General features: G+C 36.6%; 1 protein-coding gene and 1 pseudogene across 1 annotated transcript; one reads left to right on the top strand and one right to left on the bottom strand.

Moving 5' to 3' along the window:
- Positions 1 to 60,898: 60,898 nt before the first annotated feature.
- On the bottom strand, positions 60,899 to 112,972 carry FHIP2A (FHF complex subunit HOOK interacting protein 2A). Its single transcript, XM_069099029.1, has 17 exons — positions 112,611 to 112,972; positions 104,986 to 105,064; positions 100,419 to 100,588; positions 97,793 to 97,897; positions 97,291 to 97,413; positions 89,037 to 89,330; positions 88,633 to 88,829; positions 87,590 to 87,704; positions 85,746 to 85,822; positions 85,450 to 85,642; positions 85,062 to 85,231; positions 74,876 to 75,019; positions 73,669 to 73,759; positions 69,297 to 69,440; positions 65,623 to 65,763; positions 64,228 to 64,331; positions 60,899 to 64,126 (listed from the first exon to the last, which is right to left on the bottom strand). Exons 1-17 carry the CDS (start codon positions 112,653 to 112,655, stop codon positions 64,021 to 64,023), a joined length of 2,298 nt encoding a protein of 765 aa, XP_068955130.1. The 5' UTR covers positions 112,656 to 112,972; the 3' UTR covers positions 60,899 to 64,020.
- Positions 112,865 to 135,145, top strand: LOC138168357 (carbonic anhydrase 2 pseudogene; annotated as a pseudogene).
- Positions 135,146 to 144,179: the final 9,034 nt, after the last annotated feature.

The raw sequence follows: 144,179 nt of genomic DNA, 5'->3' as shown, positions 1-144,179 counted from the left end.
TAACTAGGACAAAAAGTCTGTTGAGACTTTGAGACTGTTTGAGATACTTGGTCATCTCCTGAGGATTTTCTTTAAATAGCACACCTGTTCAGAATTCAAGAGATTTGAATGTCTGCCATTGGGGAGGAGAGAGCATTCTAGCTAAACTGCTGGGAAGGAATCAAGTGGGTAGGAGGCAAGAAGCAGAGTTCCAGAACTTCCTCTCCCCACCCTAACCTTGACTGGAGGACTTCATGAACTTCAGAGCCCTGTAGTGTTTGGTCTTTTTCATAAGCATTTGAGCAATTTTCCCAGAACATCAACATTTGGTGGCAACATCTGTATCTGAAGCTAGGCAGATTCAAGCCCCTACAAGAAGTCCAGAAGAAAAAAAAGAAGCAGAAGCAGCTGCAATTCCAGCAAAAGGATTTCCAGAAGCTCTGAAGCATCTTTTGACACTTACCGTGTTTCCCCGATAATAAGACACTGTCTTATTTTTTTTTGGACAGAAAAACACCAGAGGGCTTATTTTCAGGGGAGGGCTTATTTTAATGAACATTGACAGCAATTTTAATAAACAGGTAAATGTGAACAAAAAAATGTACCTTTTTTCAATAAGCAAATCACTGGGGAAGAACAGGATGACGGGCTCACTGCTGCAGCTCTGATTGGATGCAGCTTGGAGTGTGGCATGCATTTCGGGGGGGGAGGGGAACGGTGCATACAGGGGGTACCGTAATGTAGCGTGTAGCGCAGGGGATCACCTTCCCTACAGTAGCAATCTCAATAGGGCTTATTTTGGGGGGAGGGCTTATTTTAGAGGAATCTTACACAGTAAGGGGAGGGCTTATTTTCAGGATAGGTCTTATTATCGGGGAAACACAGTAGGCTCTCTAAGAATGAAAACAATTTCCCCTTGGAGACTGCACCGGGTTTGGTGAGGTATTTTATATTAACTATACTACCATAGTAAATATTCCTTTCTAGAAACTAATTAAGTATGGTTGATTAATTGATATAAATGAAAAATCATGGAGGGAAACACATTGGTAGAGGCTCATGAACCATATATAAAATTAAAAACACCTCCTCTTCTCCTTCCTGTAAAGGCATCTCAAATTTTTCTAAAAGTGATAACTAACCCTGAGGACCTAACCTGCCAGTGCAAATGGAGGTTGAGAGAGTAGCTCCAGAGCCCATAGGTGCTACATCCTTCCTACCCCCCATTCTGTTCACCCTGGCCTCACAGTTTCTCAACTTCTTCCATGTTAATGATCTCTCTCTCTCTTATGTTATGGACTCTCTCAGGTGGTCACACTTTAAAGTTCATGGTCAATTAAAATTACTACATCTCCACAATCTTTAACTCTAAAATTTCCCTCCTTGGGCCACATTTTCCTTACCTTTCCTTCTCTTTTATTCACTCACTCCCCCTGAATCTACTCTTTACCCTCAGATTGACCTCAGGTTTCTTGAGCTCAACATTTCTGCCTGGGTCACCAACCTTGTTCTTAGATTTATTTCATTCCCTCTAATCTTGACCCAATAGACAGCTATTTGAACATTGTTCATTCTTTCACTTTTTTCCATCACCTCTTGGGTATCTGCTATTCTGACTCTGCTGGGTAGCCCATCTCAAAGGCTGATAATCCTCACAATCTGCCTTCTCAGTTCTTACTCAAAAGCCACCAAGCAATGCTGGAGGAAGTTGTAAAAGAGAGCTGACTGGGTCTATTTACTTCTCAAATCCTTGTAATCTGACTTCTTTGATTACCAGTCTATGGAAAGGGGACTAAAGTCACTAATAATATCTTTGCTGCTGAATTAAATGGGAATAATTAAACGGGAATTGTAAACAACAAATTCAGTTCTCATTCTCCTAGTCCTTGCTGAAGCATGAAATTGTTGACTACAGGATTGCTATGAAGAAAAACATTTTGTAAAACTTAGAAAACTATATAAATGTAAGGTACCAAAAAGTCTGAGAGGCTTGTTACAGGCCATATATACATAATAAAAGCAGAAACTCAGCTCAGCAGAAGGAAGGCAATAACTTTATTCTCTTTACTTATGCAAATATATGTACCTGGCCAGATCCAAAGAATTTAGGGGTTCTGATGGAGGGGGTAGGAACAAAACATGATGTCTCAGACACACAGCTCTGTTGGTTTCTTTGACAGTTCCATAAAATGAGTTTAGGGACACAGGATTCTCACAAGTGAATTAAGTTAGAAGCATAAAGACTTTCTAATTGTATGTCAAATAGAAACTTGTGTCAAGGACATGAATCCTCCTAATAGGAAGAAGAAAATTCAGAATTCAGATTGAAAATTATTATCATGGTACTGTCTGGCTTTTGACTCTTTCCAGAATATAATTTCATAGCTAGCCTTGGCTGTAACTAATGAGCTTTTAGGCCACCCTTATCAGGAAGAGACTTTCTATTTTCTGTACCCTAGAAAACAGGAGAATAGATGACTTGATCATAAAGAGATAAAGCCTAGATTTATTGAGAAGCCTTGAGACCAGTGCCTATCAATGTTGACATGAGCATTGTCTGCCAGAGACTATATACCATACTCACATGCCCAGCAGAGATTATATATCTAACAGATTCTGCCTGCATGAGACCATCAGGGAGCAGACGAAGTAGGAAGAGCACCATGACATCATTAGATCTGCAAAGTTGTAGGTGAATTGCTACCTCCATATATGTACATTGATCCCATATATTCCTTATATGTATGCCTCTCCACATGTATTCCTTAGTTCTATCTTCTCTTCCTGTGAATGGTAAACATATTTATGAGTTCATATACCTCACACAGTTTGGGCAGAAGAAGGATCAAGAATGAACATTCTTGCTACTTTCCTTAATATGCTATTTTGTTATGTGCCTTTATTTCAACTAATGATGCCCTTTTCCTGGCCAGGAAAAAATAAACACATTTGTGGTTGCTCATAATCTCTTAGGGTTTTTGAAGGAATATCTCTTCCACAGAGATCTGTGGAAATGGGGGGGGGGGGGGTAGGAAATAATGACTGTGAATTAGGCCCTTATACATCTTATAGTCTACTCTATCAAGTTTTATAGATCAGGAATTTGAGAGCCCAAGAAGCAAAATTATTTGTCCAATATCATATACCTAGTTTGTGGTAAGACTGGGAATAAAATCCACTTCTTCATATTCATGTCCAACATTCTGCTCATTATTATTTCTATCTTATACTTAATAGCTAATTATTAAATAAAGATCAAGTTTTCCCCCCTTTTTTTACTTCCTCATCCAGAAATCAACTAGTGCAGGAAATCTCTCTTAAAGATTTATTCAGGCCAAGATCTAAACAGAGAGCAAAAGTGTTGTGCCTGGCCCCATTCTTTACCATCCCCCAGCCAACTCTCCTTCATGGAGGTGGGCAGGCTGTAGGGTTTAGCCACACCCAGGGAAACTTGGCACTGGTGGGAATTTCAAAATGTACTGACCAATCACTGATTTTAGTCTCTGCAAGTTCCTGCTTATGTAATACCTAACCATTGGCCTTGTGGCAGCCCTTTAAAAGCTGAGGCTTTGCCTGGGATCCCACTGTATGATTTGGGGAGGGGCCCCATCAGCCAACATGGCCTGATCAGCCAACATGGCCAATAAAGGATTCAATTCTAAATTGTTACTTGGCTCTTGCTCATGTTTTGGATACAACAAAAGAAGTTCTAAGTTTAGGCTAATGGGCTGTGGCAGCTCTGGGAAGTGTTGATTCTCCCTTTTTGTCAGAGGACAGATATGGAAATTTATGTCTCCTTACATCAAGATGTGGGTGATCCAAGTCACAAACCCTAAGACACTCAATTTAAACCCAAGACCCTCCCATTATAATATTCCTTCTCTTGTTGATTAGTCAAAGTTGATTTTCACCCTCAGGTGTACCCCTTTTTCAAACGACTTTATAAATACCAAATATATTCAAGAGACTCACTCTCTTAGGCTACTGAGGGGACATTGAGCCTGTTTTTGTTACTACTTTCTAGATGTAATCAGTAAAACTGATTGCAATTTACCTAGAATTTGGTCTCTCAGAATTTTTTTGTCACAATACCAAGACCTTTCAAGTCAAAGGTAATATCCATACTCAGTAAATGCTGCTGCCACCCCCCACCATCCCCTAGGATTTATTTATTTTAGAAAGAAAATAAAGTCTGATCTTTTTTGGCAATTGCTGGAACAATATTTGGTAGCTGATTTCATAAATTAGGTGGGGAAAGTACTATATTTTACCAAATTTATGGGATATAGAGAATTCTATCTATAGTATTCATAGGGCTGCAAATCTATACAATTATTCACAAATAAGAGCAGGCCTGGATTTGAGCTTTTGAGCCTGGATTCATTTCAGAGTTTATAACCAACTTGTTTTTGACCATCTTATTTATATGGTATTTACATATTTCTTGAACATAAATTATATTTTCCTGTTATTGTAAAGATGTGCTGAGGTTACTCTCTATCACCTAGCAGCTATAGTTGTCAGATAAGCATTTTTAGATGCTGTATCATTTTCCTGAAAGATACATTCCTTTCTGATAAATGATTTGTAAAGCAGCTATAAAGTCTTCCCCTTCCCTCCTTTCCTACACAGCACAGTATTAATCATTGCATCTTTGTTACCTGCCTTAAAAGAGTTACAATCTGCTATGTTGCTTCTCAGTCCATTAATCGTTCTTCTGTGGCAGTTTCCTGAAAGAAGATATCCCTAGAGTATGTTTTCCATTCCAGTCATCCTATTACTTTCTTTGGTCACTCATTTTAAAAAGTTATGGCCCTCACCATCATTATCCCCTCCAAACTCCCTCTACTCTCCAGGCTCCCTGTTGATCCTTGGGAAAAGAGCTAGATAAATAATTTGTCTCAGTATCTTTCATGAAGCTGTGGTTATCAGCCATTTATAGAAAATTCACTCTAAAGACTTTTGATGAGATGTTACTATAAGGGGATAGTTAGGTGGCACAGTGGATAGAGCACCAGTCCTGGAGTCAGGAGGGCCTGAGTTCAAATATGATCTCAAATACTTACTAGCTGTGTGACCCTGGGCAAGTCATTTAACCCCAATTGCCTCAATAAAAAAGTCATTCTTCAAGACAGGACACTTCTTTGACAAGAAAGAAATATTTTATCCTTTGTTTTTTGCAAGAATAAGGTAGTTCTTACCATAGTTCTCCATCTGGGATGATTAAGTTTTTCATAAATACAAAATTTAGAGAAGTCTATTACAAACTGATTAAAAGGTATTATATAAAATTGGCTTAAGAGGACAAGAATGACCAGTATTGATTACAGAAGGAGGCACAATGATCTCATTAATACAACCTTCTCAACCTTTCTTGTATGATGGATCCCCAAAGCAGTCTGGTGAAGTCTATAGACCCCTTCTTAGAATAATGTTTTTAAATATATAAAATATTTTTAAATTTAATTTTTTTAAATATATAAAATAAAACACATGAGATTACAAAGGAAACAAATTAAATTGAAATAGTTATTTTTTAAAAATGTAAGTCCTTGGACCCCACATTAAGAACCCTTCCTTACTGTGCCATTGTCTGTTTCCAGTGTAGGTTGCTTATTTCCACAGCTTAATGTAGAACAGCCTATGGGAAGTAGTGTGATATGATGGAGAAAGCACTGGATTTAGAATCATACAATCTGGATTCAAATCCTGATTCTACCGATTACTGACTATGTGACCTTAGGCAAATCATTTCACTCCTCTGGCTCTCAATTTACTCACCTGTGAAGTTTGGATCATAAGGTCCCTTAATATCTATATCTATGGTCCTATCACACATGTAGATAGCAAGGTGGCACTGTGGATATATTGAGGTATAAGAGACCTTGGGACTCCAAAATATCCACAATCCAGGTCCTGCCTGAATGAATTAGACTCAAGCCTTCTTTCAAAGTAAAACAAAGTTTATTAAAGATTGGTTGTATTGGATAGACTCTTAAGGAGCCTAAGCATTTGTATCACTAATGCTAGCTGACCAGATAGATAGAATCTGAACACTTTCATGGAAATAAGATGGAGTTTATATACAAGGAGACTTAGGGGGATGGGTGACCAAGTAGTTTGGGGGATGGTCTTGTTGGGAATGGTCAGTAGCCTGGAGTGACTAGAGGTTGAATCTTGGGAAGATCTTGATGGGAATGACCAGTACCCTGGGGTGACTAAAGATAGAATCTAAAGAGGATCTTGATGGGAGTGGCCAGAACGACAGAGAATGGGATTAAAGGTAAAGAGAAGTTGAGCCTTAATGAAAGGCTTATGGCCTCAAGGGAACTCCCCTGAGTGGGGAAATTCAAGTCAATTTCAAGGTGGGGTTTTCCAGGGCCCTTTAGACAAATGAGACCTAAACTCTTTTGGGGTAAGGGACAAAGGTCTTGATCAGAGAGAGTTCCTAACCGGGAGTCAGGAAGATTCATCTTCCTAAATTCAAATCCAACCTCAGACTCTTACCAGCTGTGTGACTCTGAGTAAGTCACTTAACTCTGTTTGCCTCGGTTTGCTCACCTACAAAATAAACTGGACATAGAAATGGCAAACCATTCCTGTGTCTTTGACAAGAAAACCCCAAATCAGTAACAAAGAGTTGGACATGACTGAATGACTAAACAACAATCACACATTGTATCAGCAATGCCATATTCACAATGCCTATGGAAATTACAAATATGCTGATATAATTATCCATCACAAAATACATCATGCTTGCCATATGGGGGAATAAGCTAGAAAATTTATTAAAATACCAAAAGACTGAGTCTCAAAACCAGAAAGTGAAAGCCATCAGAGTAGTTATGACATTGGCACAGGTAGATAAAGTAGAAAGCACCCACATTCTCAAGCCTTTAAAACAGAACAGGCTACCTCAGGCAAAGGTCCTCCTCTCCCCACTCACAGCAACCACCCAGCATCCAGGAAGCATGCTCCCAGCAGCTCTGGCCCCTGGCAGTCCTCAGCAGGAGTCCTTAGCAGAAATTTTGGCTGACTCAAAAAGGGCTTCGAGCTGCTGCCCCGATGCCTCTGCTGCTGCTGCCGCTGCCCTCGCTGCCACTGCTAGCCACTGCAGGAACTCTAGTTTTGCTTCCACTTCCTCTTGCTCCGCCCCTTCCTGCTACGTCAGCAAGTCCAATGGGGCATGGAAGATCTTTAAATCCCATAACCCTTACACACATGTAAGTAAAATCTTAAATGTATGATATTCATTCAGGATTTGGGGGAGTGATGGGGTACAGGCTCTGGGAACCCTCTTGAATCTTCTCACTTGATGAGGCATTTGCCTGAGGCCATAAGCTTTTCATTATCCCTAGGCCCAGATCTCTGTTACTCTTAACCCAGCCTAGCCCTCCATCGTCCAATTACTTCCCACTCTTGATCCTAGCAAAACATCTACACCCAAATTTCTTACCCTTAAAATAGCCTGGCCCTCCATTGTTTGTCACCTTCAGGTAGTCTTCAGCTGTTTCCCATCCTTAATCCCATTCCTGGAGTCTGACCTTAGTAGTCAATATCCTCCTTAGACACCTGCTCAAGACCCTCCCCAAATCCCTCCTCTAGATCACCCCTAGATCCCTCCCACAAGTCTGTCTGTGTGTAAGATCCATCTTGCCTCCATGAAGGTGCTGAGATTCAATCTAGCTCAGACTTAGTCTGTGACAGATTTTTCTAGCCTCCTTGTACAATAATACAAGTGTCATAAATACTTGGGCTCCTTAAGAGTCTACTCATCATGGCAAATCTCTAGTAAACTGTTTTACTTTGGCTGGAAAAGGCTTGAGCTGAATTCATTCAGCAGGATCCTGCATATTGGTATTTTAGGGTCTTAAGCCCCAAACCTCGACAGGAGGACCCTTTAAAGAAATTCTACAAAGGAACATTTTCTGGTATTTTATCATGTCTTGCCATGACAAATTCCCTACAAGCTGGTCCCCTTAAGTCAGGAATAAGCAATTTCTGATTGCTAAGTATATAAAAGGCTCAGGTACTCCCCTATAAATAACAAATACCACAGTTATTTCTATATTCTTCATGTGCAACAGCCCTGAGAAAATCTTAAAAACATATCACAGAAACATTGAACTGTTAAATGCTCCACCAAGATAGGATGACTTACAAAATTTTCAACAAATAGGCTATGTCCTGTATCATCAGGACTAAACTGCGCCATCAATAACTGCGGTCAAGTTTATGGCAAAGAGAAATGTGTTTAAGTCACTGAATTGTTGATGAATATGTTAACTCTAATTCCAACTTCACCATGAAATCTATATTGGAAGCCAGAAAGTTGATAAGACATATTTAAACACAAGTGCCTTTATTTCTGAGGCTCTATGAAGAGTACAACTTGCAAGGTCCAATGGGTAGAAGTTACAGGTTTCATCTCAAGATAGAAAAGAACTTCCCAACAATCAGAGATACCTTAAAGTGGCATGGTCTGCTTTGTAAGGTACTGAATTCTCCATCACTGACATTATCTGCTAACTTCTTAATTAAGGATATTTTGGAAGGGACTTTGGCATTAGGAGGAATTTGAAATAAACTAGATTTTCTACTGTACCCTAAAAACTACCGGACTATTCTATCAGACTTACAGCTGAAACCTTCCATATGTATTTTCTTCCCCATTTGAAAGTAAGCTCTTTGAGAGGAGAGGCTGTCTTCCTTTTCTGTCTGTATCTTCGATACTTTTAGCATAATGTTTTGCACATTAACAAGTGCTTAATAAATATTTCATTCAATCACTTATCTCCCTTCTAACTTTGATAGTCTATGATTTTATAAAAGTCATTAGGCATTTATGTTGGGAAAAGATATGATATGAACATGCCCAGTGCATTTCCAACACATAATGAAAATGATTTCCAGTCAGAATTCTTCTTTTTCCCAAGTAACTCATTGCCCCAAAGTTAAAATATTTGCATGTCCTTCTAACTGTGCCCTTCTAATCTCCTAATATTCTTCTTCCCCCACCATCTTAGATATTTTGCCTCAAAAGTTTTAAAGTCCCTTCTAGCTATAGAAGTCTGTGATTTTAAATCATTATTGATTATTCACATGGTAGGCTTAGATAGAAAGGAGAAAAAAAAAACAAGAAGTGGTGAATGAAAATGGTAAATAAAGGTTTATTTGTTAATGTTGTTACTTAAAAATGTGTTCTTAAAATTTGCAGAGCCGAAAAGGGAGAATTGGGATGAACCAGTCATAATAAATTACTTGGTTAATTGCCAATGAGAGTTCAGAAGCAGGTCACTCTCTTTTTCCTTAAGATGTTGGAGACCTGCTTATACTGATCTTAGCTGCAATCATTATGCAATTGATCAACATTTATCTACTATTTCTCCTGCATTGTGTGGGACATTGTACAAACATAAAGTGACTTTTCCTTTCAGATCAGAACTGCTTTGTTATTTCTTGAACCCTACTCAGCCTTAAATAAATGATCTGGAAAAACAGACATTAGTAAAGCCAATGGTAGGGCAGCTTAGCTTAATTTATCCTGTGAATAAAGAAACAGAACATCAGTGCTTTGCAGCATGAAGTAGTTTGCTCTTAATAGAGTAGAGCTTACTATGAAGAGAGCAGTGCCAGTATAGGCTAAGTGATGTTATTTATAACCTGCCACTCCATTCATGATTGCCTGTGGAGATTAGAGAGCTCTATGTCTTTTTGCAGATGATGTCAGATATTTTACTGTTTGCTGTTGGGACATGGTATTTTCTAAAGTCATTGATATGATGGGAAATCATACAGACATCCTCTGGTTTGTTGCATATTTAAGAGTGATACAAATCTACCTGAATATTAGTGTTCAATGATCCATTTTAAGACTCCAGCCTATTTGTTTTGTTTTGCTTTTTTTCTTTTGAAGAGAATAATTACTGCCAGAAAAGCTGTATGTTAGGTCCTTGGGTGACAAAAGGACCGAATGTTTTAAACATTTCCTGGAAGTTTACCCAGGCCATTCTCTCTAGATCTATGATTGATTTGATCAAAGGTTACTTCCTCTTTCAAAGACTTAACTCATTATTTCCAGTAAGGGATAGATTTTCATTTTTACTTTGGGCTGAATTAAAATACCTAATTTTCGATAATAATAGGCTTCTGAGTACAGTTAGGGTACTTAGTATGATAATTATTTCTCTGAATGAGAATTGATAATGGTCTCAATTCTCTGAGGTAATTCTCCTGCATTTGTAGGCCTGAGTGGGGGAAGAGGGGGGAAGTTGGGGAGGTGGAGAAGCTTTGCTTCTGACTATAGTACATTATGGATAATATAGAGCATCAGCCCTCATTTCTATAAACAAAGTTAATTTTTATCATGTTAAGTTTAGGATATCCTTATGTTTCTCTTACTCTGATTTCTAAAAAAATGATAAATGATTCAGATAGACAAATAATTTTAAGCCAATAATCAAATTAGATACCAGTCAAGCAAAAAATATTTAATACAGGGTATTTTTCCCTTCACAAGAACTAAATAGTAAGTGTGGAAATGCAGTATAGATAATTGGCATTGTATAAGATATCTTTGATATCTGCTTAGTTGAGACCCTTAAGACAGATACCAAGCAGAGTCTTGACATTAGAAGAATCAGACCACCCAGGGGAAAACAAATGAAATACATTTTACAATCCTTTGATTTCTTCCTAACTAAAATCTCAGTGGGACTTTGATTCCTAGTTTAAATGAGTAAGATTTATTCTTATTCTACTTGCTATGAAAATATGCTCTTTTTCTAAGCAGTGATTCCCTAATTATGAAAGGAGGAAAGAATTACAGTATCACACAGGAATGTAAGGTTTTAAAGCTTTTTTTTTAAAGGAGGCTAAAGTAAATAAACAGCCATTAAAGGCAGGTGATTAGGTCATTTTCTTGATTGGACAAGTTAAAAGAGAACAAAGAATTCCCTATAGATTCCTTTCCCTGTCTGTGAAAAAGAAAGACAAAGACCAGATTCTATGAACAGATATACAGGAACCATTCACAGTGAGGGTTGTTTACGAGAATCTTAGCGAAGGACTTGGTTCCCTGTTGAAAATGTGACAAGCACCAGCTGTGTTCTTTAGATTGCCTCAGGATATAAAAGCCTAGAATTTAGAGAGTTTTCCGTTTTCATTGGGAGAACACCTAGATCATACCCAGAAACCCCCCACCCACCCATTTCCTTTTGCTCCAACTTAAGATTTAGAGAGAGAAATTTATTTGAAGCATTTTTAAATTGTCACCAAAATGTACAAACCATTGTTTATTGGTATTTCTCTCACTTCTTTTGTCTATTCTTACACTCCATTTTTCTGACACTTCTGTCAGTGGCTCACACGTTGCTCTCACATGTTGAATTTGGAAAATATTAAATTTTATTTCTTTCTCCCCACAAACAAGTTTTTAAAAAAAAAGGACCATAACAGACCGAAGTTTTCTTCATCCATGTTTATCTTTAGGATGTAGGTTTGATAGTGTAAAGGCTCTGGGAGACCCCTTGAACTCTCCTTGAATCTTCCACTTGATCTGGCCTTCACCTGAGCTTTTCGTCATAGCTATGTCCAAATCTCTCTCACCTTTAACCTACCCCAGACCTCCCTGGTGGGTTACCTCCAGATTGCCTACTGGCTATTCACACCCTGGATCCTATTGAAATCCCATTCTCTTGGTTCCTGACCTTTATTCATCCCAGTCCCAGCAAGATCCTTCCTAGACTCCTCCTCAAGATCCTCCCCAACCCCTCCTCCAGTCATCCCAAATTTCTTGGCTAACCCTAGATCCCTCCCACAGTCTTTCTGTATATAAGGCTCATCTCATCCTCCATTAGGTACTCAGATTCATTCTGGCCCACTTTCATTAGCCATACAAATGTTCAGATTCCATAAGAGTCTACCCAATATGTCAGGTCTTTAATAAACTTTATTTGTCTTTGGCTGAAAGAAGACTTGAGTCAAATTAATTAGGGCAGGACCTGCATGTTGCTATTTTGGGGTCCCAGCACCCCTAAACCTCAACAGGTTCAGTGGCCCAATGACAAATACAAGTGACTTAAACTCATCAATGAGGATAGAAACTTATCTTTTTCTCTTCAGAAGCATTATTTATAAAATTTAAATAAAGTCCAAGAGGAATCTAATTCAACAAGGATCAAAATCTTAAAGCAAAAAGATCATATCATTACTGAAGAGTTCCCAGTCACTGAACTAGAATTTATTAAGCACATACACTATGTGTCAGGCACTGTGCTAAGTGCTGGGGATACAATGAAATCGAGACAGTCTCTCCCTTCAAGGAGTTTACAATCTACTGGGGCAAGACATCCCACAAAAGGAAGCTCAGAAGGTGGGGATGAGCTTGTACCCAGGGTAGGGGCATGTTCTTTCTGTGGAGTCAAAGCAGAGCAACTGATGAAAAATTGCTACCTCGCGACTCATCTTCCTTTCCTCCCTTCCAGGGAGTCATTAATAAACACCATTTATTTCTTCTTCTGACCCTTAATAAATGATCTCTCACCTGACATCACCATATCATTAACCCTTGGAGGGCAAATAAGAAATCTCTTTCTCAGAGGATTTTTCTCTTTTCTCAGCTCCAAATGGTCAGTGGTCATTCATTCAGGTCATATTCTCACACTTTCTACCACAGGGCATGATTTCCCTCTGCCCCTTTAACATTCCAGAAAGATGGGAATTTAATAATACCTTAAAGGAACAAGCTGTGCTAGTTGACAATGCATTTTTTTTAAGCAATTGGGGTTAAGTAACTTGCCCAAGGTTACACGGTAACAGTGCATTTTAAAAAAAAATCCATAATGCAAAAAAAATAGAGATAATTGGATGAAAATTTTTATTTTGAAGTTAAATTATAATTTTTTTGGCATCAACTGGCATGCCTGGTTCTTCTAGTGTTGTCTTTTTTTTCAGTTTTTTTTTTCATATTTTAAGGACTGTTTCATTTTTCCTGATAAACCTGGAGAATGGGGGGATACCTCTAACTCCATTACCTTCTTTTAGAAAGGAGACTAGCTTGCTCTTTAATCATAGATTACAGTCATCTTGCTGTGGCAAAAATGCAAATTTTGCATACCCTATCTATGCCACTGCAAAATTCTACTATCCATATTTGCAGGAGGGTTAAACAATTCTCTTTGACAGTGGGTGTACTCTGCACCTATTTTCCTGATGACCAGGTCTTTCACGTGTTACCTCTCCTCCAGGTTCTCCAGTAGCCTAAAAGGTTGGGGTGGGGGTGGAGGTGGGGAAGTGGCACATCTCTGCCACTGGCTAGTGCCTCCATTGATTATGTTTTCCCAATTTTGGAAGTCTAAGCACTCCAGTTCCATTTAACCACTTAATAATCAGGTTAGCTTTTACAAAGGAATATTTACTTCAAAGATCTGACAAGAAACAAACATATAAACATTTTCCCCAATACCTGGGACATCTTCCACTCTATAACATCTCAGTGTTTGAGGAGAAAAGAGGACTAGGCTCACAGTTTAACTCAGTTTCTACATAGTATTAATCCCACCACATTCAAGTCCCTAGTCTCTGCCTCCTGGGTCAGCATCCTGAGATGGATTCTCAGGGCTTCCTTACTAACCTGGCCGCAACATCTACTTGGAATCTTAGAATCTAAGGTTCCCATGAATTCAGATCCCAGGTGAGGGATTCCATTGCAGCTAATGGAAAGAGGTTGCTCCCAACCATGTGGTAGACCAGCAAAGAATGTCCACACGTATGCCATTTCTCTTGTCTTCCAGCATTGAGTCCCTGAAAGGGGCAATGCCATTTTAGGTGGAATGGACTGTACCAAACCTCCATTAACCCTTTTCTCTAGAAGGTCTTGCTGCTTAACAGCTAAGGAAAGCTACTGCAGGTGAGAAATCTCCAACCTCAGAGCAAATGTTTTCCTTCCTGCCAGGAGCACCTTATCACCTCACTATTATCTTAACCCAACTTTCTTTACATTATTTCACTAACCTCTTACCTCATCTGACCAACTGGTTTTTAACCAATTTATTTTACTTACCTCCATTTATTTACATTGTTTTACCATCTTCCTTCTTTCCCTTTTCCTTACATTCACCTTTTCCATCTACTTCTATTTCATCTTTATTTTTCCTCCTTGGATCCTGTCCTCCTTCTGCTTCTCCTAATCCTTCTCCTTAGGTCTTTCTGTTTCAGTCATCATGGTATAATGGGAATAGCACTAGCTCTGGGGTCAGATGATCTAAGTATAAATCCTGTCTCCAATAAGCTACTATTAGTCTAGGCAAGTCACTTATCTTCTTTGAACTTCAGTTTCTTCATTTGTAAAATGAATAGATTAGACTAGATGGCCTTTGAAGTCCTTTCTAGCTCTATACCTATGATCCTATGAATCCTCTTCTTATTCTTCCCTTTCAGTTGGTATTCTTCAGTTTCTCCCCAAATCCTCTGAAATTTCCCTTCTGCAAATTAAGTCTCTAGCCCTCTTCATACCTACAAAATCTCCATTTCCTTCTTCCACTCCCTTTTCCACTCCTTTTACCACTGGAGCCAGCAGCAGAATCTTTTGATGGAACATGTTCATTTTATGTCAACTCAATTATCCTAATTTCCAGTTTTAAATCACTTTGAAGATTTCTGGGCATTCCAGGTAGGAAAAAAATCTTTCCAGACCCATCCTTAAGACAGATTGTTCATTTACCAACCCACTTGAATTAGTTACAATTAATTGATAGCAAAAATGAAAGGAGCAAAAATAAAGATCATTTAAAATAGATTTTTATTTTAATTTTTATAATAACCACATGGCAAATCTTCAATTCACACTTTTATCTTAAAAGACTCATAAGCTATGGCTGCCTAATAAAGTATACCCTGCCTTAATTTCCCTGAAGATTGCCAACCTTGACAGTGTATAAAATGGTGCTATTTAGAATGACATTCTATCTTTTGGGAATATAAAATAATTTAACAACTATTCTCTAGAGCAGCATGCATTTACAAAGTAACAAAATCTCTTTCATTACTTAAACCATGATTATTTTCTTTCAAAAGAACAATGAATATTAAATTTGGATCATAAAATTAACCCCCAAACACCTAATACACAGTTATAGATTTCCATTACTGGAGTTCTTCAACAAAAATAGAATGAAAGTTATCTACTGATGAATAATATCAACTATCTTAAGTACTGAGTTTTCAGCATCATAGTCTACATTAGCCATAGGGAAGGAAGACAGTTATTTTTTTAAACAGTCCCAAGTCATCCTAAATTAATTTTCATGTATTTCACATACACAGAAAGCCACTACAAGTCTGATTCTACCCACTTAAATGAGTAAGTGCTCCCAGCAAGGTTTTATATATTCAAAAACTATAATTCATTCAATCCACAACAAAATGCATTGAGCTTCTGCTTTGTACAAGGCATTGTGCTGAGCACAATGTATAAACGTATCTATGAGTGAAACAAAGTATAACAAATGTACACAAATAACTACAAGACAAGACAGTCTATAGCCATTAACAAAGAAACAGTACAAAGTAAGTGTTACATAAATAAAGAAGGATCATTTTTGTTAGAAAGAAGGCAGAGCAAAAGAGAGGACATTTGATCTATGAGTAGTATTTCAATATGTAGATATGAAGAAGGTAGGAAGCTTACTAAAACAGTATGTTAAGAATTATGGTAACACATGAAAATGAAATCAAAGTAGTAATTATGAGTTATTTTGCCCAACTACGTGTCAATAAAACCGACAATCTAAATGAAAAGGATATTTACAAAAATATAAATCACCTAGATTAACAGAAGAGGAAATAGAATATTGAAATAACTCTACCCTAGAAAAAAGAAACTGAACAAGCCATAAATGAGCACACTAAGGGGGGAAAAGCAACACCAGAACCACATGGATTTACAAAGAAATTCTACCAAACATTTAAAGAACAATTAATTCTAATACTATATAAATTTTGAGGGAAAAAAAAGGTGGAGTCTTACAAACTTCTCCTATGACACAAATATGATTTTGACACCTAAACCAGGGAAAGCAAAAATAGAGAAAGAAAACTATCATAGGTTCCCAAAGTGGGAAATACCACCCCCCGGAGGGTGCTGAAGCAGTAGGGGAAGGAGTGATAGAAGCCTCAGGTGCAATTGGGGGCCATTGAATAAGGGGGCAGAGGAAACTCAAGGAAAGAAGAGGAGAGAAGAAAATTTTGAAAAACTATTTGTACATATTTCATCTGTTGTGTAACAGAGTTAAAGTTGTAGTGATTACATTATTTTCCAAAGAAACACACAAAATACAAGTTATAACAGATCAATGGTCAAGTCCGCTGACATGTCTCAACAAGTAAGTATTGGCAGGTGAGTATGTCATGCATTGTCAGGAAGTCCAGCATGCATTGGCAGTAATATGTTCATCTAATGACTTGTTTACAATATGATACTATATGGTTACATGACACAATATTGCATCATCAAAATTTCAATGCAGAAAACCCCCACAAATTTATAATAAATTATCAAATTCACAAATTTATAATAAATTATCAAATTTGTTGTAAAATTATTAAATGCATCATTTAAAAAATTATAATTTTTTGAAATGATGCAAATTTTAAAAAATGTTAAAGGGTCAAACAAAACAGATTTCCAGGGGGCTACTGAGTAATTTTTCTTTTGAAAAGGGGACAGTAGGCCAAATAAGTTTAGGAACCTCTACTAGACCAATTTCCCTAAAGAATATTGATGCAAAAAAATTGAATAAAATACTAGCAAGGAGATTACAGTATATCACAAACATCATACATTATGACTAGGCTGGATTTATAACAGGAATGCAGAACTGGTTTGATATTAGGAAAATTAGAAGCCTAATAGACCATATCAATAGCAAAAAGAAAAAAATATATGATTAATTCAATAGATACCAGGAAAACTTTTTGACAAAATATAACATCCATTCCTATGAAAAACACTAGAAAGCCCAAAAATAAATGGAGATTTTCTTAAAATGATAAATAACATTTATCTAAAACCTGGGGTGTATGGAGCGCTAAGGAGGACCAGCACTTCTGGTTAGAGGGTTTGCTGAGCTCTTTCCAGTGCTGCTCACCCACCTTTCATGTCCACCTGATTCACCCAGCTTTCACATGTGACTCCAAGAAGCTATGGTATGCACAGTGACTACACCCAGACAGACTGTTTCGGCAAATGGGCTAAACTAGATTGAGGGTAACTGACAGGCCTCGAACTTGTCAGTGAGTTAGAGGGATGTCTACCCCAAGCATGTGAAGATTTTCCCTGTTGGAATGGGTGGATAGGAAAATTTGTTCCAATGGCCATTAAGATAGCTGAAGCAGGCTCCCTAGACTAGTTGAAGTTTGGTAAGGCAACAAAGATGCCAAGATCATACACTACATCTTGGGTCATTACAGTCATCTTGACTTATATTGCCACTTGACTTCCATGACTAAGGAAGAGAAAGTGAGGCTGACAATTTTGTGCAACTCTGCCTCACTTAAATTAAATTTACAGGCAAGTCAAGACATCACCCATAATGTCATTGGTCTTCTTTAAAAATGAAGGACAAACACCAACAACAATAATCTAAAAGCAAGAGCAAACAGTACCTATAATGGAGATAAACTAGAAGCTTTTCCAGTAAGATCAGAGGTGAAATAAGGATGTCCATTATTGCTATTATTATTCAAAATTATACTGGAAAGGCTAACTGTAGCAATAAAACAAAAAAAATGAATTTAAAGAATAAACATAGGCATTGAGGAAGAAATTATAATACAATTTCAAGGGAGTGATGGACCCAACTCAGACTCTCCTGCTTGAGATAGCTGATACTTAAATTATCAGTGTAAGCAAATGACAAATGTTACAATTCAGGACTTGATTTGTTGTTTTGTTGATTATCTAGACACATAGAAATGAGAAAATGCTAATATTGCAAATCAAACATAAAAGTATGTCATGTATATATTCTCCCCTCACCCCTGGAGAGCTGATTGTTAAAAATGTACCAGCATACACCTGGTAAATTCAACAGCTGATATGAACACAGGTGCTGTCAATTCACATATGCCAGTCACATAAAGCCTGCCATTGCTAGCCATTCATGCACAGGCTCTAGATTCTGCAAGGCACATAGTGTAATGGGAAAAACACTAATTATGGCATCAGAGGACCTGTGTTTGAATTCTGGTTTTCCTATGGTGACCTTTGGCAAAACATCTAGCCACTCGGGACATAAGTTTTTAAACTATAAAATGAAAGGGTTGGACTACATTCAGTTCTAGCTCCTTTGAAATTCCTTGTGTCAATAAAACTTAAATTGCCCATTATTGTAAACTGTTATTTACTAAGACAAGATAATTATTTTTATACTAAATTTCCATTTTTAATCTATTAAATTATCTGACTACTTAACTCTATATTGTGTAGACAGTTAAACATTGTTGTTTATAGGTTTCAAATATCTCTTTTTGCTGCAAGTCCTTGTGTTTACTGGAAGGTCACTAAGTTACTTTGCTTTTGAAGCCCATTTATTACTTCTAAATCTAGTGCAGTCTATTTAGTCTTTCTAAATGCTGTCTAGTGAAACATTAATGAGAAACTCACGCATAGTCATAGAATTTGTCTGATTACTCCATTAATTTTTAATCAGCTTGCTGCTTACACTTCTGGGTAACAACAGAAAATTGGATAATGTAATACTTTCTGAGTGGAGTGCCCCTAAATTTGGTTTTAAATTATTAATTCTGCAGACTGAGGGCAATTGAGATCCTATTGACCCTAAGTTGTCTAAATTTTTCATTGCTTAATTTCTACCAATTTCTTTTGCTTCCCTGAATTTTCTTTTTATCATTCTTCCATTTGTTCAGTTTGAATATGTTCAATTTTTATCTGCCTAGAAGAATATTGTAGTCCATTGAATTTAAATCCCAGGAATCAAAACTTCAGTATAAGATTTAAATTTGAGCCTAGTTTTAAGAATTATGAGCATATCAGTTTCTTGCCAAAAAAAAGTCATTACTTCAAATAGTCTGGCTTTTAAGACTCTGATAATATCTTTAATGTAATCTAACTGTGCACAAGTGTACCTAGATCTTCCAAAATAATGACATTTTGAGTTACCATTTTAATGATTTTTACTAGGGAAAAACCCCAACTTATATACCCATAGTTTACACCCTATAAGAACAATAATTATAGGATTGCTAAGACATTAAGCATTAAAAAAAATACATTGATTTTTAATTTTTTTCCATGTTGCAAAAGAAAACACAGACCAAAAACAAACAAATAAAAAATAAAGAAATAAAAAACTTTTCTTCTATCTGCACTCAGACTCCTTCAGTTTTTTCTCTGGAGGTAGATTAGCATTTTTCATCATTAAGTCCTTTGGGATTGTCTTGGATCATTGTATTGCTGAGAATAGCTAAGTCATTCACAGTGACCAACATAAAATATTGCTGTTACTGTGTACAATGGTCTCTTGGTTCTGCTCACTTCACTTTGCTTCAGTCCAAGTAAGTCTTCCCAGGTTTTTCTGAAAGAATCTTGCTCATCATTTCTTAAAGCACAATCATATACCCATTCCAATACACAATCATACATTCCATCCCAATCATACACCAAAACTTGTTCAACCATTCCCCAATTAGTGGATATTCCCTTAATTTCCAATTCTTTGGCACTACAAAAAGAGCTGCTACAGTTATTTCTGTACATGTAGGGCTTTTCCCCCCTTTTTTGTTTGATCTCTTTGGAATACAGACCTACTAGTGCTATTGTTGGGTCAAAGGGTATGGACAGTTTGTTTGGGGTTTTGTTCTGTGTTTTTGCTTTTTGCAGGGGGGAAAGCAGGGCAATTGGGGTTAAGTTACTTGCCCAAGATCACATGACTAGTAGGTGTTAAGTGTCTGAGGCTGGATTTGAACTCAGGTCCTCCTGACTCCAGGGCCAGTTCTCTATTCACTGCACCACCTAGTTGCCCCTGTATGAACAGTTTTATAGCCCTTTGGTCATAGTTTCAAATTTTTCTCCAGAATGGTTGGATCTGTTCATAACTCCACCAACAATGCACTGGTGTCCCAGTTTTCCCACATCCCCTCCAACATTGTTATTTTCTTTTTCTGTCATATTAGTCAATCTAAGAGGTGTGAGGTGGTATCTCAGAGTTGTTTTTGATTTGCATTTCTGTAATCAATAGTGATTTAGAACATTTTTCATATGACTATAGAATTTTGAGGGAATAGGTAAAAGGGTGCTATAGAAGGGTGTTTACGTTTATGGGAATGGGAGGAGTAGGGGAGGGATTTTTGGAGGGGGTAAGCAAGTATTAGGAGGGCAAGGTAGTAGGTAGAAGTAAAGTAGAAGAGGCAGGAAGGATAGGAAACAAGAGATATGCACAAACAAAAAAAATATCAGGAGTAGAAAATATTTAGGAAAGTATATGTCTATATATGTATATGTACATATCTATAGATATAGAAAAACATATCTAAACTTTATTGGAGCCTTCTGGGGGGTGTTTTTTGTTTCTTTTCTCTATTCTCTATTTGTGTTTTGGCCTTTGAGTCTAAAATAAAATTTAAAAGACAAAAAACAAAAAAGAAATCAAATGAGAGAGATTAAAGAAATTTTTTTAATAAAAAAAAGAACAATTAAAAAAAACAGGAAGACTATGAACAGAAAGTCAACCAACTGGAAAAGGAGATCCTGAATCTTTTTTTTAAGCAATTGGGGTTAAGTAACTTGCTCAAGGTTACATAGCCAGGTGTTTCTGGATGGGTGCTAAGTGTCTGAGCCCGGATTCGATCTCAGGTCATCCCGACTCTGGGGCCGGTGCTCTTACTTGCTGTGCTACCTGGCCACCCCTGGAGATCCTGAATCTTAAGGAAGAAAATGACTCCTTGAAAATTAGAATTGGGCAAGGGAAAGCCAGCAAAGTTATGAGACCAAGAAATAATAAAACAAAATACAGAGAAAGAAAAAATAGAAAATAATGTGAAATGTATCATCAGGAAAACAACTGATCTGGAGAACAGAACAAGAAGAGAAAACATAAGAATAATCAAACTACTTGAAAGCTATGATAAAAAAGAATCTTGATAATAATAATAATACAAATAATACAAGAAATAATTAAAGAAAATTGCCCTAAACAAGAGGGGAAAGTAGAAATAGAAAATAACCCACTGTCAGGAGCATCTGAGTTCAAATCTGTCCTCAGACACTTAACACTTACCAGCCATGTGACCTTGAGCAAGTCATTTAACCCCAGTTGCCCTGCACTCCCCCCTCCAAAAAAGCAAAAAAAAAAAAGAGTAAGCTTCAAGCATTCCTGCCCTACCATCTGTTTTCCCCACTATAAAACCTCTTCTTTCCAATCTTCTTTTATGTGAGAAAATTTTCCCATTCTACCTTTCCCTCTCCTCTTCTCCCAGTGCATTCCTCTTTCTTGCCCCTTCATTTGGGATTGGGGAGTGGGGAAGATCATCCAAATATTATTGACTCAGTAGACTCCTTTTAATTGCTCTAATAATGATAAAGTTTTTGGGAGTTGCATACATCATCTTCCCATATAGGAATATAAACTGTTTAACTTTATTGAGTCTCTTATGATAACTCTTTCATGTTTACTTTTTTTATGCTTTTCTTAAGTCTTGTTTTTAAATGTCAAGTTTTCTGTTCAGCTCTGGTCTTTCACTAGGAATCCTTAAAAGTCTTTATTTCATTAAATACTCATTTCCCCCTCCAAAGAAGTTGTAATGTAATGCCAAGCAAAGGCAACTTCCCAAGGTTCAAAATACCAGCATAGGTGCTCTCCATTTTATTCAGTGACAAATTAAGAACAGAGAAGATCAAAATATGACATCATTCAAAATACAGCATTTACTAAGTGTGATTAAATAATCTCCAAGTACTACCCCACCCCAGGACCTTATATTCATTCAATCAATTACAAAGTCCCTGTTCTAAATACTACTCCACCCCTAGGCTGTACCTTCATTTAGTCCATCACAAAGCCCCTCTTCTCAAATGGAGATTAGTTTCCAATCATTAGTAAAGTACATTCATTTGTTCAATCACAGAACACAAAAAGGGTCAAAAGTTCCCCACCCCTGGATCACAATTGAATCTACCCCAGAGTTACAACAAGTTTAAGCACAGCACTTAATACCCAAATGGAGGTCTTTTCTTCATCTTGACAAGAAGCAAGTTCTCAGCAATCTTAGTTCCTGGGGAGACAAAGCTTAGCAAGGCCACAAGATACATTGCCAGTTTCTTCATTAATTCATCCTCTGTCTGCAGAACAGTCCTAGGACCCCTGAAAACATTAGCAAAACCCTCTTCCAGGATTTCTGTAAACATACAACAAGAAAATCCTTCTTCAGGGCTTCTGAACCAACAGCAAGGTTCCAAGGCCTCTGCAACAACAGCACTGTCCTTCACCAGTGGACAGTATTCACTCTCTATCTGCAGAACAGTCTCAGGAGCTCTGAACCAACAGCAAGGTTCCAAGACCTCTGCAGCAACAGGACTGTCTTTCACCAGTGGACAGATCTCGCAAAACAACATCAAAACAGACAGACAAAGTACCAGCATAATAGCCATGTCTCCTCAGTCCTTGGCAGCTCCGGGGGCAGGTCTCAAAAGTCCAGGGCAATTCAAAGTGGCCCTCAGCAATCCTCTCAGTCTCTCTCTGCCTCCAAAGGTGCTGCTTCCAAAAAGTTCTTCTGCCTCTCTCTCGTGTCTCTCTAAATTTACGTCACCAGCTCCTCCCAGTTCAGCACTCTCTTTTCATGTCAACAAGTCCATCCCACAAGTGGGATTCACAAGCTCTGGGTTTTAATACAATCAAACCAAAAACCAAGCCAATACAGGGGAATCTTTAAATTATATTACTATTACAGAAGTGTACTCAGTTTTGCTGGGTAGGTTATTCTTGGTTATAATTCTAACTCCTTTGTCTTCCAGAATATTTTATTCCCAGCTCTCTGCTTCTTTAACATTAAAGATGCTAAATCTTCTGCGATTCTGACTGTGGATCTAGGATATTTTAATGACTTCTTTCTGTTTGGTTGCAATACTTTCCCCTTGACCTGGGAGCTCAGGAATTTGGCTATAATGTTGCTGGGAGTTTTCATTTGAGATCTCTTTCAGAAAGTGATTGGTGGATTCTTTCAATTTCTATTTTACCCTCTGGATTTATGATATGGGGGCAATTTTCCTCTATAATTTCTTGAAATATTATGTCTGGGGTCTTTTTTTTTCTTTTTTGAATCATGGCTTTCAGATAGCCCAATGATTCTTAAATTATCTATCTTCAGTCTATTTTTCAGGCCAGCTGTTTTTCTGATGAGATATTTCACATTTTCTTTTTTTTTTCATATTTTCTTCATTTTTTTTCTTTTGATTTTGTTTCATTGTTTCTTGATGTTCCACTGAGTCATTAGCTTCCACTTGCCCAATTCTAATTGTTAAGGAATTATTTTCTTCAGTGAGCTTTTATACCTCTTTTTCCATTGGCCCATTTCATTTTTAAGGTGTTATTTTCTTCAGTATTTTTGTATCTCTTTTGCTTTTTTTTTTTGAAGGGAGAACGCAGGGCAATTGGAGTTAAATGACTTGCCCAAGTTCACATGGATAGTAAGTGTTAAGTGTCTGAGGCCAGATTTGAACTCAGGTCCTTCTGATTTCAGGGTTGGTGCTCTATTCACTGTACCACCTAGCCAACCCTTTTTGTGTCTCTTTTACCAAGCTGTTAATTCTCTTTCCATAATTTTTTTGTAACACTCATTTCTTTTCCCAATTTTCCCTCTACCACTCTTACCTTGCTCTTTACTCTTCTAGGAATTCTTTTTTTTTTTAAAGCAATTGGGGTTAAGTAACTTGCTCAAGGTTACATTGCCAGTTATTTCTGGGTGTGGTGCTGAGTATCTGAGCCCAGATTTGATCCCCAGGTCATCCTGACACTGGAGCTGGTGCTCTTACTCACTGAGCCACCTGGCCACCCCTAAGCAATTGGGGTTGAGTAACTTGCTCAAAGTTCCATGGCCAGGTGTTTCTAGGTAGGTGTTAAGTGTTTGAGCCTGGGATTCAATCCCCAGGTCATCCCGACACCGGAGCCGGTGCTCTTACTCTCTGTGCTACCTGGCTGCCCCTCTTCTAGGAATTCTTGTTGGGCTTGGGTAGAACTAGCATTTTTCTTTGAGGCTTTGTTTATGGATTTTTCATATTATTGTCTTCTAAGGTTTTTTTTTTTGTTTGTTTTCCCTGCCATCATGGTAACTTTTTACATTCAAATTTTGTTGTTGTTGTTGTTATTTGTTCATTTTCCCAGTCTATTTATTTACTTTGAACTTTATATTAAAATTGGGTTCTGCTCACCAGGGGGGTGAGAAGATGCTGTCCCAAGCAAGGCTTTTTTATGCTGTTATTTTCAGAACTTGTCCTGAGGGACTGGAATTTTCAGTGCTTACAAGGTGGAAAGGTGTGGTCATGCTCTCCTGGTCTTCATTCTGGTCCTTACCCAGGTCCCTGATCCCTTGGGACTGAAAGTAATGCTTCCCCTCAGGGATTCTTCTCCCTTTCGACTGAAAGTGCTACTTTCTACCTTTGAACTATGACCCAGAAGTGGATAAAGGCAATGGAGTTGCCAAATAGGATCTGGTCCTATGTCCAATGCTAGCACAGGGGTTCCCTGTAATCTCTTACTGATCAGTTGCCAGATCTCCTTACCATCTCTGACATGAGACAGTCTAAGGCTGCTGTTGTTTTTGTCACCACTATCTTGTCCCACTGTGGGTGTTTACTGCATATGGGCTTTGGATTTGCCTGCACCCCTATATCACATATCTCTCTCTTTTTGATCTTCTAAGCTGGCTTGGACTGGAAGAATGTCTCACTTTTACCCTTTGTCAGCTGTGTCACTCCAGACTTTGATTTGAGGCGTTATTTTAAAGTTGTTTGGAGGGTATTGTTGGGAGAGCTCAGCTGAGTTCTTTTGCTACTCTGCCATCTTAAGTCTGCCCCTTGAAACCTAATTTTAAAAAATCTTACAGATGAAGTTTGTGGAAGATGATGAGAAATATCACCTCATAAAACAGCAAGATTAAGTGGAAGAGAAAAAATTTACAGAAAATTTGGCAAGAGAATTAATTATGGTAGGTCATTTAAGGTTTACTGGAAGGAAGAAAACACACCAATGAAAAATTTCTATTGACATTTCTAAAACAAACCATTTTGTTTGTCACTGTTACATTTAGACTCCAATATCCCAGATTACAATGTGCTATATGGGGAAGTAGAAGTGGTACCTAAAAAAGATGGAAAAAGTAACTGGTCTAGATCAAATATACCTATAGGAAATCTGGATTACTGGAGGGGACACCATTTTAAGTCACTGAGGGAACAATTCTCAAGATATTTGAAAGAGAGAACATGTCAACCCTTGGACAAAATCATGAACATTATTATTTTTAACAAAAAAAAATGGGAAAAGAGAATACCAAAAATTACTAATATATATGCTTATATTCTCACTTTAATAAGATCTCTAGAAGAATAATCTACATATTGAGATAATAATTGAGAATAATCTACAATATGAGAAAGGAATAGGCAGGATTTCACAAATAGTATTCTCTAGTTGGCCGCATATTTATGGTCACACAATATACTGAAAGGAATAGAGAAATCAAGACCAAACCAAGCTGGTCCTTTGTTAACTATAAAAAACATTTCATCCAGTAGAAAAAAAAAATTTGCCAAAAAGGCTGTCCAAGAAGTTGTCATTCTCATGTATGTCAAAATCATACAAGAGTCCTTTGTAAGACATAACAGAGATAACTGTTCAACTACCCTCTTATTCATTATTAATATGAAGTGAAATGTGAAATAAGGAGACATGCTCATCAGTTTGCCACTATTATGGGAGAAGTCAAGTGCAGAGTTCAAATGGAAGAGATTCCCTATAGAAGGTGGGGTCCATCAGATGTTCTTGTTTTTGGATGACATTATGTTGATTGTAGTTTTGAAATGTTGTAGAACTACTCAATGAGGACTATAACCCTCAAAAATATTCGTCCTTTTGTTTATATCACAGATAAGTATATATAAATTAATTTTAAAAATTTAAATCACTATGTTCCAATCAATGTGCTATTCAGTGAGAATACAAAAAAAAAAAAAAACCAGCCCCTTCCCTCAAGAAGCTCACATTCTTTTTTTCTTCTTTTTTTTTTGGTCTTTATTAATTTGTTCATTTACTTTGAGTTTACAAGATTCAGTTTCCCAGTTCTTTGAGTTTCAAATTTTCTTCTCCTCCCTTCCCCCCCCAAAGCAGCATACAATCAGGTATAGGATATGCAGATACTTTCACAGTAGACATTGGTCAGGTTATAAAGGATTGTATGGGATGGAATGAACAATGGGAAAGAGGCAAACAAACCAAACAAGAAAAAGAAAGAGAGCAGGTAATTTGCTTCAATCGGCATTCAAATTCTGTTCTTTCTAGAAGAAGCTTACATTCTAATGGAAGAGTCAGCATGTCAATAACTAGGTATATAGAAGACATACAGAGTAGAGGAGAGGTAATTTCATAGCAGAAAGTATTAACAGCTAGGTGGACTGGGAAAGGTCTCCTGTGAAGATGGAATGCTAGAGACTTAAAGGAAGCCAGGAAAACTAAGAGGTAAAGGTGAGGAGGGAGTGCATTCTAGGCATGGGAGATAATCAATGTAAAGATATAGAGAAGAGACATGTAAGCATTGAGGTTTAGGGGTGCTGGGACCCCAAAATAGTGACACATGGCTCCTGCCCAAATGAATTCAATTCAAACCTTCTTTCAGCCATAGAAAAAAAGATTTATTAAAGATCTGCCATATTGGCCAGACTATTAAGGAATCTGAACATCTGTAACACTAATGAAAGCAGGACAGATTGAAACTGAGCACCTTCAAGGAGGTCAAGATGGATCTTATATACAAAAATACTGTCGGAGGGATCTAGGGAGGATCTTGATGGGAATGGCCAGTAGGCTGGGGTAACAGGAGGTTGGAGGCTTGGAACCAAGAGAATGGGGTTTTGATAGGATCAAGGGTAGGAAGAAACTGGAGATCTGGAGATAATAGACTATGGAGGGCTAGGCTAGGTTAAGAGTAACAGAGAATTGGGCATAACAATAATGAAAAGTCAGTTGAGGGGATTATAGCCTCAGGTGAAAGTCAGATCAAGTAGGAAGATTCAAGGAGAGTTCAAGGGAGTTTCCAGACCCTGTACCCCATCAGTTCAAGGTGGGGGTTTCCAGAGCCTATACCCCATACAACATGCATATGGAAATACAGTTAGGACAGTATTATTGGATGATAGCATGTGTGAAAGGAAGTAAATTATAAAACTGGATGGGGACAGATTATGAAGACATTTAAATACTAAACAAAGGAATTTATATTTGATCCTGGAGGTAATGTGGAGCAATTGGAGTTTATTGAGTAGGGGAGTGACATGATCAGGCTTTAGGAAACACTTTGGGAAAATCACCTTAGAAACAGAATGAATGATATAGATTGGAGTAGGGAGATAAGGGAGGCAGTAAGACCAATTAGAAAACCATTGAAATAATCCCATGGAGAGGTAAGGTACTAAGATGGTGGCTGTGTGAAAGGAGAGAAGATACATTTGAGTTATGTTAAGATAGAAATTATAAGATTTGGCAACAGATTGGATGTACATGGCGTGAACATGAATAAAAGAGTTGAGGACAACATCAAGATTACAGTCCTGGGTGAATAGAAGGATGGTAGTTCCTAGGGATGTTCTGGTAAATTTTTAGCAACCAGATCTGAGGAAGTGGAGGGGGTGGTAATGTACTTCTGACACACCTTTAAGTTTAGTCTGCACCATTATAATTTTTCCCATCACTTTCTTTGGTGTTGTGTGCACCCTAAAACTGTGCAACAGAAATCCTTATCCAAATAATACTCAAAGGTTTCTCAAGGTAGGAAGCAGAAAAGAATGATTTAGTTATGACAAATGGTCAGGGAGGAGAAGCAATTTATAAAAGGAAATGGTGAAGTTATAAAGTCCTAATGCAGAATTCTCCCCCACCCCCCTCCTGACCCTTTTCTTCCATTGGCAAGAAGTTGGGTATATAATCTAAATGAGGCAATCTACCTGAAATACCAGAACAAGGAAACAGTAGATCACCCAATGTACGTTCGAGAAAGCACTTCTGTCCTTATTTGGCATATCTTGTACTGAGGGGGCACTTCCAAGTCCCAGATTCCTGCAAGGTCAGGTGACCTCTAAAATTAGGCCTAGTGATGCTGAAGCCACTCTAGATTTGATTTTTCAGAATGGGGAAACTTCACTGCAAATTATCCCTCACAGTATGGATAATCAACAAAACAATAATCAAGTCCTGATTTATAGCATTTGCAAATTTTTCAGAGGTAAATGCTCACACTAAAAATTTAACAATCAACTCTGGAGCTTCCATGAGCCAGCTCTATCACAGCACTTTTGACAATGTGAAAAATTATTATTAATAACCAGTATCTTGGAGAGTTTCCCCCAGCCCCCTTCTTTTAAAATCCTCATTTTAAATTCAGTTTTTCTTCAGAAGGATATTACAGATAAAGAAATTGCATTGACTTTCCTTATCCTGCTCAGGTCCCACCCAAGCATTCAAGTAATTTAATCTAAGGTAGGAAAGCTCATTGTGTTCTACTCATGCTTGGGTGAAGACTCTTTTGTCTAATTAGCACAAGTCTATCTAGTGGTCCTATGTGGCTGGAAGTGATCTGATTAAAAAGGTATTTCCAAGAGGCAGCTAGGTAGCCGCAGTAAGAGTGCCACTTGGTTCAGGTCTCAGATACTTAACACCCACACAAAAACACTGGCCACATAACCTTGAGCAAGTTACTTAACCCCAATTGCATTTTTAAAAAAATGTATTTCCTCTGTCGGAAGGTGAAATGAAGATAGGGTGACATCAGCCCCTGTTGAAAGAGCATATAAATTGTGCACCCTAACTCCAAATGAGCACAGTTCAAGATGGACTCCCATGTATGCATACCTCCTGCTTTGAGAGAAATAAACATGGGGGTATCTAGGTGGTGCTAAGTGAAAAGAGCACCAGACCTGGAGTCAGGAGGACCTGAGTTCAAATTTGGCCTCAGACACTTGACATTTAACCAGCTTTGTGACCTTGGGGCAAGTCACTTAACCCCAATTGCCTTGCTTTCCTACCTCAAAAAAAATAGAGAGAGAAATAAACATGGATACAATCTAATCCTCTTTGTCTTTCTTAGACCAAATTTTTTTTTTTTTTAAGCAATCGGGTTTAAGTAACTTGCTCAAGGTTACACAGCCAGTTATTTCTGGGTGTGGTGCTGAGTATCTGAGCCCAGATTTGATCCAGGTCATCCAGACACTGGAGCTGGTGCTCTTACTCACTGAGCCACCTGGCCACCCCTAAGCAATTGGGGTTAAGTAACTTGCTCAAGGTTACATGCCCAGGTGTTTCTGGGTGGGTGCTAAGTGTCTGAGCCCAGGATTCGATCTCCAGGTCAACACTGGAGCTGGTGCTCTTACTCGCTGTGCTACCTGGCCGCCCCTCTTAGACCAAATTCTAAAGATTGACAACAATAATAGTAAAGTTTGGAAGAAAAATAATTTATTCTATTTTAGACATGGTCAATTTTAGATGCTTACAGCAATACAGCTATCTAAATGTCTGAAAAGCAGTTGGTGATGCTCGGAAAAGAGATTAGGGCTGGATATATAGATGTGAGGATTATCTGCATAGAACTGACACTTGAACCAACTCCAAAGACCTGTTGAGATCATCAAGTGTTATCACATTTCTCTTGTATTTAATAACTTATTATTGAATCAGTACCAAGGTTTTTCCTCTTTTCTACTTCCTCATCCAGAAATCAACCAGTACAGGAAATGTTGGGGAAAATTCACCCAACCAAGCTGAGAGAATTGGTGAATTCCTGTTCATAGTGTTTGGTCATATAGGTCTGAGTTAGAAGTGAATTCCCTCTTTGATATGTATATTGATTAGCTTCTTTGAGCTAGACTTGGGAGATCCAAATTTCATATCTTAAGATCCTAATTAGAATGAGCCCACATCTCATTATATTATTCATTTTCTCATTGTCAACCAAATTAGAGTTGATTGTCACCCTCAGGGGAACATCCACTTTTCCAAGGGCATATAAATTGTGAGCCTACCACTACAAGGGGTCTTTGGTATTTGAGAGTGTTTCTTTTATTAATAACATGCAAGCATTATTAATAAAATGACAAATCACCCAGAAACTGTCTCCCAAACTTTTTAAATATCACAAGTGGCATAGTTTAGAGGGAAATTTTCTTCTTTTGTTTTCAAAGTTGTATTCAGTGAATGTCATTGTTTAAAAAGAAAAATACTCCATTTCCTTGTGTAGTTCTTGTGAATGCGACTAAAACTTTTGTGTTTCCTGGAAAGATTTACATGAACTGAGGCTGTGTGAAGTGAGCAGAACAAGAATGTTGCAGACAGTTAACAGCAACATAATGTGATGATCAACTATGATAGACCAAAAGATTTATGATGGAAAGTGCTACCCACAGTCAGAGAAAGAAATATTGAGTCTGAATGAAAATCAAAGCATACTATTTTAATTTTGGGGTTTTTTTTTCTTTCTTATGGTTTTTCTCTTTTGTTCTGGTTTTTCTTTCACAACATAATTAATGTGGAAATATCTTTAACATGTTTGCACAAGTAGAACCTATATCAGATTTCTTGCCATCTTGGAGAGGGGGGAGGGAAAGGAAGGAGAAAATTTTGGAACTCAAAATCTTATAAAAAATGAATGCTAGGGGCAGCTAGGTGGTGTAGTGGACAGAGTACCAGCCCTTGGAGTCAGGAGGACCTGAGTTCAAATTTGGCTTCAGACACTTGACAGTTACTGGTTGTGTGATCCATTGCCTCACCAAAAAAAAAAAGTGCTGAAAATTATCTTAAGGTATAATTAGAGGGGCGGCAAGCAAGTAAGAGCACTGGCTCCAGTGTCGGGATGACCTGGGGATCGAATCCCGGGCTCAGATACTTAGTACCACACCCAGAAATAACTGGCAGTGTAACCTTGAGCAAGTTACTTAACCCTGATTGCTTAAAAAAAAAGATATAATTAGAAAAAATAAAATACTATTTATGAAAAAAAAGATTTTGTGTTTTGTGGTAACATATTTACAAGGATTTCCAGTTTCTCCAGGATTGATATTTACAGTCAGATATACCGAGAGAAGAATCATCATCATGTTAACTAATTTTTTTATAGCACTTCAAAGTTTACAAAGGCACTTTACAACTGAGGTGTCAAACGTGTGCATGTGCATGTGTGTGCGTTTGTGTGTGTGTGTATGTGTGTGTAGGGGAAGCATACAAACAACAGACAATACTCCCAAGTGTTGCCCAGACCAGATTAAAAAGTAATTGGAAAATGTTTCACAAAATAAATAAAAATACAACGCAATATAATGTTAGTTTGTGGTGTTCTGAGTCAATATGCTGCCCACTGGGATCTATTTCTTCTTGAGTTTGGCATCACTGCTTTACAGCATATTATCTCATTTAAGTCTGACACTAAACCTATAAAGCAGGCCTTACAGCTATTGTCTGTCTCTCTCTATCTCACAAACTGAGTGTCAGAGGTAGGCTTTGAACTCAGGTCTACTACCTTGACTCCAAGTTCAGCATTGATGCTGCTTTGGCCCATTTGAGGGGGTTTAAGGAATGCTACAAGGTCCAAACTCTTAAAAAAACAAACAAACCTGTCATAGTAGCTAAATTCCCAACACTGATTATCCTATTTGGTCATTCAACCACATTTTTATTGAGTCCCTACTATGTACTAGGTATTATGTCCAGGAAGACTGAATTAATCTATTCTTTCCAAAGCCCTGCCCTCCCACCCAAGATGGACATATTGCCAACAACACATTGATTCCCATTAGCACATCGCCACAGATTATTATTAATTAGATTAATTATTTGTAAATTATTAAGACCAGAGACCCAAGGGAAGAGAGTCCAGGGCAGATATGTTTTGATGAGGGGAGAAGGGAAGGAACTGTCCCAAGTTTCAGTTGCTGTTGTCACCAGGTTCAGGTGAGCCCCTGGCAGGTAACTGTCAGATCCTAGGTCCTTGGGGACAGAAGAATGGATAAACTTGGGGGAAGAGGATAGAGATGACAGAGTGAAAACAGACTTCTACTTCAAAAATTTACCTAGACTCAGCCCTAATATTACCATCATTCTCATAGGAAGCAGTCATAAATCACAGAATCATAGATCTAGAGTTGGAAGTAGGGGCGTGTGGGAACCTGCTGGAGCCAGGCAGAACCAGTTTATTAGAGCCAATTGTCAAATCTCAGCATGGGCATTTACACTTCAGAAATTCACAAAGGTTACAAATAAAGGCTAGATTTATTATTCTGCTTATTGTCTAGAGACTTAAGAAAATGTTAATCACAAGGATTAAATTTAAAAGTATGTTGTTTGTACAGTTCTTTTTTCAAAAAACAGAGCCAGTTATAAAACATTTATAAGCACATCCCTGACTGGAAGGTACCTCAGAGGCCACCTAGTCCAAATCTCTCATTTTACAGAAGAGGCAATTGAGACCTGGGGAGATGAAGTGATTCACAATATCCTGCAATTAAAAAGTATCATGTGGGATGGAGTAAAATGGAAATGACAACAATGTTTAGTCTTCACAAATCTGGGCTGGATTTGAACCAGCATATTAATGGAAAAATGCTCAATACTTCATTACCAACCTCTTGGGCCCTTTAGTCACCATAATGTATAAATATTTTAGTAGATGACAATACCATTTTATAGTTTGCAGACAGCAATCCACTTGCATTATTAGTGAGGTTTTTGATGCTGTTGTTCTTGTGTTAGACAAGGAAAGGTAGTGTGAGACCTTTATTTGTGACAATCATATTAAAAATATATCGTGCTAAGGATTTATAAACCATTAGGCACATAGACCTTTCAAAAAGAGAGACTTCCTGATTGATTATCCTAGGACATATATATTGTCTAGATTCTTTCCCTTTTCCTATTTATTAACAAAAGGATGAGGTTTACCCAATGTCCCTCAGAATTTCTCTAAATCTTGTTGGAAGGTGAGATAAAGGTGATCTCAAAGTTCCTGAGGTATTTTGCGCACTGTTTTTTTTTTTTTGTTTAGTGAATTTATTTATTTTTAGTTTGTAATATTAACTTCCCTAAGTTTTAAATTTTCTCCCCTTCCCTCCTCAAGATGGCATGCAATTTGACATAGGTGTTACATATACATTCCTATTAAACATATTTTGACATTAGTCATGTTGTATGGAAGAATTGGAACAAATGGGAGGAACCATGAGAAAGAAAAAAACAAACAAACAAAAGAAAATAATCTGCTTCACTCACATTCAGACTCCATATTCTTTCTCTGGATGTGGATGGTATTTTCCATCATGAGTCCTTTGGAATTGTTTTAGGTCTTTGCATTGCTGAGAAAGGCTAGGTCAATGCAAGTCAGTCATCGTACACTGTGGCTGTTACTATGTACAATGTTCTCCTGGTTCTGCTCCCCTCACTCAGCATTAGTTTATATAAGTCTCTCCAGGTTTTTCTGAAGTTTGCCTGTTCATCATTTCTTATAGCAAAATAGTATTCCATTGTATTAATATACCACAATTTGTTCAGTCATTCCCCTATTTATAGGCATACCCCCAACTTCCAGTTCTTGGCCACCACAGAAATAGGTGCAACAAGTATTTTTATAAATGTGGGTCCTTCTCCCATTTCCATATCTCTTTGGGATACAACCCTAGAGGTGGCATTGGTGGGTCAAAGGGTATTTTACACCCTCTTAATAGACATTAGAACCAAATCTTATTTTTGCCCTGTTTCAGAGTTCTTCATAAATATGGCTTTGTGAAATTCTGTATATGGAGGATCTCTAGCAATTTTCCTGCTTTAAAACATGATTTCTTCAAAGCAAAGGAGTTCAATTGGAAGTGAACAGGCCTGTAAAAATGCCTGGAGGCATTGAGTTTGCAAAAAACACAAGGACTTTTTCTTCTTTCATCTCTCTGAATCATTTCCGGGGATTAATATTACTTTCTTTTAAGTACTCCCTGGAACTATATCTCCCAAAGACTTTATTGATATATACACACAGACCCTATTCCCTGAAGAGCCATCAGTAGATTTATGCTGATGCATGCACTTTCGCTTTTACAGGTTTGATTTAAATGACACCTCTTACAAAATGATTCCTTCTTACACAGGCTTTATAGACAACAGATTATAGATGCTTTTCAAAAGTCATGCAATAGAGGCACTTTGGAATCAAGTGCTTTTCGATTAGATAGTGGTTTTCTTTTCAAATGTAAAGATACCTTCTGTTATCTTGTGGTTTAGAAGTAATGGCAACAATAAAGAAATATATTCAACTGGCATACATGTGGATGAAATGACCTCAAATACAAATGTGCACAAAATACAATGTTTGTCTGCTCAGCAGTAGGGGTTGGAGAAAGCAAAAATCGCCAGTTTCACCAACTTCTCCCAGCTATTTTTACCATACCACCCTGCCCTGTTCAGTCAACTTCAGTGCTTCCCTATCACCTCCAGGATCTAATATAAAATCATTGTTTGATCTTTTAAATGCCTTTGTACTGTGGCCCCTTCCTAATTTACTTGACCCCCCTTTACTCTTTGATCCAATGGCACTAGACTCCTTGCTGTTTCTGGCACAAGACACTCCACCTCCTGTTTTGTTACATTTTCAATGACTATCCCTCTATCTTTTCTCATTTTAGCCTGGATTTCCTGACTTCTCTCAAGTCTCAACTATAGTCCCACTTTCTGTAAAAAGACCTCCAAAGCCTCCCTAATCTCAGTGACTTTACTAATTATCTCAAATTTTTTTTTGTATAAATCTTGTTTGTACATACTTGTTTGCATGTGTTCTCCCTCATTAGATTGTGAGTTCCTTGAGAATAGGGACTATTTTTTTTCTACTTTATATGCTCAGTGCTCAGCATATAGTGCTTGGCACACAGTTGGTATTTAATAAATGCTTATATAATGCTTCATACGTGGATTTTCTTTGTCAGTGACCGTGTGGAAGACTAACCATTTGTGACAGCAGCCTTGAGAGAGACAGGATTTCTAATAGAAGAAAAGGGGAGTCATAATGAGGAGAGTGAGGGAGTGAAACCAAACGAACTGGATTAAGGGAAGTCTTTTATTCCTCAGATGGCTAATAGCATCCTAAGAAATGTTAGAACATGCACACCTCAGAGGAAAGTGGATGGGTCATAAAATGGGCTCTGAATTGAAGTTGGGAACCTATGAGAAAAGTATAAGAGTACTTTTATTAACTGTTATGAATTTCTGGAAGGTGTGGACCAAATCTCTGGAGAAGGAAATAGAGCTAAATACACCTCTATTATTTACTAAGGTTTTAGATACGAGTTCTTTCTCTGTTGTTTACTATCAAGTAAACCTGTTCTATGTTTAATGTCCTTGGTAACCAGATGCTTGCAAGGGAGTTGAGGGCCTTTTATGACAGGATCCCAGTTCTGCTATTCATGGCAGAAATCATAGGTGGGAGCATAAATCATAAATGTTTCCACCATCACTCTGCCCAAATTGAACCTGCTCTTTCAGAGTTTAGAGTTTAATATGCAGATTACATTAATACTATTGATAGCTCCCCATTTGTGTAAAGTACTTTCCCTACAACAATCTTCACATGATATTTTGTTTTGCCATTTTCTAACAACCAAAGTACACCATAGCATATGATATAGGTATTTGTTCATATCTGATCCACTACTAGCTTGTAAACTCCATGAAGTCATGAAGCATGTCTGATCCAAATTTTATGTTTCTGGGAACATAATTGAACACAGAATTAAATAAGCAGAACCAGAATAAAATTTATGACTGCAACAGTGTAAATGGAAAGAACAATAAAATGAAATGTAATGGCCCTGGAGAAGAGTTCATAGAGCACACTTCTGTCTTCTTATTGGAGAAATGGGGGATTATAGGAATGGACATTGCATATGCTGCCAGACAGGGTCCATGTGTCAGTTCATTGTCTGCACATAAGGAATTCACTTCATCCTCATCTCAGTCTCACTGAATTCCTTGCTTCCTGCATTTTTTCCTTTCAGGAAGTTCTGATTTTGGTGGCATCATCACTATATTGGGGGGTACGCTGTTTTTAACTATATGTTAAGTCCATTATGAATGAGACATTGTCATGAAGTTGAAAACAGTTGTGAGAGCAGAGAAGGCAAAATCCTTACCCAGTGTTTGATCATGAAAAGCATTTATAACAAGCTCAAGACAAACACATTAAACTCCTGCTGTCTGTTCACACAAGATTAACTGTGGTGACTCTTGTACCATACTTAATCATCTTTTCTTAGATGCTTAAGAGAAACTTACATGAATTTGGAAACAGGAAAACAGAAACAAATAGCACTTCTTTTCACATCTACTTTACTAAAAATAAGGCTTAACAAAATACATTTAGAATATTGGTGCAATTCACTTTTACAAAAAGTGAAACTGTCCACTAGGTTAAAATTGTCTCTATACTTTCCAATCTCCAATATGCAAAATTGCTGGGGTTTTTTCCCTCAATTCAGATAGAAAAAAAAGTGATGAACTTATGTGAGCATAATCAGAGAAATAAGACATATATAAATGCAGGAAAAGCAGCAAGTGTTTCCAATAACCCTTTCCAGGGTACTAGCCTCTCTCCCATACTCTAAGTACTCAGAGAACCATAGACTTTGGGGTAATGTCTTGTTTTGTACAGCTGTAGAAATGTTTGTTTAGGAAACAGAGGGGAAGACAGAGGTCAGAGGAGGACAGAGAGAAGAAAAATGAGGAGAAAGAGAAAGGGAGAGGAAGGGAGAGGAAAAACTAAGATTCCTTGTCCTTGTGCTAAGTGGCTTCTCCTGCATTTCTGTTTAGTATTTATTTATATTCTCTCAAAAGAAGTGTTGTGTTCTCTATTGTGCCATGCTGAATGCCTATTAAGGTATAGAGAACCATCAAGAGTTAGGCAATGATGTCTTTGTGTAAAAAGATTAGCAACAACTACTTCCTTAACACAATCTGAACCCTTCCTTCTTCTGGATGTTCCTGTGTCATCAGTTACTGAATCCTGGCAATCAGAAGTCAAGAGATATTGACAACTGGAGATCCTGGGATCTGGATGTGAGTCTGAGTTGATAATTATCTGCCACATTTCTGTGTAGTAGTCATTTAACCTCTATAAGCCTCACATTTCTAATCTGGAAAAGTGGGACAATAATATTTCCACTTCCTATATCACAAGTTAAAGTCAAATTAAAGTGTTTTGTAAATTATAAGACATAAAATGAACATAAATTTTTATCATCATGCTAGACTGTAGTTCTGGTCATTCAAAGTCTAACAAAGTTATATATATATATTCCTTGTTACCCTGGTTACAAAATATAGAAAGGGTGACCCATAAACTACACAAATGGAGATAACCTATGTTGATATCTTCTTGTTCCATTTGCCATTTTGGCATCAGTCACTTGTTTGAATAGGTTAAGTTGGAGCTTTTGTGATTTTCATTTTAATTGCTTTCTTTTCTACATCTTTAGGCTTTCTTTTAATTTGGTGGTTATTTTTATCTTTGCTCTAACAAGTCAATGACCTTACATTCCCCAGAAAACCAATTTAGAAATGACTTCCACATTGTTGATGATATAGTCAATTTCATTTCTATGATGTTATTCAGTGTCTGCCATGTCCAGTACCTGCCATGTCTATTCCTAAAGAACGTATTTATGAGATACATAGGCTTGAACTTTCTGGGTAGCCTACAAACCTTTGGCCTCTTTTGTTTTTTTAATACTGAGTCATATTTTTCACTTTTCTCCCTTACTCCCACCTTTGCATTGAAATCACTGAGATTTCATACAAATTTTGATTTAATTTAGATTAGAAGACCTTATTGAGTTCTTAATTGAATTTCCCTCATCTTTTGCAACAGTTATTGGTGAATAAACCATAGCTATCCTCACGGTAGTTACAATGCTACTGGGTTGTAAGGGGTGTTCAGGAGGACTAGCATCTCTTGTGTAAGAGCTTGCTGAGCCCTTTTTCTTTTTCTTTTTTTTTTTTATTTCTTTATTAATTTGTTTGTTTACTTTTAGTTTACAAGATTCAGTTCCACATTCCCTTGAGTTTCAAATTTTCTCCGCCCCCCTGTCTTCCCCTTCCTCTCCCCTTATGTGTGTGCAATCAAGTATAGGATCTGCAAATACTTTCATGTTAGACATTAGTCAGGTTGTGAAGAAGGATTGTAACCAATGGGATGAACACTGGGAAAGAAGAAGCAAAACCAAGCAAGGAAAAGAAAGAGAGCAGGTGGTTTGCTTTGGTCTATATTCAAACTCTGTTCTCTCTAGTTCTTTCTCTGAATGTAGACATCTTTTTCCATCATGAATCTTCTGGAGTTGACTTATAGCCTTGCATTGCTGAGAAGAGTCCAGTCTATCAAAGTTGGTCATTACACATACGTTGTGTCTATAATTGTGTACAGATTTCTCCTGGTTCTGCTCTTCTCACTCTTGCTGAGCCCTTTTTTAAGGCTGCTTATTCACCTGTGGGTCTACCTGTCACCTAACTCTCACCTGTGGTTCGGTTCCAAGAAGCTGTAGCATGCACATTGGCCATATACTGCTTAAACTGTCTCAGCAGAGACATATTTTACAGCCATTCAACAAATTTTGCAAAGTGTTTGTGTGTTGCTCATGTAGGTTGTGTGTATACATGGGTTTGTCTAAATGCAGCTTAAAGGTAATTATGAATCTCTGGAATATCACCCCCCTCTCCCAGTGGAAGTTTTGATTTTTGCTTTGATGGGAACAGGAGACTGATGTCAAGAGACTGACCCTGCTCTGTTCTCTTCAGAAATAAGATACCAGACTAAAACTACATATATGTTTGTACCCTGAAATATTGCTAGCCTAAGGGAAATGATTTTTAGCTTCAAAACACTCTATTGTTTTGATTGTTATTGATTTTTTTATATATTTGATATAATTTGATATATTGATTGTTATTCCTTGATAGTGCCCCAAGCTATATCCAAAGTCTTGATTCCCCACCAAATGTCAGTCACACAAAGACCATCATTAACAGTGAATAGCAAATAAAATATAATCAAACTGCCAGCAAATAGAAATCAGACAAATTATACAGACTAGAATATACCAGACAATTCATAGAGTGAAATCAGCTCTACTATTGGAGTCAAATATCCCAGCTCAACTGAGAAAGTCCTCATTGTCATCCAAGGGGAAATTCCTCAAAATTCTAGTTTGGTGAGGTGGAAGTCAAAGACATGCCAGTTTCTCAACATATTGGCTTCTTCCCAAAGTCTTTCCCTTCAGAGACCCCTCTCTGAAGAAAACCTGGAACCACTGGTATTCCCTCTTAAAGCTGGAAGCCTGAAAAAAAAACCAGCATTATTCCTGTCCTAAGCTACCAACCCAACTTTGCCCATCTTGTATATGTGGAGTGGTAAGGAATAATTTTCTCCTCAAAAAGGAGAGTTTTATGCAAATGTCCAGGCTTGAACTCCAGATTCCATTTTTGTAGAGGGTCTGCCTTATACATTTCACTGAGAGATATAGAAAGATATTTAGAGCCCAACCCTTGTCCTCATGAATCCTACAACCTGGTCAAGGAAATGAGACACACACACACACACATACAAATTACAATACAAGGTAGTACAGGAGAATTCATATGCATAGTAATAATATTCTAGGCTGGTGTCAGGGAAAACTAGGTTTTCATTTTGCCTTTCACACTTACTAACTGTGTGACCATGGCCAAATCCTTCTAATTTAACCTCTCTGACTCTCAGTTTCCTTACTTGGTAAAAATGGAGATAAGGACTCATATCTAATCTCATAGGGTTGTTGTGAGGTTCTGAGAGATAATGTGCATAAAGTGCTACAAAATATCAATTATTATTGTGGTAAGTGGCAAATTCATGGTTTGGTGTATAGAACGAAATTTAGAGATGACAATTAAGTATTATTTGAAAAAAATCACTGGTGTGTAAAATATCAAATTCCAATAAGGATCTGTCATTTGACATGCCCTGCTTTTTTCAGAGCCTTCTCTCCAACTTACAAGCAGTCTATCTGCTTTCTTAGTAATTTCAAAAAGCTAATTATAGCCAAAGGAGGCATATATTTGACTTGGGAAAGATTCACTGTCCACTGCCCAGCCTCTCCATTTCTTCATTCTTTCCTGGCTTCATAAGTTTTCCTGATACAACTCATATAACCATAATAGAAAAGTTGGCTAATGAAGTTGGTTAATATATAGTTTCATTCAATAAACAGTTAAGATTTCTCAGGCGCAGCTATAGCAAAGTTTGTTATTTTGAGTCAACTTTATAATCCTAATAATGCTGGCATAGTGGAAACATTCTTCAAAGCTGCAGTCATCTCTGACAACAAATGTTATCAGAGAGATGAATGAATGGAAAAAGATGTAGGCTGGTCATGTAGCAAGAATTAGGGACATCTCATGGACACTGTATATGCTCCATATGGCATAGCAGATACTGCACTAACTTGGAACCAGGACAACCTGTGTTCAAATCTTGCCTCAGACACTTATTAACTATGTGATCCTGGGTAAATCACTCACCCTCTGTGTTTCAGTTTCTCATCTTTAAAATGAAAGGGTTGGATTTGATAGCCTCTAAGGTCCTTTCTCTCTCTAAACCTATGATCCTAGAGGAAGGCACCCAGTTGCATGGTTAGACCTCTTTCTGAGGACTTATTTTTGACGAAGTAGACAAGAATTACAAATTATAAAAATGAGTGAACAGATTGCAATCTGTACTATTGAAAGGTATACAATAGTAATCTGGCAATAGTAATCTCACAGATCTGCCAAAGCAACATTTATAATATCAATGAGCCAAAGAACTACCATCTTCATTTTCAGTGAATATTGACTCAGTTCCCAAAGTCTGTTGGAAACTTCAGAATAATCACAATCTCTAACATGCAAAAGTATTGCAGTACACACAGAATTGTAACTTCTACAATGTTTTCCATAATGTCAGGTCTCCATAGTTCTATATAGTATGTGTATAAGAATTTGTTTCTAAGTGATGTCAATGCTCCTTCAAGAACATGAAAAAGAAAAACTCTAAAGAATAAGACCTTCCTTGAATACTTCTATGTCACACAATTGGAAAAAGAGGAGGAACACTAATACATTGTTGGTGAAGCTATGAGATGTAATTTAGAATTATGTAAATAAAATAACTAAAATCTCCATATCCTTTGAACTACAGACTCCAGTGGAGTCATACTACAAAAAAGTCATTGACATGAAGAAAGCCTCCTTATATACCAATATTTATAGCAGCACTTTTAGTGATAGCAAAAAATTGGAAGCAAAGTGATGCTCATTAATTTGAGGAATGGCTAAATAAATCATGGTATATGCATGCAATGAAATATTACTGTGCTATAAGAATTATGTGTGTAAAGAATACAGAGAACCACAGAAAAATCTACATTAACTGATGCAGAGTGAATTAAGTCAAGCCAGACAATATACATAGCAACTACAACTAAGTAAATGGAAAGAAGACACACAAAAAATCAAAAGTAAATAACAAAATTATAAAGATTAAGTAGGACTTGGATGAAAAGACATGAGAGAACACTCCCAACCCACACATTTGTGGAGGTGAGAAGTTCATAGGTCTTACACACTGCATGTTTTTGGACTTTTTTTTTACAAGTAATGATCAGTTATACTGATTGTTTTCTCTGTAAAAAATATTATTTGTTATATGCAATAGTTCTCTGGGAGAGGGAAGAGGAGGAACACTGGGGAGGAATATTATGATGTAAGAAACAGAAGATATAAATCAAAACATATTAAAAAAAAAAGAAGAGGAAAAGATACCTCCCATAGATCTAGTCAGCAAAACTTCCCTATCTCTATGCAAGATGGTCCTATGGCCATTAAGTCATGGACCATAAGGATCTTTATACAACTTTATTGTCATTAGGCTGTTTTCTGTTTATTGTATTATACATAAACATAAAGGAGCTAGCTAGTGTTCCTTAACATTAATAACTACATTATTGCTATATGCATATGCTCATCCATGTATAAAAGAGATACTGATTTCCATTTTTGAGGTTCCCCAGCTGCTCTCAAACTGCATAGCAGTGCTCCATGAAACAGTGAGGTACCAGTGCCAGCCATTGACGGAATTCAAGGCACCCTATCTAGCATCTGAGGAAACAAAGTTTTGCCACCATTTCCATTTATTTGAAAAAATGAGAAGGGTTCTAAAAACAAGCTCTTGGAAACATTTTGAAATCAGACCAGGTAAGTACCCTGTCATAACGGAGGAAATAAGTTTAACTGAGCCATTTACACTTTGGTTTGTCTCTTAGCATTTAAAATTTCACACCTAGCATGACACCATTTCATGTCCGTTTCATTGCTTTGCTACTTATATATAGGCAGACAGTGACTTAATTCCCACGGTTTTCCAATGCTCTATACAAATAGGCAGTTAGGTGGCACAGTAAATAAAGCCACAGGCCTGAACTCAAGAAGACCTCAGGTCAAATTCAGTTTCAGACACTTACCAAGCTATGTAACTTTTGATAAGTCACTTGGTTCTGTTTGCCTCAGTTTCCTCATTTGTAAAATAAATTGGAGAAGAAAATGGCAAGTCATTCTAAGATCTTTGCCAAGAAAATCCCAAATGGGGTCATGAAGAGTTGGACACAACTGAAACAAATGAACAACAACACGTAGACAAACAACTACCCTTTTGTCTCCCTTCCCACCTTCCCAGGTCTCTGTTGCTATCTCAGGAACCACAGATGCTATTGTTACTGCTCTTGGAAACCAATGGCTACGAGAACCTTCCTCCACCCCTCACCTTCTCTTATAGTGACACATTTACCTAAAAGGTATACAAAGCTTGAACTTCAATCTTTTCCTTCCCTTACCCCCATATTTATTTGGTGCTTATTTTTTTAAGTATTCAACTGGGTAGTGAAAAATATAGCCTTAAAATCTCTCTCCTACAAGGTATTTCCCATGCATATGCTATTTTTATTAAGTTGCTATTTGTTTTAGTTTTGTCCAGGAGTCAGTGGGGTATGGTAGAAAGAGCACTGAATCCAGAATCAAGAAAGTTTGCGTTCAAATTCCATGATACAGTAGGCAAGAGGACCTGGGTTTGAATCCTGTCTTTGATACCACCTGTATGATCTTGGGCAAATGATTTCAACTCTCCGGGCCTTTTCATCTTTATGTAAGGGTGGAGCTAAAACATACTTGTGGGAAGCAATATGACATAGTAGAGAGTGAGTGGAACTTGAAGCCAGAAAGATCTAGGTTTAAGTCCTACCTTACACATTAGCGTATCACCCTGGACAAGTCCCCTTAACCTCTTTTTAAGACTCTTAAGTTGCCAAAAGGTGCTAATTGGTAGAGGGAGTTTCCTATACTAATAAAATCACACATACTGGTCTCTATCCCTATTTCCCATACTTAAGTTCCTTCTAAACCAAAATGCTAAGTTCTCAGAGAAAAAAGACTATGTATACACACATATACACACAATATACATACATGTATACATATGCATATGTGTATATGTATGTATATATCAATCTTTGTGTGATGGTAAGGTCAAAATATGCTTGTGAGAGGCAGTGTGGCCTAATGTATAGTGAGCTGACCTTGAAGCCAGAAAGACTGCAGTTCTACTCCGGACACTAAATATGTGACGCTAAGCAAGTCCCTTAATCTCTTGGTGCTCTAGGTAACTCTCTCTATGTTACAGAAAAGGTGCCAACCTGCATTGGTAGAGGGGTTTTCCTCACCAGGGAATTCCCTATGTCAGCAAAATAATAGTTCCAGTCCCTATCCCTGCTTCTCATACTTAAATCCCTCTCCAGCCCTGGAATGCTTCAAACTCTTTGAGAATATTTTTTCCATCTCTGTATCCCTATAGTACTTAGCATTTGGCTTCATAAATATTCATTAAATAAATGAATACACTATAATTTAAATACTCACTTACCCATACCCAAAATGCATAATTACTCTTATTCTTCTGTGTTTTTGTAGGCAGCAAAACATGGTGAGGGCATTTTAGAATCATAGATGGTCAGAATTGGAAGGTACTTCAAATGTCATTTGCCCAATTCCCTGATTTGACAGTGGAAAAAATGGAAGGTCAGAGAAGGGTCACTCTGTGGCCAAACTGGACCTAGATCCTTGGTATTCAGAGCCCCATTTCTGTTCTGTCCCCTCTATATCACGTTGACTTCATAGACACTCCTTAAGCCCAACCTCCATATCTAAATTCTGGCAATGCTTCTCTAAAATATTTGTTTGACTTTTTTTACAGCTTCATTTGCCTTGGAGGGACTTGGGTTACTCTCCTGGTACTTCTCTCATTAGGTAGCTTCTAAAGGCACAAAAATGAGAACTGAAGGAACATTACTGGTCACTGGGAAAAGATATGATGCCCTGAGCTACACAGGATGCTAGGATAGATGAGGCCCTCACGTAGGCAAATAACAAATGCATTCATGATGTTTTCCACCAGGAAAGTGCTTTCTGCTGTGCCTTATTATTGTTTATTTTCCACAGGCAAGCCTTAAAAGACTGTGAGTAATGTCAACTACTTTGGTTAATCGTTTCCCAAGATCTATGTTAATTTGATACTTGAAAATTCTTCCTGCTCCCAGTAAGGAAGGCATCATTTCCATAAGCTACTTGAGATATCCTGGCAACAGAGAGGAAAAAAGCAAACAGCATTCTGGTGTTTGAGAAGTGAATGGCTTATGGATGAGAGCTGTAAACAAAGCACCATTTTGTCTAGTCTCTGAAATCAAGCCAGGCAGCACTCTGTTGTGGCCATCAATTGAATTTGACAAGTACTAGCCCAGTGCAAGGCACTGGGGGATGCTGGGTACACAAAAGCCAAAAACATAAATAATCCCTCTCCTCTAGAAGTTTGCATTTAATTAGGTCTCTGATCTTAGTTCTACCCACAGAAATGGAAGGATTCTCAAAGATCTAAACCTAATATTGTATAGAGGAGGAAGGTAGAGCCCAGAAAAATGAAATGATTGACCCAGGATGAAACAGCTAAGAAATGTTTTATTAACACCACACTGCCTTAACAGTTTTGAGAGGATTCTGTGATGCTGGCAAACAAGTTTTGTTTTTTGTTTTTTGCATTTTCTAACAAGATTATTCTCTCAAATTTCTCATTCCTTTATCCATTACCTGTAACAATCAGATGGCTAACATTTATCTAGCATTCTGAGATTTGCAAAGCATTTTACTTGAGTTTCATTTGGTCCCTATAACAACTCTGTGAGGTAGGCACTATAATCAGCATTCCTGGGGAAACTGAGTCTGAGGTAGAATGACTTGTCCTGGACCCAAAAGTTAATTAGAGTTTGAGGCATATTTTGATTCAGGGCTTCATGATTCCAAGTCCATATCCTTTCTAGTAGGCCATCTAGTTGTCCAGATGCTCTTCCAGGGGACTAGAAAAGCAATGGGATCTGAGCTATTTGATGGAAGTCTCCTCCTTTGGGTTTAAGCCATGTGCCAAGGAAAACTCAATTGAGATAAAAATATAATTGATTTAAAAGTGGAAGGAACCTTAGATTTGCCCAATTCAACCCTCACATTGTGCAGATAAGAATATAGGAGGTCCAAAAAAGTTATGTGATTTGTCAAAGGTCACACAGAGAGTATCAGAGCTGGAATTTGAACTCAAAGCCTTATTCCAAATCTAGCATTCTTCTTTATGCAGCACAATTGTTCATTTTCATGTTTTGTTTCTCAGGGAAAGCCCAAGATGAACTATTTTATTGTGAGGGCCCTCCATCTGGCAGTGATCTCTTCTTCTTAAAAAATCCTGGCACTCAGGGTGGCTAGGTGGCACAGTGAATGGAGCACTGGCCCTGGAGTCAGGAGGACCTGAGTTCAAATCCAGCCTCAGACACCTGATACACTTACTAGCTGTGTGACGTTAGGCAAGTCACTTAGCTCCAATTACCCTCCCCCCTCCAAAAAGCAAAAAAAAAAAAAATCCTGGCACTCTTGGGAAAGGCAGTTGGTACAGTAACAGTACTGCTGATGTGACTTCTACTTACAGAAAAAATGAGCAGGTCTCAAAGTCTAGCAGCTAAAGTGTACATGAGGGGGCAGAGCCCACTCATTCAAGAACCAATAGTTCCTTGTTCTAAAAATTGCAGAGTTTATCTTCACAGCAGGGGAGGTCTTCAAACTCCCCCCTAGGTCTATTAAGGGGCAGGAAAGATCTTCAAATTCCTATTCCCATTACAGCAAGTAATTTAATTTCTCCCAGTTTAAGATTTTTCATGTGAAATGAGCCCCTTCTAGCTTTTAATCTATGATCCTATGACTCTTTCTATTACAACAGACTGACTTATAGAAATAGATGATTTGGCAATTAATCTAATTATGTGCAATTTCATGATATTTCTTGGATTGTTTTGGTGTCATTTAACTTTTTATTTCTAGATATCTTGTCTTTCATGGGACAGTAATTTAAAGATGAAAAATAAACCCCTAACTCTTATCCCTGCCTTCAATGAATTTATAGAAGATACACACATGCAAATAACTATAATAAAAGTCAGAACACAATTAAGTGCATAAGATATCAAAGTGTCCTCAGAAATTTAATAAGAATAATTTCTCCCTGAAGAGATCAGCTCAGATGTTTGTGGAGGACAGGGTACAGAATTTCAGCAGGTGATGTAGGAGGAGTCCCTTTCAGGTGCGATATAGCATGTTTCAAGGTATGAAGGTAGGACCAGGCAGGATGGTATCGGGGAATAGCAAATATTCCAATATGGTTGGAGTATAAAATGCATGACAGGGCACAAGGTGAAGTAAATCTGGAAAGTTAAGTGGTACCAGATCATAGACAACCTTAAACTAAACAATTATGGTTAAGGAATTTACAGGTGTGTTTATACTTTGTAAAGTGTGCATTAGAAAGATTATTTATGGCAGTATGGAGGATTGATTGAAAACAGGAGAGACAATTTCTGTTAGGAAGCTATTAAAATAGGGTGAGGCATGATGCAGGGCTGAAATGAGGTAATAGCAATATGAGTGAAAAAAATAAAGAAGCTGAGGGAAAAACATAGAAGGAAGAATAAATAAGACTTGGCAAGTGATTAGACACAAGAAATGAAGTAATGGAAGAGATCAAAATGAGAAAGAAATTTTTGGACTTGGCTGACTGGTGGTTATTGCTTTCATCAATGGAAATGGGAAGATAGAGAAAGGATAGGGTTTGGGGGGAAGGAATAACAATAACTGCCATTTATGTAACACTTTAAGGTATATATCTACTCCAGTCCTTTCCATTTACAGAGGACAAAAACAATGGCCATACATGTAAAGCTTTTTGCCAGCAATGTAAGGAAAATTATATAGAAACTTATCAGAATACATGAATTTGGTGATCAAGTTTTAATCCAGAAGACTTCTGGTGAGGCATTCCTTTCTATGGCAGATATGTAGAAGACTATACCTATGAAATGATAGATAGGTGATCAAGGTATGACCAATGAATATTTTTTTTCCTAGTTAATTTGTTGTTGCTGTTCAAAGGGTTCTATTAGTGGTAGGAAGGTATTTCACTGTACCACCTAGCCGCCCCCAAAAGATTTTTTTTCAAACAAAAGTTAAGTGACTTGCAGAAGTAACAGACATATGTAAGTTAAAACTAATGTCTTCTTGCTACAAATCTGGTTCTCTTTCTACTACACCATGACTATCTCTCTGAATCTATTTCCTTATTTGTAAACAATGGAAGAAATAATGCTTGTCCTACCTATCTTACAAGGTTCTTGTAAAGAATTCACTTTTTAAACTCTAAGGATTTATATAAATATGAGTTGTATTTTCCTACTCTCATTCTGTTCTCTTGATCTACATGTGCTATCCTTTAACTTATATCCCTTCTTTAGAATAACTATCTTTTCTTCATCTCCTTTTCATTATTCCTTTTGATCCTTTTTTTTAAACCTGTTTCCTCTATTCCAATTCATAGAGATCCATGCTTGAACACTCCTTTGAATCCATTGGGAAATCCTTGGGAGATCTCTTGGGAGAGACTAACAAATACTCAAAGGGGAAAAAAGTAAAAACCAATCCCTATAGGTCATCAAGGGCCATGAAGTTTCCCACAATACAACATTGCCTCTCCTTGGCCAAAACTATTTCTGAGCCATGCTTTCTTTTTCAGCAGAGCTGGGATGACATTGTACTCATGGCAATTTCACAAGACAACATCTCAGATCAATTTCTGGCATTTTATACAAGTAACTGCCTCAAACAGGAAAGCTATATTTGGAAAGTTTGAGACAAGTAAACCATGGCTTTTATTTGACAAAAAACTCCCATTTTATAGAAACTGGTTTTTATTCCAGAAGACTTAGATAAGCTAATGCTATCAGAAGAATAGAAAAACTTCCTTGTGTCTATAAAACTTTTTTACTTCCATTGGTAACTACTACAGTTTGATCATTTGTAAAAATATTAAATACTCAATTGGATCAATGATTTAGCACTAGCAAGTGCTTAATAAGTGTTTATTGATTAACCTCATCATTTCAGAAGTTCCCTTCAATAATGCAGGTGGTGGTCCATGCATGCCTGTCCATGTCTGTCCTATACTATTCTTTTCCATGTTCTCCCATCAGTTCATTACAGGGGTCTACCCAATGTGTTAGAAACCTTGCTCAATTTTTTTTCTGATAAGATAATGGTATCAGTAAGGCACTCAGGCTGTCATTCCTCATCCTCACCATTTGACTAGCTAGCTCCTCTTTTTTTTTTCTCTTGATATTATCATATGCTCCTGTTCGATTTGATGTTGCAGCCTTCTCACACCTTCCATGTGCCTTTCCATTGCCCTCTGGGGTATACTAATTTTTAATTTTTCAGAGGCATTTGTATTCCATATCTAACTGACATTTTCCAGCACTAGTGGAACATTAGTACTGATAAGATGGGCCTTTGTTTTTATCAGAGGCTTGGAAACAGTCCAAACTCTTTTGCTCAGGGTTTACCTTTTATCCATCTTATTTTCTGTCCCAGATATAAATACTAATGGACTAGCTCTATGAATTGGTCATACAAATACATGTAGAAATCTCTGATGATGGATATTATTCATCCACTTGGTCTTTCCTGTGTCGATGGATAGTTCAAAATCCTCTATTTACAGATGCCTTCCAGGAGGCTCTACAATGTTCCAGGGTTTCATTCATTTGGCACAATGTCATATGGAGGACCTCCTCATCCACAGGGAGTCCTTCTTCAATTAAGTTTTTCCTCTGTATGTCCTCTATTACATTGGTGAACACTTTTGGTAAGTGTATTTTCCTTTTTAATATTTTGCCTAATATTTATTACCAGAGTTGTTGAACAGGGTTATTTACATTGTTATGTTTTCCATGGAAGCTTGAGTAATTTAATTATCAATTGAAGACACCTTGTAAAATCTGTACGGTGTTTGTAAATAAGGGTCTGTTTTATTTATTAAGTCAAATGTTTGTTTGCAACCAACCAACAATAAGCAGAAAGGAATCTTATATCCTCTACATCCTTCAGGAGTTAATCGGGAAAGATTAAATATAGAATCTATTGTTGAATATTACCTGTAAAAGCTGCTTGTTTCCCTGCTAATGCCCTTATTTTCAACTATTGATGGCACTTACCTCCTCTCATTTGTTTCTAAGGATCAAATGAAAATGCATGTAAAACACTTTGTAAACCTTAAAACATCATAAGAATGGCAACTATTATTACTTCAAGGACCATCCTACCTATCTATTTCCTTGAAATTTGTGTTTTGGTTGACTGACACCCCCAAAGAAACAACGAATTGTATTGTTAGAATAACTCTGAATGAACTGGTTGGCAAAAGACAAACAAGGAACAATAACAAGAAAAAAAAAACAACTTATCCTTTGTCCTTTCAGAGAATCACAACTAGATAGAAACCTTATAGCAATATTTTCTAAACTGTGTCCTATGGAGCTTGTTGTTATGACAGCCAAGGTTTATGGGAGAAAATCTTAGCACTGCAGTGGACTGAGTGGTGGGTCTGGAGTCAGGATGACTTGAATTCAAATCCAATCTCTTGTGTGATACCTCCTGTGTGACACTGGGCAAGTTATTTAATTCATTTGCCTGTTTTTTCAACTGTAAAATGCAGATAATAGTACCTACCTCCCAAGGTTGTTGCAAGGATCAAATGAAATAACATCTATAAAGTTCTTATGCCTGGCATATCTTATGATACCTAGCACATAGTAGGTACCTAATAAGTGCTTATTCACTTTTCCTTCTCTAGCAGCAATATCTTCTCTTCTAAAATATCAAATATAAAAATAAATAATATATGCATGAAGTTTTTTTCCTAAGAAAACAATCACAATAAAAAAATTAACTCCCAAATTTCCCTGATGTTCCATTTATCCAAAGCGTAAAGTCCTTTCTAGCTTTAAATTGCATAGTCCCTATGTCACTTCAATGAACATTTATTGGTCTTATCAATATATTTATAGCCCCAAATGTTCATATTCAAACTAATTTGTTCTCAGTCCATCTAGTCCATCCCCTTGATCTTTTTATATTGGTTTGACACAACAGACATTTACTAACAAACATATGAAAAGCCCAGGACTTACAAAGATCATTCTATCCCAACAATAAAATTTCATGATTGCAACTGATAACACTTTCAAAATTTACCAAAAGTTGTCTTTCAAACATTCTCTGCTAAAGTTGGAGGACTGGTCTGTCCCTTGGCTTCTGCTAGCATAGCCCAACTTCCCAAGGAAGTTTTCTCTTTGCACAGGCTATCCCCTGTACTTGTGATGTATTTCCTCCTCACCTTCATTTCTTAGAAGGGAGCTTACTACTAGGTTTATCTCAGATACCATCTCATATAGGTAGTTGTTAGTGTTTCTTCTCTTCAAATTAGGTTTTTTTTTTTGAAGGGGGAAGGTAGGGCAATTGGGGTTAAGTGATTTGCCCAAGGTCATGTGGCTAATTTTTTGTGTTAAGTGTCTGAGGTCAGATATGAACTCAGGTCTTCCTGACTCCAGGGCTGGTGCTCTATTCACTGCACCACCTAGCTGCCCCTCTTCAAATCAGTTTGTTCTTACTTATCCATGTATGTTAAAATTTACAATAGAATGAAAATTCTAGGCTAGGGACTATTTCCCATTTTTCTTTGCCTTTTTATTCACAACACTTGCCTTTCCCAAAATAGGCCTAAGATTTGTCACTTAATACATATTTATTCAGTTGAACTGATAGGAAGGGGATTCTCACCAGCATAGCATGAAATGACTAGAAGAATGGGGAAGATAAGAATATTTGGAGATTGCCAAAGAGAGATCTGATCTTTAGAGGACCTAATCCTTTTAGGTCATCAGCATTTGATGAACAGCATCTTGATATAGGTCTGAGTTTCCAAATTAAATCTGAAGAGTTCTTCAAGCAGTAGGTATAATTCAACTTCCCCAGGCTAGAATGAAATCAGATTGGAGTGCTAGATATGGAGACAAAGGAGCTGGATTTGATTCCTAGCTTTTCTACTTACTACCTAGGTAACCTTGGGCAAATATTCCTTAAAATCTTTGGGCCTCAGTTTCCTCACCCCTAAAATGAGATTGGAACGATACCAAATCCATGGCTGTTCATATCTTCTTTAACCAAACTATACTGGAAGCAAGAATTTCAGCTTTTAAAGGTTAATGCCACCCTTAATTTAAGTGATTACACAGAGCTAACTAGAAGGACCAAAAGTTTAATGGTTTCATATCAGACAGCATAGCAATGATATGCTGTATGAGGACAAAGTACATTTAACAATATGCTTTAACACCATATGGCCCATGAAATACTTAGCCCAGAATGATCTGTATCAAATTAATTACACTTCCCAAGTAGCCTTTTTTGTATTGTATTGAAAATCATAACAATTGAACAACAAGGTGTCACAAGAATCATATCAATTCTCTTCCTGCTCAGAACTCAATAAAAATCAATTTTATGGCACCACACAGCTCTGCCTTGCACAGCCTCCCACCAGTGGAGAATTCTGTGAAAACACTTTCATTTCCATGGTTCATTCTAATAGGTAACAAATACCCAGGCAGTACAATTTCCAATCTGTATTTATAGTTTTATTAGTCATCACTTTTAATTTAACTTTCTAATGAGCTTTCTGGTCACATCTGCTCTTGCCAACAGCATTGCTGGGGAGATGCCTGGTTAAAATTACCTGGATTGGGGCCTAGTAAAGAAAATGCTTTCCTGCAGAATCTTTTAAAAAGATCACCTCTTTTATGCATGTTTTCTATTTTGTATCAGTTGTTTACAATTATGTTTAGTTTAGCATCCTAATTTTAAGTTCTATGAAGGCAGAGTTTGTGTTGTATTGGATCTTTCTATTCCCCCTACATTCTATTCACCATGCTTGATACTGAGAGGCAGTGCAGCTGCAGTTAGTAGATGAAGAGTTGGCCTTGAGTAAGGTAGTCTAGAGTTTAATTCTTACCTGGGACAAATGCTGGCTGTGAGGCCTAGGGCAAGTCTTTTACCGTCCAAGGGCCTTAGGGAACTCTCTCAGAATATAAATTGCAGCAGTTACTGGTCTACTTGGATAGAGGGTGTTTCATTATTGAGTTACCTAGACCAATGTAATCACATGACCAGTTCTTCCCTGCCTTATCCTCACCCTGTGCTTTATCTCAAATCCCTTTCAGTGGCTGCCAAAATGCTCACCAAAAAGTAGGTGTTTAATACTGAACTTAAAAAGACTGAAATGCCAATGAGATGAAGTACCAGAATACAATTGTGATACAATAGTTAGAGGATGGGATTTGGCATCACAGGACTTGGCTTCAAAATTCACAAAAACTCTTTGGGCCTGAGTTTCCTCATTTATAAAATGAGAGGGTTAAGGTAGAAGATTTATAAAGTTCTATATAGATCTATATAATTCTAATCTGGTTAGAATATATAATTCTATATAGATCTATATAATTCTAATCTGGACCTGGAATCAAGAAGATATGAGTTCAAATCCAAGTTCAGACACTTACTAGCTATGTGACCTTACTATTTGTTTGCCTTGGTTTGCCCATCTGTAAAATGGAAGTGGGGATAACAATACCACCTATCACTCAGGATTGTTTTGAGGATAAAATAAGATTTTAAAGAACTTTGTTAAACAGTATATTGGAAGAAATATTGACTTGAAGTAAGACAGCCAAGATGTTAAGTCCTAGCTCAGTCACATTCAGTTCAAAAATATTTATCAAATATCTTCTGTGTGCAGGGCCTTGTGTTAGGACAACAATGAAAGTCCAAGCCCTCAAGAAGCTTATGCTGTCTCTCATAAGGTGGTTATGAGAAATACTTTGTAACTTGCAAAGCATTACATAAATGTAACCATAAGCTGTACAGGGTCCTACATATTTGTGATTCTCAACCTAGAGATCTATGGAATTTTTCACTTCTGTTCCAATCTAGTACAAGTGTTGTTTTAAGTAAAAAAAAAATTACTTGAGGGGCGAGTAGGTGGTGCAGTGAATACAGCACCAGCCCTGGAGTCAGGAGGACCCGAGTTCAAATTCGGCCTCAGACACAACACAAAAAACTAGCCATGTGACCTTGGGCAAGTCACTTAACCCCAAATGCCCTCTAAAAAAAATTACTTGAACCAACCATTTACAATCCTTCTTACTCTTTAAAAGCCTTATGGAGAGGAAGTCATGGGAATACAGAACATAAGACAATTTGGGATTTAAATATACACAGAAATCTCATGGTTATAGTCACAGGATCTGAGCACCAGAAGGGACCTTAGAGGCCAGCTAGTCTAGCCTCCATCTGAACAAGAATTTCTTCTGTCTAAATCATCATCCACCCTTTGCTTGAAGGCTTCTAACCTCTATATGTTCTGACATGTTACACAATGGATAAGAACTAAAAGGTGAAGACAAGTACAAAAGTATATTTTTTCAACATAGAAGAATGTTTATGGAGTTGGCTAATTTGTTTCTTTCAGCAAATGGTTCTCTAGGGAAAGGAAATCAATTAAAATGCTGCATGCTACTATACTTGTGAAATGGAATGGGGAACACATTTTTCATATAATTACATAAATGAATCTCCATTCCAAGGCTTTAAAAATATGACTTTATCAAGACTACAGTGAATTTGTGAGTCATTGCATCCTTTTACGTTACAGTAAAATTGATTTTGTTATTGCTAACCCATAAATTAAAGGTTCTAGGCAATACTAGGCTTGCTTTGTCTTGTCACAGGGATTTTGTGGGTGAGAAAATCATTGTTAGGGAGAAGATCTATGGCACCACATAGCTCTGCCTTGAACAGGCTCCCACCAGTGAAGAATTCTGTGAAAACACTTTCATTTCCATGGTCCATTCTAATAGGTAACAAACACTCAGGGAGCACTATTTCCAATCAGTATTTATAGTTTTATTACATTTTGCCCCTTAGGTTTACGCTTTCATTTAAATTTCATTTTCATGCATATATTTTGTTTTTCTATCATTTTCTTTTTTTGGGGGGGGGCAGGGCAAGTAGGATTAAGTGATTTGCCCAAGATCCCTTGGCTAGTTTTTGTGTTAAGTGTCTGAGGCCAGATTTTAACTCAGGTCCTCCAGACTCCAGGGCTGGCGCTCTATTCACTATGCCACCTAGCTGCCCCTTTTCTATCATTTTCAGTTCTCCATCTATGCTTCCTCCTCTATCTAGAAAGCCATTTTTTGTTACAAAGAATAAAAATGGGAAGGGGAATAACAAATTCAGCAAAACTAACTCATCCAGTCTGAGAAAATATGTAATTCTTCATACCCATAGTGTCCCCAACCCCCACCTCTGCAAAGAAGGAAGAGAATGTACTTTTCTTTCCTACAATTTTAGAACTAAAATAGGTCTGGGGTATCTTTTTATCTACTTCCTTCATTTTCCAGTAATGAAAACTGAACCCTGGCATATAAAGTGACTCAATGAAAGAAATCAAGTTGGTAACAGAGGTAGTGTAGGGTATCCTGACTTCTAGTTTGTAGTTCTTGACATAACACTATGCTTTAAGAACTGAAAATTGGGGTTTATATTTTGATGATGATCTTAACACTGCTTGAAGATTCTTTTTTTTTTTTTGCCTTTTTGGGAGGGCAATTGGGGTTAAGCGACTTGTCCAAGGTCACACGGCTAGTTTTTTGTGTTAAGTGTATGAGGCTGGATTTGAACTCAGGTCCTCCTGACTCCAGGGCCGGTGCTCTGAGGCCACCTAGCTGCCCCACAACTTGAAGATTCTTATCAGTGCCCTTTGATTATCATTAGAAACCATGATAATAATTTATTAGTAAGGAACTGAAAGAGATAGTCACCATAAGATCTGTTAACTGCAGGAGAGGCATCATGGCATAATAGAGTGGTGTTTCCAGATTTGCAACCAGGAAAATCTGGGATCAAGTTCTGTCTTTGACACATACTAGCTATGTAACCATGGGTAGGTCATGTGACCTCTTAGTGTCCATTTAATTTTCTATATTTAAGACTTCGATTTAAAGTATTTATTAAGCACTTACTGTGCGCCAGTCACTATGCTAAAGGCCAGGAATATAAATACAAGCAAAAAGAAAGACAGTCGCTGCCCTTGAAGCTTACATTCTAATAGAGGTAGACCATACATTTCACATGAACTGAAAAGGGACAGGTGGCAAGGTTGAAAAGTCTGGAGTGTTAGGAAACTAAGTTAGATTAGAAGAAAATATAACTGCCATGGTGATTTCACAAATTGAAATTCCAGGAAGGAATTCATTAGAGGGTAAAGGCATGGAAGTATCTCTAGCGTTAAGAGGCAGCTGAGGCAGAGCTGAATCAGGTTAAAAGGTTACAAAATTTAGAGGCAGATTTCTTAGTTAGGTTGGCATGTTTCCACACTAGGAATTCTTCACACTGATGAAACTGCAGGCCCAGACCAACATTTTTAAAAAGCAGCATTATCACGAAAATATTGAAGACTTATAAAATCTATTCTGGGTCAGGTCCAACTGAAGCAAATTCAACAATTCAGGGATCACGAAAATGCAATGAAAACAACTTTTTATTGTTTAAAATAAGAATAAAAAGGGGCGGCCAGGTAGCACAGCCAGTAAGAGCACCGGCTCCAGTGTTGAGAAGACCTGGAGATCGAATCCCGGGCTCATACACTTAGCACCCACCCAGAAACACCTGGCCATGTAACCTTGAGCAAGTTACTTAACCCCAATTGCTTAGGGGTGGCCAGGTGGCTCAGCGAGTAAGAGCACCGGCTCCAGTGTCGGGATGACCTGGATCAAATCCGGGCTCAGATACTCAGCACCACACCCAGGAATAACTGGCCGTGTAACCTTGAGCAAGTTACTTAACCCCTATTGCTTTAAAAATAAAATAAAATAAGAATAAAAAAAGATAGCATTCAGACAAAATGCTATTTGCCTCTTCCTCTTCTTTTACCACTACAATCACCTTGCTAAGTCAGAAAGGTATCCCTGCAGTGCAGTATGAATTAAGCTAAACCTTCAATGTTCAGTGAACATTTATTAAGTACCTATGATGTGCTGAGGCCTGGGGATACAAAGAAAGGAAAAATACATCACCTGCTCTCTAGGAGCACAGCCTCAATGAGGGAGATAAAATGCAAACTATGTACAAACTAACTTATGTGTGGAATGAACTGGAAACAATCAACAGAAGGAAGGCACTTAGAATGAAGAAGGATTAGGAAAGGCTTCCTCTAGAAGGTGGAACTTTTGCTGGGACTTGAAGGAAATCAAGGGAGATAAGAGCATTCTAGGTAGGGGACAGCCAGTGAAAATGCCTGGAGTCCAGATATGGTGCAGTATTCAAAAACAGCAAGGAAACTAGTGTCAGTAGATTGCTGAACCCAGGTATACAGAGATGGGGTACAGGCAGATTATAAAGGGCTTTAAAAGCCAGAGGATATTATATTACATGCTTAAGGTGAGAGGGAGCCACTGGAGTTTATTGAGTGGGAGGATAACACTCACTCCCCATAGGTAGAGACTTTAAAATCCAACAAAGCTCTCTTCCTCTTAAAGGGAAACTCGTTTCACCTATATAAAAGGTACGATTGAAAAAAGATTCAGGTAATGTGCCCATTTCTGGGGTTCATGCAGGTACTATTCCCAAGTTCAGGACTATGTACAGGCATAACTCCTTTTATTGAGTTTCTCTTTATTGCACTTCACAGATATTATGTGTTGAGAAAGGATATGTGTCATTCTTCCAACAGCATGTACTCAGTGTCTGTCACATTTTGGTAATTCTTACAAAATTTAAAATTTTTTCCATTATTATATCTTTTGTGATGATCTGTGATCAGTGATCTCAATTAGTATTAGATCTGTTAGTACTGTAATGGTTTTGGGGCATTTTTGAACCACGCCCATAGCAAACTTAATTGCTAAATGTTTTGTGTTCTAACTGCTCTACTGATCAGCCATTTCCCATGGCTCTCTCCCTCACCTAGGCCCTCCCTATTCCCTGAGACACAATATTGAAATTAGGCCAATTAATAACCCTGCAATGGCCTTTAAGTGTTCAAGGGAAAGAAAGGGTCAATTGATGAAACAAATATCGTTGCCCCTGGTCAGTAAGCCATCAACATTGAAGAAATACCTTCCTCCACCAGCAAAATGACTATGACTTGCTACAGGTTCAGATGATGGTTAGATTTTATAGCAAAAAAAAGTATTTTAAAATTGAAGTTATGTACATTTTTAAAGACATACTATTGCACACTTAACAGATGACAGTATGGTATGAACATAACTTTTTCTATTGGGAGACCAAGAAATTTGTGACTCACTTTATTGTGATATTCACTTTGTCAAGGTGTCTGGAACCAAACCTATAGTATCTCTGAGGCATGTCTGTAATTATACCTGACATGGTCAACTATGGGGCAAGTCATTAATTTAATGACTTTCTGACAAATCATTAACTTAGATGTCTTTCTGATCCATGCTCAGTAATTTTTAAATGCAGCTGTACTGATTCCAACCCACATAACTGTTTCTGATCCTTGCTTCATGGACTATTACAACTAAGCAAATCTCTACATATCACCTCATTTTACCAATAAGGAGACTGAAGACCACAAGACTTGTTCAAGGTCACATTGATAAGAGGCACAAATGGAACTTAAAACCAGGTCCCTTAACTCCTAAGTCTAGTATTCTTTTCATGAAACCATGTCGCCTCTTCCAAGTTTCCCCCACGCAGCCTGGACAATTCAAACACATATTTAGGAGCTAGAGTTCTGATTTGTAGTAATAAGCAAAAGGGCTTATTGAGACCTAGCTAACCCAGGGAAGAGATCGGCTTTTAAGCCTTCTTATTACTTACCCGATGTCCAGAAAGGTCTAAGCCATAAAAAACCCACTGCAGATTTTTGGGCTTACTTTTCTTCTCAGATCCATTAATAATTTAATTCACTATTTCTACATGTGCTTCTTATTATATAGCCTCAATCCTAGGAAGAAAGGATCTTTTAAACCATAATATTTAACTACTATTCCTGGTCTCCTGGAAGACATGAGCCATAATGGGGAGAAAGCACAGAGAAAACAAACAATTTGAGGTAGCGTTTTGCACCAATGCCAAAACAATGTAGTTTTAATCAATTAACAAGCATTTTCTAAAAACCTAATAGGTGCCAGCCATAGTGCAATGTACTGAGATGGAGTGAATACAGATACGAAAGGCAGACAGGCCTTACCTTGTGAAGGAGTTTCCATCCTACTGAGGAGATTCCCCTTATGTAGAGATCAGGATATGCCACAGAACTAGAGCTGCAAGGGATCTCAGAGGTCATCTAGTAAACCCTAATTTAATAGATGAGGAAACTGAGGCTCAGGAAAGTTAAGTGACTTGCCCAAGGTCACACAGGTAATAAGCACTAGAAGTTGAACCCAGGTCCTGACTCTACAGCCAGGAGAAAAGTCACTTTAAGGTGACATGCAGGAGGAACTGATTCCTACTGGGAAACAGGACTTCCAGGAGGAAGAATCCCAGGTATGAGGGACAGCCTGAACACAGGCTGAGGTTGGAGATGGAAAGCTGCATCCCAGGAGCAGCAAATAGATCAGTATGGTTGAAACATAAACTAAATAAAGGGAGAGAGACATAGCCCTGGAAGAGGCAGGAATTAGACTGTGAATGGTTTTTTAAAAGTAAAACTAAAGAGTTTTTACTTTATACTGGAGGCAAGAGTAAGCCATTAAAGTTTTGTGAGCATGGATGTGGCATAGAATTTCAATGGAGGATGTATTGGAGATGTGAGAGGATGGATGTAGGAAGACCTACAAATAGGCTTTTGAAATAATTTGTGAGGGAGCTAAGGAAGGTTTAAATGACAGTGGTCATGCTGCAAGTGGACAGGAGAGGATGTATGCAAGAGATATATTGGAGGTAGAATTGGCAGGACTTGGCCACTGACTGGATAAGGGAATAAATGCAAATTAAGATTTCAGGATGATTCCCCAGTTGTGAATCTGGATGACTTGTGGTGACCTTGGCAGAAACAGGGAAGTTAGCAGGAAGAGGAAAGTATGAGTTTAGTACTCAGCATGTTGAGTTTGAGATACCTATGGGACATCCAAGTAGAGAAATCTATAAGGCAACTGGAAATTTAGGACTCAAGCAAGAAGAGATGAGAGCTACATATGTGATGTAAATTTGCCAGAGTAATAGAGATTTCTTCATTGTGCAGAGATCCTGATGTGGGAGCTCCCTCCAATGATGCATATATAGATTCTAAAACATGTAGTGGCCAAATAAAACCACAGGAAAATATACCTGGTACCTGGTATTTGTTCCTGTAGTAGTTTGCCACATAAGTTGCTTGGCATGAACCATGCTATGACAATGACTCAGTTCTTTTTCTGTTGTTACTGATAAGTAGCAGAATTTCCATAACACCTATAGTGTATATACAGACACATATACACATACTCATTCTTTATCTCTCTCTCTCTGAAGCTGGCCTTGCATTTTCCCAGTTCTTCTTAGGATTATGACACTGTTTTAATGGATGAAATACTGGTAAATTCTTAACTCATAAAAATTATGTATATACCTGGACACACACACCTCATCCTGCAACTTTCTGTATAAATAGCTGGCAAAACCAGGAGAAGCAATGGTTAAGGGCTTCCACTCACTATTAGGTAAATCTCTTCTGCTGGTGCATTCTCATTCCATTATCCTTTCTACTTTCATATTCTAAAGGTTTAGGTTGAAAAACAAGGACGAAAAGATGCTAGGTAGTCTGAGTAAATGGCTGGCTTTGTTTCTTTCAGACTAAGCTGTACACTATACTTGTTCTATTCAGTTACCAAGTCAGAGAATTTTATACTTAACTAAATGGCTAATCATCAGGCAAAATAGTAATAAATTTTAAAAATAAAATAGCATTTAGAATGAAGTGACATTACTGTTACAATGTTGTCATATAAACCAGTCTTCCTTTAAATACATGAAACAAATGTAATTATACAATTCAAATTCCAAAAATAAAAATACACATGTAGTTTAAATTAAATTAATTTATTTTTAGAATATCCCTCTTAGTCCTGCATGCATTGGTTAACACAAAGTTGAACTTTATCACAATCTTCTTTGTAAAAGTTAAAGTATGTACTCTGATCACTGCTTGGGATAGTTTCTTCACTGGATAGCCCCATGACTGCCAAACCATGGTAACACTGTTGAGTCAGCAATTTATACAAAGTTTAATAGAAAAAATTTACTGAATATCCTCTGTTTAATGTAAACAAGGCAGGAGGCAAACAAAGAGTTTATAGTAACACTATTTTACAGGGCCTGAAATGATTATCAGTTGTGTGTTAAAGCACTAGATTATTATCATGGCATAGATATCTGGATTTTTCATATAACCCAAAATACAAACACCATGTAATTTGTGAGTTAGCATTTTGTGGTTTCTATCAATTCCTATAAACTTCATAGTTAAATGGTAATTTTATATTTGTAAAATAATTTATGGAAATAACCTACCAACTTATGAAATAATTCCATAATTTGTGCCCTGTAAAATTAGGTGTAACAATTTTTACACTAGCAATAGTGTAAGCAAGCTAAGGATTTTGGTCCTTATATATACATATAGTAATGTACAACCAGACTGAAAAGCTGTGTATTAACTCACAGCTCCCATATTGCACAGACAGATATATTATGAGAACTATACATAGTCACAATGTGAGCATTGCAATGGCAATAGGCTAAGACTGATGCTCATTATGAAAAACTTCAACTTGAAAATAGTAACTACACTGGTGGAGAAAAAAAAATTTCTTAAATGTGCACCCCTATTTACACAAATATGCAGCAAAGCTAAAATTCAATTTGGGATCTGCTTAAGGTAATCATCTCAGTGGTGTTTCTTACTCCAACCCTAGCCATTAACAATCTTTTGTTTAAATGTTCACTGATAGGAAATAAAGAGCCCTATACACAGAACAACAATAAAAACTAGCTATTTAGTGCAACATTCCACTGACAAATCCAGATCCAACATTTTTCATATCTTCCTAAAAATGAAAAGTGCATGTGAAAATTAGAAAAACATTAAAAATAAAAGCAAAGTATATCTTAATTGTTAACTTATTTGGAAGAGCCACTGTATTACTATAACTATGGTTTCATAAGCAGCACTCATTACAAAAACAAGTCCTAAAGCTCTTAGCTTGATTTCATGGATAAGCTAGAACACCCATTTCTGAGAGTGAGAACTGAACAGTATTTGGCTTGAGAGGTAACAGCATCACAGTGACATCTTAAACATTAAACAATTATATACAAAACAAAAGAAAATATTAATAAGCAAAATTTGCCTTAATGCATCAAATTTTAAATAATCAAAATTTAGTAAACAATTTCTACAATAGAGTAAGAATGCAGTACTCTTTGCATGAATTGACTTATAACAATAGCAGATTGAAGGAGACTCCATTATAAAAATCTTTTAAAGAAAACTACACATGACGTTAATACCTGCATTTTAGGAATTTGATTTTTTTGTATATTTACTTTAAAAATTTGGAATGTCATTAAAAATTTGGATTAAATGACTTAGAAACATATATTCTCTTAAAAGGTGGCAAATCTACTACTGTTAAGAATACTCATAATTGTTTGATATTCTGTTCTTACATAATAATAAAAAGAAGCTTTATGAGACATAAAAGAACATAAATATAAAATAAAAGCAAAAGCCACACTAAGGTTTATAATTTGGTCCTATATACAGGCAGTGCAGTCTTCACATATGCAAATATGTGCTAAGTAAATATACCTTCTCAAAGAGGCAGTGACAGATTCCCTTTAAATGAGTATAGAGCTAACTTCTTTCCACCAAATATCTTTAAGTGAACTGGTAATGAAGAAAAAGAAAGTGCAGCTGCTTAATTTTTTAAAAATGTTAACAACGACAACAACAAAAACAATCTCCTAAACAGACAAATTTAGAAGAACTGATCTGAGTACTAAAAATCAATTACGTTAAAAGGACAAGTGGCAGCAGCAAACACTGCTTTGTCCACAAAGAACTCATGACCAGTGCCATCTGGATAAGCTACCCAAGAATCCAAGAGATCCCTTCAGCACCCACTTTCTACACACACATACACACAGCAATTTACCAAAATCCTTTGACATATAAGCAGGACATTGAAAGACTATGATTTTTTTTTTCTTTTAGAATTCTATATAACAAAGACTTCAGTAAAGAAAAATGTAAACATTGAGGATGTTGGCATTCTGATTACTGCTTATTAAAGTGGTATCAAGTCAGTTCCTTGCCTAGAAACTACCATGAAATTCAACAGGATAATAAAAATCACAAAACACATTGCCAAGGCACAAAATGTTCTTAACCCAATTTGTGTTAAATAAGCTTCTTAAAAAAAATACTGTTTTAGCAAACACAGTGGTAAATATGATAGTTTAAATAAGCTGGGACCAATATATGAATTCAATTCTTAACATTGCTAAATGAGATTAAAATAATATTTTGAAAAATATGTAATTGATTAAATATCTAGTACATGAATAATGAATTTCTTCACTGTACTAAGTTATTATTTTTCTTAAAAAAGACTGAAGGAAGGTAATTTGTTCTAAAAATTCTTATCTTCGGTTATTACATTCTACTTTTCCCTACCTCTTTTCTGTACTGAATGAATTTCTCTTTTTATGCATGTTTAGCATTTTCTCATTCCCATTTTTCTTTCATGTTTTGTTTGATAAGAATTCTGTCATCAAAAAGTTACAAAAAACAATGATTTTCTTTGCTATGTATCAATCCAAAAGAACATATGCAGAGTGTCAAAAAGCCTTACTACCTAAAATGATATTAAAATAAGCCAAGATCATTAAAGTTATGCCATCAGAAATTTTTACAGCTTTTGAAACAGTCATTAGAAATGTTTATTTCCTGAAGTTGCTTTGATTGCATCCTGGGTTCAATGACGTGCAATTATATACAGAACCATTACAATAAAGACAATGTCAAAAACTGTACACCTGTTACCAAGAATGTCCATTCAGTTGTGGCCTCCACGTTTCTGGCCAGTTTAAGGCTTCATCCTTTCTTGCCTGGGTGGCATAGAGACTACCATAAAGATATTCTTCATGGTGTTGATGAAGTGTGATATTTCACAAATGCAATTGCTGCTAGTTCCTTACAGAATTCTTCTAGCACAATCACACCCTCTAGTAATGTCATGTGGTCGATCCTGGTAAAGAGAAAAGATCTAGAGTAATTAAAAGGGAATCATCACAAAATAGCAATATGTTTATAAGCTTTTATATGACAGTACAAGTAATTATGACTTACATTGGGCCTTCAGGCTCCAAACCAAGTAGTCGTTTTCGGACCAGCAGAAGTTTGGGAGTAAAATCTGGAATTCGTTGAATTCGGACCATAAGGTCTCCAACAACCTGCAACACAAAGAAAGAAAAGTTATTATGTCCCTCAAATCCCACGCATGGGAACCTCCTGGAAAATAAGAGCAGTTCATGGTAGTATAAAGTAGGGGGAATAATGCTAAGGTTGGTTTCAGGAAAATCGGGTTTAAATTTAGACTCTGACCTTAAAAGCTTAATTATTTCTGGAAAATGGTAGACTTGGGTGAAAAAGAAGATAATAATATATGCTCAATCTACCTAAAAAAGAATTATAGTGCAGGTGTTTTGTAAACTTTAAAGCAATGTATAATGGAGTTGCTATCATTATAAAGCTTCTATATAACCCACTTTACTTAAGATACAGGAGAGGAAAATTTCAGTTTTTGCTATTTGATAGTGTATTCACATGTACCTGCTTAATGGAAAAACTTAACACGAAAGTTTTACTTTTCAATATTCACATGATCACAAATACAGAGTTGGAAATGACCTGAATCCAACCCCTTCATTTCAAAGATAAGAAACTGAAGTCCAAATGTTAAGTGACCTGCCCAAAGTTACAGACATCATAAGGGGCAATCAAGATTCAAATCCATGACATTTAGTGCCACATTACAGTTTCTTTATCTGCAGCTAAAGCAGAAATTCACAAACTTATGGACTAAGATCAGCATGGTACAATGGAAATGTGGAAAGAACACTGTACTCTAAGTAACACTGTACTCTAAGTAAGAGGACCTGAGTCCAACTTAGTCCAACTTCTGTCACTCTTTGGGTGACAGTCTATTAACCTCTTTAGCCTTTGTTTCTTCATTTGTAAAATGATAGGGCTGGAGTCCCAAGATCCCTTCCAGCTCTATAGCTATGACCCTATGATTGTTAGAGCAGGAAGAGACCTCGGAGTCTATCTAATCCAACACCTTCATTTTAGAGTTAAAGAAACTAAGTGAAAAGGAGGGAAGTAAATTGCACATACTCACATAATTAATAAGCAAGACTCAAATATGACTCCAAGTCCAGTGTCCAGTATATATTATAGCATAACACCCATCTGTGTTCACCTTTATTTCATGGTGGGTATATGTCTAATCAAACTGTTTTACATTAAACTATTTCTTTATGTATAACCTAAGTCATTGAATACTGGGGTTGGAAGAGATTTTGGAGTAGTGAATATAAACTTATTTCGGGGATTATGTATAAAATATTTCCTTTTGTGTGTACTTGATTAAATCTGGTACATAATGCTATATTTCCTTAATAATATTAACAATAAGTTAGCACTTTTGTAGACCCCATATAACACACAGTATTAATCACTCACCCTGACAATAACAGAAAAAAGTGATCTACAGCCAGAAGCCAGATTCACATATGGATCCAAAAGGTACTCATGTATATGAGGATGAGGGAAAAGAGAAAGTCTGGATAACACTGATGTTACTTGTAAATTTACATCATATGGCTGTGGAAAGGAAAAAACAAAAAGAGAAACATCATAAGTGATTTTTCTTATATATTTAATACTATTCTACTTAATTTACTGTTGAACCTAAATTCATCAGAAAACACAATCCACTATCTTACTTTTCCATTATGATATTCTGCAACTGAAAGAAAGCAATTCTATCACCATTAGCCCTAATATCCTTAGCCAAAAAACTCTAACCCCAAAAACCTTAGATTTTTTTCATACATAGACACAGACACAGAAACATAACTAAGGTACTTCTTTTGTATTTTTCACTGTCTAATGTAGAAATCAAAATTTTTTGACTTGGGGAAAATCACTTCTGTGGGTCTTCATTTCCTTCTCTGTAAAATGAAGGGGTACTCCTCAGCATTTTGGCTAAGATTAAGTATAGGACTGGACTATAGAAGTAAGGTCTCTTCTAGTTCCTAAAATGTTTGTTTAGCTCTAAAATGAAGGTGTTGGATTAGATAGTAGGATCCAAGTCACATTAAGGCATTTTCCCAACAGATAAGCAAAGAATATGAACAGTTTTCAAGAGAAACAAATGATTAACATCTATATAATGTATATGAAAAAATGTAATATTGTTTCTCCTCTCCCTGCATGGAGGGGACAGTGTGGGCAGAAAGGAGCCATAAATATAGCAGGGATGTAGGTGAAGGGGAAGGAAGAATGATTTATGATAATATTGAATGCAATCTTCAATAATATTAAAGATTATTCACAAGTGAGTCAAATTAAATAGCTTTTTAAAAACAAAATAAAAGAAAAACACACACCTAGCCATACCAGGTATAAATCTGGCAAACACAGGTAGTTTATAATAACAAGATATGTTTTATTAAGTGCTAAAAGAAACAAAGCTGATACTCATTTGAGTAAATGGAAGATTTCAGTTTCATGGTCTCAATTAAATTGAATTTTATCACTGAATTAATGAATTATCTTTTCAAAATAATTCTAAAAGATAATCTATGTGTCACTTCCAATCTGAGAATTCTACCTGTTTTTGCCAGAACAGAAGAGAAACATACATTCCCTATCCTCGTTTGTACTTTTTCCTTTGGTAACATGACAGAGTTGTTACCTGACAAGACATAACTAAGGCAGCAAGAGCAAGAGCTGGTCTACAAACTTTTTCTTTAGTTTTAAGTTGAAATGAAATGTTTAAAATAAAAAGCTAGAATTCTACTTGGGGGTTATACTCTTGGTATCAAAGAATATGAAAAATATAACTCAAACTATGAAGAATTATATCATAATTTTTGTATGAGATGGTCTTGGATTTTTAAGCTTACTTTAGTTCTGTCATTCAGCACCTAAGAAAAATACAATTAAAATGATAAATAGAAAATAGTATGGATCAAAGTCCGAAAATTATTTATTTTGGCACTAGAACCATTTGAGTACTAACTATAAAATGTTACATTAATGATGGATTAGAATAAATTAAAATTTTTATTTAAAAACCACAATCATTTTACCTTAGGATACTCATCTTCAATATATCCTTTTTAAAAGTACTACAGAGACCACATAAAAAAAACCCAGAGAAAAAAATTTAAAATTGAAGGGGGCTCAATTTGAATTTTGAAATTCTTGCTTCCCAATATTTAGATTTTTAATTAGCACATTTTTCAGAGTATTTAATGATCAACCCATCAGTTAATAAAATTTATTAAATGCCTGCTATGTGCAAGGCAGTGTGCTAAACACTGGAATGACGACAAATAACAGGTTGTTTACATATACTAACTGATATCCTAACTAGGTAGCCAAGTAAAGCTGTTAAGTTAGAATAGGAGCAGGATTTATTGAATGTACAAGGCTCAGATACTTATATCTACCACATCATAACTGAATGACCAACTAGCTCTGGTGCCTAGGAGAGATTTTCAACAAGGTAAATAAGGAAGTAAGATTAAAAAAATTTCCAAAAGCTTAAACCACTCATACACTACAGATTTTTTCATAATAAACTTTTCAAAATTTTTCAAAAGCTATTCACTGTTAAGAGGCAATAGAAAATACAGAAAACCTACATCATATTGTTTGCTTGTTTTTTTTTTTTTTTTTTTTGGAGGGGGGAAAGCAGGGCAATTGAGGTTAAGTGACTTGCCGAAGGTCACACAGATAGTAAGTATCTGAGGCTGGATTTGAACTCATGTCTTCCTGACTCCAGGGCAGGTGCTCTATTCACTGTGCCACCTAGCTGACCCTGCTTTTTTTTTTTTTTTAAAAACATGGTCTCACCCAATTTATGACATTTCTTTATTTTCTTAATGCCAACCTGATTTTCCTCAGTACTTAAGAGTGCCTTCTTAAAGTTAAGGGATGAAATTTTTGTAATATTCCAGAGTTTGTTTAAAAATCATTAGCATTTTCTGAAAGATCTCAGAGAGAGACAATTTGAAAACATATAAAATTGTATTCTATATTGGATAACTTATAGTGGTTTTCTCCCATTTCCCCCAAATTGCATAGTCAATACAAACTACCCTGATGATTTGTTAGTGGGTGAGGGAGAGAATAAGATCTAAACCCCCATTACTCACTGGAAAGGGTATGTAAGTAGTTCCAATGCGTAACATCACTGAAACCTGAGGAAGACTTCTAGTGTGCCAGTTGATAGTGATAATTTTTATTCACGTTTGAACAAAGTAATTTTGTCATTTTTCCTCTCTTACCTGAAAAAATAACCAGAACCCTTTACGAGTTCTTTGCATAAAGAAGATGCTTATGTGATGATCTATTCTCTTGCAGTTTCAAAGAGAAAAAATAGGACTCCTACATATCAAAATTATGAAAGTTTGACTATAACTTTACTTGTAGTCTAGACCAGGTATCAACAAACTATGGCCTGGGTGCCAAACAGCCATAAAAAAAATGTAAAAACTATTCTTAGCTCATGGGCTGTACAAAAACAGGGGACAGGTCAATTTGCTGATCCCTGGTTTAGATCAGTAAGCTTAGTTTTCTAATATATTAGATAAGCTTATAGATTAGTTAAGTGCTGCAATGGCAAACACAAGATGTTAAAAGACCTGGAGGATGGTTCCCATTGCATTGGGTAGATTCTCATTAGTGGATTTATGAGAGGAATGTAGACAAGAAGCTCATAGGATGAGAGGTGTGCATTCGTTGAGAACTGCCACAATAGTAGTATTAGTATAGGCATGAAAAAAATATCATGGACCCATGAAAATAATAAATACTGAACTTAAGCAATCTTACAAGGGAAAAAAAGCTAATGAATACTAATTTGCATATACCGTTACCTCTAATTCTCTAATTTTCTTTTTAAATGTCTATATAAATGCAAATTTAGCTTTCTAAGTTGATCAGTGAGGGAAATTACTTCGGTCATCAAAGAGGCAGTAAGGTTACTAAACTGAGAAAGAGTATTAAGTAAGACAATCAAAGAATATATAATTGGAATGTTGAAGATAAATTAAAACAAGCCCAACTTACAGAATTCTAAAGAACACAAAACACAATTTTATAAGTACTTAATTTCCAATTACCTGATCAAGAATCCTTCCCATTCTGTCAAACAAAACTTTCAAGAAATGACCCTCAAAGAAAGCTGCTTCTAAATTGCACTTTTCCAATGCTTTTGGAGATCCAGGCCACTCCCATCTTAAGCAGATAGAACAATAGTCCCGGAACTAGGAAAAAGGAATTTTTTTAGTTGGGCTAACAAATTTTAAACAAAAATCATTTTCAGAAATACATTACTGTATATTTATTCAACAAAATAGGTGCTATGCTAGATACGCAAGAGATTATGGTGAGACACAGTGAAAGGAGTAAAGAGTGCTGGATTTGAACTCATAAACATTGGGTTTCAATCCTGACTACCTGTGATTGTTACCTCAAGCAAATCTCCTTAGTCCCTTAGGGCTTTGGTTTCCATTATCTATAAAAAAGAAGGTTTAGAGTAGGTAACTCTCCAGAGTGTCTACCAGCTCAACATCTGTTATCCTCTGATCTTAACTGGGCTTTTCTTGGTGCATGGTTTATAAGGGCCCAAAGGAGGAACAGCTAACTGAAATGGTACTGAGGTGACAAGGTCACAGAGTGTATAGAGTATCATGACAAAGCACCATTGTCACAAAAAGTTCTCACTTTTTCCTTCAATATTTCCAAGTGGAATGATTTTAAAAGTAACATAAACACTGACCAAAACACCAAATTTATTATCCAATGACAAGAAAATGAGTAGATAGATAAGTATCAGCAAAAAAGCAATGGTATAACATTTGTCCATAGTTAGGGTGTATGTATAACTGCTATTTCAAGAAAGGTATTCTCAAATTTAAGTGGGAATTTTTCTCTCATCTCTGATTATAAAACCTGAGGAAGCAATAATAAAAAGAATCTTCTTAAATAGGCAACTTCCAGAATTTACACAAAAGAATACTCCCTATGTCTTCTTAAATTTACCTTAGTCTAGATAAAAGACATTTATGACAAAATGTAAAACTCCTTATTAGTGTTAACTATAGCCTTTAAAAAAACAAGATATTTTAAAACTGATAACTAAAATGCTTAAAATGCTAAATTCCACAAGTTACTATGAATTTCAAAGGATACATAATACCTGTATAGATTAAAAAAAAAAACAACTTAAATAGCCTAAGGAATATTCATAGCTATGAAATGTCAATGTGGGGGCGGCTAGGTGGCACAGTGAATAGAGCACCGGCCTGGAGTCAGGAGGACCTGAATTCAAATCCGACCTCAGACACTTAACACAAAAACTAGCCGTGTGACCTTGGGCAAGTCACTTAACCCCAATTGCTCTCCAAAAAAAGAAAAGAAATGTCAATGTGATAGAAATGACAATACCAAAGTTAATTTACCATTTTAATGTTATACCAATCAAATTACCAAAGAAATACTTTATGGGATACAATAAAATAATAACAAAATATTTTGAAAAATAAAATACCTAGAATACAAAGGGAAATAATGAAAAAATAATGAAAAAAATGAAATAATGTAGGGATGAAAAAGGAACTATATTTCTGGACTTCAGACTATATTACAAAGCAGCAGTCATCGAAACAATTTAATATTGGTTTAAATAGGAATATTGTGTCTTATATAATACGGGCTATGTATTGAAACAATAATGTGTTTAATAATATGAATCAATGGAACAGATTAGACAAGGGAAAATCAGAAATGATGGAACTCATATTAACTATCAATTTCAAATGATTTTGGCCCTTAGGCTTTAACATTTTATTTGCGTAACTCAAATAAAACATTTTTACCTTAAGTTCTTTGAAATTCTGATCCAGAAGTAGTTTTGAAAATTATTTTGATATTTACCAATTATTCGGAGTTCTCTTTAACATCTATATTATATTATTCCATTATAGCTTATAAATTTTAGGCCTTTTATTCAATTATAAAGTAATATGGTTTTAAAACCCATTTGAAAGAATTAGTTTAAATATGTAGTTTTAAACCATAAATCATCTACAGGTACATTTAGGTAAATCACAATTTGGGAGGCTGAAAGATTACATTTCAAGTATTTAGTTGTTTAAAAGAATGATTCCATGAGAAAATACATTTGAATTTCAAATTAATGATTCCAGGAACACCTTTGCTTCCACTGTTTGTTTAGCAGCTGGAAGGATTCTGTGAGAAAACATTTGAAGTTACAAATTCAGATGCAAGAAAGACCTCTCACACTGCTCTCTGCTGGGTAAAGTAGCACAGGGGAAACAGTAGTGGATTTGGAACAAGAGTTTTGAGTCCTACCACTGTCACTTATCCCCTGATGTGACTGTGCAAACCACTCAGCCTTGCTGGGCCCTCTTTTTCTTATTTGTAAAATGAGGGAGAGATCAGATGACCCCTTTCCAGGTCTGAATCTATGATTTTAAGTTTTTGGTACTAGCTCTTGAGGCCTAGAGCTTGGTTTGGAGAAAAGTAGGGAATGAGGATTGGGCACAGGGAGAATCAGGAAAGAGATGCTGGAAAACAGGGAATGATTGCTGGGGGAATGAAGAAGCAGTTTATTTTGTTTGGGAGCCTGTTCTCAATCCTCCTTCTGCTTGACCTTTCTTCAGTCCTTGACACTGTAGACTTCCATGACACTATTCTCTGCTTGTTCTCCTCCTATCTTACCACTCCTTCTACTTCTACAAAGGATCTACAAAAGATCCATTGCTGATCTTCTTCCAGGTCACAACCACTAAAATAGGTGTCTACCAAGGCTCTGATCCAGGCTTTTTTTTTTGCTCTATACTATTTCCTTCAGTGACTACATCAGCTCCAATGGATTCAACTGTCAGCTCTATGCTGATGATACTCAATCTACTTATTCAGCCTTGATCTCTTGATCTCCAATTTCACACACAACTAATAGTGGACATCTCCAACAGGACTCTCTGTATTAATCTTTAACATAATATATCCAAAACTGAATTCATGCCCCACCCCCACCTCCCCTTCCTTCTTCCTAACTTCCCTATCACTGTCAAGGGTACTACCACTCTGACACCCAGGCTCACAACCTGAATGTCATTCTCAACCCCTGGCTCTTTCTTACCCCCTACCATACAATCTGTTGCCAAGTCCTGCCAATTTTACCTTGGTAACATTTCTTGTATGTGTTTCCTACACTCCTCTAACACTGCCACTATCCTAAGGTACAGGCCCTCAAAACCTTACATCTAGACTACTGCAAAAACCTGCTGGGTGGTGGTCTTGCTATAAATCTCTTCCCTACTCTAGCCCATCTTCCACTCAGCTGTGAAATTGATATTCTCAATCTCCAAGTATGACCAGGTCATCCTCCTATTCAATTAAATACAGTGGGCCCATATCATCCCCAGGATCAAATAGAAAATCCTCTGGTATTTATTACTCTCTGTAACCTAGCCCCCTCCTACCTTTCCTGTCCTACTTTTTCTACAATTTACTCCCTCCATGTATTCTGCCATCAGGTAACACCGGCTTCGTTGTTGTAATGTCCACTCCATCTCCAGACTCTGCATTTTCACTGTTGCTCCTCACACCTGGAATTCTCTCCCTCCCTTAACTGCCTCCTGGCTTCCTTCAAATCCTAGCTAAAATCCCACCTTCTACTAGCATCATTTCTTGAATTCCCTTAATGCTAGTCTTACCTCTATTAATTATCTCCAGTTTATTCTTCATATATTTTGTTTGTACATTGTTAATTTGCATGTTTTTCCCCCTATAAGACTGTAAACTCCTTAAGGCTGAGACTGTTTTTCATGTTTCTTTGCATCCCCAGCACTTAGTACAGCACCTGGCTGGCTTCAATGAGGAAGAAAGAGGTTTTCCCTTCTCAGTCTTTTTCCACACTGGCTGCTGGAGTAATGAAGATGTGGAAAGAGTTTCTTTCTTTTTGGGAAGTAGGGAGGGGAGAAGTAAGGAACAGGTGGGAAGATTTTCCTTCCTCACTTCTCCCTCATTGTCAAAGTCCATAGTGGCTTCCTCTACTATTACTATTACTACTTAAGGGAGACTTAAGTAGAGTAGGGAAGAGGGAGAAGTGGTAGCTGAGGATTTGCAGCAAGATCATATTTTCTCATTCTTTCTATCTCCCAATCTTTTCTCCCTTTAATAGCACTGAGTTGAAGAAACCTTGTCTGGTGGGGGGTAGGGGAAGGAATGATTGGGAATGGCTAGAGTGGTGGAGTCAAGTAATGTGGTGGAGTCAAGTCCACCACAGGAAGGAAGAAAGGGAGGGAAATAATCTAGTTACCAGGAAAGTAAAAAGGGACATCAGTAAATCAAATCCATACACACAAAGAGCTAGAAAATTTTATACCGTTCTTGTTTCAGTCTGTACCTCCTCAACGAATTCATTATAAAACATTTAATGAAAAAATTAGTTGCTTTACTTACCTGCCTATGAGCATCTCTGAGGTAGGTGTCATACCCTGTGCCTTCTACCTGGTAGGATGATTTTGCTTCATCAGGTACCAGACAGAGAAAACTTAAAACAAACAAAAAAGACATCCTAAATGCTACTGTATCTATATTTACAGTATCTTTAAAAGAAACTGCTTTTTCCTAGAGATGCCTTTTGAACAGAAGTAAGTCACTTCAAGAGGAGACTTCTTTGAAAAATTATGATGATAATTAATATATTACTTGCCTAACTTTATAGCAAATACATTACTAGCAAAATATTTTTCCTTTAATTTAAAAAGTCACACGTAAAGGCATATTTTTTTTTTTGCCTTTTGGAGGGCAGTTGGGGTTAAGTAACTTGCCCAAGGTTACACAGCTAGTTTTTGTGTGTGTGTGTTAAGTGTTTGAGGCCAAAACCGAACTCAGGTCCTCCTGACTCCAGGGCCAGTGCTTTACTCACTACGCCATCTAGCCACCCCTAAAGACATTTTTATCAAACAATTTGGGTTTGTTTTTTTGTTTTATCTTAATGCTCATGAACAAGCAGACATAATAATTGTTCATCAATGGAAACATTTTCAGTTCCCAAGTAAATTTAAGACATTGTTGATCTTAAGTAACAAGCAAATCATAAAGACATCAATCCTATACTAGCATGAGACTTCAAATGAGTGTTTACGCAAAGGGAGAAGAGAAAGGCTTTTGGTCATTTGGAAGCAGAGGCAGGTAAGTGTCTATATTTTGTTGGCCTCATTCAGTAAAATCTAAACAGAAATAAGAAAACTGATAGAAACATGTGTTCAGCCAAGAAAATTTATTCAAATCAAAAGACCATTTGGTATTGTTTAATATTTCCCTTAGCATATCATTTAATTTTAAGAATCTGTAAGAACAATTGCTATTTTGATCCTGCTAAAAATCTACATATACATATATGTTTATTTGCATATTTAGACTCCAGTCAAGTATGTTTTCTCTTGGACTTGACTACTGCCCTCAGCTTCAATCTTTAAGAATGGCAAATAGTTGTCAGTTTCCTTATATTGTATTAAATAAGTAAAAGCTGTGAAAGTAAAGGTTTCCACTGGCTTCACAATATGTTTTTGGAAAAATTCAAATGAATAGCTATGCAAATAGCATTCACATAAATTATACATAAAAATTAAAGACATATAAATCTATTTCAACAGTAACTTACCTATTTACAATTTTATGGACTTCAGTTTTTCCATCATTTTTGGGGTGTTCTGGAGTAGCAGGTGGTGAAGAACTAAGCCATTCTTGATTTGACAAAGTGTTTTCTGGTGAAAGATCAGTAAATAATGGATCTTCTTCCAAATCCCTAAGTTAAATTTTAGAAATGAGGAAATTATTTTGTTACATTTCTAAAATGGGGCATGAACCTTAAGAATGCAAAGAAGATTATGCTGGAGAACAAAGATTCGGATCTTTTTTTTTCCTCTGATCTTTTCTTTATTTGGATCTCTTAATAAAGATATCATATATAAGAACTATAGATTCTCAGTCAGATGAAGTACATCTAACAAAAAGCGGTAAAATATGTTTGTTTAATGAGCTATAGATACACAAGTTGATTTTAGATAGGAAAATGGAGAGGAAAGAGAAAAACAAAACAAAACAAAACAAAAAACCAAACCTATCCATACAACCACTAAGTCAAATAACACAAGGAATAGGTAATATACAAAGAGTAAAGAAAAGAAAGCTAAATGGCCCAGCAATTAATTCTCAGAAGATCACATCCAAAAAAGAAAGCCAATAATATAATACTTTAGGCCTCAAATTAGAGCAAATAGTAGGTAATAAACAAATATAGATTTTTAACTCAAGAATAGGATGCGTTTGTAATAAAGCAAAAGATAGGTACATTTTATCCAAAGGGAAAAGATAGAGCAGGGAGGCTAGGTAGAAGACAAAAAGGGCAATGGAGTAGCACTGTATACCAAGGTTTACTCATGTGAGGAGAACCACAAACCAGAGGGGGAAGGCATAAAAGAGAACATTTGGGTTAGGACTAACAAAAGTATAAAATAATATAGCAGTAAGCATGCACCTGCCAGAAAGAAATGGACAAAGAGTTTCAGAAACAGATCACAAATCTGCCACATAAGCACGATAGAGTAATAATGAAGGAAATTGGGTATTTGGGCATCTGCTAGAGCATTCTCTAATGCTAAATGTAGTTGTAGGACTAAAATTTTAGAGTAAAAGCTGGCTTAAAAAAGTTAAGTTGATCTGAAGAACAAAATTTCCTTGATAAACACTACTGCTTCAAATAGGAAGAAAAAAACTGATGTTGATGCACTGGCCAACAATGATTTTAGAAAGAAATGTACAGAAAAAAGATTAAAAAAACTAAGTGGCACAGTTTATAACATTGTCAGGAATACTAAAAGAGTGATATGAGGTTGGAAATGAATGCTAATATAAAAAATGTGGGAGGTTTTTTTGTTTGTTTTACACAATGTTAGAGGCAAGAAAAAAAAATCAGAGGGATAATACTGTTGCCAGTAGTGAAAAGAATAATAACAGAGGATGGGATGATAGAAAGAAGGTAGAACTACTCAACTCCTACTCTGCTGACTTCTCTTATAAAGAAACATCTTCAGTTGAAGAGACAAGTGAGACCCAAGCTAAAGTGAGCATATGGTAAGATAAAACAAAGCTTAATGAATTCAAGTCATCAGGTCTAGGCAATCTAGAGCCTGGGGCAACAAAAAATTCTTGCAAATGCAAGGGCTGAATGTGCATTCTGTGTTTTTTTGGGGGGAAAAAATCTATGGAGAATGGTAGGGGTGCTCCAAGTAAGAAGGGCAAATGTGGTCCCAATTTCCAAAATATGGAAATGTAGACATTCTTAAAATGTAGACTTCTTACAGGTTGATGAACCTGACTTCAATTCCTGGCAATATTCTAGAATACTAGATTGTTAAAAGCATGATTAATAACCACCTAGAAAGGGATGTGTTAATTATTAAGAGTCAGCGTAAGTTCATCAAGAGCAAGCATGCTAAACCAATATTTTTTTTGGACAGGGTTACAAGAATGGCAGACCATGGGAAGATGATAAATACAGTATATCTGTTTGCTGATAAGGTATTTGACAAAGTCTTTAATAAAACGTTTGTAGAAAAGATAATGAATGTAGGCTGGATGACTGTAAAGTTAGATAGATTCACAACTAGTTTAATGGCTAAAGCCAAAGAAAATGAAAGTCTGAATGAAATTTCTAGTGAAGCTACCTGCAGGTCTGCCTTTGACTTTGTTTTGTTCACTATTCCTATCATTTACTTCCTGAAGGCATAAACATCATGCTTATCAAATTTATAGATGGCATAGCATCATGGATTTAGATGTAAGGTTGGAACAATTTGGTATCTGAAAGGAGAAGAAAAAGAACTTTTGTTTATTTTTTTTTAACCCTAAAATCCCTATTTAAATAAATATAGTTTTCAGGTGGGATGTGAGAAGTTTGCCAAAATGATAAGGCCCAAAACACGTTGTAAAGGATATACAGTAACATTTCTTTAATAGGTGAAGAGCTTGGTGGCTTGAAGGGAAAGAAAACTTTTATTTACTAAAAACTTATGTAATGAATGGGTATGTAAGGAAAGTTCAGAGTCAGAGACTGTTAGTTAAGAAGACTAGATCGTGGCCTGAGGAATGGCTGGGGCTGCAGAATATTATGGTCCTAGAACTCATATATATGTAACTGTTTTAGGCTTAAAAGGTTGAAACAAACCAAAATGATGAATCAAATGGCTGTTTAGAGATTATGGGAGATTTAGATACAGAAGGTGATTTAGTAATTAACAGCAAATGAGAGTTTGAGAGTTTTTACCCAGAAAGAGAAAAGCAAGTTCCACACCTGAGATCTGAGCCCCAGAAGGGAGTGACTATATAGGATGAGATGGTGAAGAAAGGACAAGAGAGTGAGGAGAAAGCAGGATATGGTGAGGTCATCTCTGAGCTGCGTGAAGACGCCAGCAACAGGAGAGTGGGTTAATTGCTTATTCCCAATCAGCTGGAGAAAGGCTGATTTCCATTAGTAGACCACTATTGCTCAATAGTATAACATACAGAAAGACAGTTGTGAAGCCTCTCAGAAGCGTCTGTTGCTTTCTACTGCCTTCTCTGGTTTGAAAGGGAAAAACAGGCAGAAAAAATAAAGGCTTTGATGCATTGCCCAGAGAACCAGCAGGATAATCTCTATAGCCATTAGGTTGCAGGGAATTAGTAGCCAATAAAATAAGACTAATACTTCTTCAACACCATTTCAAGTATGACTGTGAGTTAAAAGAGCAATTCTTCATCAGTTTAGAGTAAAAGAATTAAATTGGACCAAAAGGGGAGTAGTTAGAAACAGGAAATTATTTAGTAGAATAATGGTTTCCCATAATATAGATGTTCCTGAATAGATCAATGATACCAAGGAATGCAATTCAGAGTTGTGAATTACCCCAAACACACAGTTTTGCTCACTCATGTCAAATATGTGTGAGTGTGTTGATGGAAGGTTTATGCAATAGAACCAGGTTTATGCAATAGAATGTCTATTCCTCTATTTGCTTATAATGGGTCCCTATAATGCAATAGTTATTGTTCCTTTTGCCATACTGTTAAATAAATGGTTATGTATAAGATCTATTATTATCATGATTTTAGATGACTAAGTTTGTTTCAGTAGAAGCAAACTGATGGAGGCTCTATGATGTTGTGCTAAGTAGGGGGAGCATATCCTCCCATAGAATGGTGTAATGGGAATGTAAATTTGTAAGATCTTCCCTGCCCCTAGGCTAAAGTGCACCTGGAGCCTGGGGTGGGAGGCTTGTTTTTCAGTAGATATTTCTTGATTAGCCACTGAGTCAATAAGGTTGTTACATTCTCTGAGCCATGAGAAGGCTATATAAGCCCTGATGTGTAGCTTTGTTTTGGGGCTCACTTTGAGAAATGTTCTGTTATTTGATATGGGTTCTGGGAAGCCATTGTCCAGAGCCCCCCGGCTTTGAAAAACCCAGATGTTGATTTAGTATGGATGTAATGGTTGGACAGTTTGGAAAGCTGTCTACTTGATCTGTTTCTGTCTTGATAATTCTGCCTGTATACTTTGAAGTTCGGGGTGCTGACTTTTTTCCCCTGAACTAGGTGAACGATACATATCTGACGGATTAAAGTAAGCTTGTTAACCCATTTTGAGTTGCTTTCCTTTATCAAAGCAGATCCAAGAACCTGTGTGAGCAGCCACCCTTGGGACACTGGGGTGCTTGCTGCTACATATGGCTACCCTCACAACCAAAAAAGTTTAAGCATAGTCACGTGGGGATGGCCTTTCTCTGGGAATTCAGACTTGGCAGTATAAGGGAGAAGTGAAGGTGATCTAACCAGGGCAGGGAGAGAGTGAGTGGCCCACACTCCATGAAACGGATTACAATGTGGAGGTCCATGTCAGAGATGTCCCACACATGGATTATATAGATTTAAAAAGAATTTTAGAGAGCATCTAATCTAATACTCTGATTTTACAGGTAAGGAAATTGAGGCCCAGAGACCTGTAGTAAATGGCAGAACCAAGATTCAACTTCAAGTCCTACAACTATAAATTTATTGCTCTTTCTAAGGTACCAAGCTGCCTCCCATGAAGATAAAGAGATCTAAAGTCACTAAACAAGAAAATTGGGATCAAAAAAATATCTTGATGGGATAGAACTAAGGGACAATTCTAATAAAATATGATTTAGCAGGAATAAATGTAAAGGCCGGTCTACACTTGGGTAAAAAAAAAAATCAATGACTTAAGTACAAGAGGAATATCTATACATCAATTTGAGTGAAAAATACATGAAGATTTTAGTGGATTGTAAACAGTATGACTCAAGATTGTGTCACAGAAGCCAAAAAACCTACTTTGATCTTAGACTGATTAAATAGAAATAAAATGTAGGGTAGAAGGAACATTACAGTCCCATTGTATCCCTGCACCCTGGTAGATGACATCTGGAATATTTTGTTCATATTTGAGTACCACATTAAGGAAAAAAAAATAGCTTAGTTATCTTTTGTTTTTTTTATCACCTTTAAAAAAATATACTTCCCACCCTCTCCTGTCCCTTCACTACCCAGGTAGGCAAATTTGTGTTATCATTTGTTTTATATCACCTTCTTACCTTCTTTTTAAAAATCTCTCCCCTCCCTTTCACTACCCAGCCAGACATCCCTCATAACAAAGAATAAATGGGGGAGAAGGGAACAATTTGGCAAAAGTAGACAACCTTAACAAAGTCTGAAAACATATGCAATGCTCCACACCCACCTCTGCAAAAAACAGGGAAGTTCTTTTTCTTTTTCCATTTCTACTTCGAGGTCAAGCTTGATGATTATAATTTTGGGAAACCACATTTTAAGAAAGACAATGACAAGTTTGAGTCTGTCAAAAGTCTGGCAAACAGGGGTGTTTTTCAAGAAGGCCACCTGAACAGGAGGCAAACTGCTTAGCTCCCACATACCTAGCATTCCAGGAAAACCCTAAAGTTCACACCAGACTGAATCATTTCATTTACCTTTGATCTGCATAAAGTCAGCTAGTCTTGAGTAAAGCTCATGGTAGTACAATATCCCTGCACAACTAGGGTTACATGTAGCCAGCAAAGCTCTGTGGCCAGAAGGAATGAGTAGAATGCTCCCCTAAGAAAACCCCAAAATGGTTTAAAAAAAAGCCATAGAGGAGAAGGCAGACGGGAGAGGAAAGGGAAATCTTAGAAGCCCCATGGAACAGCAACAGAAAGCAATTAGCAATGGGCCATCACATTACTCAGACTGAGATAGATCAGGCTCAGGAGCTATGTGGCCCCTAATACCTTGTCCTGAGATACTAGGAAGGGTTCTAAAGATCCAGTGTTTTAAACTTCAAAGATGAGGGGTGATGATCATGGAGCTGGACATAAGGGCAAGAACCTAGGGATCCTAGGTTGACAACAAGCAGAGCAGACCACCCAAAACTGCAATAGGGGGCTCGGCCCTAGGACAAAGACCTAATTGATGAATTTAAGCTCGAAAATTGAGTAAATCAAAGAAACACCATCTAGTAAAAAAAAAAACTATTTGAAATGTAACTCTATAACAACTGTAAGCAGAGGAAAAAACAAAATTTCCACAAAGACTACTCAAAAATCTACAAAAAATGAAGGATCAAAAATGAAATATAACTTCTTAAGGAAAGAAACAGAACTAGAATAAGTAGCAAAATCTCACCCAAGAAATGGAATCCCTTAAACTAGAAAAGACAAAACAGAAATCAATAACTCCATGAAACAGCCAGAAATATTAGAACAAAATCAAAAGACTACAAAATAGAAAATGTAAGATACCTAGTATTAAAAACATCCAACTTGGAAAGAGAAATCATTTAAGAATTATCGAACTTTCTGAAAACCATGATTTAAAAACAAAACCTGGCTGACATATTCTTTAAAATTATTTTAGAAACCCAGCCAAGAATTATTAGAATTAAGAAGCAAAATAAAAATGAAAAGATTTCACCAATCCCCTCCTGAAAGGACTGCCAAAAGTAAAAGTCTTAGGAATGTCACAGTCAAAATCCAGAACTCCCATGTCAGAGAAAAAATACTGCAAACATTCTGAATGAAGCTGTAGAAATATCAAGGGACTATGATCAGGATCACACAAGACCTGGCAACTTCTACTAAAAAGCCAGATCTTGGAATATAATACTCAGAAGGCAAAAATATGGGTTTGTAACTAAGAATAACTTACCCTGTAAAGCTGAATATAATCCTTCAGGGGAAAAAATGACGGACTTTCAAGCACTCATGATAAAAAGGCTGGAGTTAAATAGGAAATTTGAAATAGAGAACTCCAAGAGTTGAGAGAAACCAACAAATAGCAACTGGAGGGAGTTGTATGATGATATAGTGTTAACATTCCAATGGAGGTGAGTAAGTAATAAGGCAGCTAGTTAGTATAGTGAACAGAGCACTGGGCTTGGAGTTAGGAAGACAGAGATCAAATTCAGCCTCAGACACTCACTACCTCACTCTAGGCCAAGTCATTTAACCTGTGTGTCTCAGTTCTCTCAAATGTAAAACGGGGGTAAAAACAGCACCTACCTCTCAGGGTTGTTGTGAAGATCAAATGAGATAATATTTATAAACTGCTTATTAGCACAGTGCCTGGTACATAGGAGTCATTATATAAATGCTTATTCTCCCCCTTCTTGCCTTCAGAACCTTAAATTATTTAAAAAGGAAATGAGGTAAGAAAATCAGAGGATCAGGGAGTGTACTGGTTCAATGCTGAAGATCCTTGAGAGGGAAACAGAAGGAAGAGTAAACGGAAGAAAATACAAATGTAGAAAGAAATAATAATCATAATCATAGTAAGTAATAGTGATAATAACAATGATAATAGCAGTTAATATTTACATAGCAGTAACTATGTGCCAGGCACTGTTCTAAGCACTCTACAAATATCATTCATTACATTTGATCATCACAACAGTCCTAGAAGGAATGCTGTTATTAGCCCCATTTTATGACTGAGGGAACTAAAGCAAGCACAGGTTAAGTGGCTTGTCCAGGGTAGAAGAAGGGAATGGAACTTGGTATTTTTAACAATTTAGGTACATGGAGGGAATATACAAACATGAAATAAATGGGCAAGGAGAGTAGGCATCAGATGAACTTCACTCTTATCTGGAATGAACAAAGAAAAGTTGAACAAGAAAGAAACAGCATAGTGTAAAAATGTTTTAAAATTAATAAAGAAACAAGCAGAATTAGGAAGGTAGCAAGGTTCAAAGAGAAAAATATCAAGGATAAAATAGTCACAAGGGAAACAACTTTCCTGATCCTGAGGGCAAAAGGGAGTACTTTAGATTGCCTCTTTGACAATTAAGGAATAGCTGAACAAATTGTAATATATAATTGTATTGAATTGATAAGAGTGAAGTTAGCAGAACCAGGAGAATAATTTTTTTTTTAAGCAATCGGGGTTAAGTAACTTGCTCAAGGTTACACGGCCAGTTATTTTGTGTGGGTGTTAAGTATCTGAAGCCAGAACCGATCCCAGGTCTCCCTACACTGGGGCCCGTGCTCTTACTGCGCCACCTGGCCGCCTCCAGGAGAATGATTTATACAAAAGACAACACTATAAAGAAAAATAACTCTGAAAGGTCTTAATAACTCTGATCAAAGCAATGATCAACTATGCTTTTTGAGAAATGTTACCCAATTCCTGAAAAAGAGTGGATTGTCACAAGGTCCAGACATATATTTTTGGATGTAGTCACTAGGGGGATCTGTCTGTCTAGCTCTTACTTTATTTGTAAAAATTTTACTTTTTTCTCTATTTAAGCTAATGATAGAGGGGAAAAGATGTCAGGAGGAGGGTAGCAATAGTGAAACTCATCCCTTCAAAAAAAGAGGCCAAAACAATACCTTTAAATGCACAGAAAAAAATAAAAGGAGTCTGAGAAAGAAACAAAGACAAGAAGGCTATTTTTGAAAGGAACATGTACTTTTTTTTTTACATACTTTTTTAAAAAGACAGAATTTCTTCTGTGTTGTATGGAAATGTACCTTTTTTTGTATTTAATAATTAAAAAAAATTAAATTAAAAAATAAAGTATAGTACTCAGGATGAAGTGAGATTGGAAATTATTCCATAAACATCGTTGAAGAAATTGAGGAAGAATTTAGCTTGCAAAGAAGACTTAAAGGTGCCATGACAGCTGCCTCTGTGTACAAGGACTATCCTGCTGAAGTAAGGTTAAATTTATTTTATCTGGACCCAAAGGACTTAATAGAAGAAATGAGTAGAAGTAGCAGAGGGTCAAGGTCAGCTAGGTAGCACTGTGCACGGAGCACTCGGCCTGAAGTCTGAAATATTCATCTTCCTGAGTTCAAATCTGGCCTCAGATACTTATTAGCTGTGTGATCCTGGACAAATCACTTCACCCTGTTTGCCTTAGTTTCCTCATCTGTAAAATGAGCTGGAGAAGGAAATGGCAAGCCTCTCCAGTACCTTTGCCAAGAAAACCTCAAATGGGGTCACGAAGAGTTGGACATAACTGGAAAATGACTGAACAATAACAACAAAGCAAAGGATCAGATTTCAACTCAACATAAGCAAAACTCCTTAATGATTAAAGATGCTCAGAAGTAGAATGGCCTGCTTCAGAAACACGAAGACTTTCAGTGACATAGACCAACTGGAGGTTAGGTGATAAAACATTAGCTATCTTGTAGTCCAACATGAGTTAAACTAGCTATCTCTAACTCTATCAGTTAAAATTTGTAAAATATCTGAAATTCTACTTATGCTATTTAGATAGTATGCCATCATTTAGCTGACAGAAAAAAAAAAGGAATATTGTACTAATATATAACTGACAAGTTAGCTTTCATTAATCCAAATCAATTTTGTCTTAAGCTTAAAGCAGACAAAACAATTTTTGGTGATTAAAAATACGGTAGGATTAAAATATCCATATGTCAATATGTCTAGAATCTGTGATTTCAATAATGTGGGCATTATTGTTGTGGGAACTTCCCCCACCGTTACTGATCATAAGCCATCTATAACGAGAGTCCTACAGAGCTGCCTGAGGCTCAGAAGGATGAAGTGGTTTTTTCATGATCACATAGCTAGTTAAGTGGCAAAAGTGGAGTCTGAACCAATGTCTTCTTGATTTTAAGTCTGGTAATCTAGTAGTAAGTCTAGTAGTACTATACTATGCTATCATGGCAACTAAGCTTTCTTCAAGTAAACTTTTAAACTGCTAGAATGTTTTGGATTTGGGTTTTTCATCTCCTAAATAAAAATGAGACATGAGGAAAGAGAAAGCAAAAAGTGAAATAGGCATGAGGACATGGGGACATAAAACCATGCCATAAGATGATCAGAGAAGAACAGGAATGTTTAGTTCACAGAGTGCTTACAGAGAATATAGAGCTGCCTTCATATTTTTAAGGGTTTCATTATATGAAGAAAACACAATTTATTATTTTTTTATGAATAGGGAAGAATTACAACCAATTATTACGTGGGATGAGGGCTGGGGAGGAACAGTGAAAAGGAAGATTTCAGCTTAAAGATTTTTTGAGAATTAAAGCTGTCCCTAAAACATAACTGGTTCCCTTTTCAAATAGTGATTTTCTGTCTTTGGAGCTGTTCAAGCAAAGGCTGAATTTAATGATACTTATTTATCCTTTAGGAACACTACAGAAAGCATTCATGCATTAAGTATGAAGTTGGACCAGGTTATCGCTCAGATTCTTTCAATTCTAAGATTCTGTGTTTAAGAAACTGTCTACTTAGGATGCTCAGTTGACACATTAAAAACTTACACTGCTCCTGCTATTAATCCATTCTCCACCACATCTTTATCTTCTGGGCATAAAGGTTTATATTCTGTGTAGTTTCTTTCTTCAAGATTTCTCAGAACCAAGTTATAAAGAATGTGCTCATTGGGTTTTTGTAATAGATGTTCAAACATCCTTAAAGTCATAATGCTAATCTGTAACCAAAAGTATAAGAATGAATTTTAAAATATCTTTTAAAATTATTATTCTTGCCTTTGTGCATATAGTTTTTGTTTGCAAATTTTAGTAACTAAATACATGGAAAAATGTATGTAATATATACATACTTATATATTATATATATATACATAAGTAGATATTAGTATCTTAAAACATTCTAAAGTTAAATTCAAAATTGTTCTTTTTTTCTCACCTCATCAGATATATGATCACAGTGCTCAATTAATCTATGCCGAAGTGGATGTCTGTTAATTTCTGCTAGTGTTTCTGGTTCCCTCTGCTCCCCAAGAATAAAAGAAACCATTTCTTGAAGTAGAACATCAGAGGTTACTTGCCGAACAATGCGATGGAGCAAAGCAGTAGATGTCAGAATACCCATCTCTGAACTGGACAAAGTAAACAGACACTTAGTGTTGGCAGAAAAGACTAACTTGACATTAAAACACTGATTTTATTGTTATTTATTTTCAATGGAAAGAGGTTACTCACGTTTGCATTAACTGTGGTTCCATAACACCAATGAAAAACCTTTCCCGAACAGCTCTGGCCAGAGCAACAGCAGCAGACTAAAACACAGTATAAGAGTAATATTTTATAAACTGAAAAAAAAAACCCTGTATTTTAAATAATATTTAGGAAATTTAAAAACGAATTTTCTAATTTAATTATGTGGGGAAAATAATCTTCCTCCCTAAGTATATAAATTGATCATATGGACCCAAACTGAGAAACATCCAAGTATAAAGCAAATAGAGTGCTGGATTTGGGGTCAGGAAGATAAAGGTTCAAATATTGCTTCGGACACTGAGTTGTATGACTACAAAGAATTTAACCTTAGTCTAAGACTATAAATAATGGATGTTGTTTCTCCTTCATTCTTGAAGAGATCCATTACAACAGGAAGGTGATGTCATGACCTGCAAGTAAACTGGATTTAAGTCAGAGAGGGCTGTGCAAAGTCACAAGCCTCACTCTCTCATCTAGAGCCATCTGGGTCCAGTGGCAAGATACAGATCAGGATGACTAGAAATAATAGATGGATTGGCAGGAGAGAGTTCCTGTACCAACAAAATCATTCACAACTGGTCAGTACTCTCCCAAAAGACATCAGCCCTGACTCATACTTCTTCACTACCCTCTACTACTGATTAGAGGATAGAGAGCTGAGAGCTCCTCCCAGAACCTTAAGGTGGGCACCTAGGCCAGTCATCTTTGTATTTCCCACCCTGCTACATTCCTCTGGACTTCTTCATCATGTCTCACCAAGTACCTCTCCCTTGGTTTTAATTTTCTTTGTGTGTAACTTTCCTCCAGCAGACTATAAGCTCCTTGAAGGCAAGGGTTGTCTTTTCACTTTCTTTGTATCCCTAATATTTAGTATAGTGTCTGGCATATAACAAGTGCTTAAACAAATGTTTACTGACTGACCAACAAGGTCTCTGCTGTATTGACACAAAGCACCCAAATTATACATTATTTCTGGGCTCTATCCATATATATGAAAAGGCAAATGTCCAGAAAAAGGCACAAATGGTATCTAGGTAGGCTGTCAGAATTTATAAGCTAATCTGATTACGGGAAAGCTCTTTTATCTTATTTCTGTTTCAGAAAACTAGTGAATAGTAGTATAGTAGGCTTGACTTGGGAGTCAGAAGATTTGCATTTGAATTCCACCTCAGACATTCTTATGTGACCCTCAAGTCACTGATCCCTTCTGAGTTTCAGTTTCCCCCCCTGTAAAATAGGAATAATAATAGCACCTTCTTCACAAGGCTGTTAAACTGGACAAATTAAAGAAAGCATGGAAAGCATTTGGAAGACCTGAAAGCACCATAGGCTATCCATTATGATTATCATAAATCATGACAGTTAAAGCATTGTAGGCAAATGGCAGAGAAATAACTTGAAGTCAATCTGCTAAGAAGTGAAACTGAGTTTCCTTTTCAGGGGTGGAAGGAGCTCATGGAATAATTTACTGATCACTACAGAAGCTCCTTCTTATAGCAAGTTTTCTAAGTTTCTCAAAGAAATACATTATTTTCATTATACTTTGAATATTTCTGAAAATTATAAAAGCAAATGTTATGCCCATTCTACACACTAGAAAATGAGGTAACAGTACTTATTCAAGGTAATAAAAAAAAATCCAAAACTTGAACCTTAGTCTGTTTACATCTTCCTAGGAAAAATTATTTGTTTTTTAAACTAGACTATGCAAACCTTATCAACATTGTTAAAATCTATCTTGGGTTTCATGCAAGAAGTTCAACTTTAACATAGCAGATACAAATATGTATTTTTTTAATCATCTGTGAGTCAAAGATATTTCAAACCTTTTGTGCTTCTTTAATTAGCTGATCACAGTAATCAAACCATGAGAGAAAGGAAATTAAGGCTCGTTTTCCTGGAAAAGCTGATGCATCTTCTTTGTGACTATATGAGTCCAAGCTGTAATATACAGAAAAGTACTTAGTACAAGATAACAAAAAAAAGTTTAATTATAGCTTTCAAGATGCACACATTTCATTCAGTCACCTGGGTTCATTTCTAGTTCATATGACAATGAGGAAGTTAAGAACAATTTCCAAAAATAGAGAGCATTTACACAAAGTTGTAAAATAGGAACAAAGAATGATTAGAAAAACAAATCATTTCAGTTGTCTTTTTTAATGCACAGAAATGTAAACACTAAACAAAAAAATGGAGTTTAAGGAGGAAAGAAAATATGACTGATTACCTCTTCCGATCTTCCCCATAATCTCTGGAAACTAACAATAGAAAGCTAGGTTGCCTAGTTGTTGGCATGAAAGAGAAGTTAAGGAAGATAAGAAAATCTTCAAATAAATGATAAATAGATAGGTAAGTCTTCTTTCTCTTTTCTGCTGTGCAGAGTGCTAACTGGATTGTCAGTTGTTGTACAGCTAAATAAATATTCTTAATAAATAAATAAACTTTTTTCCAAGAAAGAGACTAAAAACAATACAATTCTGGTTCTAAAAATGTGAGGGAAGGGCAGAATTTAAAGGCAGATATCCCAAGCATATAGGCAACCAAATATATGAAAGGTTTATCTCCAGAGCTAGGGAACTTGACTCCTGAGTAAGGGAACTAGAACTATCTATTTATAAAGATTACCTTCTTAAACAAAGACAAAAGAAAAGTGGTTTAAATATATAACTGCTTATATTCTCAAATACCCATTCTATTATAATAATTCATTCAAAATTAGGTACTTCTACAAATCTGAAACAGAGCAGTGAAATGTAAACATCTTTAGAGGAGAAATGACATACAATTTTTCAAAAGTATAGGTTACTATAAAACAGAAATTACTGAAGAATTTACAATTTTTTTTTGTACAAATGAAGTTTCTTACCCCCAGTTAATTGCTTCCACCGTTTCAATATCTAAGGGATCCACTGACTGAGGTAAGGCCTTATAGAGGGAAGCAAGTCTGTCCGTCAGTAGTTCACATAAACAAGTGCTCTGGGTAAGGCATTTGGCAGCTGCAGGTTCTGGCAAACTTACTAACAACATCAGACCCTCACATGCCTTCACAGCTATTCGACCATCCTATAAGAAAGAAAACAGTAGCTCTTCAAATCACAATCCTGACTTCCAATAAATAGTTTGGGGGGGGGGACTTTTAAAACATATTAATACATTTTCCTCAAAATTAAGAACAGATTTTTAGGATCCTAAAAGTTTTATTCCAAATTTTTGTTACCACAACCACGCAAGAGAAAAATGATAAGACTCGTAAATAACAAAGGAACTTACAGGGCTTCTAGTAAGATTTAGCAAAGAATTTACTAAATTGTAATCCTGATGTGGACGAGCAACAGAAGCCTCAGGCAGTGAAGCAACATTTAGCTGATCCAATCTTGTGGAAAGATCATCTGGCTGATGAGGAAGATCATCTTCTATCTCCGTTGGCTCCATTCCAATACTACCAGAGAGGTCCTCAGGCAGACAGGCCTGCCTTGTATCTGTTGTGAAGGAATCCTGTCCTTTTAGTGTATCCTCTGTAACTACATCTGATTCTCCTTTAGAAGCCAATGATTTTAACTTGTTCTGAAAAGAATAACATTTTCAAAGTTAAACCAATAGTCCTTAAAACTATAATGCCTAGGAAAAAAAAGTGGATTTTTCTACAACCAGTATTTTATAAGAATGGTATTACAGCAATCAATAGTTATTAATTATCTACAGAAAAAAATACTGCAGCTTAACATAATACTATGTATCAAATAGAATTAATATATCCCTTAAATGTTTTGCAATAGTCTTAATACTAGCTGGAAAATCTCAGCAGAGACAAGTGACCACTAGTTTGGATATGATTTGCTTTAACTCTTTTTACTGATACTGTATGTTAGGTATAACTAACAGAACAGAAAAAAAAATTTGGAGACTAGATCTAAAATTCATATAGTCATGTCATCATGATATGAATATCAATATGATTCCAGTAAGACCATGAGAATAACATGCTTCCAAATAAAGATGTTAAATGTAAAATTTTGAATAGCTTAATATCACACTCAAGATTTTTTCATTAAAAAAAAAGATTTTTTTCATAATTCTAGGTTCCTATAAGTATAAACATCTCAACATATATTCTTGGCATTTGTACTCCTTAACAAGAATAAAAAATATTTTGAAGGCATTTTAATTACTATCTTCAAAGATAAGATTCCAAATTTTCTGGTACAATAATTTGTTTTCCTGAAACACAAAAAACAATCTTAAAGTAAAGGAAAAGATCAATTTTAAAGCAAAATTTTTCAGCTGGGGCACATAAACAGATGAGCAAAAACTATCACAGACACAAATTACAATCCATCATAACCTATCTTAAACGATCAAAAGTGAATTCAAGATTTTCCTTTCACCAAACTAAAATCACAGTACAAATAATATTACTGTTAGAAATAGGGTTTATCATTAATTATCTTGAAAAATCAAGCTGAAAATATATGAAGTAGAGGGGAACAACTTCGAGGAAAACAAGAGACTATAAATAGTTACTACACAGCAATCAATAAACAAGTCATTTATTAGACATCTAGATGTGTCAAGTAATTCAGCTGTAAGCACAAAGTCTGAAATAGTAACCATTTGCAATGATCAAAGAAAAGGAGAAATGACCTACCTGTACAAAAATATTTACAGCAGTTCTTTATGTGATGGTAAAGAATTGGATACTGAGGGGATACTCATAAAATGGGGAATAGTTGTGGTATATGTTTGAGATAGAATACTACTGTGCTATAAGACATGATGAGTAGGATGCTTTCAGAAAAACTTGGGAAGACTTACAAGAAAACTCATGCAATGCTAAGTGAGTAGAACCAGGAGAACATTGTACACAGCAATAGCAATATTGTTAAGGATGCTCAACTGTGAAAGACTTAGCTACTCTGATCAAGACAATTCTAGGGGCAGGAAGGTGGCACAGTGAATAGAGCACCGGCCCTGCAGTCAGGAGGACCTGAGTTCAAATCCAGCCTCAGACACTGAACACTTACTAGCTGTGTGGCCTTGGACAAGTCACTTAACCCCAACTGCTTTGCCTTCCCCCTCCAAAAAGAAAAAAAAAAAAAAGGACAATTCCATAAGGACCCATGATGAAAAATGCCATCCACCTCCAGGGAGAGAATTGATAAACTGAATGCAGATTGAAGCATACTTTTCAAACTTTTATTTTTCGTCTGTATTTTCTTTGGGAACGAGACTAATATGGAAACGTATTTTGCATGACTGCACATGTATCATTTTTTTTTTGCTTTTTTGGAGGGCAACTGGGGTTAAGTGACTTATCCAAGGCCACACGGCTATTTTTTGTGTATGTGTCAAGTGTCTGAGGCCGGATCTGGACCCAGGTCCTCCTGACTCCAGGGCTGGTGCTCTATTCACTGCGCCACCTAGCCTTGCACATGTATCATTGATTAAAAAAAAAATGCTTGCCTTCTCAAGGCCAGAGAGAAGAGAAAAGGAAGGAGAGAATTTGGAACTCAAAAATTTTTTAAATGGCTGTTAAACTTTTTAACATGTATTTGGTCAATATTTAACGAAACAAATAAGAACATTTTTTAATAGAAAAAGAATCACTGAACTATATGAATATTATGACCAAAAAAAGGGGGGGGCTAGACTTTATATTTTAAGAAATCTTAAAAGAAAATTGCTTACATTTCTTAGTACCAGAGAGCAACGTATAAATAAAAAGAATTCACTGTCCAGATTATAAAAGAATTCCCCCTATCCCCTAAAATGAAAACTCCCAGGAACATCAGCCAAAATTCAGAGTTTTGAAGTCCAAGAAAAAATACTGTGAGCAGCCAGAAAGAAGTAATTCAAATAACAAAAAGCCACAGTTAGGATTACACGATTTAGTAGCTACCACTATAAATGCATTGAGAATCTGGAATACAGTATTCCAGAGGGCAAAAGATACAGACTTACAACCAAGAATAACTTACTCAGCAAAACTGAGTATAATCCTATAGGGAAAAAAATAAAATAAAAATAAAAAAGGATCTTTAATGAAATAGAAAACTTCTATGGAATCCTGATGAAAATATCAGAGTTGTGGAAAAACTTTGAAGTTCAAACAAAAAAGTAAAGAGAAACTTAAAAGGCAAACATGAATGAACAATGAATAAAAGACTGTTTATATACTAAAATGGGGGAATGATACATATATTCCTGCTGATCCTTAGCATTATCAGGGATCATAAAGGGAGTCTGAGTGGACAGAGATAGAGAGTGGTTCTCTTATGTCCTGATGCTCTGAAGGAAGAAGTAAGAGAGAAAGCAGAATTCACTGGGCATGGGTGAGATGAAGGGAAAGGAAAGAAAATATCTTACATATTCAGGGTACATAAGTAGGAGTCTATACAAAGAGGAGGTATGTGTAGAGAGAACAGCTGACACTTCAACCTCTTTCTCAACTGAACTGGTCAAAGAAAGGAAGGAAGAATACACGCGCGTGCGCGCACACACACACACACACAGTTGGACACAGAAATATATTTCACTCAACCAGGAAATAGGAGGGAAAGAAGAGAAGGGTGAGAGAGAATTGGGAGAGATAGTCCTAACCGAAACAAACTCTAAGGATGTGTCAAAATATAGTTCTTTTTGAGGCAATAAAGAATTGGACTCTGAGGGGGTACCTATAAATTGGGGGATGGATAATATGTGGTATATAAATGTCAAGGAATACTATTGTATTTTAAGAAATAATGGAGAGGGGACGCAGTGAATAGATCACTGGCCCTGGAGTCAGAAGGACCTGACTTCAAATCCGGCCTCAGACACAATACTTGCTTAGCTGTGTGAGTTTGGGCAAGTCACTTAACCCCAATTGCCCTGCCTTCTCCCCCTCCTCCTGTCCAAAAACAAACAAACAAACAAACAAAAAGAATTATCAAGGAAAACTGCCCAGATATTCTAAAACCAGAGAGTAAAATAGAAATTGAAAGAATCCACTGATCACCTCCTGAAAGAGATCCCAAAATGAAAACTCCCAGGAATATTACAGTCAAATTCCAGAGTTCCCAGGTCAAAGAGAAAACACTACAAACAGCCAGAAGGAAACAATTCAAACATCATGGAGCCAGTCAGAAAAACACAAGATTTTGCAGTTTCAACATTAAAGCACTGAAGGGTTTGGAATATGATTCCAGAGGGCAAAGGAGCTAAAATTACAACCAAGAATCACTTATCCAGCAAAACTGAGTATAATCCTTCGGGTGAAAAAATGATATTCAATGAGATAGAGGACTCTTTAAGCAATGTTGATAAAAAGACCAGAAATGAATAGAAAATTTGACTTTCAAATACAAGACTCAAGAGAAGCATAAAAAGGTAAACAGGAAAGGGAAATCAAAAGGGACTTTAATAAGTATTAACTGTTTACATTCTTACATGGGAAGATGATAAAGGTCATAAGACCTTTCTCATTAAGACAATTAGAAGGAGTATATATAGACAGAAGACACAGATATGAGTTGAATATAAAGGGATGATAACTAAAAAATAAAATTAAGGGGAGAGAAAGGAATGTACTGGGAGAAAGGGAAAGGGAGAGGTAAAATGTAGCAAATTATCTCACATAAAAGAGGCAAGAAAAAGCTTTTTCAGTGCAGTGGAAGAGGGGGGTAGATAAGGAAGAGTGAGTGAACCTTACTCTCATTAGAATTGGCTCAAAGATGGAATAATATATACAATCAATTGGGTACAGAAATCTACCTTACTTACCCTACAGGAAAATAGGAGGGGAAAGGGATAAAGAGAAGGGGAGGGCAGATTAGAGGAGGGGGTAATCACAAGCAAAACATTTTTAAGGAGGGGCGGGATGAGAGAGAGAACAGAATACATGGGAGGAGGGAATAGAATGAAGGGAAATATAGCTAGCAACAGTAACTGTGAAAAAAAATTTGAAGCAAGTTTCTCTAATAAATGCCTCATTTCTCAAACATATAGAGAACTAAGTTAAATTTATGAAAATAAAAGCCATTCTGGGGGCAGCTAGGTGGCACAGTGAATAATAGAGCACCGGCCCCTGGAGTCAGGAGGACCTGAGTTCAAATGTGGCCTCAGACATTTGACACACTTACTAGCCGTGTGACCTTGGGCAACTCACTTAACCCCAACTGCCCTCCAAAAAGCAAAAAAATAAAATAAAAGCCATTCCCCAATTGATAAATGATAAAAAAGATATAATCATTTTTCAGATGAGCTAGCTATAGCCATATTAAAAAATGCTCTGATTCACTACCGATTGGGAAATGCAAATTGAAACAATTCTGAGGTATTACTTCACACCTATTAAATTGGTTAATAGTATAGAAAAGGTAAATGACAAATGTTGGATGGAATGCAGGGAAAAATGAGACTTTAATGCACTGTTAGTGGAGTTGTAAACTAATTCAACCATCTGTACAGCAATTTGGAACTATGCCCAAAGGGCTATAAAACTATGTATAACCTTTGACCTAGCAATACCACTATTAGGTCTGTACCCCAAAAGAGAAAAAAAAACAAAAAGGAAAAGGACCTATATGTACAAAAATATTTATAGCAGCTCTTTTCTGGGTGTAAAGAATTAGAAGTTGAGAGGATTCCCATCAATTAGGGAATGACTAAATAACTTGTGGTATGTGATTATGATGAAATATTATTAAAATAATATAAGAAATGATGAGCCAAATCCTTTCAGAAAAACCTGCAAAGATGTGCATGCACTAATGAAAAGAGAAATGTACCATGTACAAAGTAACATCAATATTGTAAAATGATCAGTAGTGAATGACTTAGCTATTCTCAGCAATACAATGATCTGAGACAACTTTGAAGGACTTATGATGAAAAATGCTATCCATCCTCAGAGAAAGAACTGATGGTGTCAGAATACAGACTGAAGCATATATTTTTACTTTACTTTCTTGAGTTTTTTTTTTCTTGTCTATGTTTTCTTTCACAACAGAACTATTGTGGATATGTCTTGCAGGACTACACATGTACAATCTATATCAAATTGCTTGTTTTCTCAATGAGGGGGGATGGGGAAGGAGGAATGGAGAGAACTTGGAACTCAAAGTTAAAAATTGTTTTTACTTGTAACTGGGGAAAAAAATACTAAATAAAAGCTTTAAAAAAAAAAAAGCAATGGGGGCGGCCAGGAAGCACAGCAAGTAAGAGCACTGGCTCCAGTGTTGGGATGACCTGGAGATCAAATCTGGGCTCAGATACTTAGTACCACACCCAGAAATAACTGGTCGTGTAACCTTGAGCAAGTTACTTAACCCCGATTACTTAAAAAAAAAAAAAAAGAAATGGAGTTTCTAAGAAACCTGGGAAAACTTGTATGAATTGATGCAAAGTGAAGTGAATAAAATTAGAACAATTTATACAAGGACAACAACACAGTAAAAGCAAACAACTCTTAAAGAATTAGGAACTCTTATCAGCATATGACCAACCACAATTCCAGAAGACTAATGACAAAACATGGTACCTCCTGATACATAGATGAAAGACTCACAATACAGAATGAGACAAAAATTTTTTGACATGGCCAATACGGAAATTTGTTTTGGATGACTATATAAATTTGCATGTTTCCCATATATTATTCTGTTCTCAATTGGGATGGAGGAGAGGATTAGAATGGAAAAGGGAGAAGGCAAGTTTTTTCATTGAAACAAAATATAATTTTTAAAGGGGGTCTTAAGAGTATTTAGAATTTACTTCATGTTATGAAATTCTTTTCATTTTCCACTTGCATCACAAAATCATATTACCTAAACTTTAGCTAGCCCTGGTAATAAAAATTTACTAGTAAAAAGAATGAAATACAATAAAATCTCATTAATTCAGATTCAATTAATTAAAATTTGTAACAATTCAGGCATGATGAGCTGAAATTTGCCTTTTAACTATATATGAGATAAGGTTTGCTAAACTAAAAGAGAGATATTTCAGGTAAAATATTTAGAATGTCAAGGGCAAAACTATTTTCAAGCACCTTAGAAGCACCATTTACAACTAATATGCTAATTAACAATCATTATTCTCTTTCATTATAGCAAATTAAATAAAGAACTCTAGTAGACAGCATGGTTAGTTTTGATTATAAGTAATTTTAAGTTTGAAAAATTCATGCGATAGTTGGAAAACTTCAGTAGATATCTGAGAGATTATAATCACACACACATTTACCATATTTAACAGTCACACTGTGAGGTAGCTAGTACCAATATTATCATTCCCATTGAGATTGAGAAAATGATTTGCTCCAAGTCACAAAACTAGTAAGTGCTACGTGAAAGGTTTTTAAATTGGAGTCCATGGACAGGAGTCTATGGATAGATTTCAGGTGGTCCATTAACTCAGATGGGAAAAAAATTACATCTTTATTTTCACTAATTTCTAATTTATTGTTTCCTTCTATTAGAAATGTAGGCAACAAAAACTATTCTGAGAAAGGTTTATAGGTCTCATTAGACTGTCAAAGGTGTCCATGACACACAAAAAAAGAAATATAAAACATAGCTAATATTACTAACCATTATATTAAAAAAATTTCCTCTGTTCTAGGGTCAGGATTTCAATACAGGTCTCCTAATTCCCAGTCCACCATTCTTTCCACTATAAGAGAAGATATGTCTAATTTCAGAAATTTTCTTTTAAATGAAATTATACTATACATTTTCCTATTATTGATAAATAGGAAACAGGTAATATACTAACTAATAAAAATTTTTTTCAGAATATATTAATGTATTTCTTTCATCAAATTCATCCAATTTGGAAGCCTACCTGAACTAAGAGATAAAATTAAATAAACAATGAATTCAATAATAATTTAAATTTTCCATCCTCAGTGAATTCAGTGCTAGGAAATATATGCTTATACTTGAAGCTAACACTGCTCATTATGAAGCTAATCAGTAAATGTGCTTTTCCCACACAATATAAAAGTAAAATTTTTAAATGTTAGCTTTAATAAAATATATTTTTTACAAAAAGGAAATGCAAAATAACTGGTAAAATAATGCAAAATTGGCCATATTACCTAACATACTGAATCTAAGAAAAACCCCACCCATTCTTTATACCTGGCATAAAATTAGAAATCTACACTCATCTCTATCCCATATCAGATTTATCAGACAATAGTTACAGGAAACCTGGCTGGAGATTTTATCTATAGGGGCTTTTTAGTCTACTCCACCACTCCTTGCATCCTCCTTTCCAGTTGAGCCTTAGGGCTGGTCTGCTACACCTTAATTCTGAAACTGTATTTCACAATGAAAATTCCATCAATGTGATTCAAGTGCATTCTTTTTAGCATCATTAAGTTGGAAAAAAATAGCATATGCTAAATAAAAAGTTAAATCTTAGCAATTGAAAAAATATAAGTAGTTTAAGTCTTTAATATTTCCAAAAGCAAAGTTCTTATAAAATTATAAAGAAAAACCAGTATTGAGTATCGTTAGCTATAAAGCATGCTTCTACATACCTCAAGAAAAAAATTGACCAAGTAGGGATCTTGTTTCAGTTTTGCACACACTATACAGAGAAACTGAATTTCTTCATTTTCAGTTGGAGTTGCAAGAACTTCACCACAAAGTCTGATTAATTTCTGTTTCAACAACAAAAAAAGGAATATGTTTTTATAATTCATATAAATACTAAGTAAATTAAGGTAAGGATTTTTCATCTTTCAAATCTACAGAAGATGTATATAATACATGTTATGTAGATAGGAAAAATATTCTCATTTTCTAATATATTTCTTAGTATCTTTACTATTTCAAATTAAAAAATGATAGTTATATCAATGAACCTTTACATAGTATCTTGTAAATAGCCAGCACTCAAATATTTGATTAGATCTAACCATTCCCTTTTAAAGACAAGTTTTTGTATTATTAGAACCTTTAGGAAAAGATTTAAAATAACTTCTATATCAAACGAAAAAAAAGAAATATTTTTATGTTAAGGGAGGGGGTGGGGAATACCTGCACTGGTCTGTGTACATTAATGTGTGGAAGTAGTGGCTGTCGAATTCTTCCTAAAAGTTTGGTATAGAAAGCCAGTACTTGCTGCTTCATTCCGGGAGGACACTACAGACACAAGAAAAAGAGAAACAGACGATAAAAATATATTTAACCTCAAAGTGAAGAGATGGGGAAAAGAATTTTCATTAATTTATTGCCTTCTCAAAAATCACAATATGTAATTAGATAATTAAAATATAAGAATGAAAATATCAAGCATCATAATTTATATTCTGGAAATAAAATTCTGTATCAGACTATATAGTTTGTTAAGTAAAAGACTTGCAATTACTGAAACTTTGTTAACAAGATAATGTTGAAATCTAAGTTTAGTATTAGCAAAGTCAGATGATGTATATTCTAAGTGTTGGTCTTACATTTCACAACTAAAGAGGTTACTATTTAATAATGGCTGGAAACTTCCTAATGTGCAAACAGATATAAACAGATGGTTATTCTATGGCACAAATTATATATTAATGAACTGACAACTGTAGTTATTTGTAAAATAATATGCACTGCATTTTATAGCTAATGAAAGTTTTAATAAAGTTTTTGAAATAAAAAATCTAAATATTCTGTATTAAACATGAAATAGTGGCTAAAACTTAAAAGAAACTGAGCACTGACACCGTGAGTTTAAATGGGTAAGGAATTAACAATGAAGTTACATTAGTCACATCTCCTATAATCAATACTAATTATACTACCTTTTATTTCCTAAGCATTAAAAAAATATGCATCAGAAGAGAAAACGAACCATAACTTTAGTTATAAAAACGTTTGTTTAGTAATTCACATGATGCTCTCATTTCACGGTACTATATATGTGTGATCACTAGCAATAAATATACTGGTGCAGCCCTTATTATTTTGCTCAAGAATCATTGATGAGGGATGACAATAGGTTCAGCAGGAACTCTGATCTTTATCTAAGATCAGAAAGCCTGCAATTCCGTCTGGGAAGAATTCAACCCAAGCCAACTTGAAGTCAGAGTTGTAAAAGTTTATTGTAAGGCTCCTTAGGGGACCTGTAAGCTTAAAGAAGACACAGGCATAGCTTTTAATGAGTTAAGGCTATTCATTGGATGTCAATTATGCTGAACAGGTGAGAAGAGATTGGGATTAGGGAGGAGTTAAGGTGGGGCCAGTGTTTAAAGGCACATGTACTTTTAATGTCAACTGCACAGGAATATTGCCCATTATTCACTGGGAAATAGCCCAAGGGGGGGCTACCTGGAAGTGTGGTTTTAGGCTTGAAACTTCACTAAATCAGCTAGTGGTCTGGAGAAGGGCCCAGTCTGCCACCTATCAGTGTCATGTTTAACAAGACTGACGTCTGGGAACCAAGGATAATGGAGACTCAGTATGTGGATAACTGCTAAGGAGTTAACCTAGAGATAGGGTATTGAAGGATTCATGGGGGCAGCAGGACACTATACAAGGGGGAGATAATAGTTGCCTAAGCTAGAATGTTTATAGATACTTTTGTGAAGGATTCATAGCTTGTTATTGTTCCAAGCTGAGATAAACAGTCCATGAGTTGTTGCTGGGCAGAGTTAATGCTCTGAAACTGGGGGGTGGAGTGGGGGGGTAGTGTGATTTTACAAACTGGTTTTACAGATTGATGTTACAAACTAATATTACAAACATAGATCCCAAGCACCCCTTCATTATCTTTACCTAGTACTTTTAAAAAAAAAGAAAAAGTTAAAAGTGAATTTCAGGGCATCTGGTGTACTAGGAAGAAATAAAAATTGAATGAACTGAGAACTGAATAAGACAATCTAAGATACTCAGTAATTTCTATTCATATATGTAATACACACACATATACATACATCTATCTCTCACACATATATTTATATATGTATACATATACACACAAAAATCAATAATAATTTTAGCCAATCTAAATTCATAATGCTTAGCAAGACATATTTAAAGAAAATGCTGCTTATCTGAACATCATTCATAGATAGGAGCAGATTACAAATTTTTATAATGCTGGAAGAGAACAGAGATACCATCTAGCACTGAAGCCATTATTTGAAAGGGGAGGAAACTAAAAGCTAGATTATCCTAATTAGTGTAAGTGCCAGTGCAAAAGCACACAAATCAATACATACAGCCAGACCCCAGACAATGTTTCCCATACCTTCACACTATCTATCCTGGATATCTCCTTTGTTTGCTTATCATCCCCTCTAGGCCATGGGACTTCCTAAAATCATGAAGTGAGAGATTTAACCCTCTTGGTTCTAGAAGTTCCACCCCGTGGCTCAATTTATCCTGACCAGTGAATCTCATGATCCACTATAATTACCTAGTCCTAAATCATGTTTCCCATTCTACTGTCTATCTGTCCTGCCTTTCAATCTACTTGACTGTTTATCTTAGAATCTTAGATATATTTAGTGTATTATTTGTTACTCAGTTTTGAAATTAAATGATCTCTGCTCACTAAGGAACACACAAATAAATAACAATTTTAGCAAGCTTGATCCCTAGTCACTCCATATTCTGATTTCAAAGTATTCATAAAGTTTCATTAAATGCATCTGAACAGAATGAGTTAAGAACTTACATCAGCTTTCCCTAATGTGTACAATGTTTCCAAGATCTTGTGATGAAGTAAATATTCCATACAAGGCCCAGTCTCTCCAAAATCTAGTTCATTTTCTTCTTGTATCAAGATATCTAACATCTGCTCCAGATGAGATGGAATGTTTGTATCTGTCACTGGAGCTTTATCATCTAAAGAGTAAAAACAGCATCCACCAAACATATACGTTAAAATGTTTATTTTTAATCACGTAGATTATACCTTATTTTCTTACCACTATTCAGACTATAAAATGTAGGTCAATCTACATAACTTGTTTTCTCATTAAAAATAATACTTTTTGCCATAGTCCTGATCAAAGAATTTATTCAATATTCTGGATTAAATCTTGTTCATACAAAATAACCAATAAGGAACTTTTTTTGAACATATCATATTCTAATTTGTATGATATTTCTCCATGTCTGCTTTATCTCCCCCAAATTATAAGACCAACAAGGCCAAGCATATCTTTTTTATGTCTGTATCTCCACTAGGACAATGTACCATAGCAGGTACTTAATAAATTGTTCTTCAATTAAGTAAAATTGCAGTATATTTTCCATAAGAGAACATGATTATAAAAGGAAATGGCAACATCAACTCAACACTTCCAAAAAATAACAAATAATGTTTAATTTAACCATAATTTGGAAAACCTTACTTTTAAAATGAATTATGAAGAAAATTGGCTGTCTGAGAGTACCCTTGGGGTGAGTGTTGGGAGAGGAAAGTTGGAGAGGAAAGGAAGGCACAGAGAAGAAAGTGAGTACCATTGGGTTTTTTTTCCTGATTCTGTGATTGGTTATCTTGTAATATTGGGAAAGTCAATTTATCCTACCTGGTCATCTCTTTATGTGTGGGTTTTTTGTTTTTTTAATAAAGGATAAAATAAAAAAACCCTTTTAAATTATGAAAATCTTTTGATTAGACTTTTCAAATTTGCAGTTAAGGCATACTAAGTAAGTAAGGCATAGATTTTATCCAAACATTCACACACACACAGGCGTGCACACACACACATGCACTTTTATAGTCATATCATTGAATTTGGTCAGGAAAAAGTATTTTCCCCTTTTTGATCCAACCTATTTTTATATTATAACAATGGATTAAAAAAATGAGCTAAGCCCAGAATTTAGTAAGAGGAAGAAACTGACCTAGATGACATCTGGGAAATTTTGCAACAATTTCAATGATCTTAAAACTTTTAACACCAATACTCTTGCAGTAGTAATATTACAGGGCTGAAAATTACAACATGCCAAACATCTCCATTATGGTATAGAGACTGCAAGTGCAGTGGCATAAATGCTAGATTTATAAAGGGCCTGGTTTCAAAATAGGGATCTTTTACTTATTCCCTGTAGATGCATGATCAAAAATATGGCAGCTCTTTTTGAAAAGCAACAAAACAGAACATAAGGGGGTGTCCATTAATTGGGGAATATTTAAACAAATTATGATGTATGAATGTAATAAAATGTTACTATTCCTTAAAAAATTATAAGAGATGGCTTCAGAGAAGCCTGCAAAGCTTGTAATGAATAGATGCAAAATAAATAGAATAAGTAGAACAATTTATACAATAACAATTTTGCAAAACCAAACAACTTTGAAAGAGACAAGAACTATGACCAACATAATGACCAATCATGAAAAATGAGACATATATTTTTGGCCATGGCTGAAATAAGAATTTTTTTTGCTTGGCTATTTACTATAAGGTTCTTGTTTTTCTTATTCCATTTGGAGAAGAGGAAATAAATTTTTTTTGGAAAAATTATATTAAAAAAACACATACTATTGATATGACAGTAGGTAAGTTGTTTCTCCTCTTGAGGTTTAAAATGGAAGAAGTTCATAGGATCATAGAATTAAGAGCTGGAAGAGACCTGACCTTAACAGGTCATCCTCACTTTAAAAATGAGGAAACTAAGGCCCAGAGAAGTTAAGTCATTTGTCCATGGTCACGCAGATATCACAGAATAGAAATATGAACCCAGGTTCTGTGACTACAAACCACTACTCTTTTCAATACACTATACAGCTTCTAATATAGAACTGGAAGAAAACTCAGAAGTCATTAAGTCTAATGCTCATCCATATAAAGAAATAGGCCCAGAAATATTAAATAAACCATTTACAATTAGTAAATAGAAGAACTTTTTGGTATTTGATATTCTTTCTAGTTCTAAACCTATGATTCTGTGATCCTCAAAATTGTGGATGATTCAAAGAGCTATGGAAGAGACTCACAATAGGTATAAGCAGGCTGCATAAAACATATTACCAACATTAACTTGAACCCAAAAAGATGAAAAATATGTTACTCAGGAGATATCTGAACACAAAAGAAGAATGACAAAACATGCAGTTAGAATAGAGGATAGCAAAGAGAGTTGTACTGCTACCAATAAAATGTTAGAAGACACAGAGGAAAGCCTCCGGGACACACTGGGTATCTCTCATGTGAAAGACTGATGGGAGGACATGGATAAGAACCTCATAGAATAAAAAGTCATGGATAAGTTTCAATTTACACTGTTAAAAGAAGGAATGCCAGTAGAGATGAAATAATGGATTCAGGAAAGTTTTTTTTTTAAGACATATTTTTTATTGGGGCGGCTAGGTGGCACAGTGAATAGAGCACTGGCCCTGGACTCAGGAGGTCCTGAGTTCAAATTTGGCCTCAGACACTTAACACACACACACACACACACACAAAGAACACTAGCCATGTGACCTTAGGCAAGTCACTTAACTCCAACTGCCTTCCAAAAAGCAAAAAAAATTTTTTTAAAAAGATGTATTTTTATTTTGCTTTTTTGGAGGGGGGAAGGCAGGCCAATTGGGGTTAAGTGACTTGCCCAAGGTCACACGGCTGTTAAGTGTTAAGTGTCTGAGGCTGAATTTGAACTCAGGTCCTCTTGACTCCAGGGCCAGTGCTCTAATCACTACATCACCTAGCTACCCCAAATCATTAAAGTTTTAAAGAATTTTTCAAAAGCCCACGTTACTATCACAACACATTTTATTTGTACAGCTTTTAAAGCATGTCTGAATATAAAAGATAACAAGAAACCAAATTCTTGGTTAACTTCTCTACTTGGGTCTTCTCTGAAGTTCTAAATTTAATATGTACTGTACTACATTGTTATAATTCAATTTGACAAGTAATCATTAAGCATTTCCTATGCATAAGGTACAGTGCTAGGATACAAAGGATATAAACTTAAAAAACAACACTCCCTTACCTTAAGAAACTTACATTCTAGTAGGTATATGCTTGATGTACTGATTTGTATAAAGTATGAGCTTATTGTTTCATTCTTATTGTCAGTTATTTGGCACGATGTCTTATGCAAAGTGTAGGTGCTTAATGAATATTTGTTGACAGGTGGAGTTGAACACAAATTTGTATGTATATTGTGTGTATGATACATGTATTTAACAGCATTTCTTAAGTTCCTATTTGTTCCTTACCTAGAACTAGAGAATTTATGGAAATTTGAAAGGAAATAGAAGGCTGGTCCCAGTCCTTGTTCAGCTTATGAGTAATTTTCATGTGTGAATGTATCATCTACCAAAAGATACTGGAAATTTCTTGAGATTAGAGATACCATTTCTTTTTTATTCCTTGATAACAGGTACTAAAAAGATGGCTACTGCTTATTTGTCTTTGCACTGGTTGCCTCACTAATGCCTGAAATGCACTCCTTCTTCCTCATGTCCATCTCTTAGAATGTTTAACTCCCTTCAAAACTCAGTTTAAGTGACCCCTCCTAAACACACTAATCAACTCAGTTACTACTGTCATAACATTCCTCTCCCTACATAAATACTTTGTATTTGCTTATATGTGTACATTTCATTTTCTTCCAATAGAATATAAGCTCCCTGGAGGCAAAGGCTGTTTCATTTTTCTCTTTGTGTATCCAGTGCCTAGCATAGTTCTTGGTACTAAATAAATACTTATTGATCAACTGACTGATAGAATATTTTTTTACTCTTGATTTGAAAATTGTTAATGAATTTTCCACAAAATAATCAGATTGTAATGACTATTCAAAATGGACTATTTGTTGTTTATCATTAAGAAAAAAATTACTACTGGAAAGATTCCTTAATGTTGAAAAATGAATGAAAAGAAATTAACTTAAAGTGTGTCAAGGTAAATGTGTTTTCCTCAGCGGTACTTAGAGGTGGGGATTCAAGAGCTGAGAACAGTCATCAGGAAAGGTAGCACCTTTCAATAAACATTTCTGCAAATTTCTACTGTTCAGATTGAACAGAAAAGAAGGAAGTAAAAAATTAGGTTTGACACTAAAAGAAGCATTTCCAATCATAGAGAATAAAAATGAATGATGACTTTGACTACTACTTGCCTTTGCTATCTTAGGACACTTTCTAAAATGTGAATCACAGCAGAATAAGTTGTTTTTAAAAAACATGCTTGGGGGGAACTCACATAATGAAAAGAGATCCCAGCATTCCATAATTCTAGCTTTTCTTCTTATACAATTTCTGTACCTAATTCAAAAATTACCTGAAGTCTCTATGTAGTAATGGGTAATTGCCTTCCAGTGATAAACAAAATCTTCTTGTAAAGGAAGAGAAGGTGCAAGCTACAAAGAAAGAAAAAAAACTCATAATTTAGAAAATAGCATTATTTTATTTTCCATAGAATGAAAACGAATTCTAGTCTATTTATATATAACATCACATAAAATACCTACTTTCAAATGCCCTTTGCTCCAGATTAGGTATTAAGGTGAACCATAAAAAACTCAAAGCCAAGAAAGTAGAAACAGAATTTATACAGAAGACGGAAAATATACATTATCAACATGAGGACCATAATTTACTGTTAGACTATTATCTTTTCTTGGTATGGTTTAAAAAAATGTTTTTATTAATTAATCCACTGCTAAGGATGTGCCATGTTTTTATCAAAGAAAATTGTTAACCCATCCTCATTCTGCCAATATTTATTTTTAAACCAAAACTCATATCAATATCTAGTATCAGCTGATTGAACTGTATCAAGGGAACTTTCTACTTTGGACTTTAAAATATAAAACAGTACTATTTCCACCTCATCATAAAAGAATGTATAAAGCCAACTAAGTAATCAGGCTAAAGGTAACATTTTCAGAAACATTTAAAACTAAGTCTTTCCTATTTTATGCTGTACTAGATATTAAATATCACTTATTTTAGCAAATTGTCACTTTAGAAATATAGCTGTTATTTATATCACAATTTTATATTTCAAAAGGATAGTTTCTATTTCTACTGTGAAATTCATTTCAGGGCATTTTAAGGATCAATATTGCATATTTTCAAGCTTCATACATGGCAGCTACAGAATGTTAGATTTCTACTAACAAAGAGAAAAAGAAATAACAGTTTGAAATCAAGAACTGATCCAAGTATTTTAGCAATATACTTTGTATTACATAATTATAACATGAGATATTTTGTGATGCTGGGAAATAATCATTTTTATAAAAATTTTATTACTTTATTAAAGGCAGAAAGGCAGAGAGCCTGTCAGGCTGGACTTAGAACAAATAGAATTGATAGCTAGAAATTTAAGACTGATTATGCTATGTCATCCTGAACATAGGACCCGAAATTTCATACTATTTCTGTTCTTATTTTTAAGGAAGCTAATAAGTATAAGAATTGCCAGATGGGAATTGAAATTGGAAATACTAATGCCTAAACAAATGCTAGACTACTTATAAGGATATAAATATCCAACTATTTCCCACGTTTCCAAGTAAAAGAAAAAAACATGCTATTATCCTTAATAACTGGGAACTAAAGCTCAAAAGAGTTAAATGACTTGCCCAGCATCCTACAGCTAGTAAATTTCTGAAGAAGGATTTGAACACAGGATCATCCAAGGAAACCCTTCAAATAAGCCTTACAGATAATTCTAACAAAAAGCAGGACTTGCAAATGAAATGGATTTGAAGAAGGGAGGGCTGTGCAAAGTCACCAGCCTCACTTTCTCCTCCTGTTATCTGGGTCCACATTTTGATAGCTGAAACCTACCTAGTTATTATCTTGGGCAGGGGTGGGGAACCAGCAGCCTGGAGGCTACTTGTGGCCTTCTAGGTCCTTGGGTACAACCTTTTGACTGAGTACAAGTTTTATAGAATAAAATCCATGTATTAAGGGGATTTGTTCTGTGAAGTTTGGATTCAGATTTTGTTTTGTTTAAGGCCCCAGGTTCCCCACCCAGGTCTTAGGGTATTACTGGTTAGATTTCTTTCTTAAAGATCATGCTTTAAGACAAAAAGAAAAAGAAAAACAGATGGTGCCTTAAACCCAATTCACTTGGGCTCTCACCGACCAGACAAAAGGTTCCTGGCAAGCACCACTTAATGGTTATTTTGGGAGGTCCCCCCTCCCCCCAGCTCAAAGTGAATGTAAATAGTAATTGTTTCTCTTTTTGCCAGCAACCTGATGGTCTTCCCTTCCCAGTTTGATTTTTTTTTCCCATTAAAGGTATCATCCCTTGTCCTCCTCCTCCTCCTACTATTATTTCTTCCTCCTTCCTCCCTTCTTCTTCTTCTTTTGCTTTTTGGAGGGGGGAAGGAAGGGCAAGCAGGGTTAAGTAACTTGCCCCAAGGTCACATGGCTAGTAAGTGTTAAGTGTCTGAGGCCAGATTTGAATTCAGGTACTCCTGACTCCCCAGCTCACTTCTTAAAAAGGCCTATTCACTGAATGGGCCTTGCCTCAGTCAAATTGAGACCTTGGAAATATTGTAGCTTAAAAGGTCCAAAGTGTTTGAATCATGGGCCATCTCCAGTCACCCTGAACTATATCTGGCCATGGGCCCCAGACGACTCTAGAGGAGAAAGTGAGGTTGATGAGTTTGCAGAGCCCTCCCTCACTCAAATCCAATTCATTTGCAAGTCACATCATTATCTTCCTGGTATCATGGTCCTCTTTGAGAACCAAAAGACCAACCACAACAAAAAGCAGGTCTTAAAAATATTTACCCACAATCCACAACTTCTCTAGGTATGCCTTTTCTTCCTACTTCCTCTCCTAACATTAATGATCTAAAAGAAAATAAATCTCTTCAATAGGAAGATGTTGATTTCTACAAAATCTTTAAGTCATTAAAAGTTTTTCTTAAAGAAAAAATAAAAACATGCAATTGGTAATGGTACAAAAAATAAATTTTAAGGAAAATTGAAAATAATTAGGAACACTAAGTGTGAGATAAATAAGAGAGACAGTAAGAGAAAAGAGCAGTTAATGGGAAAAATTAATAATGAGAGAGGCCCTTCTAAAATCTTGTTTTAGCCTGATACCTACTTAAAATTTTTTTTTCTTCAAAATACCCATATTTTCTTAAATAATTTCAATTTTATCAGAAATATCAGTTGTATGACATTTCAAAATTAAGTAGCTATTATGGAAATTATTCTTAAAAATTTAGTGGTTTTGTTTCATTTTTAAATCTTCAGAGATTTAGAAAGAATGACAGATGAATCAAAAGAGGTAGCAGTTGCCCCAGATAATTTTGCCAATGCAACTCTCAATCTTTTTACAGGAAGGGTCACTGAGAAATAAAGAGTTCAAGACTGGGCTTCTGCTATAAGTCTAATCAATGTGGACCATGTGTTTGCTTTGTATATACCTCTCCTCAGAATGAGATTTGAAATAAGATACTTATTTTACACAGAAAGTTAAATAGGTTCAAGTAATAGTTTAAGTTTTCGATATTTCAAATAAGGGGTAGTAAGACAACTCCCTAGTAAATCTACCTATTCCATTACTAATCCCCTTTGGACTAAGCATAGTACATTTTGTTTTGCAACTCAACTAGACTGATCATATATCATAGTTATCTGTGAGGTGCCTAACGTGATCTCCTCCTTCTTTGAACAGTTTGTTTAAATGCAAGGGTAGTAAATTAGAAATGTGGAATCAATCACTGCATGGAAACTTTAATTCTTCCACTAAAAATAATGAATTGTAATTAAGAAGATTTCTTATTTTAGAGCTTTGCTTTATGCTATACAGATCAACTGCCAAACATGGGGGCTAATGGTGAGGTATCTTTTATATAACCTTTCTTTCAAAAAAAAAAAAGTGAGTTTCCCTCAGGGTAATAAACACATTCTTGGCTTTGATAACAAGTACACATATTTAATACCAAAGTTTTCTATATATTATTTCTCCCTCCTTCACTAATATAAACAATGGTGGCATATTTTCTATTATTGAAAGAAATTAGAGGACCTATCCTGATCAAACAGTTCTTAAAAAACGAAATCAGTCCTACCTTTCTTTTCCTTAGTGCTATCTCTTTTCTCCCTATCCCCTTAATGTTCCCCCTCTCTTTAAAATACTGTCATTCCTCTAAGGCCTAGGTCAAGTCTACTGTCTATTTAAAGGTCCTCACTAACTACTCCAGTCAATGATTTCTCTCCTGCTCTAATATATGTTGTCTGTAGCAATCATATGACACTTAATCATATGCTTCCTTTTAACTAAATTGTATTTATATATGTCATCTCCCCAATAAGATAATAAAAATCATAAAGGTAAGGGCCATGGATTATGCTGTTTAACCTGCATAGCACAATGTTATATGCACATGTTATGTGGTTCTGGAATGGAATTATAGACATATGTAAGACAGAACAAAATATTGCATTATGAATTTGACTTTTTAAATTCTTGCTGATGTTCAGTCATTTTAGTTGTAATCAACTTTTCATGATCTCATTTAGGATTTTCTTGGAAGAGATGCTGCAGTGGCTTGCCATTTCCTTCTTCAACTCATTTTATGGATGAGGAAACTGAAGCAAACAAGATTAAGTGACATGCTCAGAGTTGCACAGCTTATAAGTGTCTGAAGCTGGATTTGAATTCAGGTCTTCCAGACTTTGGACCCCAGGACCCATGCTCCATCTACTGTACCACCTACCTGCCCCTTTAAAACCTAAACAATAATTTTGGAGATTATTCATCTCAAAAATCCCTTCTTACCTAGTTGGAGGGAAATAAGATTTTACACAAAAACTGAAAGTAAACATGATTATCCCCCTTCGCAATGTCTTGGGGATATTACCCTATCTATGGCGAAACATGCTCCTTAATACTAGAATTAGACAAGCAAAGAATTTAAAGCAAAGAAAGGCAATTTATTTCCCCTTTAGGTGCTTCACATGATACAGTTCCCAAATCATCTAAAAATACATCTCAGATGTGTGGCATGTAACACTGATCTGTTTACTGGCAATAAACAGAGGATTACAGTTGTATAATGGATGGTTTTTAAGAGCACACAGGAGCTAGTCAAAGCTGAAGTGGGCTAGCTGGAATTTTGCTAAAAGAATTTTTCTTGATCAATAGATTTTTTTTTCAAGATGTGAATTTCCCACATAAATACAAAATAGGCTACCTTATTAAAATTTTAAAATAATGCAAATATCCTTGCAAATAGTTTAGTTGCAACTAAGATAAAATTAAATAAGAAACCTTTATTTAGCAAAATTTTCACTTGTAAACTGTTTTAATGCATGTTCACAAACTGCTTGACAACTCTAATGATTCAGCAAACAGAAGAAAAATAAGTTGCAAGATATGGCATAGACTGAAGAAGCCTGGAAAGCAATTAATATCAAGAGGGCTAAAAATGATTTAAAAATTATTCAGCACAGGCACTGGAAGAAAAACAATACCACTTTCCAGTATTCTCCATGAAACCCCTATAATTATACACTTGGAAAGCTGCATTCTGACTAAATCACGGATCAGAGGGAAACCATAGAAAATCAACAGAATGAGCTAAGAATAAAGACTTGTATGAGGGAAAAATATTCTAAGAGTTAAATTAATACAGTTGGGATTAAAAATATGACTATGGAATAAAGTTCTTTGAATACTGAAAGAGAAGACATGCCAAAATAGTGGAGACAACAGAATACTCAAATTTTAAGATTTAATACAATATTTAATGAGAAGCTGGGCAGAAAAAGAACTGAGCTCAAAGCCAGGAAGACCTGATTTGAATCTGTCTTCTGACACATACTGGCTGGCTGTGTGACCCTGGGCAAGTCACTTTACTTTTGGAAGGCTCTAGAGAACTCTCAAGACTATGAGTAGCAGAGAAGATGCTGAAATACAGTAGTAGAGAGTTTCCCCACTGGGAATTCCCTATATCACTGAAATCACATTTCCAGTTCCTATTCCGTATCTGATAATAGGATAAAATTTTAAAAGTGCAAAGTTGTTCAGACTACAAAGAAGCAAATTCTAATAAAATCAAGCAACACAGGAGAGTAAACAGAGGAGACAACACTGGCTTAAAACATTAACACTAAACTAAAAGTTCTACAAAATGTTTAAATTCATAGGGCCACCTTACTTCCTAAGATTACAGGAAAAAAGGATTGTTGATTTCCGTCAACAACTAGAAGGAAACCAAAGAATTCAACATCATAGAGATAGTCTTTGGATGCTAACAACACTTGTTATTACAAAAGTTAAGATAAATAAAAGCAGAAAACCTGGGCCTTAGAATAGCCTCAAATTTTATTGGGAAAAGAGGGAAGAAAGGTTCTCTTCTGATCTTTTCAAAGGCAACTGCTATATATATATATGTATTTATATTTACATATGTATTTATATATATATATAATCCTTAAATGATGAATGATCTGAAACAATGACAGATCTTTTATTTGCAATGACCTAGAATAATTTACTATAATAAATGAAAATATATTTTTAAAAATCCATGCTATTCTAAATGGAAGGAATTTTAATTATCTTTGGAATATAACATTAAGGATGATACTAATTAACAACCTAAGTGAGGTGGACAAAGAAAACTAATAAATGTACACTATAGTTGAGTTTTAAAATCTATCCTATCTTCTCTAGCTGCAATACTATTCTTAAATGTTGAAAATTTCACTTCCTGATCTCATACTGTACAAGTTTTCCCCACAGTGCTTCCAATAGAGCTAAAATCAACATCTCTCAATTTAAACTCTTACTTGACAAAAGTTGTGTGTTGTGTTTTTCTAAATTTTATTTTGTTAACAAGTCCAATAAAGGAATTATAACTATTGGGAAGATTACATTGCTAATTAAATAGCTTGTCAAATGATAAACTCAAGAATTAAAACACTATTTTTAAAAAACTGAACATGGAATTAGACTATTAAAAAAGCTATTTCAAGTTGGGGAAAATTAATCTAAACATTATCAGCTTTAAAATAAGGCAAGAATTTTCTTTTTAAAATAACAAGTCACTGTTACATTTTCTGTTTGCTCATTTACCTACTTCTCTCTTCCTCCCTTATTTATTAGAGAGCATCTTTATGTACATGTATCTGAAATTCTGAAGAAGTAAACAGAATTGCTGGATCTACCAGCAAAAAAAAAAAGATCCAAGAAAGGAAACAGATGGCTTCAGTGAAAGCTCCGGTATTGTTTAAATCCACACTTCATTAATACCCTCCTCCCTCCCAAGCCCCATTTCAGAAAAGCAAAAATCAATCTAGTGCACCTGAGGGCCTGGTGAAAAAAAGAAAAGAGTCAGTAGGGGCTTATGAAAGGAGCCGTGCTCAACTGGGCCCAGAAAGGTCGGGGAGCACAGCGAGGAAACACCTCTTTCTTCCTTACAAGAAAACCAAAACAACCCCTGGGGGTCCAGTTCTTCGCTTTGTTTGGGCTCGGCCCGGAAGGCTTTTTCCAGGATAGGGCTAACGGTCCAGGAAGCTGAGGGGTGGGGGGGCCCTGCTCCGGTCCAGGTGTCAGGAGGCCCGCCTCCGCTTAGATGGAGTGGGAATGGAATGGGGGGGCCCTGGCTGCGCCCCACACCCCGCCGTGCCGGACGCAGAGGCCCCAGACCCGCAGCGCCGGGCTCGGGGCCACGAGCCCTGGTAACCGTCTTCTCCTTCCTCCTTCCTTCCCCCGCCATGACTGGGACCTGAGGCACCAGCCCCGGGGAGGCCGGGATGAACCCCGAGCCCTCCAGGGTCTCCTCTCCGCCTCTAGAAGGCCTCCCTGGCCGAGCCCGCGACCCTCGCGGGGTGCCCGGGCCATTCCCCTGAGTTCCGGGCCCGCCAGGTAGGCCCTGCGGGGATCCCCGGCCTGCTGTGCTACCCGCGACCCCACGGCCTTACCGCCTCCACGGCGTGCTGCAGGATGGACGTGAACTTGGAGAACATCCTGTCCCGGGACTGCAGCAGCTTCTCCCGGGACGACCTGGAGAGCTCTTCGATCCGCCGCCGCCGCCCCTGCTGCGGCTGCCGGGGCCGCTCCAGAGTGAAGGCCGGTGCGGCGCGGGGCGCGGGGCGGGACGAACGGAGAGAGGGAAGGAGGGAGGGAAAGGGCACGGGCAGCGGGGACCCAGCGGGGCGGCCCGGGAACACCGGGAATGGAGGAGAGGACTAGAGAAGGCCGCCGGGGACCCCTGAGGCTACAGCTCGGCAGACACCGTGGCACTGTGCTGACACCGCGCTCCTTCCGCCCGCCGCCGCTCCGCCCTCCCAGGCCGCCAGGGGGCGCGGCCGAGGCTTCCCGGCCCCGCCCCTCCGTCCGCGGGAGGGAAGAGGGGGCGGGGGGAGGGGGGGGGGGGGGGGAGGAGGGACGGGGCTGACCCAGGATGCTCGGTGCCAACCTGGGAAAGAAGGCATGGAAAAGAACCGACCCTTTGGGTTTGCCAGGACCCGACTTCGTAGGAGGTGCACGTAGATCTAGTGAATTCCTTATTTATTCGTTTATTTTTACTTTAAAAAAAGAATTGGATTGGTGAAAAGACTGGGATCTGTCTGGGACGGTGAAAGACCACACCACAGTTCTTGGCACGTGGTCTGCCCCAAGAGAATATAAGCCCCATGAGGGTTGAGACTTTTCTGTCTTTGTGTCCCCAGCACTTGGCACAGAGCCTGTCATATAGTAGGCACTTAATAAATGCTTGTGGACTAACTACTAAGTGGTTGACATGGGCCAAGCACTGTGTTAAGTGAGCCCAGAGAATACTAAGAAAGGCTAATATGTACGAAGGAAACATGCGCTAAGTACATGGAAGGCTGCGTTTTTATTCATTTATTTTTAAAACCAGGGTAGTGAGAAGCTGGAGATCTGGAATTGTGTGAAGGGCTCCTGTTCAGGTCAGTATGTCGGTCAACAAACATTTTATTAAGCACCAGACTCCGCTAAGTCTGCGGATACAAAGAAAGAAAGAAAAATAAGTAAAACAGGATCCTTGCTCCCCAAGAACTTTTCCATTAAAGGAAGAAACACCGTGTCAATATGTATATATGAGATATCTATATACCAAGATGAAAGATCAAGTATAATAATATAAGGGGTGGAGGGACCCTAGCTTTTGAAAGAACTTTAGAATATTGGTCATTTAAATCATGCCTTGAGAAAAGACAGCTCGCTGAGAATAAGGGGGACTGAAGTAGGTCAGTTTTGTTGATAAACAGCTGATCAGTGTTAATACAATATAACAGGGTCTTGTGTATGGGGAATGTAATCAGTTAAATAGAATGGAATGCAGAAAATGATTACTTTGTTTCCCCCTCGGTGTGAGAAGTTTAAAAGTAGTGTGAAGGTCTAGGGAAGAAGCAGAGGAAACACTTTTAAGGGGGAGAGGCTGTACACTGACTTCTGACTAAATAAAACATGCATATCTTTAAGGGAAGTATCAAATATGCTATTCGGAGAATCCTTAAAATAGATATAAAAGTCAGGTCGAAGGGAATTTATCTACTGAGCTGGCCAACAGAAATGTTCACTTTATAGAGTTCTGTGGAAGTTTGTTCTTATTTTATTATTTATTGGTATTTTAAAAATTAAAGCATTTTAAAACTCACATGAAGTTCATGATGGGATGAGAATCATAGGATTCTAAAATCATAGGATTTAGCAGTGAAAAGGACCTTAAAATCATCTGTTTCAACATTTCCATTTTACAGATGAGAAAACTGAGGCCTATAGAGATTAAATGACTTTCCCAAAACCTTGTGCTCTGTACTGAAAGGTCATGACTAGTGAGTACTGGGTGAAAATTTGAAACTCTTTGTTATTGAAAAAAAATGAAGGTGAAATGGAAGAAAGGGTCAGAAATGAAACAAAAGTGTCTAAAGTCAAGATTTTAGGGAAGAGAAAAGGTAAATAGGCCCTATTTCCCCCTTTCTCCATTTTTGTTCCCTTCATTCCTAATTCCTGTTCATTTGCAGGCACATTTGTCTTTAGCTTTTTGTATCCTAAGTTCATAGAGTCAGGCTGCCTCTGATGTTATTGCTACTGTTGACAGTACAGTTGCCTTGAAAACACAACCTTTCATCTGGATAATTGTGTCAGGCTTGACCTAGCCCCCACCCCTTTTTTAAAAATCATACTACTTGACTTGGTTGGTTACAAGTACTAACTGTAATTAATTTCCTACCCTAATTGTTATGCATTTATATGGCATTTTATATTTACAATGTGGCTTACAACCACTAATTGTATGGAGTGGTCTATTTAAAAACAGACCTCATTTAGAGTTGTTTGCATTACACAGTATCTGTCCTGATTGTCAATCTGTGTATACCAACTATACACAATAAAATGTATTTCTTTGCTTTACAATGACTCTTTCTCCATCCAATTTCTAGGTATAAAGACAGAAAAATTGGGCTAAAATTGTCATTTAGGAGGTAGAAAAATATTCTTTCTCATTCTAGAGACAATGATACATCAATACTAATTTTATGTGTATTTTGCTGATGTGTTCTGATTTGAGGAACAGTGGGGAGATTTCCTAAACCCTTGGGCTATTTGGACATTAATGTTCGAAATCCCACAACTTGGATTTTGACCTCTTTGGCATATATTGTCCTCAAAAAAATCTGCATATTTTAATTGGAGAAAATATTCATTAAGCCTTATCAGTCATGAGTTTTCTAGTTCTTTTTTTAAATGTGTTTTGATAGAAAACAGAGGGGAAAAAAACAAGGGACTTCTACCTTCCCTACATGAGAGACACTTTAAAGGGGTGGGGGAAACTAAGGGAACAGAAAACAAACTTTGTTTTATTTTCCATTTTGTCTCAGTCTGAACCTTTGCACTGGAAGGTCTCATTACCCAACACATCCTCCTTTACCTGTACTCTTTTTTCTCTAGCTGTACCCCATTCTTAGAATGTTCTCCCTCCCCTCTACCACCTGACTTCCTTTAAGTCCCAGCTAAAAATACACTATCTACAGGTAACTTTTCCTAATCCTTCTATCGATTACCTCCCATTTATTCTGTATATAGCTTATTTGTACATAATTATTAGCATGTTGCCTCCTCCATTAAATTGTGGGCTCTTCTAGGGCAGGGAGAGGCTTTTGCCTTCCCTGTCTTTATATTTCAGGTGCTTGGCACAATGCCTGGCAGGCAGTAGGTGCTTAATAAATGCTTACTGCCTGACCTTTAAATCTGCCCCCAAAGAGGAAATTCCATTACTTGCTAATGAGTCCTTGCTTTATGTTAATGTATTGCGTTTCTACATATAGTTTTTAAAAATGTTTATTGTAAGACCTCTTTTCATTTGTCCCATTATTCAGTGACTTTTCCTTCTTTTAGGTTCCCTTCATTGATATTTTTCTCCCTATCCAGACCATTGTGACAGTAATCTGGTTATTCTCCCTCCTTTTTCAAGAAGTTTAATACCAGGTTCACAACCTTACTTTTTACCCCAACTCCTGCCTTTATACTCATGAAGTTCAACATATATATTAATGCCCCCACTTGGTCATCATCCTCCTTAATCCACATGACCCACACTTTCAATCCATCTCAGCTACACATAGAAATGGTCATACCCTTGATATCATTATCACTCATGTGTTATATTTCTATGATCAATTCTCTGATCATCATCTCCCATCCTTTCAAGTCTCTCTGTGGTCCACTCTTTCTAAGTCTATTCTTGGTCATCCAACCAGTCTACACTGAAATTCTCTCCTAGACTGTCACCTCAACTCTGTCTTCATTTTCCTCTCATTCAGTTCTTGACCCTATAGCTAACCAGCTCATCAGTACACTACTGTCATCTCTAAAATCTCTTATCCCTGTTTTCTATTGCTTGCGAAAGTTTCCCACCATCAACCTTTTCTTTTCCTACTCCTGAATGGCACTGTAAGTAGTCATATAATTACTGAACCACGGTTTAGCATATTCAGTATAAATACTGAACCATACTGACCCGATCAGATTGGGTCCACTGCAAATTTATGTTAATGAAAATCCCAACGAGGCTTCACTTATATAGCATTTAATTTCATTTTTCTTTATGGATTCAATCACAATGGTTGTTCAAAATATTTTGCTTTTACCTGAATCCTTCTGCAATTCACCTTCCCCCCTCCCTCTCAATGAAATACTTCACCATGTACTTGACTAAGAAAATAGAGACTTTTTGTTATGAACTGTCTCTTCTATATCCCCACTGACATAATTTTCCATTTTCTCCATCTTTGCCCTGTGTCTAATAAGGAGGTGACCTTTGTCACTAAGACTGATCACTTCTACTTGTGCCCTTGATCCCATTCCCTCCCAGTTCCCCAAAAGCTTAAACTCCCTCCCCCTTTCTCTAGTCTTCAGTCTCTCTATAACTACTTCCTAGCCACCTACAAATATGACTATCACTTTTCCATTCTTAAAATTTCACTTAACCCTCCCATCTCCTCAGGCTACCACATTCTTTCTCTTTCCCTTTCACAGCCAAACTTTTAAGGGAAAAAAGTTATCTTCTCATATCTCTTCTCAAGGGCCATGTTTGTTTTTTCTTTCTGTAACACTCACTTTCAATTGTTTGGTAGTTGTTCTTTCGATTTACATTGTTGTAGTCATTGGCTCTGATTCCTTTCAATCTGCATGATTCCATGTAAGTTTTTCTTTCTGTATGCATCATATTAATTATTTCTAATAGTACATCAATATTCAATTATATACACCACAGTTTGTTTAGTCATTCCCTAACCCATGAGCATTTACTTTGTTTCTAGTTCTTTGCTACTGTAAAAAGTACTCCTATAAACAAAAATATGTTTAGCAGTATAATGATGCTATGTATCTGATAAGTGTTAGCCAACCTCTGACTAGAGGCAACACCAAATGCCCAGGACTGTCCATTCCAGTTCTAATTGTTAGGATGTTTTTTCCCCCCAAGTCTAAATTTTTCTCTTGGAACTTTGACTCATTTTTCCTGTGGTTCTTCTATTTGGGGCCAAATACAACAAATTTAATCCTTCTCATATGTGCCAATCCTTCAAAATTTTTAGTAGAACTATCATCCCCCTTGAATCTTCCCAAGTAAAACATACAGAGATCCTTCAATGAAAAGACTCAAGGCCCTTCAAGCTCTTGGTTGCCTTATGGAAGCTTATTCATCTTTCTACTAAACTGGGATACCTAGAACTGAGCACAATATTCCAAATATAGTCTGACCAGGACAAAGTACTGTGGGCTTACCACATCTGTATTTCTGAAAACTATGCATTTCTTCATGAGGCCAAAGATCATATTGGATTTTTTTCTGCTACATCACATTGTTGTCTTATATTGAGTGTACATTCTCCTAAACTCCCAGATATTCATCCTGCTATATAATCACAACCCTTCTCCCATCTTGTATTTGGAAAGTCATTAAAAAAAAAAGATATATAAGACTTTGAGTTTCATTTTATTAGATTCAGTCCATTATTCTGGGCTGTCAAGATTTATTTTTTTATATCCCAAATCAGTCAGCCATTGTGTTAACTATTTCTCTCAGCTATTTGTTGTCTCCAAATTTGTTAAGCATCCGTCTATGCCTTTCTCTATATCATAGGTAAGAAATGATAAAAAGGACATGATTAGCACACATTCCCTAGAGCATTATACAGAACACTTTCCTCAAGGGGACATCAAATCATTAATGACTATTCTTTGAATTCAGTTATTCAACCATTTTGAAATCTGACATCATCTAGGCAACATCTCTCTACCTTTTCAATTAAAAACAATATGTGCTATTTTGTCAAACACTTTGCTAAAATCTAGGTAAATTACAACTACAATATTCCCATTTTTGTTAATGATACTTCCTAATTATGGACTGCGATATGGATAACTACTGAGTAAACATCTATTGAAATATTCCATAGGCATCTCAAGCTCTACATATCTAAAATAGAACTAATTTTCCCCACATACAAATTCACCTCTCATTCACTTATTTCCATCAAGGGTATTAGTATTACTATCCTTTAAGTTACACAGTTTGGCAAACTCAAAGTTGTCCTCGACACTTCCCTTTTATTGGTCCTCTCCCCCATCTAATTAGTTCCCAAGTCTTGTCAATTCTACCTCACGCCAAACACACATAACAACTCTCACATCCATCCTTTTCCCTCTATGCACACAACCATTACCCTAGTTCAGGTCCTTAGTATCTCTTGCCCAGAACATTTCATTTACCTCCTAACCAGTCACCCTGCTTTCACTCTCTCACAGTTATCAAAGGGATAATCATAAAGCACAGTTCTGTCCATGTCCCTGTCCTGCTCAAGAAGTTTCAGTAGCTCCCAACTGCCTTGGGGACAAAATACAAATTCCTATACTTGGCCTTTGAAGTCTTTCATGGTCTATGTCTAATATATCTTTCCATAATAGTTTCACATGTTTTCCCCTCATATACTTTCTGTCTTAGTTAAATTGGCCAACTTGCTAATTTATATAACATTCCATTTCCTACCTCCATGACTTTGCAAAGGCTGCCTCCCATGCCAGAAATATCTTTCTTCACTTCTACCTCTTAGAATTTCTAGCTTCTTTCAAAGTTCAACGCAAGTGTCATTTCCACTAAGCCTTTCCTGGTTCTCCCAGTTGGAAGTGCTCTCTCTGCCAAAATTATTATTTTGTATCGATTTGTCTGAGGATGTGTATCACCTTGGTACAATATGAGCTTTTTGAGAGCAGGAACTTTTTTGTTTCAGTCTTTGTCTCCCCAGCACTTACACACTGTCCCATATAGTACTAAATAAATGCTTATTGAAAGAATGAGGATGCTTGGAATGTACTTCCTCCTTAGATCTGACTCTTAACTCAAGTCCTTCCTCTTAAACGAGGTCTTTCCTGATTCCCCCAGCTGCTAATGCTTCAACCTTCAAATTATCTTGTATCTACTTTTTATATGTTTTTTGTGTGTCTTTTTCAGTGTGTGTGAATACACTTGCTTATTTCCTCTAATAGACTACAAGTTTTTTGAGAAGAAGGACTCCTTTATTTTTGCATTTGTAATTCTAAAAGGGGATTGGCCTGTGTGGGCCCAGTACTTCTTGACCAGTCCCCTATTACATAAATCAGACATCTAGCATAATGTCTGACACATTAGTAAATTTTTTTGTTGATTGATTCTTGACAGATAGTTGAGAAAAGTGCACTGAAAGAATAGAAATTTTAATGGGAAGTGGTGAGTGTGATAATGTGGGAGCATAAAGGAAGCCAAGGAATGGGAGACTAAATAGATGAAAGGTAAAGGGACTCAGAAATGGAAGGTGAGAGAGATTGTATTTACTCTGTTTTCTGCCACCATCCCCAGGGTATAATGTGCCTAGTATCATAATGAAAAAGAATGGAAAGGAATAGCTACAAATAGGATCAGAACCACATAATTTTTTTTAAATCCCACTAAAATTCCATTTCAAAGCACTTAAAAGTAATAACATTTGGTTTTATATAGATTCTTTGAATTGGATATGAATATCAGGTAGTTGAAAAGGCATTTATTAATTAAACAGGAATCATAACATTGTTGCTGTCATCCTTAAAGCACAAATATTCCATATGCTTTCTGTTTTCTTGACAGATATCAGAGTAGCAAGAGACTACTTCTCCCCTGTTGTAGTCTAGACATGATATTTATATACCTTATGCCTTGTGGTCCTCAGGACATGAGGAGGAAAGGCAGCCCAGGATTGGTCAATAAGCAAATCATAGAGTAGAAGCAGGAAATGGTCTATACTCTCCTATTCTTTTATTGTGCTTCTAGTAGGATAATCTCTCCTGAATCTACTTTTCTTCCTCTCACTTGACACCCCTTTCCACTGCTACTTCTTCCCATACTTCTCCTTATCCATTTCATCCTTAACCCTCCTCAATTTCTATGCTTTCCTATCATCTTAAACCCTCCTCTATTGTCTAAAAAAAAAAAAGACAATGCCCATTTCTCTACATTTCTCCCTCTCACATGGTTCTCATCTTCTAGTGTTTGTTGAAGCTTAGTTTTCTCATGAAGACACTTCATCTCTTCACACCATCTTCAAAGCTTTCTATTCCTTTTATACTGCCTGACAGTCACTTGAAAAAATATGACATATTCCATGGTTGATTTTAGACTTTTCTTTCCCACCATCACTAGACTCATTCACCTTCGAAAGTTCACTCCATCTTGGTGAGATGATTGTTGCTCTCATTTGTGGAATTTTAGTCACTCCTCTTCCTTCCCAATAAGTCCAGGACGCATATGATTCTGCATTTGAACTCCTTCCCCTCTTTGAATGTACTGGTCTCCCCAAAGAAAGATAAGAAAATGGTACATTGCAGGAATATCTGCATAATTAATGTGAATGCATAAGAGTGGAATATGGGGGCAGCTAGGTGGCACAGTGAATAGAGCACCAGCACTGGTCAGAAGGACCTGAGTTCAAATCCAGCCTCAGACACTTAATACACACACAAAAACAAAAAACTAGCCATGTGACCTTGGGCAAGTCACTTAACCCCAATTGCCCTACCAAAAAAAAAGCAAAAAAAATTATAATAGTGGAATGTGAAAGGACCAAGTGTGAGAAACAACAAGTAACCAGGTCAACTAGAATATAAAGGGCATAGGCATTGGGGTAGTAAGGTGAAATATGTCTGGAAATATTGGTGCAACCAAATTATGTAGGCTTTTTAAAAGCTTACTGAGCTATTTCTATTTTATCTTAAAGTCTTTGAGCAGGAAAGTGATATACTTTTTGATAGACCTGTGCATTATGAAGATAATTTTAGTGCCTGGATGAATTAGAGAAGAGAGACACCAGAAAAAGGAAGATAAGTCAGGAGACTATTACAATAGGACAGGCAAAAAGTCAACATCACAAAGACTACAGATATTATAACTACTTTTAAAAAGCAAAAAGACCAAAATAATGTCAAAATGGGTACATGATTTAGAAATAAAGGCTGATACTATAAGCAAACTGAGAAAGCAAAGAATAGTTTACCTATCAAATTTATGGAGAATGAAAGAATTTATGACCAAATAAGAGAGAATGTTATGTAATACAAAATGGATAATTTTGATTACATGAAATTGAAAATTTTTTGCACAAACAAAGCCAATGCAACCAAGATTAGGAGGGAAGCAGAAAATTGGGAAAGAATTTTTTACAACCACTGTCTCTGGTAAAGGCCTCATTTCCAAATATATAGAGAACTGAGTCAAATTAATAAGAATACGAATCATGAGGGGCAGAGTCAAGATGGCAGAGTAGAAGCAGGACCTCTACACATCTCCGGCTTCCACCTTCCCCAATTCATATAAAAGAAGACTCTGAACAAACGTTGGAGCTGCAGAACCCACAAAATGACACAGAGAAGCTAACCTCCCACTGAGGACAGCCTGGCAGGCCAGCAGGAATCAATCGGTCAGCACAGTGCTCTGGGAGCCTAGACCAGGCCAGCCTGAGCCAGAGGCTTTAGCCCCAGGGCGGGCCTGACCAGCCACCAGCCGGAGGGACTCCAGACCACCAGCAGCTGCAGCAGTTTCCAGAATTATCAACACATAGATGTGAAGGAAAAAGTGAGAAGTCAGTGCAGTGCGGACTTTGGGACACAGTAGTTGGGAGTGCCTCGGTTTTTGCCCCCAGGGCAAGAAGCCACTGAGGAGCCAGAGCTGTGCCCTGCAGCCATGTAGCAGCTTCAGCCCTGACCTGCAGAGTGCAGGGGGACCAAGCAACCAGTCTGAGTAGTAATCGCTCTTGCTTTAACCTGCTTGGATCTGGATTGCGGTCTAGAGTGGAGATCCTGGGGTGTGTGTCCAGCTTGCCAAAGCATGTGGAGACTTCAACAAGGGCACCCAACTAATACCTCTGGCAGCTGAGAAAACCCCAGAGTTTGATACAAAGCTCCCCTGTCTGGTAGCAGAGTCCTACTGTGGCAAAAAGCCCAAAAGTCAAGTAATTAAGTGGCAACATGACGAGGCAAAGGAAACAAAGCAAACAGAAGAACCCAACATTAGAATCCTACTTTGGGGACAAAAAGGATCAAAGCATGGAACAGGAGGAAGACAGTGAAGTCAGAATTCCTGCACCAAAAGCTTCAAAGGAAAATATGAGCTGGTTACAGGCCATAGAGGACCTTAAGAAGCAGATAAGAGAAGTGGAAGAAAAACTGGGAAGAGAAATGAGAACAATGCAAGAAAATTACAAAATGAGAGTCAACAGCCTGATTGAGGAAAATAATACCTTAATAAAAGAGACTAACTCAAATGGCAAAAGAGGCTCAAAAAGGCAACAATGAGAAGAATGTCTTAAAAAGCCGAATTTGCCAGATGGAAAAAGAATCTCAAAAACTAACTGAGGAGAATCATTCCTTCAGAATTAGATTGAAGCAAATGGAAGCAAATGACTTTATGAGAAATCAAGATGCTCTTAAATGGATCTGAACAAATGAAAGAATAGAAGGCAATGTGAAATATCTCATGGGAAAAACCACTGACCTGGAAAATAGATCCAGAAAAGATAATTTAAAAATTATTGGACTACCTGAAAACCATGATCAAAGAAAGAACCTAGAAATCATCCTCCAAGAAATTCTCCAGGAAAACTGCCCTGATGTTTTAGAACTAGAGGGCAAAATAGAAGGGTGGAAGAATCTACTGATCACTTCCTGAAAAAGATCCCAAAAAGAAAACTCTTAGAAATATTATAGCCAGGTTACAAAATACCCAGATTAAGGAGAGAATATTACAAGCAGCCAGGAAGAAACAATTTGAATATTGTGGAAACACAATCAGGATAACCCAGGATCCTGCAGCTTCTACACTGAGAGATTGAAGGGTTTGGAATGTGATATTCCGGAGGTCAAAGGAGCAGGGATTACAATCAAGAGTCACCTACCCAGCAAAACTGAGTATCATGTTTCAGGGGGAAATATGGTCATTTAGTGGAATAGAGGACTTTCAAGCATTCTTTTTTTTTTTTTTGGCCTTTTGGAGGGCAATTGGGGTTAAGTAACTTGCCCAAGGTTACACGGCTAGTTTTTTGTGTGTGGGTGTGGGTGTTAAGTGTCTGAGGCTGGAACTGAACTCGGGTCCTCTTGACTCCAGGGCCGGCACTTTACACACTGCACCATCTAGCTGCCCCTCAAGCATTTTTGATGAAAAAAACAGAGTTGCATAGAAAATTTGACATTCAGATACAAGAAGCAAGAGAAGCATGAGAAGGTAAACAGGGAAAAGAAACCATAAGGAACTTATCAGTATAAAATAGTTGAAGGGAATATATATGTCTATATATGAGGGTATATGGGCATATGAATACATACGTGAATGTGTGTATATATGTTTACAGGTACACATAGATAGAGGGCACAGGAAAAATTTAATAGGAAGGGATGATACTTAAAAGGTAAAATTAAGAGGTGAGGGGCGGCCATGTGGTGCAGTGAGTAAGAGCGCTGGCCCCAGAGTTGGGAGACCTGGGATCGGTTCCGGCCTCAGATACTTAACATGCACACAAAATAACTGGCCATGCAACCTTGAGCAAGTTACTTAACCCCAATTGCTTTTTTAAAAAATTTAAGAGGTAAGAGAGGAATATAATGAGAGGAGATGGGGAGAGACAGAATGGGGTAAACTATCTCATATAGAAGAGGCAAGGGAAAATGGTTACAATGGAGGGGAAGAATAGGAAAGCAAAAGGGAATGGGTCAACCTTATTCTCATTGAATTTGTCTTGGGGAGGGAATAAAATATCTAGAGTTGTTGTTACCTTCATTCTCAAACAGGACCATGACATCAGGGAGGTGATACCATGACATGTAAGTGAATTAAATTTAGCCTCACTTTCTCCTCTGGAGCCATCTGGGCCAGTCATCCTCAATATCTTGAGAGATACTGAATGAAGTGATAGAGTTTTCAGACAACTGAAAGAGATTGAACAAAAGATATTTAAGGATTTGAAGTGACTGTGATGATAACCAAAATATTACAAATGTATTATTAAATATCATTTATTCAATAAATTGGAAAATAGGCAGCTAGGTGGCTCAGTGTCCTGAATTGGACCTGGAGTCAGGAAGATCTGAATTCAAATCCAACCACAGACATTACTAGCTATGTGACCCTAGACAAGTCACTTAGCCTATCTCTGCCTTAGTTTCTTCATCACTAAAATGGAGATAGTAATAGCACCTACCTCACAAGGATCCAATGAGATAATATGTAAAATGCTTTGCTAATCTTAAAGCATTATACAAATACTAGCTATTATTATCAATATACATATATATGTATATCTTTGCATATACATATGTATGCATATATCTCTGTTTCATGTATATGTTTGGAAATTTTAACAGTCATTTAAATATAGATAAAATGAGAGTGAGTATTAATAGAAACACATCTTTGTGGGCTCAGGGACTACAGAAGTAAGAGAGTAACCACCTACAAGGGTTACCTCTAGAACCTGAGGGAGAAGGTTTCCATTCCTTTGGGGAATCCCAGCCTAAAAGTGAAGTGAATCAGGGGAATGAGGTCAGAGAGTTTCTAAGATTTGGAAAATTATTGAACATGGAGGTGGGGGAAAGATGAGGGAAAAGTCAAGATTGACTATGAGGTTACAATCCCAGGTGGCTGAAAGGATTTTGGTGATGTCAGCCATTTAGGCATAAAGATCATTAAGTTACATCTGTTGAATTTGTAATACCATGGGACATTTAGGTGGAAATTTTCAGGAGATGGTGATGTGAAATTGAAGTTCAGGAGAAAAATTTAGGTTGAATTTGAGAGTCATTTATGTAGATTTAATTCAACCCTTGGGAATATAAAAATAACCAAAGGAGAGAGTATAGATGGGGGAAAAGGAGATGAATGTACAGAATGGAACCTTGGGGTGATATCTTAAGAAGAAAGGGTGATGATCCAGCAAGGAAAACTGAGAAGAAATCAGACAAATCAGAAAAACCAGCAGAGTAGTATATGGAGGATCTTGAACCTGGAGTTACAAGTTTTAATTACAATCCATTAAAAGATTGGAAGGCTTTAGAATATGATATTCCAGAGGACAAAGGATCTAGGATTACAGCCAAGCATCACCTACCCAGCAAAACTGAGTATAAGCCTTAAGAGGGGAAAATGGATATTCAATGAAATAGAGGACTTTTAAACATTCTTGATGAAAAGACCAGAGCTGAATAGAAAATTTGACTTTCAATTTCAAGATTCAAGAGAAACATTAAAAGGCAAACGGGAACGGGAAATCATAAGGGACTCACGTTAAATTGTTTACATTCCTACTTGGGAAGTGGATACTTGTAACTCATAAGAACTTTCTCATTATTACAGCAGTTACAAGAAGTATATATAGGCAAAGGGTGCAGGTGTGAGTTGAATATGAAGGGATAGTATCTAAAAAGTAAAATTAAGGGGTGAGAAAGGAATTTGCTAGGAGAATTGGAAAGGGAAAAGTAGAATGGGGGTAAATTATCTCACATAAAAGAGGCAAGAAAAATTTTATAATGGAGGGAAAGAAGGGAGAGGTGGGGGGGGGGTAAGTGAACCTTACTCTCAAAAAACAATCAATTAGGTATAGAAATCTATCTTGCCCTACAGGAAGGTAGGAGGGGAAGGGGATAAGAGAAGAGGTGTGTGTGTGTGATAGAAGGGAGAGCAGATTCAGGGAGGGGATAGTCAGAAGCAAAACAACTTTTTAGGAGGGATAGGGTAAAAGGAGAGAGAGAATAGGATAAACAGAGGGTGGGAAATAGGATGAAGGGAAATACGGTTAGCAATATTAACTGTTAAAGTAATTTTGAAGCAAGTTTTACTGATAAAAGCCTCATTTCTCAAACATATAGAAAACTGAGTTAAATTTATAAAAATAAGAGCCATTCCCCAATTGATAAATGATAAAAAAAGATATGAATAGTTTCAAAGTAATCACATTTTTAAAAAGCTATGAATAGTTTTCAAAGTAATCAAAATTATCTATAGCCATATAAAAAATGTTTTAACCCACTATTAATTGGAGAAATGCAAATTAAAACAATTCTGAGGTACTACCTCATACCTCTTAGACTGGCTAATGGTACAGAACAGGAAAATGACAAATGATGGAGAGAATGTAGGAAAAAAAGAGACATTAACACGTTGTTGATAGAGTTGTGAATTGATCCAACCAGTCTGTAGAGCAATTTGCAACTATGCCCAAAGTGCTATAAAATCATGCATACCCTACTACCTAGCAATACCACTACTAGGTCTGTATCCCAAAAGAGATTAAAAAAAAAAGGAAAAGGACTTATATATACAAAAATATTTGTAGCAATTCTTTTCTGGGGACAAAGAATTGGAAATTGAGGGGGTGCCCATCAATTGGCAAATGGCTGCACAAATTGTAGTATGTGATTATGATGGAATATTATTGTACTATAAGAAATGATGAACAGGATATTCTCAGGAAAATCTGGAAAGAATTACACAAACTGACACAAAGTGAAATACACTATGTAAAAAGCAACAGCAATATTGTAAGATTATCAGCTGTGAATGACTTAGCTATTCTCAGCAATACAATGATCCAAGACAACTCTGAAGGATTTATGATGAAAAATACTATCTATCCCCAGAGAAATAACTGATGGTGTCTGAATACAGATTGAAGCATACCTTTTTGAACTTTATTTTTCTTGAAGTTTGTTTGTTTTTTGGTTTATATTTTCTTTTACAACATGACTATTATGGAAATGTTTTGCATGCCTACACATGTATAACCTATATAGAATTGCTTGCCTTCTCAGTGAGAGAGAGTGCATAGGGAGGGAGGGAGGGAATTTGGAACTCAAAGTTTTAAAAACAAATGATAAAAACTGTTTTTGCATGTAAATGGGTAAAAATAAAGTACTAAATATTTAAGAGGCAATGGACTCTTGGAGAGTTTAATTGTCGTCCTATGAAGAGTATGAGTGGAAATCTTTTAACACTCATTCTGGGGAACTACCTGTCCTAGATGAGGAGAAACTGAATGAGGTACAGAGAAAAGGATGAAGAGAAGGTCTTTCCAGATAGAACTGTTCAAATGCTTATCTTGTGAAGAAACATGAAGAAAATTTTTGAGAAAAGATGTTCATTGATATCTTTAGAGAACTGAATGATGGTACAGAATTAGGTAGAAATAAACAGTTGTGGTGAGGGTTAAATTGACTTCAACTGTAATCTTTCTTAGAACTGATATAAATAATTATTTATTCCTTAGTATTAAGTGTAGGAGATTGGAAGAGAAAGAGAGACAGAGACAGAAAATAATATTTAACAAACGGGTAGGGAGACAATTATAGTAACTAATAAGTACATATTAAAACATACCTCTTGTTTACCTTAGAAGCTATAATGAAGATGAATCAAGAAAATGAGGTAATAGAATATAAATCAAGAAATTATCCCTTTACATAAGACAGACAGGTGGTCAACCTAAGCCATTGCTGCACAAGGGAGGACAGTATCCAGGAGGAGAGAGTAAGAAAAGGCCAATGGATTTAGTGGTTAAGAAATCATTAACAATCTACTAAACTAATGTTTAGTAGAGAAATGGGGTCAGAATCCAGATTACAAAAGCTAGAAAAATGAGATGGTAAGGAAGAGGAGGCAGTAGATACACAGATAGATAGATAGGTAGATAGATAGATAGATAGATAGATAGATAGATAGATAGATAGATAGATAGATAGATAGAGGTATATAAATATATACTTATAGATAAGTATAGAGATCTTGGTATAGAGATATATACCTATGTCTCTATCTATATGTCTATGCCCATGCCTATCTGTATCTTTATATACATAGGTACATACCTCTGTGTGTGTGTGTGTGTGTGTGTGTGTGTCTGTCTGTCTGTCTCTTTCTCCAGTAGTTTGGTGTTGAAAGGGAGAAAATATATTGAGCAGCAGCTTAAGGATGTGTCAAGATAGGGTGAAAGTCTTTTTTTCTTTCCCAAGTATGAGATAGTTGGACATGTTTTTAGACAAAAGAGGAACAGGGAGAGAAAAAGGAAATAATTAGTTCTTGTGAGATGGTATCTAAATCATTGATATATTTAGGAAATTCAAATAACAACTAAGAAACCAGAGCCTAACTAACCCTCTTAAAGTTCCTCATTTGTGCAGAGGGTAGACAATACAATTGTATATGTACATATACATATATATATAATTTTTTTTTCCGAACCCAATTTTAGAACTTATTAGAACATACTCAAGGTCTCTATATTTCATTAGAATAATTCATATTTGACACATATAATCATCCAATCTTGTTACTTTCTCAAAATATGTCCCAGCTATTCATTTCATGTATTAAATTTTTACTCTAGCAATTGACTCAGTTATTCACTTCAGCTCCTCATTCTCCCCTTAAGAGGATGAGATACTGTTAAGGATCTACTCTTATGCACAGACACATAGGTAACAGCACTCTTTGTAAGTAGGGATGACTTATACACTTACGTTTAATGGCCACACAAATTAATTTACCTGAGATGCTTATTTTACTTAGATTGTAATAAAAGACCCGGGATGGAATGGATATGTAAATAGCCTAAGTAATCATGTTCAAATGGAATAGATATTGCATTCACATAGACTACTACATTTAAATACTCTCTAAACATGGGGACATATTTAAGGTAAATCTTGAATAATTTACTTGCATTTCAAAGCATGCTCTATATACAGGTTTATTTTGAGACCTAACCTTATACATGAATATGTAACTGATAATAGGCAGATGACAAACCTAAGTACCTCTTAACTTAGTTGCTTAGGATGAGAAAAGGACTATAACTTCAGATGGAATAACTTTAAATCTTATGTATTTGCATCTTATTATAATAACTTAGGTGTGTTCCAGCATCTGTCTTTTAGATAAAGATTTAATATTGTGTTCATATCTTTTACTGACCACCTGCCATGATTATAGAAATTTGCCATAAAAGCAAAAAGAGGAACATAACTATAGTAAGGAGAAAATTGATGCCTGCATCAAAATGGGCAAAGGACAAACTGAAGAGTGTGGAATGATTGGACATGAGCCAGACAGGATCTGTCATAGCATTTCCCATTTATTGATCAGAGAGTAGCATTTATATAATGAATGTAAAACAATTATCTCTTAGATTCCCATGAGAAAATGTTTAATGTCCTTGTTCATTGACATACATCTGTATGTTTTAATGGCCTTGTTCACTTATATAAATCCATATGTTTTAATGTCCTTTTCCCCTTGCATGCATCTATGTCTGGTTCACTGCTTGGTTATCAAGTCCTAAACTCTTGCAAGTCAGGAAGAGATGGTGAGTCAATATTAAGACAAAATATAGCCTTCACGGGGAGCTGGCTTGGGAGAAATTCTGGACCAGATTCTTCCCTTATGGACCAGGTCAGAGACTTGCCCTCAACAGAAAATGTTCCCCCAGCTTGATGTCAATTCCTGGTAAAAGTCATACAGACAGCCAATTGTATTGTCAAAATGTCACAGCCAGGCTCAGAATTAGCCAGGTAGGAATTTTTTCTCTTCAGTAGGAAATATTATACTGGGGAAATCAATTAAGGAGAGTCCTACCTTAGCTCATCCCAAAAATTGCTATCTCAACTCTTCCCTGAGACAGAAATCCATCTATAGCAGTTTATAGATGTCACGCCCATAGAGCTATTGGCATTATGGATCGTTGGCTCCATGACATTTCCAATTACTATACCTGGAATCAGACTCAGAATAACATTAATTACAGTCCCATAAGATTTAACCTTAAACAACAATCACTAGTCATAACTTGGGGCTAGATTTAGTTATCATTACTTTTATGTTGTTGAGAATAAGTATTATAACTTGACCTCTTAAGTTCCTAAGGTTTAATCTGTTAAGATTAGGTTGACTCAAGATGTAACTTCAATACCATTCCAGGAATAACTTCATAAATTCAGTAATTACATATCATCCCATATGTCGCTACTATAATATAAACCTTGTAAAAAGGTGTTAGTAATATGAGAGGATCTCATTTTCTCAGTAGCCATATTCTGGAGTTTTCACAAGATATGGGGGCACCTTGCAGCAGCAGAGTCACTCCAGGCAGAGTAGTAAGGGGATGGGTGGAAGAACTAAAGAACTGGATCAAAGCACCTGAGGCTGCCTTTCTCCTCTGTTCTTAAAATGAAAAACTTACTAATGCCAGTAGGGCAGAGCATTGGTACCATTCATGTAATAGTTATACCTCAGATTTCCAGATATTGAGAGATTTTGCTGCCAAGTTAAGATGTAGTTTTAAATAGCTAAATAATTTAGGTGGAACTTACTTTGTTAATGTGAGATGACTTGTAAACATTCCCATTCTAGCTGTATGTGAAGCTAATTCTTAGATCCCTGAGTCATGCTGCTCTCAGGTTTAAGCATTATGGAATCTTATGCCATATCACCAGCAGAACTGATAGAAAATTATAGAATTATAACTGTGCCCTGTAATGGTAATGGGATTTGAAGATCTTCCATGCACCTTGTATTGGCAAGCTAACAGGTACTTAGCACTTAGTTTCAAGTTCATAATTTTGTCAAGTATTAAGACCCATAGTGGGATGAACTTGCTGACACAGGAAGGGGTGGGGCAGGGAGGAGCTAATACCACATATAAAGAGAGGCTCAGGCCAGAGAGGGAAGAGATTTTGAGAACAGAACTTGTGGTGACAACTTCTTCTGAGAGTCAGCCAGAACTTCTACTGAGGACTTCTGCTGAGAACTGCTGGGCACGAGAACTGCTGGGAGCTAGGACTGCTGGGAGCAAGCAGTGTGGAGGATGAGCAGCTACCGTTGCTACCGAGAGTAAAGAGAGGAGGATCCTTGCCTGATGGAGCCTGTTTTGTTTTGAAGGCTTGGGAATGTGGGTGTTCACTGCATTAGCTATGTGTACCAACTTCGTGGCTACTGTAATGACTTTGACTTTCTGGTTTGGGGATTTGGCTTTCTGGTATTTGAATAAATGCTGAAAAAATAAAAAGCAAAAAAAAAACAAAAACAAAAAGGGGTGGCTAGGTGGTACAGTGAATAGAGCACCAGCCCTGGAGTCAGGAGGACCTGAATTCAAATCCAGCTTCAGACACTTAACACAAAAACTAGCTGCCATGTGACCTTGGGCAAGTCACTTAACCCTAATTGCCCTAAAAAACACAACAAAAATAAATGCTTTGGTTCTGTCCTCCATGTGGAGAGCCTGTTACATTTTGTGATTCACAACTACACCAGCATATTTATATTCACTGTGGGTGTTGTGAATATTGCATTGTTGTTACATGCCCAAACAGTAAGTCTCAAATATCTTATCAGATAAATCAACAAAGGAATTTTTAAGCCATTATTATAATACTCAACTTTTAGACAACCTTTTAACAGCTGATTATCCAAATTATGTCATTTTTTCTAACAGTGTTTGTGTTATCAAGTTTCACAATATAAGCATGCAATTAATTTTACATTAACAGTATTAGGAAATATCTATAAGACTCTACCAGTTTAGATTTGTAACTATTATGATTAGGTTAGCTCAGAGTATGCTGAGCTAAATATTATTAGCCATTATTAATAAATTTTCTCACTCTAATATTCTACATATTGAACTGGTAGGGTAAAGAGTTTAGCCTTCCTCAGAACAAAGTCCTTGAGAATTTTACAGATTACAAAGAGAATTAATACAGTGATTCCCAATTTGCAGGACATAAGGAAACACTTAAGGTATTATATGTCCTACCGTATATAAAACAGAATGGCACACTTAAGAATCAAAATAGTCAACATTTATAGAGTGCTTAATGGGCAAGGCCTGATGCTAAGTACTCTACAAATGAATTTCTTACACCCAGAAAAGTGGGTGGGCCCAACTACCAGTAGTTTATTTAACTTCATTTATAGTGGGCTAGAAAGTCAAGGCTTAAAAAATTCTTCAGGTAATATGGAATAATGAGTAGGGAAGCTGATTAAATCTCTTCTCTTTGTAATTTCTAACTCTCTACTAAAAGTAAATTACCATACTAATTTATACTACTGGCAAGACTGGTAAGATCTTAGAACTCTTTTTTTCATAGATATAGACATTTTAAGAGATCTTTGCTATATCAACTGCACAGAAAACCATTATCACTATGTTTTATATTTCCAAATAGTTTTCAAATAATCAGTCAGGTAAATGACCGCAAGTAGAGACCTGCAGCAACTAGTAGTCACAGAGAGAACCTTCAGCCAGAACTAAACACCTGAATAGCCATTGAGTCCCTTGAAAGAGGTGCCTAGACTGGTTCACCATACTCAAGGGCTTGGCAGGTCCTGCCCACACCATTCAGTTGTGGAATCTGAACCAATAGCTACCCCTGCCTTTCCCTGCATTGAGCAAAACAAGAAAAAGTCTGAACACCATAAGAAAATATTTGATTTCAGCAACTCCCTGGGGATAAATCCTGAAGAGGATAATGACCCTACAGCAAGTCAAAGTAATGCCTCAGATTAGAAAAGATCCTGGATGTGGACTGCAGGAAGATCTGAAGAAAATTAAACAAGAAATAAAGAATGAAAATGTGAAGTATGAAAGAATGGTAAGGAAAAGTTATACCTTAAAATAGAAAGTGAAAAACATAACTCAAGAAGTAAATGCCCTAAAAATTAGAATGGGTTAGACAAAAAAAATAACTCAATAATACAATAAGAAATATCAAAACAAACAAAAAAATTGGAGGAAAAAGTGAAAATTCGAGAATCAGAGGGCAAAATGAAAATAGAAAGATTCTGCTAAAATAAAATTTGCAGGAATATCATAGACAAAAACCAGAGCCCTCGGGTCAAAGAAAAATATGTTACAAAGACTCAAAAAGAAGGAATTCAAATATCAAAGAGCCACAATAAGAATTACACAAGATTTGGCAACTGCCGTGATGAAAGAGAGGGAGAGGTAAGAGTATTAAATACCAAATGGCAAGAAATAAAGGTTTACAAGCAAAAACAACCTATCCTTTATCCTAAAGGGGAAAAAATTACTTTTAATGAAACAGAATATTTTCAGTCATACTTGATGAAAATAACAAAAATAACAGAACCAACCCTGGATTCTTTGCTATTCTCTGAACAAGACAAGACATTCCATCTCTCAACTCTGGGAATTTTCAGTAGACTATCCTCTATGTCTGGAATTCTCTCACTCCTTAAATTATCCCCTGGCTTCCTTCAAGTCTCACCTTCTCCAAGAAGCCTTTTCCAACAGGCTTGTTATAATCAGTGCAGAGGTACAACCCAAGAGCTAATTATTATGAACAGCTTACAAGACCACGTCCCAACATCACTGGGGATTTGAGTGGGGCTTCAATGGGCCAGAATGCTGGCATAAGGTTTTTCCTATTGCCCATGGAAAATGATAGCCTCCTGTGGAAGTGGAAATGCAGTATACCGTGTTTCCCCGATAATAAGACACTGTCTTATTCTTTTTTTTGGACAGAAAAACGCCAGAGGGCTTATTTTCAGGGGAGGGCTTATTTTAATGAACATTGACAGCAATTTTAATAAACAGGCAAATGTGAACAAAAAAATGTACCTTTATTCAATAAGCAAATCACTGGGGAAGAACAGGATGACGTGCTCACTGCTGCAGCTCTGATTGGATGCAGCTCGGAGAGCAGCGTGCATTTCACGGGGCGGGGGGGGGGGGAACGGTGCATACAGAGGGTACCGTAATGTAGCGTGTAGCGCAGGGGATCACCTTCACTACAGTAGCAATCTCAATAGGGCTTATTTTAGAGGAATCTTACACAGTAAGGGGAGGGCTTATTTTTGGGATAGGTCTTATTATCGGGGAAACACGGTAACAGTACTCTGAAACCTTTGTAGTTCCCCATGACCTCTCTACTGCTGTGAGGATCCTCAACAATGATCACTCTTTCAGCACTGAGTTTAATGATTACACTGATAGATCAGTGCTACATGGAAGACACCCGATTGGGAACTACTGGTTTATCCAATTTCATTTTCACTGGGGCTCCAATGGGAGCCAGGGTTCTGAGCACATTGTGGATGGAAAGCAATATGCAGCTGAGCTTCACTTTGTTCTTTGGAATACAAAATATGAGAGTTTCAAAGTTGCAGTGGACTATTGGATCTTTTTAGAGGTAGGAAGTGCTAAACCAAGACTTCAGGAAATCATTTTCATTCTGAATAAAATTCCAACAAAGGGTGAATATGCAGTCTTCACTGACTTTAACTTGATTTGTTTAGTTCCTGAGTCACTGGAATTTTATACTTATACTGGCTCACTAATCACTCTTCCTGTCTTGGAATGTGACCTGGATTGCCTTACAAGAGCCCATCTGTGTGAGCCATGAACAGATAGTGAAATTCTAGAGCCTTTACTTCACTTCTACTGGTGAAAGTCCTTTGAAACGCATGATGTGCAACTGGAGCCTCATTCAGCCCCTCAGTGGCAGGACAATTAGATCTTTCAAATGTTGATTTCTGAGGGAAATGACCCTCTAGCTGAGCACAAATAATTCTATACACTGGCAGTATCTCCACTGGTCTCTATCCTTTTGTATCTATACCTGATACTCTTTCTCATAAAATGTAAAAAGGTTGTAGACCAAGTTAAAATATTCTTAATGTATGAACTCAATAACCTACAAGTGCAGACCCAGTGCTTGGCAAGGTGAGGCTGACCTACAGTGATAGCAATGCTTTTTCTGTGACAAGGAACTGATGAGGTATGGGCTCTGGGAACCCCCTTGAAGTCTGATTAAATTGTTCCATTGGATGAGGCATTTGCATGAGGCCATAAGCCTTACATTGTGCCTGGGCCAGACCTCTGTTACTAGCCCAGCCCTCCATTGTCCATCTACTTCCCACCCTTGATCCTATCAAAATATCAATCCACCCTTGAACTGGCCTAGCCTACCATTGTCTTTCAGCTCCAGGTAGCCTCCACTTCCCACTCTTAATCAATCATTGACCTCATCTGACTTCTCCTGAAGACCCTCCCCAAACTCCTCCTCTAGACTACCCCTAGATTCCTCCCACAACCTTCTGTATATAAGATACCATCTTGTCTCCATGTTTGTGAGAGCACCATAGAATGACCTAGCACACATGTGAAGTGAATCTCCACATATGATGAGGACACTGTCCTTATTTGTAACTCAGAGGGAATCAGAATGATATCTCTAGTCTTTTATCCACCCCACCTACCCCCTACCCCCATCTTCTCCAAAGGAGACTTTAATTCCTTCCAGTAAGGGAATCAGTGAAGAGGTTACCCATAAAGAGGGTTAGGGTTGCTCTGGAGACCCCAAATACCAACACGCCAGGTCCTGCCCAGTGAATTTGACTCAAGCCTTCTCTCAGCCAAAGAAAAGTAAAGTTTATTAAAAGTTCGCTCGCATTAGACACAGAGTTAAGCCTGTGCTGGTTGATTTAGAAAAGCATAGAAAGACTTAGATCTATGAAGGAAGATACTATCCACCTCCAGAGAAAAAACTGGCAAATAGAAATATGAATAGTATGGTCTTATATATATATGTATATGTGTTTATATTATATGTGTTTGTTAATACACATGTATATGTATATATATTCATGTTTAATTGTAGCCTTCTCTAGAGTGGTGAGGGGGGAGAGAAGGAGGAAAAAAATTAAAAGTACACAGAAAAGAACAAAAGGAAACCTAGAAGAAAGAAAAGCTGGGTTGCTTTGAAAACAATATATAGTATTTAGTATGTAGGTTTTTGTGAAATAGAAATTTATTGTTTTATATTGAATCCTCTCATGTTCTGCCATGTAAGTAGTTTGCTTCAATTTGCATTCAGACTCTGTAGTTCTTTCTCTGGATGTGGATATCCCTTTCCATCATGAGTCTTTTGGAGTTGTCTTCTAACCTCACATTGTTGAGAGGAGCCCTGTCTATCAAAGTTGGCTGTCACAGATACGATGTATCTGTTAATTGTGTACAAAGTTCTCCTGGTTCTGCTTTCCTCACTCAGCATCAGTCCATCTGCTCCTCATTTCTTACAGCACGATAGTAAAATTATCATTTCTTATTATGTTGGTTTATGTACCCATGAACAATGAATATTTCTCCAGCTATTTAAATATGACTTTATTTGCATAGAGTGCTTTATGTTTATATTCATGTGGTTCCTGTATATGTTTTGGCAGGTATACTATCAGGTATTTTATACTATCTAATTATTTTAAACAGTCTAAATCAATATTGAATAATATTGGTGATAACATAGAATAGTTTCCCTATTTTTCTCTTTTAATTAAATCTATTTTAGGTTTAACTTTGTCTGAAATCATGATTACTACCTATGCTTTTCAAAAATAATAAATTCTATTGCAGCCCTTTATTTTATCTCTGTGTGTATCTCTCTTTTTTATTGTGTTTTCTGAAAGCAACATATTGTTGCATTCAGGTTTTTCATCTATTCTGCTATTTGTTTCCATTTAATGGGTAAATTCATCCCCTTCACATTCTAAGTTATAAGTGCTTGTTAGGTATTTCCCTCCATCCTATTTCTCCTCACTATCCTTCTGGCACTATTTACTTTATCCCTCCTTACTTGTCTAATTTACTTCTATCCACTACCTTGTAGTCCTATTCCCTAATCTACCGACTCCTCTAAAGTCCCTCCCTTATCTTCCCCCCAACCTTAAGCTACCTATCTTTCTAAGAGTTTCTCAGGGAGGCTAGGTGGCACAGTGAGTAAAGCACCAGCCCCAGAGTCAGGAGGACCCGACTTCGGTTCTGGCCTCAGACATTTAACACCCACACAAAAAAAACTAGCTGTGTAACCTTGGGCAGGTTACTTAACCCCAATTGCCCTCCAAAAAGGCAAAAAAAAGTTTCTCCCTTATCCCCTTCGTCTCCTAATTCTTAATCTACACACCCTTCTAAAAGTCCCTCCCTTATCCTATCCTTTCACTCTCATTTTTTTTACTAAGTTTAGGAGACTTTTATACCTTTCTAGATGTATATGTTGTTCCCTCTTTAACCCATTTCCCATAAGGGTAGGTTTCTAGAGCACCAGCTTTCCTCCCCACTTGCTTCTTCTATATCAATTCTTCCTTTCATGCCTCATTTTTTGGAGATAATTACTTCTTTTTATCTTTCCCTATGCAGTTTTATTTTTTAGAATCACTCCATCACACACAGCTTAGCCCAAGCCCTTCTTTCAAGCACCCAAATAATGCTGACAGTCATAACAGTATTGATAACATTTTCACATATGAGAAGTAAACAGTTTGACCTTATTGAATTCCTAATAATTTGTCTTTAATGTTTACCTTATCTCTCTCGTCGATCTTATATATCAAATTTTCCATAAAGTTTTGCTCTTTTTGTAACAAATACCTGAAAGTCTTTGAGTTTGTCAAATGTTCTTTTTTTTTCCATTCAGGATTATGCTTAACTTTGCTGAGTAAATTACCCTTGGGTGGAATCCCAGCTCTTTTGATCTGTGAAATATAGTATTCTAAGGTCTACAGTCCTTCAATGTAGTAGTTGCTAGGTCTTGTGTAATCCTGATTCTAGCTCTGCACTATTTAATTTTTTTTTTCTTGTGTGGACAATATTTTCTCCTCAGCCTGGAAGTTTTGAAACTTAGCTATAATATTCCTCTAAGTTTTCCTCCTGGAATCTTTCAGGTGGTGATCAGTGGATTTTTTCCCCCTCTTTCTGCTTTATCTCCTTTTTCTAGAACTTCAGGGCAATTTTCCTTAATAATTTCTTGTAATACGGTATGAAGATTCTTTTTTTAAATCTTAACTTGCAGGTAACCAGACTATTTGTATATTGTCTTTCCTTGATCTGTTCTCCAGATGAGTTGTTTTTCTGATGAGATGTTTCATGTTCTCTTCTATTTTTTCATTCTTTTGATTTAGTTTTTTTTTCTTGCTGTCTTATAACATCATTAGCTTACCCTTGCCCAATTCTAGTTTTCAAGGAATTATTTTCTGCCTTAAGTTTTTTATTCTCTATTTTCAGTTGGTTGACTTTCTTTTTATTATTTTCTTGAATTTCTCTAATTTTTTTTCTAATCTTTTCTCAATCTGTGTAGGTATATGTCAATTTGTTTTTCAATTAAAATATGCTTAATGGTATGAGGTAGTAGAAGCAATAGGCAAAAATACTTGCTACCTGAAAAATAATAAACTATGGAGAAAAATTCATACAGCCCAGGTTAAAAACCCAGAAATTAAATGAAAAACATTTATTCAATAAAGACTTAATGAAATAAAGTTTGCTAAAATACCACCTGCAGTGCAATTTTTAACACAATCTTTTGTTAAAATGTTTCATATCTCCTGTAATTATATCTGCCATGATAGATTGAAAGAATTAATTAAATTAATAAAATAGAATAAAACTAACATGACTTGGCTAAAATTAACATTAAAAACAAACTATATTGTTAACAGTTAAGTAATCCAAAACACCAAAGAAATATTTTAGTTAATGCTATTATTTCATTCATTTCAGGTTGTTAATATACTGCAGTGAGTTTCACTGACCTGGTATAATTAGTGGTTGCTCTGAAACTTCATTTACTTAGTTCAGGTATGTTTCAGAAAGCTTTTAAAAGAGACTCCAGGGAGTTAATTTGAAGTAATCCATCATAACCAGATTGATTTAATTATATGCATAATCATACTCTACTAAATTCTTATTCTTAAGCCATATTGTGGTATTGAGTTGTCATTGGATTCTTGAGTTTATGCCAGTACAGTGCAAACTGGTGGTAACTCTTAGCCAGCCAGAAAGGCTTTCAGAACCATCTCAGCAATGGATTTTACCCATTATTCAAAGACCAGTTCAGCTAATTTCAGAGAGATCCATCATTAGAAGGCTAGCTAGAGATCATGAATTTTCAGGCACAGTCAACTCATTCAACGTCAATCAACCCTATAAGCATTTATAAAGAATCTACTAAGTACCAGGCCCCATTCAAAGAGATAGAGATATTAAGACAAAAATGTACCATTCCCTGCCCCTGAGGAGACAATAATTGTGTCAGTAGAAGGAACACCTACATCAGTTCAATTATAGCTATTTTGAAATATCAAAATAAAATAACACTTATTTAATGATAGAAAAATAGCTTGGAAACAAATGAAAAAGATAGATATAATATATTCATGAAAAGGAAAATAGAAAGGTCATGTTTTATATTCTGTAAGAATTAGAGGAAGGGGGGCGGCCAGGTAGCACAGTGAGTAAGAGCACTGGCTCCAGTGTCAGGATGACCTGGAGATCGAATCCGGGCTCAGACACTTAGCATCCACCCAGAAACACCTGGCCGTGTAACCTTGAGCAAGTTACTTAACCCCAATTGCTTCGGGGTGGCCAGGTGGCTCAGCGAGTAGGAGCACTGGCTCCAGTGTTGGGATGACCTGGGGATCAAATCCGGGCTCAGATACTTAGCACCACATCCAGAAATAACTGGCCGTGTAACCTTGAGCAAGTTACTTAACCCCAATTGCTTAAAAAAAAAAAAGAATTAGAGGAAGGAGAGAATGTACTTTATAAATAATAGAAAGCATCAACAAATCTAGTAGCTTTAAAGAATACTAACCTTGCATTCTTCCTCTGGAACCACCCTAGACTCTAATAGATGAGCTTTCATCTTATCTTGTCCAGAATCAGATCTCTACCTCCTCAACATCATTTCTAAACTATGCCAATGAGGGCAGAGTCCCTGTGTCCCACCCTTGTCCCTATTCAAGCCTCTTTTTATTTTTCATCTTTTTCATCTTCCCCCATTTGAAGATAAGTAATTTGAGGGCAAAGTCTTTCTTGCTTTCTTGTACATGTATTCCCAGTGCTCAATATAGTAAACTAATAATTACTTTTATAATTCATTCTTTCATTCATTCATATAAAGTGTTCCATAGTAAAGAAACATATTTTGTTCATTATGGGGCAAATATACAGAGGGGCAACTTAGAATTAGTCACTGTCCACTGTGACTGTCTAGAGGGCAAGAAGCTCTAAAGTTCAGACTGTTTCAGATATATATGAGTACATTATATATGAATGTGTATGTGCATACATATATATTACAGAGGAAGAGATCATTAAGGTTATAATGTGTTCAAGGTATTTTGTATATGTAATTTGTACATATTAAATTATATTGTAAAGTTTTATTTTTAGTTTTATCATTTCTTTTTGTAATTTTTCTACATTTCTATTTTTAAAAATTAGTTCTACAAGATGTCAAAACTTAGAGTTTAAAAAAAAGATGAGTCATTGAATTTCACAGCCAATGTTTCCAGATTTGAATTGTTAGTTACTTTGTTTTTCTGGTTAGTCTTTTATTCTCCATTCTCCCTGTTTCCACTCTATTTCACCCTACTTCACTCCTTCAGTTCAGTGCAATCCAACAAGCAATTTACATGGTTACATCAAGAATAGATCATTTTTATGAGAACAGTTGATCAAGAGACCTCTGATTGATTCACCATCTCCCCCAGTCCAGTTAATGAAATTAGAAAATATATTGGGGCAAGTAAAAGAGATAGCAAGGTGTTAGGATTTTACATGAAGTAGAAAAAAAGGCTTATACTTTTTTTACCCCATTATGAAATGGGAAGGTGTTTTCTGATCAAAATTGATAAAATTAGAGTGATTGGCTATGTACTTGGTGGATCTTTTAAAAAGTGGAACATACTCTTTAGGGATTCAAGTGAGTTAATATAAGAGAGAGCCCAGAAGACTCAAGAAGAAAGCCAGCTATAGAAGAACCCAGCCATTGAGATGAATCATTCCATTTTATTCTCTTCCCTTCCACCCATTTTTGTTTATGGTGTCTTCCTCTTGCAGTAGACTTTCTTGAAGGAGACACTACACCCAGCAAGTAGCAGGCCCAATAAGTCAAGGCATAAAACAGTGAAGTTTTGGGAACTGAAACAAGACACAGCTCTGAGAGGAAGGTAACCTCTGTGAGTTGAAAAGTGAGCCAGCCCTGACTATTTTGCAGATGGGAAATTGAGGCAAACAGGTTAAGTGACTTATTCAGGCTCACACAGCTAGCAGGTAAGGCTGGATTTGAACTCATGAGGATGAGTACTTGTAGCAGCAAGCACCCTAGCATACCTAAAGTGGCTGCTAGCACAGGTTCTTAGATTTGCTTTTCTAAAGGAAAGCAATTCAAAATGGGTTAACAATCTTGCTTTAATCAAACATATGTCATTTACCTAGTTTGGGGGGGAAAGATCATCACCCCAAACTTCAGAGAGTGCAGACAGAAGTTACAAGTGGACAAAAAAATACAGAGAGAAAAACAGATCAGCAGACAAGCTTCCAGCTGTCTAACCATTACATCCGTACCTAGTCAGTTACCAGAGAGGGAAGCACCAACATCTGGGTTTTCAAAGCCAGGGGGCTCAATGTTATGGGAATGGGAGTCTGAAGATCTTCCCTGCCCCTTGGCCCTTTGCTAGGCTTACATGACTCTGAGAACCTCCCCAGATTTGAAAATTTATTCTTCCCCCTAATTGGCTGAATGTGGTCACATGGAGCCTGTGACAGAAGGCTTCTTTTTCAGGAATGGCCACACCTTGTTACTTTGTGATTGGGCAGTGGGTCAAAGGGGTTGTGACATTCTCTGACCCAGGAGAAGGCTATATATCCTGATGTAAGATTTTGCTTTGGGGGTCACTTTGAGAAAAGTTGTGTGATTTGACCAGATGAAACTCTGGGCAGCTGTTGAGCCCCCCAGCTTTGAAAACCCAGATGTTGGTGCTTCCCTCTCTGGTAACTGACTAGGTATGGATATAATTGTCAGACAGCTGGAAACCTGTCTGTTGATCTGCTTCTTTGTCTGCTTGTAACTTCTTCCTGTAACTTGTTTGTGTTCTCTGAAATTCGGGGTGCAGACCTTTTTCCCCTGAACTAGGTAAATGACAATATAATTGATTAAAGCAAGATTGTTAACCCATTTTGAGTTGCTTTCCTGTAGAAAAGCAGATCTAAGAACCTGTGTTGGCAGCCACCCTGGGTATGCTAGGGTGCTTGCTGCTGCAGTCCTCCTGATTCCAGGTCCAGTGCTCTATCTACCAGCTAGTTGCCTATAAATGAACTGGAGAAGGAAGTGACACGCCCCTCAGTATCTTTATGAAAAAAATCCCAAATAGGATCAGGAAGAGTCAGACATTACTGAAAAGACTCAACAACCCAGCTATTAAGAGTTGAGCTTTGAAAAGGATCAGATCCAGAGTACATCTAAATGACATGCCCAGCAGCTATATTGTACCCAGAGAAAGCAGCAGAAAAGCACCAAAAATAGGGAAAGGACACTAGGCACCTGTGATTCTAAACATGAGTATAGTATTCAGTTCTGAATACCACATTTTAGAAAGACTTCTGATAAACTCGAGGGTATCTAGAGGAGGGTGAATAAGATGGTAAAGACCCTTTAGATCATTGCATCTGAGGCTTAGATGAAGAAAATGAAAATCTGTAGCTTAGTGAAGAGGTAAGTATATTTTCACTGCTGTGTGTCTATAGCTGCCATAGTTGCTCATGGGAAACCACATAATTCATATAGATCAAGTGATTAATAACTTGTTTTGGTTCTACTCCCTCTTTAACATAGAAACCATGTTTAGTTCTATTTAAGAGAGTTGAAAAAGGATTTAAGGTAAGACAGAATCATATTAATCTTAAACTGCCACCCTGAAAAACACCAATTTTTCAAAAATATCAGTTGTTCATAACATTTCACAATGTGTTATAAATAAAGAATAATTTTCTATATGGACATTATATACTCTAGAACTCTGACATTTGGGCTTGTTTTATGTATTATCAAGGCATAAATATGCCATAAGAGCAGAACTGAGTCCAAGACTTTGTGACAATCAACAAAGACAATATAAATGTAATACTTTCACGTAGTACTTTTCACATACCATGTTTCCCTGATAATAAGACACTGTCTTATTATTTTTTTGAAAGAAAAACACCAGAGGGCTTATTTTCAGGGGAGGGCTTATGTTGTCCTGCCTCAGCTCTCCTCCGTGGCACTACTCTCAATGGCGCCAGCAAGCAAATCACTGGGGAAGAACAGGATGACGCGCTCACTGCTGCAGCTCTGATTGGATGCAGCTCGGAGTGCAGCGTGCGTTTCACCCGGGGGGGGGGAGACGGTGAATACAGAGGGTACCGTAATGTAGCGTGTAGCACAGGGGATCACCTTCACTACAGTAGTAATCTCAATAGGGCTTATTTTCAGGGGAGGGCTTATTTTAGAGGAATCTTACACAGTAAGGGGAGGGCTTATTTTCGGGATAGATCTTATTATCGGGGAAACACGGGTAGTACTTTCATGCAGATTATTCATTATTTACTGAACTGATATCAAGTTGCTCTTTAAGCTCCCAA

Source organism: Petaurus breviceps, unplaced genomic scaffold (genome assembly GCF_028583685.1).
Source record: "Petaurus breviceps papuanus isolate PSGF00001 unplaced genomic scaffold, PetGlider_PUasm1.0 37, whole genome shotgun sequence".
NCBI lineage: Eukaryota > Metazoa > Chordata > Mammalia > Diprotodontia > Petauridae > Petaurus > Petaurus breviceps.
Note: the sequence above shows the minus strand (reverse complement) of the source record. Positions and strands in the feature narration are given on the sequence as shown.

Excerpts from the sequence above, each read along its gene's own strand:
- FHIP2A (XM_069099029.1), bottom strand. The coding sequence starts at position 112,655 with ATGTTCTCCAAGTTCACGTCCATCCTGCAGCACGCCGTGGAGGCG. Across the intron at positions 97,898-100,418 it reads ACACATTAGGGAAAGCTGAT|TGTCCTCCCGGAATGAAGCA; the intron begins GTAAGTTCTTAA and ends TTGTGTCTGTAG. Across the intron at positions 85,232-85,449 it reads GTGATCATATATCTGATGAG|ATTAGCATTATGACTTTAAG; the intron begins GTGAGAAAAAAA and ends TTTTGGTTACAG.